We start from the raw sequence: 144,179 nt of genomic DNA, 5'->3' as shown, positions 1-144,179 counted from the left end.
GGTAAGGGGAGCATACATAGTTCCTCTGGCACTTTAACATACAGGGATATTTTGTTATCTCCCAGTATAGAATCTTGGCTGCTGGGATTCTCCAACTCTCAAATCTAATGTAAATCTTAGCAGAGATTTACTTCTGCCTGGAGGGGTGAGTCCACTCTACCCTGACTACAGCCATATACCAGCTCCACCTGATACCCAGGTAGGAGGGGTCTTCTGCTTGGAGGTTGACTCCCTTCTATCCTGGCTGAGGAGTATACCAGCTCTCCCAGGCACCCAGGTAGGAGGGGCTCCTCCTTGAATGGGGAGCCCCCCTCTATTCTGGCTGCTGTGTTATACGAGCTCCCCACCACAACCCAGATGGGAGGGTTCTCCCGCCTGAAGGGGAAAATCCCCTCTACCCTGGCTGCTACATTATATGAGCTCCCCCAACACCCTGGTGAGAGGGGTCTCTCGCCAGGAAGGCAAGAAGCCTCTAATGTGGCTGCTGTGGTATATGACCTCCCCTGACACCCAGGTGGGAGGAGATTTTGTCCTGGAGGGGCAAATCCCCTATACCCTGGCTAAGGTGTTATACAAGCTCCCCATGATACTACCCTGGCTACAGTGGTATATGAGCTCCCCCACCCACACTCAGGTGATTGGGTCTCCCGCCTGGAAGGTGAGTCCCCTCTACCCTGGCTGGGGCAGTATACTAGCTCTCTGTCGCAACCCCTTGCCCGCAAGGAAGACGCAACTCGGGAATCTTCTTTCAGCGGTTTATTCAGGCCCTTGATATTTCTTCTAATAATCCCTCAGATGCCCCTCCCAGCCTTAATATAGCATCTCAAGCCCCAATGCGAAGCTGCCACGTGGAACTTTCTCATAGGGTGCTGAAAAGCCATGCACCAACTCTCCAAAATAAGGAGTTGTTTGTCACAAACCACAGCGGAGCCAGCGCCATCTTGTAATGGCGACCATAATCTGCATGAGCGGCAGAAATGGCTCACCACAGCTCTCCCTGACACCCAGTCAGGAGGGGTCTCCCGCCAGGAGTGGCGAGTTTCCCCTACCCTTCCAGTGGTAGTATAAAGGCCCCCTGGACACCAAGTTGGAAGGAGTCTCACCCCTAGAGTAGCTCATCCCCTCTACCCTGGCCATGTTGGTATAAGAGCTCCCCCTCATACCCAGGTGGGAGAGATATTCTGCCTGAAGGGGTGAATGAATCCCCTCTACCCTAGCTGTGCAGGGATAGAAGCTTCCTCAGACACCCAGGTGAAAGGAGTCTCCCGCCTGGAGGTGCAAGTTCCCTCTACCATGGCTTTGGTGGTATAGAAGCTCACCACAGCAGCCAGGTGGGAGTGTTCTCCCACTTGGAGTGCAGATCCCCTCTACTTTAGCTGTTGCCATATAAGAGCTCCCAGGACACCCACATAGGAGGCATCTCCTGATTGGAGGGGCGAGTCCCCTCTACACTGGCTGGGAGGTATAGGAGCTCCCCGAGACACCCAAGTGGGAGGTATTTACTGACTGGAGGGGTGAGTCCTCTCTAACCTGGCTGCCTGGTATTGGAGCTCCACTAACACACAAGTAGGAGGGGTCTCTCGCCTGGAGGAGCAAATCCCTGCAAACCTGGCTGTGGTGGTATACAAGCTCCCCTAACACCCAGGTGGGAGGGGTCTCCAGCCTGGCTGGGTGAGTCCCCTCTACCCTGGCTGCAGTGGTATATGAGCTCCCCTGGACACCCAGGTGGGAGGCGTCTTCGCCTGGAGAGTCAAGTCCCCTCTAACCTGGCTGCAGTGGTATACAAGATCCTGCAGACACCCAGGTGGGAGGGGTTTTCCACCTGGTGGCACTAGTAACCTCTACCCTGGTGGAGGAGGTGTACTAGCTTATCTGACACCCAGTTGGGAGGTATCTCCTACCTCGTGGGGCAAGTCTCATCTACCCTGCCTGCGGAGTACAGGAGTTTCCCCAGACATCCAGGAGGGAGGGGTCTCCAACTGGAGGGTGGAGTCCACTTAAGCCTGCATGTGGAGGTATGTGAATTCCCTCAGACATACATGTGAAAGGGGTCTCCCACCTGGAGGGGTGAATCTCTGTTACCCTGGTGGTGGCTGTATAGGAGCCCACTCTACAAACCCAGGTAGGAGGGGTCTCTTGCCTGGAAGGACAAGTCCCCTCTACACAAGATGAGGCAGAATACAAGATAGCCTGGACACCAAGGTGAAAGAGGTCTCTCACCTGGAGGAGCCACTCTGCTTTACCCAATTTACAGAGGTATAAGAGCTCCCACAGACAACCATTTTCCTTTTCATTCACCCAGGCCCAGGTACTAGCCCTTGGCTCTCCATTACTGGGCCTGTCTCATTGCTTGAGCCACTGGCCACTCCTTTCAAAGGCCCTGTCCCTGTCCATTGGTTTCAGACTCCTTTTACCGGTCCCCTCCCGTGACTCTCCTCTGTTTCCCTTATGTATGCTGAGGTATTCTGTCACTGCCCAGACCCTCTGCTCCTCCTGCTTCTTTCTAGCCTGGGCTTCTCAAATGGGTCCTGGGTGCCCAATGACCCCACCCAAAACTCTGCACCACAGGTATGACCTTAGAGTGCCCCCTTTTGCCCCTCCTTTGGTCCAGGTCTCTCTCTGAAGATCTTCTCACCTGGGGCAGAGGAGCAAAGTTGGCTGGCCTCTGCACCCTGAATGCTCTCAGTGGGAAACATAGCCAGTCCCAGGGCCTGGCTGCTCGCCTGAGCCCCTGACCACTTTCCTCGTGTCCTTTAGCATAGCATAGTCTCTTTGTGTTAGGTCTGACCTGGAGGCCTGTTGCTTGTGCCCACCAGTGGGCTCCCCTAGGTGCCCCTTGTGCTTTTCTCTGTCATGTGGTCCTTGTGCAACCCCTTCCTCATCTTCCCCTCACAAATTCCCCTGGCACTTGTGGGTCTCCATCTCTTTGGTTCTCTAATTTATGATCAGTCAGGTGGGTTCCTTTACTGGGGTGCCGGCTTGAGACCTGGGTCTCACCCCTCTGAGCACCCACCAGGAACCCCAACATGCACTCCCGTCACACTTCTCTTGTCCCCCTTCCCTTGACAGCCTCCTTTGCCAGGTCCATGGCCCTGGATTCTAATCTGGGACAGGGCACCTAATGTGAAACAGAGCCCAGCCCCTCACCTGGGTCCCTTGCTCTTTCTTGGTTCTTGATCCCACACCTGGAAACTTGACACATGCCAGTGTCCCTGGCATGTACCTTCCTGTGCGTTTTGGATCTCCTGTCTCCCCATCCAAGTCTTGTCCACTGTCCTGAGCCCCCAGCCCCAGCCCCAGCCCTTGCCTCTCCATTCCCTGTCCTGGATCCTTTCTTGAGCCTCTGATGGCTCTTGTTGCCCAGAATGTGCCTGGGCATTGACTGTGTGCCATTTGTTTGGAATGCTTCCCTGTTCCCTTTGGTGTTCCTGCAATGCAGTCCACTAGTGCCGCCCGCCTGCCCAGCACTGCCCTTCCCTGTATTCCCCTGGCATGAGCCCTCCTCTAGGTCCCTAACCTGGGCTGCTTGTTGGGGTCCAGGCCCTACTCCACCAGCACCCATCCTCTAGCCCTTCCCGCTGTGTGCTTCTTTGGCCCTCCTTTCATTCCTGTCCCTGTCAAGCCCCCTTTCTTTTTCCCTTTCCCAGGATTCACACCCACGCCAGGAAGGTGGTCTTGGCCTATTGGTGCTTCTAGATCCCTAAGAGAAAAAAGTAGCCCTGCCTCTTGCGTGGGCCCTTTGGCCTCCTTCAACCCGGATCCTGCTGCCCAACCTGACACCTAGTCATGGACTTGGGCCTTGAGCCTTCCTACCAATGCACCACCATCTCTCCTCTCCTTTCCCTACCTCTCTAGCCCTGCCCTGTTCCAGGTGCCTCCCTGAGGATCTATTTACCTGAGGCAGAGGAGTGGAATTAGCTGTCTTATGCACCCTGAAGGCTCCTATGGGAAAGAGCCCAGCCCCTCGCCTGGGCCCCTTTGGCTGCCGGAACCCTGACACCTGGCAGTGGACGTAGGCCTTGTGCAGAACTTTCTCTGCTAGATCACCTTCTTCCCTCCTCTGTCCTCTCCCCTTTCATGCTGCCCCTACCCCAATCCAGCCCTTTAGAACACTGATCCTTTGCACTCCAGTCTTTGAGCCTGGCTCCTTGCCAGGGCCCCTGTCTGTGTTTGTTCATCCTGTGGCATACAGTCACGTGGCTTCACGTGGTGTCTCTTCATGTTGGGTTGGATGTGGGGGGCCCTTTCTTGTTCCCCCTACTTTGCTCTCCTAAGTGCCCTTTGTGATGCCTGCCCTCCTGCTGTCTCGTCATCCTCACATTGCCCCTTCCTCCCCTTCACTGCTTTCCCCCTGCTTCTTGGGTCTCTCATCATCTTGGGTCAGGTCAGTCCCTTGCCTGGACTCCTTGCTTGGTTCCTGGCTCTTGCCCCTCTCCACACCCACTGTGACCTCACGTTAAGCCCTATTGTAGTCTTCCTCTTGGGCCCCTTTTCTTCCCAGCCACCTTTGCCTAGTCCCTGGCCCTGGATTCTCATCTGTGTCAGTGTGCATTATAGGAAACTGAGCCCTGCCACTGGTCTGGGCTCATTGTTCTCCCTGGGTTCTTGGTACTGCCCACAAAACCCTGAAAGCTGGCAATGGCCCTGGGATTGGTGCCTGCCTCCCCCATGCTGGATCCCCAGGCTTCCCTACCCACCCTTGTCCACTTACCTGAGACCCCTTTCCCAGCTCTTGGCTGTTCCTCTATCCCTTCAGGCTGTGCCCTCCTTTAACCCTCCTGTAGTCCCTGTTGATGCCAGGCCCCTTTTCCTGATCCTTTTCCAGGATACTCACCCAGGCCAGGAGACTGAACCTGGCCTCTTGGCCCTGAAGGCTCCATTTTGTTAAATGTAGCCCTTTCCCTTACATATGCCATTTGGCCATCCTCAGCCCAGGCCCTGCTCCTGAACACTGAAACCCTGCAGTGGGCCTGGGCCTTGAATGTCCCTCCTTTGCACCACCAGCACCCTTCCTTCCCTCCCTCCCCTAATCAGCCCTGTCCATTTTCATGTTTCCCTGGCCCCAGCCTTTGCACTTGGCTCTCTGTTCCTAGGCCTGGCTCCTTGCTTGAGACCCTGTCTGCCCTCTTGAGGACCTTGCTCATGTACCTTGATTCCAGGCCCCTTACTCGGGGCCCTGTTATGCCTCCCTTCTATTTTCCTTGTGCTGTTGTAACCTGGCACTTCCTGGACCCTTCTCTCCACTGCTTCTGCCTAGACTGGGCTCATTGATTGGGTCCTTGCTCCTCAGCCACCCGCCCCCAATGTCCAGACGCAAAGCATTTTCTCACAGTCCCCTCCTTTGGTCCTCCCTTGTTTCTGGTCCCTCTCTGATGATCTACTCACCCAGGACAGACTACTAAACTCTATGCCCTGAAATCTCCCTATGGAAACACAGCCCTGCCTCTTGCCTGATCCCCCCCACCCCCCGCTGCCAGAAACATGACACCTGGTGGAAATATGCTTTATGTCAGACATGCCCTGCGCCATTCCCTCCCTTCCCTCACCTGCCATCTAACCTTCAATGCTGCTGCAACCCCAAGAAGGCCTCCCTGACGTGAACCTTCAACTGAGCCAATGATTGCATACCTGAGTTGCATGGCATCATGTGTGGCTTCTCCTGGTGTCATTCTGTTTTGGGTCCCCTAGCATGCTTCTCTTGGTTTGTCCTGTGCTTCCAGCTGACTCCTCCTTCTGGTGTCTCCCCTTTCTTCAATACCCTTATGTTTTACCTGGGCTCAACCAGGAGCCTCCTGCTCATTGGGTCCTGGCACTGGGCCCTCTCCACACCCACTGAGACCCCACACCATCCCCCTTGTTGCCCTCTTCCTGGGCCCCGTCCCTTGCCAGGCCCCCTTTGCCCTTTCAGTGTCCTTGGATTCTCATCTGGGAAAGGCATGTTATCAGAACAGAGGCCTGCCCCTTGACTGGGCCCCTTGCTCTCCTTTGGCCTTTGGTCCTGAATATGGAACTTGGACACCTGGCAGTGGCAGTGGGCCTCGATCCTGCTTGTCACCTCTTGGATCCTTTTCCATCCCTCCCCGGCCCTGTATACTTTCCTGAGCCCCCTACAAAAGCCTTGTCCCTCGCCTCTCAATTCCCTGGCCTGGCTCCTCCCTGGAGCCTCCAGTGCCCCTTATTGCTCCCAGCATCCCTGGGCTTTGACTTTGTGCCCCTCACTTGGGCCGATTTTCTACTTCTCTTGGCTTCCCTTCTTTTCAGAACCCTAGTGCTGCCCACCTGCCCGGTCCTGCCTTTCCCTGCTCTGTCCTGGCATGGGACCACATCTAGGTCCATAGTCTGGTCTCCTTTCTGGGGTCCTGGCCCCCAACCCAACAACACACATCCTCTGGCCTATTTTGCTGTGCCCTTCTTTAGACCTCCTGTTGTCCCTGTCCCTTCCTCATAACTTTTCTTGATACCTTTGCTAGAATGCACACCAGGGCTGGGGTCTTTACATGGCCTTTTGACCTTTCCATCTCCCTTTGGGAAAATGTAGCCCTGTTCCTTGCCTGGGCCCTTAGGCCTCCATTTGCCTCAGCCCTACTCGCCAATGCTGACACCCAACTGTGGACCTGGTCTGTGAGCCCTCCTCTCCCTGTGCTACCTGCTCCTATTTTTATTCTGCCTCCCCTCCACAACCCTGTCTGTTTTCATGAAACACCATCCTAGGTCCTGACACTTGGCTCTCCATTCCTTGGCCTCTTCCCTTGTATTAACCCCTGGGTGCCCTTCTGGAGGATCCTGTCCCTGTCCCCTGATTTAAGGCCCATTTTTCTGGCCCCCTCCTGGGCCTCCCCTCTGTTCCCCTTGTACTGCAGTATCCTGGAACTCCCAGACCCTCCCCCTCCCTGTTTTTCTCTAGCCTGGGATCCTCAAAGGGGTTCTAGCTACCCACCAACCCACCCCCAATTCCTGACAAAAGGTATTCCCTCAAAGTGCCCTCTTTGGCTCTCCTTTGATTCTGGTCTTCTGTGAGCTTCTTCTCACCTGGGTCAGAGAGTGAAATTGGCTGGCCTCTGGGCCCTGAAGTTTCCCTGTGTGATACCCAGCCCTGTCCTTCACCTGAGCCCCTGACCCCTTCCAATCTTTGACACCTTGAAGTGGACTTGGGCCTTCCGCTGTCCTTGCCCTGCATGATCAACACCCTTCTGTCCCCTACCATCTAGCCTTGCATGATGCCCTTTCCCCAACCCTGCCCTCCCTAACCCTGACATTTTGCACTCCGTTTCCAGACCTGGCTGCTTACCTGAGCCCTGGACTGTGTTCCCTATGTTGTGTGGCTTGCAAGGTGTCACTTCACATTGGGGATTACCTAGGGTCCCTTGCTTGTACCCCTTAGTACACTCCACTGTGTACTCTTTACTCTGCCCTCTGTTTCCATATCCTAGTGCCAATCCTCTCCTTCCACTTGTGAAGAGGTGCCAGTCCCTTGTACCTTGGCTGCTGTGGTATAGGAACTCCCCTGACACACAATTGGAAGGAGTCTCTGGCCAGGGAGCTAGAGTACCCTATACCCTGCTGCAGCGGTATAATAGCTCCCCAGGGCACCCAGGTGGAAGAGGTCTCCTGTCTGGAGGGTTAGACTTCCCTCTAACCCACCTGTGGTGGTATAAAAGCTCACCAGAAACTGAAGTGGGAGGGTTCTCCAAACAGGAAGTGGAAATTACCTTCTACCATGGCTGCGGTGGTATAAGAGCTCCCCCTGACACCCAAGTAAGAGGGTCTCCTGCCTGGAGGGGCGAGTCCCCTCAACCCTGGGTGTTGGGGTATAAGATCCCCTTCCTACCCTCAGTGGGAAGGGGTTCCCGCCTGATGGGGTGTGTAGCTACTACCCCAGCTTCACTTGTATATGAACACCCCTTCCACAGACACCCACGTGGGAGGCATCTCCAAACTGGAGAGGCGAGTCCTCTCTACCCTGGCTAAGGCAGTATGGGAGTCACTCCCATTCCCAGGTGGGATGTGTCTCTTGCCTGGAGGTGAGAGTTGCCTCTATCTTGGCTGCTGGGGTATATGAGCTCCACCTGACACCCAGGTGGGAGAGGGTCTTCCACCTTGAGGTTCTAGTCCCCTGACCAGAGCTAAGGGGGTATAGAAGTTACTCCCATTTTCAGGTGGAGGTATTTCTTGCCTGGAGGGGCGAGGTGCCTCTAACCTGGCTGCTGAGGTATTTGAGTTCCACCTGACACATAGGAGGGAGGGGGTTTCTGCCTGGAGGGGTGAGTCCACTCTATCCTGGATTTAGAAGTTAAGGAGCTTCCCCTAACTCCCAGGGTGGAGGGGTCTCCTGCCTAGAGGGGTGACTTCCCTCTACCCTGGCTGAGAGGGTGTACCAGGTTTCCCAGACACCCACATGGGAGGGGTCTCCTGCTTGGAGGGGCAAGCCCCTTCTATTCTAGCTGTTGTGGTATATGAGTCCTCCCCATACCCAGATGTGAGGGGTCTCCTGCATGAAGTGGAGAGTCTCATTTACCCTGGCTTCAGTGTTTTACTAGCTTTTCTTGAAACACAGGTTGGATATGTCTCTCCCCTGGAGGGTCGAGTTCCCTCCACCCTGGCTGCCAAAGTAAAGAATCACCCCCTGACACCTAGGTGGGAGGGTCTCCATCCTGGAGAGGTGAGTCCCCTCTACTCTGGCTGCAGTAGTATTAGAGGTCCCCCCCTACACCCAGGTGGGAGGGGTCTCCTGCCTCCAGTGGCGAGTCCCCTCTCCCCTGCTATGGCAGTGTATTAACTCCACTGACAACCAGGTGGAAGGGATCTGCTGCCTGGAGGGTCGAATCCCCACTCCCTTGGCTCTGGCTGTATAAGAGCTCCCCTGACACCCAAGATATGGGGTCTCCTAAATGGAGGGGAAAGTCTCCTCTACACTGGCTATGGGGGTATAGGAGATCCCCAGACACCCAGATGGGAGGGGTCTTCTGCCTGGAGGGGTGAGTCTCCTCTACTGGGGCTAAGGGGGTATAGGAGATACTCCCATTTTCAGGTGGATAGTGTTTCTCTCCTGGAGGTTGGATTTGTCTCTACCTTGGCTGCTGGGGTATATGAGCTCCACCTGACATCCAGGTGGAAAGGGTCTTTCATCTGGAGGGGCGAGTCCACTCTAACATGTCTGCAGCATTTAAGGAGCTTCCTCTTACACCCAGGTGGGAGGGGTTGATGGCCAAGAGGGGTGGGTGACTTCCCTCTACCCTGGCTGAGGGGGTGTACCAGCTCTCCCAGACACCCATGTGGGAGGGGTCTCCTGCTTGGAGAGGAAGTCTCCTCTTTTCTAGCTGCTGTGGTATGCACACTCCCCCCCATACCCAGATGGGAGGGGCCTTTACCCAGGCTGCAGTGGTTTACTAGCTTTCCCTGACACCCAGGCTGCAGTGGTTTACTAGCTTTCCCTGACACCCAGGTTGGATGGGTCTCTCACCTGGAGGAGCCAGTCCCTTCCACCCTGGCTGCTGCAGTCAAGGATTTCTGCCTGACACCGAGGTGGGAGGGTCTCCGGCCTGGAGATATGAGTCCCCTCTATGCTGGCTGCAGTGGTATTGAGGTCCCCCCTACACCCAGGCGGTAGGGTCTTCCACTTCCAGTGGCGAGTCCCCTCTACCCTACTTGTGGCATTATATGAACTCCCCTGACAACCAGGTGGAAGGGATCTTCCGCCTGGAGGGTCAAGTTTACTCTCCCCTGGCTCTGGCGGCATAGGAGCGCCCCGCCCAAAGATTATGGGTTCTCCAGACTGCACTGGCAGGTCTCCTCTACACTGGCTCAGGGGTATACGATCTTCCCCAGGCACCCAGTTTTTAGGGGTCTCCTGCCAGGAGCAATGATTCCCCTCTGCCCTGGCTGTGGCTATAAACAAACTCTCCAAGACACCCAGGTTCCAGGGGTATCCCGCATGGAAGGGAAAGTCAACTCTACTTTAGCTCTTGCCATACAAGAGCTCCAAGTACACCCAGGTGGGAGGGGTCCTAAGCCTGCAGGGGCATGTTCCCTCTACCCTGGCTGTGGAAGTATAGGAGCTTCCCCCAAGACTGAGGTGGGAGGGGTCTCTCGCTTGTTGGGGCAAGTCCCCTCTACCCTGGCTGTTGCAGTAATCAAGCTCTCCCGACACCCAGGAGGGAGTGGTCTCCCAATTGGAGGCACGAGTCCCCACTACCCTGATTGCGGATGTATAGGAGCTTACCTAGACACCCAGGTGGGAGGGGTCGCCCGACTGCAAGGGCAAGTCTGCTCTATCCTGGCTGCAGTAGTGTAAGATCTCCCCCTGACACCCAGGTGGGAGGGGTCTCCCTCCTAGAGGTGGGAGTCCGCTTACCCTGGCTGCTGCGGTAAAGGAGCTCCCCTGACACCCAAGTGGAATGAGACTCTGGCCAGGAGGCTAGAGTCCCCTCTACCCTGCTGCAGCAGTATTGAAGCTCCCCAGGTGGAAGAGGTCCCCTGTCTGGAGGATAGAGTTCCCTCTACCCTGACTGCACTGGTATAGGAGCTCTCCCCTACACCCAGGTGGGAGAGGTCTCCCGCCCTCTACCCTGCCTGAGTGGGTGTACCAGCTCTCTCAGAGACGCAGGTGGAAGGGGCCTCCTGCTTGGAGGGGCGAGTCTACTCTATTCTGGCTGCTGTGGTTTGGGAGCTCCCTACCCATACCCAGATGGGAGGAGTCTCCCGTCTGAAGAGGCGAGTCCTCTCTACCATGGCTGCAGTGGTTTACTAGCTTTCCTTGACACACAGGTTTGATGGGTCTCTTGCCTGGAGGGGTGAATCCCCTCTACTCTGGCTGCTGTGGTAAAGGATCTCCCACTAACTTCCTGGTGGATGGGTCTCTGTCCTAAAGAGGCAAGTCCCTTCGACCCTGGCTGTAGTGTTAAAGGAGCTCCCCACTACACCCAGGTGGGAGGGGTCTCCCGCCTCCAGTGGGAGTCCCCTCTACCCTGCCTGTGACAGTATATGAACTTCTCTAACAACCAGGTAGAAGGTATCTTCTCCTAGAGGGATTAGTCCCCAATCGGATGGCCCTGACAGTATAGCAGCTCCCCCCCGACACCCGGGTTATGGGGTCTTCTGATGGATGCAACCCCTCTACAATGGCTGCAGAGTTATATGAGCTCCCCCTGGCACACAGGAGAGAGGGGTCACCCCTACCCTGGTTATGGCAGTATACATGCTCTCTCAGACACCCAGATAGGAGTGGTCTCCCCCCTGGGGGGGCAAGTTTTCTCTACCCTGGCTAAGGCAGTATACAAGTGCCCCGCTACACATAGGTGGAAGTGGTCTTATGCATGGAGGGCTAGTCCCCTCTTCCCTGGCTGTGGAAGTACAGGAGCTCCCACACACACACCCAGGTGGGAGGGGCCTCCCACCTGGAGGGCAGAGTCCCCTCTACCCTGACTGTTGCAGTAATCAAGTCACCCTGGACACCCAGAGAGGAGAGGGTCCCCTCTTCCCTTGCTGTGGAGGGATAGAAGCTCACTCAGACAAGCAGGAGGAAGGGGTCTCCCGACTGGAAGGGCAAGTCCACCTACCCTGGCTGCAGTGGTGTAGGAGCTCCCCAGGAAACACAGGTGGAAGGGGTCTCCCTCCTGGCCTGGCTAAGGCAATATAGGAGTTACCCCCATTCCCAGGTGAGAGGTGTCTCTCCTCTGGAGGTGCAAGTCTCCTCTAACCTGGCTGTTAGGGTACACCAAGTCCCCCCTGATACCCAGGTTGGAGGGGTCTCACAACTAGAGAGGTGACTCCCCTCTACCCTGGTAAGGTGGTGTACCAGCTCTTTCAGATACCCAGGTGAGAGGGGTCTCCTTCTTGGAGGGGCGAGTCCCCTCTATTCTGGCTGCTGTTATATATTAGCTTCCCCCATACCAAGATGGGAGGGACTGTGGCCTGGAGATGCGGGGCCCCTCTACCCTGCCAGCAGTGGTATATGAGGTCTCCCCCTTCACCCATGTGGAAGGGAGGGGTCTCCTGCCTCCAGTGACGAGTTCCCTCTACCCTGCTTGTGGGAGTATATGAACACCCCTAACAACCAGGTGGAACAGATATTCTGCCTGAAGGGTCGAGTCCCCTCTCCCCTGACTCTGGTGATATAGGAGCTTCCCCGACACCCAGGTTATGGGGTCAAAAGACTGGAGGGGTGAGTCCCCTCTACCTGGGCTAAGGCGGTATAGGAATTACCCCCATCCCCAAGGGGTAGGTTTCTCTCACCTGTAGGTGCAAATCACCTCTACCTTGGCTGCTGGGGTATATGAGCTCACCTGACACCCAGGTGGGAGGGGTCTTCTGCCTAGAGGGTGAGTCCCCTCTACCCTGGCTAAGGCGGTATAGGAGTTACTCCCATACCCAGGTGGGAGGTACGAGTTGCCTCTACCATGGCTGCTGGGCTATATGAGCTCCACCTCTACAGACCTTAACATATCCCCCTTTTGTTTAATTTAAATAAGAAGCATAGTGGTTTTTACATAAACACCATAAATAACCTGCTATAAACAGAAAGGGAGGATACAAAATGTCACAATATTAAGCCAATTGATGGCTCCATGCAAGAAGCCCTTGGAAAAATTATACCAGCAATGACACCGTTAGCAAAGATACCGAGTTAAAATTTGTTGCAGATTACAGTTTGTTGTCTCAGTCCAGGTAAAGCAGTGTCTCAATAGATTAACTCACAGTCTAGGTAAATCACAGTCCAGGTCTGCAGGCAGCTAGCTTAAATCACAGCCCAGGTAAGTCCTGCAGGCAGCTAGCTTAAATCACAGTCCAGGTAAATTTTGCAGGCAGCTAGCTTGATCCTAAGTCAAAGTCTCGTCCGGTTCTCAGCCGAAGTTTCGTCTGGTTTTCAGCAACACTGGAAATTCTTCCACTTTTGTTTTCACCGGCACTGGGAGGAAGGCAGGAACTCTGCAACACTGGCTAAAGAAAATCCTGTAGCATTCTACTAAGAAAACAACCTTCTGAACAATTTAGTACATTATCTCAAGGTTTTTTACATTTGAAATAAGCCTTAATAGTGCTCATTACTCATTAGCTTCCAGGTGTGGGATAACCGTTGTAGCTTAGTTATTGGCATTGAAAATGACCAACTATCAGGAAAGCTGGTAGTGTCTTCTGCCAGCTGTAGCATCCTGGGCAGCCCCAGATGGCCCTGGGGAGAGTTCGGGGAGTTTCCCGGACTCAAATTGCTACTGGACACAGGGAGCAAGAGCCTGGGAGACTGTGCCTCGAGGTCAGGTCTAGATTTGGGCTCCGGGCAGTTGAAGAGCTGGCTGCCGCTGCCGCTGCCGCTTGAAAAGTACTTGCTGCACCATGACCCGCTTGCGCACATGGCAGCCGCTGCACAGATTCCGATTTACGCACCCTCCGGTAACAAAAAGTATTTAGTAATAGCCTTTTGCTGCAACTTTTTTCCTGATAATCCTTCTTCTGAACTTTTTCTTCTTTCTGACTAGAGTTCCTGGGCTTTTATCAACACATGCCCTAACTGCTCTTGGTTCCATTGGGGTGCCTTCTTCCCTTAGTAATTTACTTCTCACCCCTTCCATATTTTCATCATAAAGACAATACAATACACTGAGACAAAACAAGACACAAACATACTGTATCAATCTTCTCCATTTTCTTGAAATGGCCATTTTTCCTCTCGCCCTATCTAGGGACGAGCAGATTTGCTCCTGTCTATCTATGGACAGGCAGCTTTCTTTCGTCACTTACCCCCAAGTGTCCTGGGGCTCCCCTTAACAGGCCACCATCTGCCGTAGGATGGCTGCAGCAGAATAGCAGGGGGGGGTGACGAATAACTTGTGTACGTTGATACAGCAGGAATGGAAGCCGTTTATTGTAGGACAACAGAGCTATTTATACATTTTGCACAGCTTATCTTAATTAGCATAAACTAGATACATCAGTCAACCAATAAGGAATCTCCACACTTAATGGCTCACTTTTGTTACTTCTCAAACCACTCCCTCTGGCATTTTGCCAGGCACCATCCAGACTTGTTTACGAACTCTAACATTTCTCTGGTAAAATACCGCGTGTTATTTTGACTTGTCTACAGACCTTAACAGTTTAGGAAATCCTCAGAACACCCAGGTGGAAGGGGTCTCCCTCCTGGAGGGATGAGTCTTCTGTACGTGGCTGTGGCTGTATAAGTTCTCCCCTACATACACCTAGGTGGGATCTCCCACCTGTATGAGCAAGTCCCCTCTACACTTGCTGTTGCGGTATACAATATTCCCAAGACACACAGGTGGGAAGGGTCTCCCTACTGGAGTAGGGATTCCCCATTACCCTGGTTGTGGAGGTATAAAAGCTGCCCCAGATACCCTGGTGGGAGGGGTCTCCTGCCAGGAGGTGCAAGTACTTTCTACCATGGCTGGGGTGGTATATGAGCTCCAGATGACAGCCAGGTTGGAGGGGTCTCCCACCTGGATGAACAAGCCTCCTCTACCCTGTCTCAGGTGGTCTGCAAGTTCCCCATGACACCCTAGTGGGAGGGGTCTCCTGCCTGGAGGGGCGAGTCCCCACTACTCTGCCTGCAGCCATATAGGCACTCCCCCACCACCCAGGTGAAATGGTCTCATGCCTGAAAGAACCAGTCCCCTCAACTCTCTTTTTGGAGGTATAAAAGACCCCTCCTATCCCCAGGAGGAGGGGTCTCCCGCCTGGAAGGGTGCCACTGCTACCCAGGGTGCAGGTATATAGAATCCTCCTTCTCCAGACACCCATGTGGGAGGGGTCTTTCCCCTGGAGGGCCGAGTCCCCTCTAACCTTGCAAACGCGGTGGTATAGGAGTTAATTCTATTCCCAGGTGGGAGGTGTCTCTTGCCTGGAGGTGGGAGTCACCTCTATCCTAGATGCTGGTGTATATGAGCTCCACTGTGATACACAGGTGGGAAGGGAATTCTGCCTGGAGGGGCGAGTCCCCTCTAGCCTGGCTAAGGCTGAATAGGATTTATTCCCATTCCCAAGTGGTAGGTGTTTCTCTCCTGGAGATGTGAGTTGCCTCTACCCTGGCTGCTGGACTATATGAGCTCCACCTGGCACCTAGGTGGGCGGGGTCTTCCGTCTGGAGTGGCGATTTTCCCCTACCCTTCCTGTGGTTGTATAGGAGCTCCCCTGGACACCCAGGTGGAAGGAGCCTCCTGCCTGGAGGGGCGTACCCCTGTAATTTGGCTGTGGCTGTATAAGAGCTTCCCCTGACACCCAGGTGGGAAGGGTATCCTGCCTGGAAGGGCGAATCCCCTCTACCTGGGATGTAGCAAGATAAAAGTTCCCCCTGACATCCTGGTAGGAAGGGACTCCCACCTAGAACAGGGAATCCCCTCCACACTAGCTGTGCAGGTATATAAGCTTCCCCAGACACTCAGTTGGGTGTGGTCTCCCAACTGGCGGGGCGAATCCCCTCTACCCTAGTTTTGGTGGTATATAAGCTATACAAGACCCCAGCACCCACGTGGGATGTGTCTCCCAACTGGAGGATTGAGTCCCCTCTACCCTGGCTGGGAGGTATAGGAGCTTCCCCAGTCACCCAGGTGGGAGGGGTTTCCCGACTGGAGGTTTGAGTTCCTTCTAACCTGGCTGTAGGGTATAGGAGCTCCCCTGACACCCAGGTGGGAGGGATCTCTCGCCTAAAGGGGTGAGTCCCTGCTACCCTGACTCAGCGGTATAAGGGCCCCCCCCAGACACCCAGGTGGGAGGGGTCTCAAGCCTGGCAGGGCAAGTCCCCTGAAACCTGGCTGCAGTGGTATACAAGATCGTCACAACACTCAGGTGAGAGGGGTCTCCTGTCTGGAGGTGCAAGTCCCCTCTACCCTGATTGGGGCGGTGTACTATATCCCCAGACACCCGTTTTGGAGGCATCTCCTTCCTGGAGAGGCAAGTCCCCTCTACCCTTCCTGTGGAGGAAGGTATACGAGTTCCCCCAGACACCCAGGTGAAAAGGGTATTCCTCCTGGAGGAGTGAGTCCCTGTTACCCTGGCTGCAGCTCTATGGGAGCCCCCCCATACAAACCCAGGTGTGAGGAGTCTCTTGCCTAGAGGGATGAGTCCCTTCTCCTCTGGCTGTAACTACATACGAGCTCCCCCTGACACGCAGGTGAAAAGGGTATGCCACCTGGAGGGGCAAGTGCCTGCTACCCTGGCTCTAGCTGTATAAGAGCCCCCCTCCCCACTGGGCACCAAGCTTGAAGGGATCTCATGACTGTAGGGATGAGTCCCCTCTACATGGGCTGAAGCAGTATACAAAGTAGACTGGACACCAAGGTGGGAGTTGTCTTTTGCCCAGAGGAGCCAGTCCAATCCATCCAGGCTACAGAAGTATAAGAGCTTCCACAGATAACCATGTTCATTTTCATTCACCCAGGCCCAGATGCTAGCACTTGGCTCTCCATTACTTGGCCCAGCCCTTTCTTGAGCCCCTGGCCGCCCTTCTCCAGGACCTGTCCATTGGTTTCAGGCCCCTTTTACTGGCCCCCTCCTATAACTCCTCCCTGATTCCCTCATGATGTGGTATCCTGGCAATGCCTGGACCCTCTGACCCCCCTACTTCTCCCTAGACTATGCTGCTCAGATGGGTCCTGGCAGCCCAACCCCCCACACACACTTCCACATACCAGGTATCCCACCACTGTACCTGTTTGGCCCCAACTTTGGTTCTTTTCCCTCTCTTAGGATCTACTCACCTGGGACAGAGGAGCAGAATTGGCTTGCCTTTGCACCCTGAATGCTCCCTATGGGAAACACAGTCCTTCCACTCGCCTGAGTCCTCTTCACAGCATGAAGCTTGAGGCCTGGTATTCAACATGGACTTGCTCCAACCCAACCCTGAGCAATCCCTACCCTTCTCTCCCCTGCCCTCTGGCCTTCCATGCTGCCACTACCACAACCCAGCTCTCCAAAACCCTGACCCATTGTACTCCAATTCCTGGGCCTGGGCATTTGCTTGAGCCCCTTACCATGTTCCTCATGGACCTTGGCATAGCAAGGAGTCTCTTCGTGTTGGGGCTGACCTGGGGGTCCCTTGTTTGAGCCCTCTTTTGGACTCCTCTAGGTGCCCCTTGGCTTCACCTGGTCTTCATGCATCCCATTCCTCCCATTCCCTTTGTGCCTTTCTCTGGTGCTCACAGGTCTCCTACTCCTTGGGTCTCCCATCATCACTGATTGGGTGGATCCCTTGCCTGGGCACTTGGCTTGGTTCCTGGGTCTCACCCCTATCAGACCCACCCCGAAAATCTTGCATGTCCTCACCTCATCCTCCTTCAGGCCCCCTTCCTTTTCCTGGCCTCCTTTAGCAGGACCCTGGCCATAAGTTCTCATCTGATCCAGGGTACCTTATGGGAAACAATGCCATGGCCCTCACCTGGGCCTCTTGCTCTCCCTAGGTGCTTGGTCCTGCACCAGGAACCCTGAAACTGGAGGTGGCTCCGGGCCTGGAGCCGGATTGCCCCCTATTAGATCCCCTGTCTTCATTCCCAAATGTAATACACTGTCCTGAGCCCCATGCCCAAGCCCTAGCCCTTGACTCTCTGTTCCCTAGCCTGGCTTCTCGCTTGAGCATATGGTGACCCTTCTTACTCACTGCTTTTCTGGGCATTTTCTGAGGGCCCCTCACTGGGGCTGCTTTCCTTCTCCCCTTGGCATTCCTGGACTGAAGTACCCTAGTGCTGCCTTCCTTTCCTGGCCCGGCATTCCCTGCTATTTCCTGACCTGGGCCCTCTTCTAAGTCCCTTGCCTGGGCTCATTGATGGGGTTCTGGTCCCCACCCCACCCACACCCATCCTGCAGCCCATCAGAGTGTGCCCTGTTTCGGCCATCCTGAAAGGTCTGTCTCTGCCACGCCCACTTTCCTGATCCTCTTCCCAGGATGCTCACCCGGGCTAGGCAACTTGATTGGGCCTCTTGGGCCTGGGGGCTCCCCTTGGAAAATATAGCCCTACCCCTTGCCTGGGCCCTTTGGCCTCCTTCAGCCAGGACCCTGCTTCAGATCCCTGACACCCTGCTGTGGATCTGGGCCTTGAGCTGTTCTCCCCCTGTGCCACTGATGCCACTTTCTCCCCTCCTGCTGCTCCCCCTCCATGTTTCTTGTCATTTACCCAGGCCCAGATGAACTTGGCTTTCCATTACTGGCCAGGCTCTTTGCTTGAGACCCTGAACCGTTCTCCTCCTTGTTGAGGACCCTTTCCCTTTTTCTTGATTTCAGGCCCCATGCCTTCCCCCTCCTTTGCCTCCCTTCTGATTCCTTCATGCTGTGATATGCTGGCACTGCATGGACCATCCGCTCCCCCTCTTCTCCCTACCCTGTCCTGCTAGAATGTGTCCTGCACTCTCCCCCACATCTGCACACCAGGTATACCCTCACAGTATCCTCTTCGGCACCCCCTGCTTTGGTCCAGTTGCCTCTCTGAGGATCTACTCACCTGGGGCAGATGAGTGGAATTGGCTGGCCTCTGCACCCTGAATGCTCCCTATGGGAAACACAGCCCTGCCGCTTGCATGAGTCCCCCTCACTGCCTGAACCTTGAGGCCTGGCAGTTAACATGGACTTGCTCCAACCCAGCACTGAGAGATCACATCCCTTCCCTAGAGGCTTCCATGCTGCCTCTACTGCAACCCAACCCTCCCTAACCCTGACCATGTTTTTTTTTTTTTTTTTTTTTTTTGCTGAAGTCCCTGGGCCTGGTCATTCATCTGGGTCCCTGACCATGTTCCTCATGACCCTTGGCATAGCAAGCTGTCTCTTCATGTTGGGTCTGACCAGGGGACCCCCTGCTTGGGCCCACCAGCGGGCTCCCCTAGGATCCCCTTGGCTTCTCCTAATACTCACACAGCCCCTTCCTCCAGTCTCCTTTTTCTGGCACTCGCAGGTTTCCTGCTCCTTGGAGCCTCCAACACCATTGATCGGATGGGTCCCTTGCCTGGGTGCCTGGCTTGGGTGCTGGGTCTCACCTCTATGTGTACCCAACCCACCACATAGCATGTCCTCCCATCGCCCTCCTTCTGGCCCCCTTCTTTTTCCTGGTCTCCTTTGCCAGGACCCTGCCCATAGTTTCTCATCTGATCCAGGGCACCTTATGGGATATAATGCCCTAGCCCTCGCGTGGGCCTATGGCTCTCCCTGGGTGCTTGGTCCAGTACTAGGAACCTTGAAACCTGGAAGTGGCCTTGGGCCTGGAACCTGACTGCCCCCTGCTGGATCCCCTGCCTTCCTTCCTAAATGTAATCCACTGTCCTGAGCCCCCTGCTCAAGCCCTGGCCCTTGGCTTTCTGTTCCCTGGACTGGCTTCTCCTTTGAGCCTCTGGTGACCCTTCTTGCACACTGCTTTTCTGGATATTTTCTGAGGGCCCCTTGCTGGGGCCGCTTTCCTGCTCCCCTTGGCATTCCAGCAGTGCAGCACCCCAATGCAGCCCTGCCTTCCTGGCTCGGCATTCCCTATTCTCCCCTTGCCTGGGTCCTCATCTATGTCCCTTGCCTAGGGTCCTTGCTGGGGTCCTGTCACCCACCTCACCCATACCTGTCCTGCGGCCCTTCAGGCTGTGCCCTGCTTCTGCCCTCCTGTCTTTTCTGTCTTTGCCATGCCTGCTTTCCTGATCCCGTTCCCAGGATGCTCACCCAGGCCAGGCGACTTGATTTGGCCTCTTTGCCCTGGGGGCTCCCTTTGGAAAAAATAGCCCCTGCCCCTTGCCTGGGCCCTTTGGCCTCCCTCAGCCGGGGCCCTGCTCCCAAACCCTGACACCCTGTAGTGGATCTGGGCCTTGAGCTGTTCTCCCCCTGTGCCACGAACTCCACTATCTCCCTTCCCACTGCTCCCCCTCCATGTTTCTTTTCATTCACTCAGGCCCAGGTGCTAGCACTTGGCTCTCCATTAATGGGCCCAGCTCTTAGCTTCAGATCCTGAATTGTTCTGCCCCTTCTTGAGGACCCATTCACTGTCCTTAGTTTCAGGCCCCTGATGCCTGCCCCTGTTGTGCCTCTCTCTGATCCCCTCATGCATTGGTATGCTGGCACTGCCCAGACCCTCTGCTTTCCCAGGTTCTCCCAACCCTGTGCTGCTAGAATGGGTCCTGCAGTTCACCCTCCCCACTTCCACACACCAGGTATCCCCTCACAGTACCCTCTTTGGCTCCCCCTCCTTTGGTCCAGGTCCCTCTTTGAGGATCTACTCACCTGGGGCAGAGAAGTAGAATTGGCTGGCCTCTGCGCACTGAATGCTCCCTATGAGAAACACAGCCCTGCCACTGGCCTGAGTTCCCCTCACTGCCTGAACCTTGGGCCTGGCAGTTAAAATGGACTTTCTTCAACCCAGCCCTGAGTGATCCCCTTCCTTCTGTTCAGCCTTCTATGCTGCCCCTACCACAACCCTGCCCTCCCTAACCCTGACAGTTTATGCTCTGGTCCCTGGGCCTGGGAATTCACTTGAGCCCTTGACCACGTTCCTCATGGCCCTTGGCATAGCAAGGGAGTCTCTTCGTGTTGGGTCTGACCTGGGAGCCCTTTGATTGGGCCCACCAGTGTGCTCCCCTAGGTGCCCCTTGGCCTCTCCTGGACCTCATGCCGCCCCTTCCTCCCCTTCCCTTTGTGCCTTTTTCTGGCAATCCCAGGTCTCCTGCTCCTTGGGAACCCCATCACCATAGATCGGGTGGATGCCTTGCCTGGATGCCTGGATGCCTGGCTTTGGTCCTGGGTCTTGCTCATGTGTGCACCCACCCCAACCCCCTTGTGTGCCCTCCTGTAACCCTCCTTCTGGCCCCCTATCTTTTCCTGGCCTCCTTTGCCAGGACCTTGGCCATAGGTTCTCATCTGATCTAGGGTGCCTTATGGGAAACAATGCCCTGGCCGTCTCCTGGGGCCCTTGCTCTCCCTGTATGCTTGGTCCTCTACCAGGAACCCTGAAACTTGGAGGTGGCCCTGGGCCTGGAGCCTGATTGTCCTCTGCTGGATCCCCCTCCTTCCTTTTCACATGCAGCCCACTGTTCTGAGCCCCCTGCTAAAGCCCTGGCCCTTGGCTTTCCGTTCCCTGGACTGGATTCTTGCTTTAGCCTCTGGTGGCCCTTCTTGCCCACTGCTTTTCTGGGCATTATCTGAGGGCCCCAGGCTGGGGCTGCTTCCTGCTCTCCCTGGCATTCCTGGACTGCAGTACCCTAGTTCAGCCCTGCCTTCCATGCCTGGCATTCCCTGCTCTTCCCTGGCCTGGGCCCTCTTCTAGGTCCCTTGACTGAGCTCCTTGTTGGGGTCCTGGCCCCCACCCCACCCACACCTCTCCTGTGGCCCTTCAGGCTGTGCCCTGCTTTGGCCCTCCTATCCTTTCTGTCTCTGCCATGCCCACTTTCCTGATCCCCGTCCCAGGATACTCACCCAGGCCAGGCGACTTGATTTGGCCTTTTTGCCCTGGGGGCTCCCTTTGGAAAATGTAGCCCTTCCCATTTCCTATGCCCTCTGGCCTCCATCAGCCAGGGCCCTGCTCCCGACCCCTGACACGCTGTAGTGGATCTGGGCCTTGAGCTGTTCTCCCCTTGTGCCACTGACTCCACTTTCTCCCCTTCCGCTGCTTCCCCTCCATCTTTCTTTTCATTCATCCAGGCCCTGTTGCTAGCACTTGGCACTCCATTACTGGGCCCACCTCCTTGCTTGAGACCCTGAGCCATTCTCCCACTTCTTAAGGACCCTTTCCCTTTCCCTTGGTTTCAGGCTCCTGTTGCCTGCCACCTCCTGTGCCTCCCCTCGGATACCCTCATGCTGTGGTACACTGCCACTACTGGGACCTTCTGATTCCCCTGCTTCTCGCTACCCTCTGCTGCTGAAATGGCTCCTACAATCCCTCCCCACTTCCGCACACCAGCTATCCCCTCACAGTACCCTCTTTGCCTCTAGTCCTTTGTTCCAGGTCCCTCTCTGAGTATCTACTCACCTGGGGCAGAGGAGCGGAATTGGATCCCCTTGTGCCCTGAATGCTCCCTGTGGGAAACACACCCCTGCTACGCTCCTGAGTCCCCCTCACTGCCTGAATCTTGAGGTCTTGCAGTTAACATGGACTAGCTCCAACCCTTCCCTGAGCAATCACCTCACTTCCTTCCTGCCTTCCATGCTGCTCCTACCACATCCCGGCCTTCACTAACCTTGACCCTTTGTGCTCCAGTCCCTTGGCCTCAGCTTTTGCCTGAGCCCCTGACCGCATTACTCATGGCCCTTGGCAAAGCAAGGAGGCTCTGTGTGTGGGGTCTGACCTGGGGGCCTCTTGCTTGGGCCCACCAGCAGGCTCCCCTTGGTGCACCTTGGCTTCTCTTAGTCCTCATGCAGCTCCTTCCTCCCCTTGCCCATGCGCCTTCTTTTTGGCACTTGCAGGTCTCCTGCTCCTTGGGTCCCCCATCCCCATTGATTGACTGGGTCCCTTACCTGGGCACCTGCCTTGCATCCTAGGTCTTGCCCTGATGCACACCAACCCGACCCCCTTGCATGCCCTCCTGTCACCCTCCTAGTGGCCCACTTCCTTTTCCTGACCTCCTTTGCCAGGAACTTGTCTGTAGGTTGTCATCTGTTCCAGGGAGTCTTATGGGAAAAAATGCCTTGGCCCTCACCCTTTTCCCTTGCTCTCCCTGGGTGCTTGGTTCTGCACCAGGAACACTGAAACCTGGAGGTGGCTCTGGGCCTGGAACCTAACTGCCCCTGATAGATCCCCTGCCTTCTTTCCCAAATGTAATCCACTCTCCTGAGCCCCCTGCCCAAACCCGGGCCCTTGGCTCTCTGTTCTCAGGTCTGGATCCTTGCTTCAGCCTCTGGTGTCCCTTCTTGCTCACGGCTTTTCTTGGCATTGTTTTACATAAGGTGCCCAGGCTCATATTTGAATCCAGGGCCAGGGAACTGCAAGGGAGGCCACACAAGGGAAGGGGGCCAGGAGAAGTGGGATGAAAGGGCTCCATGGGGGGTTGTGGTAGATACACTGTAGGGTGAGAACCATGATCCATAAAAGTGTTAAGGTCTATAGACAAGGCAAAATACAAGTCAAAATAACACGTGGTATTTTGCCTTGTCTACAGACCTTAATATAAAAGGTCCCCAGGCAAGTGACCACCCAAACAACTGTGATGAGAGACCCAAAGAGCAGGAGACCTGCACACACCAGGAAAAAGCATAATGGGAAGGAAGGTAGGGTCTGCATGAGGACCAGGAGACAGAGGGAAGCGCAAGGGGCACATAGGTGAGAATGCTGGGGGACCCAAGTAAGGGGTCCCCAGGTCAGACCCAACATGAGGAGACTCCATGCTACGTCAAGGGACATGTGGAACATGGTCAGGTATCTAGGCAAGCGCACAGCCCGGAGACTGGAGCACAAAGGTTCAGGGTTAGGGAGGGCTGAGTTAGGGTATGGGCAGCATGCAAGGCCAGAGGGCAGGAGAAGGAATGGTGGAGATTGCTCAGGGCTGGGTTGAAGCAAGTCTCATGTTAACTGACATGCTTCAAGGTACAGATGTTGAAGGGGACTCAGGTGACTGGCAGGGCTGTGTTTCTCATAGGGAGAATTCCGGGTGCAGAGGCTAGCCAAATCTGCTCCTCTGCCCCAGGTGAGTAGATCCTCAGAGAGGGACCTGGACTAATGAGGGGCAAAAGAGTTTAAACCTGGCATGTGGAAGTTGGGGGTTCAGTGGGCTGTAGGACCCATTTGAGTATCCTAGGCTAGAGCAAAACAGGGATAGCAGAGGCTCCCAGCAATGTCAGGATACCACAGCATGAGGGGAACAGAGGGGAGGCACAGGAGGGGGCTGGCAAAAGGGGCCTGAAACCAAGGGAGAGGGACAGGGTCCTCTAGAAGGGCAGCCAATGACTCAAGCAAGGAGCCATGCCTAGTAATGGAGAGCCAAGTGCTAGCACATGGGACTGGGTGAATGAAAAGAAACATGGATAGGAAGGGGTGAGAGGGGAGAAAGGGGAGGAGCTGGCACAGGGGGAGAAGGGTTCAAAGCCCAGGTCCACTGCAGGGTGTCAGGGTTCTCAAGAAAGTCCCAGCTGAGGGAGACCAATGGGCCAAGGCAAGGGGCAGCACTACGTTTTCCCAAAGGGAGCCCCCAGGGCCAAGAGGCCAGGCCAAGTCACCTGGCACTGGTCAGCATCTTGGGAAGGGGATCAGGAAATGGGCATGGAAGAGACAGAAAGGACTGGAGGGCTGAAGGAGGGCATAGCCTGAAGGACCACAGGATAAGTATAGATGTGCTGGAGGTCAGGACCCCAGCAAGGAGCCCAGGAAGGGACCTAGAGTAGGGCCCAGGCCAGAGCAGAGCAGGGAATGCAGGCTGGGAAGGCAGGGCTGCACTAGGGTACTGAGGTATAGGAAAGCCAAGGGGAGCAGGGACGCAGCCCCAGCAAGGGGGCCCTCAGACAATGCCCTAAAAAGTAATGAGCAAGAAGGGCCACTAGAGGCTCAAGCGAAGAGCCAGGGCTTGGGCAGGACCTCAGGACAATGGACAAGATTTGGGAGGGAAGGAAAGGGATCCAGCAGGGATCAGTCAGGCTCCAAGTCCTGGGCTACCTCCAGGTGTCAAGATTCCTGGTGGGGGCTGGGGATGTGGCTCAAGCAGTAGCGCGCTCGCCTGGCATGCGTGCGGCCCGGGTTCGATCCTCAGCACCACATACAAACAAAGATGTTGTGTCTGCCAAAAACTGAAAAATAAATATTAAAAAATTCTCTCTCTCTCTCTCTCTCTCTCTCTCTCTCTCTCAAAAAAAAAAAAAAAAAAAGATTCCTGGTGGAGGACCAAGTTCCTGGTGGAGGACCAATGGGCCCAGACAAGGGGCCTCCAGGACAGACCCAACATGAGAAGACTCCATGCTATGTCAAAGTACTTGAGGAACATGGTCAGGGGCCTAGATGAGCGCACAGGCCCAGAGACTGGAGCACAAAGGGTAAGGGTTAGGGAGGGCTGGATTGGGATAAGGGAAGCATGCAAGTCCAGAGAGCAGGGGAGGGAAGGGAGGAGATCACTCAGGGCTGGGTTGGAGCAAGTCCTATGTTAACTGACAGGCCTCAAAGTACAGGCACTGAAGGGAACTCAGGTGATTGGTAGGGTTGTGTTTCCCATAGGGAGCATTCAGGGTGCAGAGACCAGCCAAATCCACTCTTCTGCCCCAGGTGAGTAGATCCTAGAGAGGGACCTGGACCAATGATGGTCAAAAGAGGGTACTATGAGAGGATACCTAGTGTGCATAAGTTGGGGGGGTCCGTTGGCTGCAGAACCCATTTGAGGAGCCTAGGCTAGAGTGAAGCAGTGATACCAGAGGCTCCAGGCAGTGCCAGGATACCACAGCATGAGGGGATCGAAGGGGAGGTGCAGGAGGGGGCTGGCAAAAGGGGCCTGAAACCAAGGGACAGAGTCCTCAAGAAGTGCAGCCAGGAGCTCAAGCAAGGAGCTGGGCCCAGTAATGGAGAGCCAAGTGCTGTCACCTTGTCCTGGGTGAATGAAAAAAACATGGTTGTCTGTGAGAGCTACCTCTGTAGCCTGGGTAGAGAGGACTGGCTCCTCCATAAAAGAGACCCCTCCCACCTTGGCGTCCATGCTAGCTTGTATTCTGCCTCAGCCTGCATTCAGGGGACTCACCACTACAGGCATGAGATCCCTTCCACCTGGATACCCTATGGGGAGGGGGCTCCTGTACAGCTGCAGTTAGGGTAGCAGGGATTTGCGCCCCAGGCAGGATACCGATTTCACCTGGGTGTCAGGGGAAGCTGGTATCTAGGCACAGCCAGAGTAACAGGGACTTGCCCGTCTAGGCAAGAGACCCCCTCCCACCTGGGTTTGTATGGATGGCTCCCATAGAGCTGCAGCTAGTGTAACAGGTAATTGCCCTTCCAGGTTGGAGAGTCTTTCACCTGAGTGTCTAGGTGAACTCTTATAACTCTGCCAGCATGGTAGAGGGGACTCACCACTCCAGACAGGAGACACCACCCAACTGGGTGTTGGGGGAGCTAGTACACTTTCCAAAACAGGGTAGAGGGGATTCGTGCCTCCAGGCGGGAGACCCCACCCACCTGAGTGTTGGGGGGATCTTATATACAACTGCAACCAGGTTAGAGGGTCCTCGCCTCTCCAGGTAAAGACCCCTCCAACCTGGCTTTCGAAGGGAGATCATATACCACCACAGCCAAGGTAGAGGGCACTTGCCCTGCCAGGCTGGAGACCCTTCCCATCTGGGTGTCTTGGGGGACTCTTATGGACAATAGATCTAGTCAGAGAACTTATATAATATCAATGACATTTTTTAAGTTTTTAACCTTTATTGTTTAAAATTAATATACAACTTTAATTTGAGGAACCTAGTCTTAATAAAATGTTGGGTTTTTTTAATTTTATAATTATCTATCCAACAAAATATGTAAAAATTAGTATCTCAGTGTCTTAAAATCAATCAATTTTAGTCTCTAAGGACAATTGTTAAAATTGGGATTTAAGTTAGTAGTTCAATATTCTTAATGTTTAATCAACAATATGAATTTATTTACCAAAATTAATCTTTGTCTTAAACAGTAAGAATTATTAGGCAATAAGGATCTTTCTTTAAAGAAATAAGCTTACATTTTAATAGGTGCTTATCATGTTAAAATATGTTTAATTATACTATCTGCTCACATTAGTATAATTAAATTAGGAAAATATCCTGAAATACCCTTAAATTAATTATAATCAGTTTAGTATATATAAATCTCTTTTTTAATCATTGTAACTTTTTACATCATCTGTTTAGATAATAATATAAAAATATTTTTTACTTAGGAAAATACTTTTATCATTGAAATATGAACATAAAGACCTTGTTTTCCCAAAGATGATTTCTTTCTTCTTTTTAGGATCCATGTATGCTTTTTCTTTGTTGAAGCATCTTTTTCTTTTAGAATTTTTTTTGATTATACTTTGGAACAATTTTTGAAAACCTTAGAAATTGTTATACTTTGATAGGAAATGTCAATGAAAATATAGTTAAAATCCTTAGATATTTTGTAGACATAATTATAATTATTTATCATCTTATGGGTTTGAACAGTAACTTTGAAAATTATAAACCACTTGAAGATTGTATTTTCACTTAAAAGCAAATTTATAGTAAACACATTTATCTCTAATATCTGTAACTGAAAAGGCAGAGTATCTGATAAATGTAAATATAAAATATAAATTATGGATTTTCTGTTGAAAAAAAAAACAATTAGGCAAATATATATTAACTAATAAATTAGGCATGTACTAAGTATTTTATAGATTAACAAATATAGGTTATCTAAATATCTAAATATATATATATAAAGAATAAGAACATAACTTATAATTGTATTAACTTTATGTAACCACGTTGTCTTAAAATATTTGGATTCATTTTAATTTATTTTTAACTAAGACTGCACTCTTCTATGTGACGTCACTTGATGTAACTGAAATAAGATCCTTGAGTATACATATTTATTTTTTATAGTTAGGAATGAGAATAAGGATTTTTTGGTCATCACAGGAACATTGCCGGCTTTGTTCCTGTGGCAAGCAAATGCATTTTCATAACCTCCAAAATTAAAGGTAAAATATAAAGAAGCATGTTTGATATCTCTCATCAATAGAACATTATTTAGTTAACACAACTATAGAGAAAAGCCAGGTTATTTACCTTAGAACTAACTTAAATTTAGGGCTGCAATATAGAAACCTGTGGAATTAAATTTTATCTAAAAAAGATATTTTTTGAAGTGAGGCAAAGAACCTCACCCCCCCCCACCAGCACCAAGGCCAAATTTGGGGGCCAACAGAGGTGAGGCAAAGAACTTCACCTCCCCACTGGTGCATAGGCCTATTCCACAGGTATGGCTATATACTGGACCGGTAGTCAGTGACGGGTATGATTCGATTGCAGTGGTATCAACCTAAGCCAGGACGCTGACGCATAGAGGTCAGTTTTCCGATGACGGGTAAGAACCATATGTTGAGGGGCTGGGGATGTGGCTCAAGCGGTAGCGCGCTCGCCTTGCATGCGTGCGGCCCGGGTTCGATCCTCAGCACCACATACCAACAAAGATGTTGTGTCCGCCGAGAACTAAAAAAAAATAAATATTAAAAATTCTCTCTCTCTCTCTCTCTCTCTCTCTCTCTCTCTCTCTCTCTCACTCTCTCTTTAAAAAAAAAAAAAAAAAAAGAACCATATGTTGAATTGGACATACCTAACAGGCACATTGCCTGTTGCTTAATTAAACAGAAGGGGGCAGATGCTAGGAGCCACAGCAAAAGTATTATGATACATGTCACCTTTGTTTTAGGTGACTGCCAGCTAGCCATTGAGATGATATGATTATGTTAAGATTTACATTCATATGGAAATTGGACTCCTGCTGTTCACCTCGGCCTGTTACGGGACTCATGTTACAGGACTCCTGGAGAGTTCTCATTGGTTGGGGAAGGATAGTAGGAGGGTATTTCCGGGGGAGGTGGGGGGGGCGGTTCTGGTAGACGCACACACGTGGGTAGACCGGCTTGCTAGCGGGACCCACACGGGTAACTGGCAGCCTTTTTAAAATAAAACTGTTTCTGCTCGAGCGGCTTGTGTTTCTGTGCCCAGCCCGGTTGCGGCAATTTTTCATTAGCATTTACAGGTAGGCATTCTTAAAAATACAGGCTCTGAATAGCTCCCTTTGAAATTTGAAACACAGTAGTACAGGTTAGTGGGAGGTGGGACCAGGAAGCCCGCTCTCCCAGCTAGGCACCCCTTGGTTACCATGGTGATGCAAACAACATGGAGTCCGCTGCCCATTATAGGGCAAAAGTTCCCCAAGTTTTCCTAGCCGATTGCATTTTGTTTGATTTTGTCTGCATTTTTCCCCACCTGGCCAAGATCCTACTGTGGTAGCAGCTTGTTCTGTCTCTGCGACCTACAGTTGCAGCTCCTGTACATCCTGCACTTTTTTCTGTGGCCCGTGGCTGTTCCAAATGTTTTTTAGCAGCAAACACCAGCGTTAATATCAGATCTTAAGCTAGTCTGTGTTCGACATTTAGGTCAAGTAATTCAGGGGTTAAAAGCACTGCTGGCCACAGGGGCTAGTACTCCATAGCAAGCAGCAGCTAAACTCTCTTGTCCCCAGCTGCTGAGTTACAGCCATTCTGATTCATAGGACAATCATGTAGTAAAAAGGTCCATAATACTTTCTGAGTATTGACAAAAACAATAGAAAATTGAGACTTATTTCTTTCCAGGTAAACATCACATTTTCTCTCCCTTTTTCTCACTCTCCTAGCGCAAACTTCTAGAGCATAAAGGCCAAAATATCTCTTTTTTTTTTTTTTTATGTGATGCTGAGGATTGAACTCAGGTTCTGCCCATGCTAGGCAAGCACTCTACTGCTGAGCAACAATCCCAGCCCCCAAAAAATCTTCTATAAAGATTTATAAAAAATTTTTTATAAAATCCACAAAAGCACGCTTTCCATGGAGAGGACTTAAGTCAACAACATAGCCCATCAATCATCTTAATAACTATATTTATTTAGAGTCTCTACAGTTATACCCCAATATTAAAAATTTTAACGTCACAGATTTTCCTTTTGTCTAATTCACTTACTTTCTACAATTCTGCCCACAATACTCTGCAATCCTAAGCATGCTTAACTTCTGGAGAGAACTTTCAACTTCACTAACTTTAATATTTAAATTGAAGTGCCCTTAGGAGCCAGCATTTGTCACTTTTGTCCCTGCTGCTTAAAGACCTTTCGTTCCCACCACACACACACACACACATTGAATGCCAATTGCCAGGTTTCTGTTCTCTGGACTAAAAGGCTCAGGGGTCACTCTAGTTAAACTGGGCTAACTGGGCTGCATGAAATAACCACACAAGAGACACAAATACCTTTTTCTTTGGGGTTGCTGTGACCACTCCTCTGACCTTAAGGGTCCCCAGAAAGAGAGAGAGAGAGAGAGAGGATGTGCTGACCCCTTTTATTGAGAAGAAGCTATTCAAATGAGGCAAGGGGTCAGGTTTCAGGGGGCTGAGTCTATCTTCATGATGTCCACTGTCGGCAGGTTGACTGACACCTGGGTAGGCCACAGCCAAGGGTACAGTAAGAGAAGGGGACACACACAAGGCACTTCCATGGAAGATTCTATCTTAAACAGGGCAAGGGGTTATATTACAAAGGAACAGGTGAGCAGAGCTTCACCCATGGGGCTGTAGCAAGACACACCCATTTCTGTGACTGAGCGCCTCAGCACCCAGCTGGGGAATATAACTCAGTCACCCATAAGGTTGGCCTCGCACAAAGGAGGCTTCCAATGTCTCCACATCTTTGCAGCCACTGGTGACTTTTTATTTATTTGTTTATAGTAGCCATCTTACCCAACCCTGATGCCTACCCCTGAACTATATTTCCAGACCCTCTCCTTTAAAAAAAAAATTTTTTTTGAGTCAGGGTCTAAGTTGCCCAGATCATCCTTGAACTTGTTATGCTCCTTCCTGAACTTCCCAGGGAGCCTGGATCAGAGGCCTTCAAGGGCATGCTCAGCAGTAGCCAACTTCCTGGGTAAGAAATGGTGTTCCTTCTGATACATTTGACCAAAATAAAATCTTTAGCCCACACTTCTATGGACAATGGAGAGCTAAACATGACTCAGTTATTGAACCTGTTTGGGGCACATTTAAATTGAAGCCTGGAGGGCTGGACAGGTGTATGGCTGGCCTGGTGATATGAACTGAGAGATAATATAATACAAAACTGCTTCCATGTTTATGAGGGCAACAGGTGGGACAAAGCAGGCAGGGTTTTGTTTCTCTAAAGGGGAATGCCTTGTGAACAAAACCTGGAACAAAGATTCTGCTGTGAATATATTACACTATGACTTTTAAAGAAAAATTTTTTCTTAGTTGTAGTTAGATGCAACACCTTTATTTTGTTTATTTAATTTTATGTGGTGCTGAGGGTCAAACCCAGTGCCATTCATGTGCTAGGTGAGTGCTCTACAGCTGAGCCACCACCCCAGCCCTGTATTTTTATTTTTTATTTGCCAGTGTGGGGGATCCCACTCAGGGCCTGGAGCTAGGCAGCTATTCTGCCACTGAGTTACATTCCCAGCTCCCTCCCCCATTTTTTTGTGAGAAAGTTTAACTAAGATGCTCAGGATGGCCTCAAATTTTCAATGCTTCTACCTCAGTTTCTTAGTAGCAGGAATTTCAGGTGTATGCCACAATATACAACTCTAGTTTGTTCAATTTATTCCAGCTTTGGCCATTAGAAGCTGTTGCTCTTGCCTCCTGTGTACCTTTGACATAGAGATCCTCACCTGTGTAGGTTTTTGCTTTGTTCTTAATTATTAGCACTGCCTACCTTCAGCCACCAGGGGATGCTCCAGGCTCAGCTGTATCTTTCCTTTCCTGTGTAATGATCAACCCCTTCTACCAGAGGAAGCTTTCCTTCAACTGTACAGGTAAAAATGTAGGCATCTGGGAAGAAACAGAAGACTTAACTCAGGGATTCTCACTAAGATCAAGTCACAAATATTGCTGAGGGCCATTGCCAAGTAGGAATGATGCATCGAAATTTCCTTGCCAGCGTACCCCATGTTGCTTAGAGGAAGGACTCGTGGAAATGGACTTGCCTTGGACATTCGCTGTGACATTGCATGTATGCTTTAGTAAGGTGACCTTGCTCAAGGACCAGGGCGGATCCGGGTTTAGAGCTGATCAGGTTTTAGAGAGTATCCCGTCCTTGGGTTTAGGGCTATTCCAGGTTTAAGGTGTACCCTGCCTGGAATAGGGCATATCCTGCTGCCTCAGGCATGCCCGATCCTTGAGTTCCCATTGAGTTCTCATGGGATTGAGAAAAGTATATTGGGATTGAAAGCCTGGTGGAGTAGGTGAATTTTGCGGCAGAACATGAATTTTCCTGAGAACGTGTTTGTAGAGGGCCGGAGTGAGTTCGGGAAAAAAGAATTGCTGTTTGAATTTACAAGGTGTGTGGTGGCTCGTGACTCTGTGCCCAGCCAGACTGCGGCAAAATATGTTGATTTTTTAATCTGAGTTAAATAATAAAAATTCAACATAAATAGCTCATATTTTTAGAATTTACTAATCTATGTAGGCTCCTTGGTTCCAAGAGGCAATTGAGGTGGTTTCTGATTTTACTATTATGCATAGGAGTACTTGTCATTTCCTGAATGTGGGGTGGCCATGGCCTCCCTTGGTTCCTCTGTGTCCCTCACCTGCCCACCTGCTCTTGCACATCAGAGTTGTGGGGACAACAAGAGTGTCTCAGTCCCCCAGGGGAATATGAGGTTTCTGAGGGGCCTCTTCTTCCTCCAGCAGACATGACCCGCAAGTCTTTGTTGATTTTTCTAGTTGAAGAATGTGCCAGAAGTCCTTAAAGGAAGAGTTCTAGATACTGTCCTCTGAATAAGTCATGTTCTCCAGAAGACCACGGCTCTCATAGAGTTTAATTTCACAGCCCAAAGCTCAGTGAAACTTGTTGTTTGTTTGTTTGTTTGTTTTTTGGTGCTAGGGATTAAAATCAGGGCTTTAGGCATGGTGGAAAGCACTCTACCACTGAGCAACATTCCCAGCCCCCGAAACCTGCTTTGAGGGCTCTCTCCTCACCTGGATGACAGGCATCTTAATTGGAGGGACAGCATCTTTCTTACTTACCTTTGTAATTCCTGTTTGTTTCTTTGTTTGCTTGTTTTGTACTGAGGATTAAACTGAGGGGTCCTGTACCACTTAGCTTCATAACCAGTCCTTTTAAATTTTTATTTGGAGACAGGTTCTCACTAAGTTGCCCAGGCTCAGATCAAACTTGTAATCCTCCTGCCTGGGCCTCTGGATCTCTGGGATGACAGATGTGTGCCACCACACCCTGCTCATGGAGTACTTCTCTGATCATGAGATTTCAAGTGTCTAAGTGGCGAGGTGCAGTTGGATCAAACAACTAACTTGATGATTGGAACTCACTCACATTACCTTTTGGTGCCTCAGTCTACTCTGTAAACTGCAGTGATTGGGCCATGAGAAGTGGCAATTCCTGTAATCCCAGTGACTTGGGAGTCTGAGGCAGGAAAGTCACCAAGTTGAGGCCAGAAGGGCAAATTAGTCTGATATATCAAAAGGGATGGGATTATAGCTCAGGGGGAGAGCACTTTCCTAGTATGCTTGAGAACCTCTGTTTTATCCCAGTCAGTCAAGGAAAAGCAACAAGAAAACCCAAACATTTCTATAGAGCTTAGTGATGGGGACTGGGCCCAGGGTCTTAAGCATGCACCCCAACATGGAGCTACATCTGGAGCTGGTGGCATAATCCTATTTCCACTGATCAGGAAAGCTGGTCACCTTCATAGTAAAGGTTTTGATTTCTTATTCATAGAGAGGGGAGATGAATTCATATTTGTATTTTTTATTTTTCTTCTCTTAGCAGTCTGCCATTTATACCAGGTGAGGGCAGAAAGGGAACACTTATTTGTCTATACCCAGTGGGATAAGGGCTGAAGCAAAACCATGCAGGATCCTGAGTCCCCTAGAAGACAGTGTCTTTAGGTTAAATGATGACAGACCTAAGCGTGTCTCCTGAGAACTTTCAGCAACCCCAATGGACTAGTTCAGGGTCAGATATCCTCAGGATGATTAACTAAGCCATATGCAGTTGAACCTAGTAGAGAAACCAGGAGGTCCAAGTATCAGGTAGTAGTTAGTAATGAGCAGTAAAATTTAAGTCAATAACACAGCAGGGTACTGGGATTTTTTTGATTATTATTATTTTTTCACAACAATCAGGTAATTTGCAGAACAACAGATGCACTAACCCTGAGAATAAGCAGATGGAAAAGAATTCAGTCTATTAAGAAATATTGTCAATAAAGAGATCAACCAGGCTAATTCCTGGCAGCATCTACTGAGATCATTGTAAAGTTAGTATTTGTGGCCATAGGATTCTTAATGTATTTCAGAAGGGAAATTTCATTAATAGCCCAGATGCTCTAAGATGAAGACTGCTCTTACTGACCCCAGCACCTGCATGAAGATAGGATTGACTTATGGATGCAGCCCCCCTAAATAGGATGGACACCATGACACTTCCAGAGAGTACCCACTAGGGTCAAAAACTCCTCCAGCAGGTGGGAAGGGGCAGACCAGCATATGACTGATAAAGACTGCAGGAGGGGGAACCCACTTCTCCTGTAAACAGAAAAGAGAATTCAAGTTGGGAGCACCACTGGTTCCTTTGTCCTTCTCTGCTGGAGTCCACCCTCTCTCTCTCTCTCTCTCTCTCTCTCTCTCTCTCTCTCTCTCTCTCTCTCTCTCTCTCAGCTCTCTGCAGAGCCCTACTGTGCTCTCACTCCTACAAGAAAAATTCTCTTGCCTGTCTTTTCCTGTCTGTCTTTAGAATGTTCTCCATGGAAACACCAGACCTGAGGTTTGGAGCTTGAGCTCCCCAGTCTCCTGTGACACTAGTTTCTTCTGTGAGCGGGACTCTGGATTCTGGGACAACAGGTGAAGAATGTCATGGGAAAGGCAAAAAAAGAACCCAAAGGTGAAGGCTAAAGGGCAGACCATGATCTAGTGACTGATGTTCCCTCTGGGAAAATAGGAAGTAACTGTTGGTCTGATGGCCTGTCTCCTGCACTATGGCACTCCAAATTATACAAAAACTCTATTTGAGTCGATACTGGACACTATAATGTTAAATGACTCAGAAATTCAAAAGTGGAATGTTTTTGAAATACCTAAAAGGTATTCTCAAATGAAAGAGAGTGGGGAGAGATAAAAGGGATGGGGAAGAAGGGGAAAATTCCATCAAAATAAAAGAAAGACCAGGGGAGCAGAAGAAGGGGATTGAGTGGATGGGATAAGAGAAAAACAGTGAAATGAATCTAACTTAACTTTCCAAAGCACATACATAAATATATTTCAGTGAATCCCACCTTTCTGTATAACCACAAGACTTAAATTTTACCAAAAAAAAAAAAGGAAATAAATAGAAAAATTAGTAGAGGAGTGGAAAGAAAATGGGGGAGGGGGGAGAGGAAGGGTAAAGGTAAGTACTGAGGACTTAATTAATGCAGATTATTTTATGCATTTATAGTTATGTCAAGATGAATCTGAATGTATGTATAACTATTATGAGCAAAAAAAAAAAAAGATACCATTTAAGAACTGATAACATGATTTTAAGAAGCAACATTCTGGAAGTAACTCCTTGCTACAGAAATAATGAAAAAATGAGGGGAAAAAAGAAAGTAGATTAAATGTTGATTATCTATAGACCTTACAAGAAGTGTTACAAAGAGATCTTACAAAAGTAACTTTTAGTTCTATAAGAATTTTTTTGGGGGGTGCGGGTGTTGGGGATTGAACTCAGGGACACTCAACCACTGAGCCACATCCTCAGCCCTATTTTGTATTTTATTTAGAGACAGGGTTTTACTGAGTTGTTTATGGCCTCATTTTTGTTGAGGCTGGACTTGAACTCCTGTCTCAGCCCCCAGTTACTGGGGTACAGGTGTGAGCCACTGAGCCCAGCTTAGTTCTGTAAGAAATTTTAAATTATCCTAGACTTCATTAGGTTTTTCATAGTCAATTTTTTTATACAATAAGGGGAGTAAACAAGGACATGGTAGGGACGAAGAGCTTGAGAAGAAGATTTACATTAAACAGGGATGAGAGGTGGGAGGGAAAGGGAGTGAGAAGGGAAATCGCATGGAAATGGAAGGCGATCCTCAGGGTTATACAAAATGATATATAAGAGGAAAGGAGGGGTAAGACAAGATAATACAAATGGAAGAAATGATTTACAGTAGAAGGGGTAGAGAGAGAAAAGGGGAGGGGAGGGGAGGGGAGGGGGGATAGTAGAGAATAGGACTGACAGCAGAATACATCAGACACTAGAAAGGCAATATGTCAATCAATGGAAGGGTAACTGATGTGATACAGCAATCTGTATACGGGGTGAAGTTGGGAGTTCATAACCCGCTTGAATCAAACTGTGAAATATGATGTATTAAGAACTGTGTAATGTTTTGAAAGACCAACAATAAAAAAAATAAAAAAATAAAAAATAAAAAAGTAAAAAAAAAAACATAGAGCAGTCAAAATGTAATATTTTGTGCTGGACTCACTAAAACTCTTTGAAAAGCACAAACAACCTTTACGGATAAGCATTTGAATTATACTGGCTTAGTAGGAAAGAATAGTCACTGGGTGGGTATTAATAGATTGAGGCTATGAACTTAAGCATGTGGGTCAGGTCCAGGCTCAGCCTTTGGTCACACAGTGTCCCAGCCAACTTCCTGAGCCCAGGATCCTGGGTGTGGCAGGCAATGTCCTTGGGGTTAGTAACAGGCAACATGAGAAAAAGGCATGCCTTTTCTAGTTCTATGAAAAATGTAATTGGAATTTTAATAGGAATTGCATTAAATCTGTATAAGAGTTTTGGTAGTATGACCATTTTGACAATATTCATTCTGCCTATCAAAGAGCATAGGAGATCTTTTTATTTTCTATGGTCTCCTTCAATTACCTTCTTTAGTGTTCTGTAGTTTTTATTGTAGAGGTCTTTCATCTCTTTTGTTAAGTTGATTCCCAAGTATTTTATATTTTTGAGGCTATTTTGGATGGGGTAGTTTTCTTAATTTCTATTTCAGTGGATTAATCATTTCAGTATAGAAATGCAGTTGATTTATTGGTATTGATTTTATATCCTGCTACATTGATAAATTCATTTATTAGTTCTAGAAGTTTTCTGGTGGAATTTTCTGAATCTTCTAAATATAGAATCATGTCATCAACATACAGTGATAGTTTGAGTTCTTCTTTTCCTAAGCATATCCCTTTAATTTCTTTTTTTTATTGTTCATTTCTTTAGTTTTAGGTGGACACAATATCTTTATTTCACATTTATGTGGTGCAGAGAATCAAACCCAGTGCCTGACGCACGTTAAGTGAATGCGCTACCACTTGAGCCACATCCCCAGCCTTCCCTTTAATTTATTTTGTTTGATTGCTCTGGCTTGAATTTCAAGAACTATGTTGAATAGAAGTGGTTAAAGGGGCACCCCTATCTTGTTCCAGTTTTTAGAGGGAATGTTTCTAATTTTTCTCCATTTAGAATGATGTTGGCCTTAAGCTTAGCATAGATAGCTTTTACAGTGTTGAGGTATGATCCTGCTATTCCCAGTTTTTCTAATGTTTTGAGCATGAAGAATTCCTGTATTTTATCTAATGCTTTTTCAGCACCTATTGAGATAATCATATGATTTTTTACTTTAAATCTAGTGATGTAATACATTACATTTATTACTTTCCATATGTTGAACCAAACTTGCATCCCTGGGATGAACCCCACTTGATCATGGTGCACTATCTTTTTGATAGATTTTTGTATGTGATTGGCTAAGATTTTATTGAGAATATTGTGTCTATGTTCATCAGGGATATTGGTCTGAAGTTTTCTTTCCTTAATGTGTCTTTTTCTGGTTTTGGTATCAGGGTGATGCTAGCCTCACAGAATTGAGTTTGGAAGGGTTCCCTCCTTTTCTATTTCATGGATTAAATTGAGGAGTATAGCTATTAGGTCTTCTTGGAAGGTGTTGTAGAACTCAGCTGAGAATACATCTGGTCCTGGGCTTTTCTTGGTTGGTAAGCTTTTGATGGTGTCTTCTATTTCTTTGCTTGAAATTGATCTGTTTAAATTGTGTATGTCCTCCTGATTCAGTTTGGGTAGATCATATGTTTCTAGAAATTTGTTGGTATCATCAACATTTTCAGTTTTATAGGAGTATAAATTTTCAAAATGGTTTCTAATTATATTCTGTATTTCAATAGTGTCCATCCTGATATTTCCTTTTTCAACGTGAATTTTAGTAATTGGAGTTTTTTCTTTCTCTTCATTAGCGAGTCTAAGGGTTTATAAATTTTATTTATTTATTTATTTATTTATTTATTTATTTATTTATTTATTTATTTTTTAATTAATTTATTTTTTTATTGTTCGTCTTTCAAAACATTACATCTTTTTTAATATATCATGTTTCACAATTTGATTCAGAATGGTTATGAACTTCCATTATTATTTATTTATTTTTTTAAAGAGCCAAGTTTTCATTCTGTCAATTTTTTGAATTGTTTATTTTATTTAAATTTCATTGATTTCAGCTCTGATTTTAATTATTTCCTGTTTCTACTACTTTTAGTGTTGGTTTATTCTTCTTTTTTTGAGGGCTTTGGAATGTAATGTTAGGTCATTTATTTGTTAATTTTTTATTCTTTTAATGAATGAGCTTAATGCAAGGAACTTTCCTCTTAGCACTGCCTTCATAGTGTCCCAGATATTTTGATATGTTGCATCAGTGTTCTCATTTACCTCTAAGAATTTTTCTTATCTTCTCTCTGATGTCTTCTGCTATCCATTGTTCACTCAATATCATATTTTTTAGTCTCCAGGTGTTGGAGTAGCTTCTACTTTGTATTTTATCATTGATTTCTAGTTTATTCCATTATGATATGATAGAATACAGGGACTGGGGATGTTGCTCTATTTTTTTATGTTGCTCAGAGTTGCTTTGGGGCATAATACATGATCTATTTTAGAGAAGGATCTCTGTGCTGCTGAGAAGAAAGTGTGTTTGCTCAATTGTGGATGAAATATTCTATATATGTCTGTTAAATCTAAATCATTGATTGTATTATTGAGTTCTATAGTTTCTGTGTTTATTTTTTGTTTGGAAGATATATCCAGTGGTGAGAGTGTGAATTAAAGTCACCCAGTATTATTATTTTGTGATCTATTTGCTTCTTTAAATTGAGAAGGGTTTGTTTGATATACATAGGTGCTCCATTGTTTGGGACATAGATATTTATGATTGTTATGTCTTGTTGATGTATGGTTCCCTAAAGCAGTATGAAATGTCCATCTTTATCTCTTCTGACTAACTTTGGTTTGAAGTCTCCTTTATCTGATGTTAAGATGGAAACCCCTTCTTGTTTACCTGGCCCATATGAGTGATATGTTTTTTTCCCCATCCTTTCACCTTCAGTCTGTGGATATCTTTTTCTATGGGATGAATCTCTTAAAGGCAGCATATTGTTGGATCTCTTTTAAAATCCAATCTGACAGTCTATGTCTTTTTTTTTTTTTTTTTTTTTTAGAGAGAGAGAGATAGATAGAGGGAGATAGATTTTTTTAATATTTATTTTTTTAGTTTTTGGTGGACACATCTTTATTTTATTTTAAAAATAAAGCATGGTAGCGTGTTTGCCTGGAAGGCACAGGGTGCTGGGCTCGATCCTAGCACCACATAAAAATATCAGTTGTTCACTCTGCAGAGACAATCCCCTGCCATTTCTCTAATGCCAATTGCCACTACATTGACATGAATGGCACCAGTCAAGAAAATATTGAAGAAGAAATTATTCTATAATTTCTATAAGAGCTGATTAAATTCTCCAGTGATGAAAGTAGCATAGACTTGAAGGTACACTTGCATGAGATAACCAAGCAAAGATTTCTGAAATTTCTTGTCTTCACATGCTTAATTAATTCCTGATTTAATTTGAAATGAAGGACATGGATCCTTTTGAAGGCATAGGAGCAAATATGAAGGTGTGAGACTTCAATAGGCCTCTTTTCTTGATAAAGAATATTTCCATTAGGCAATTCAGTCAGACTCTAGAGAGCAATTCTGGAGCCAGAGTTGATTTTGGTAAATTTGCATCTGGAGTCTTATGGGAAGCATAGTGTGCAAGGGGCACAGATGAAAGGCCAGTAAGGCTTATTGTTTTTATTTTTTATTTTTAGTTGTAGATGGACACAATACCTTTATTTTATTTGTTTATTTTTATGTGGTGCTGAGGATCAAACCCAGGGCCTCACACATGCTAGACCAATGCTCTACTGTTGAGCCACAACTCCAGCCCAGTAATGCTTTTTGATGAGGGGCTTTAGCCAATGTTTCATGTGCTTTCCTAATTGATACACATCTGTTATAAAGTATGTATATATTTATTTATTCTGGGTACTAAGGACTGAACTCGGGGCACTTGGCCACTGAGCCACACTCTCAACCCTATTTTGTATTTTATTTGGAGACAGGGTCACACTGAGTTGCTCAGCACCTCACTTTTTCTGAGGCTGGCTTTGAACCCCCGATCCTCCTGCCTCAGCCTCTGGAGAAGCAGAGAAGCCGCTGGGGTTACAGGCTTGCACCATTGTGCCCAGCTAAGTATTTGTTTTTAAGTAGTGGACTCCGGGCCCGGGAGGCTGATGAGCAATAGACAAATTATCAATCAAGGCAATTCTTCATCTTGTAGAATACACACATTTTATCCTCTGATCCAAGAAGCTATTCTTATTTTATTTGCTTGAGACAATGATAGCACAGGAATGCCCCTTCCCCCTAGAGACTGAGTTTGATAACTTTGGACCATCCAGGATGCTGTAGGTCACCACACAGAATTTGCATGCCACTGTCTCTTTGGGAACCATCTGAACACCCTCTGGATAAACAGGAAGTATCTGATGGGCTGATGGTCATAGTGCACAAAGGCACTGTACCAAATTATATAAATATTCCATTAAAGAAATGATAACAAGTTTACAAAGAACAACATTCTGGGGCTGGGGATGAGCTCAGTTGGTAGAGAGCTTGCCTCCATGCACAAGGCCCTGGGTTCAATCCCCAAATCCCCAGCACCACAAAAACAAACAAACAAACAAAAACAGGAACAACATTCTTTAAGTAACTCCATGGTAAAGAAACAATGAAAAAATATGGAGAAAAAAGAGGGCAGATGCAATGTCAATCATCTGTAGATCTTACAACAAGACATGACCAAGAGATCTTACAGAGAGATTCTACTTTAAAAGATCTTATTTTTAATCCTGTAAGAAAATTTAAATTCTGCTAGACAGTATCAGACTTTTCTGGGAGTCGTTTATTTCATACACGTAAAAGTAAAAAGGACCAGCCCAACTATTATTTTGGGCTGGACTTGCACTAAATTAAGTCTCTTTTGAATAGCACTAACGATTTTTTAGGGATAAACATTTGAATTTTACTGGTTTAGCAGTGGCAAGAACAATCACGAGGATGTCTGTAGATAGACTGAAGCCCTGAAGTTAAGACTGTTGCTCAGGTGAAGCAGGGAGGGTACCCTCGGATCAGAAATAAGCCCCATGAGAAGGTGTCCTGGTGGCAGGGTTCCCCCACCCCCAATCCGCCTGGCGCTGAACAGGTGGCCTAGGGCGTCTGGGTCATCCTCAGCTGTCTGGGCCCCGGAGGCGGAGCTCTGGGGGGGCGCGGGGTTGGGGGAGGGACACCTTGTTCCTTTATCTCTGGGAGGAGGGACTGCCTGGGAATTAAGTGTGACAGTGGCCCTACTCGCTGCCGCCATGGAGCAGATGCGCACTGCTGCTCGCCTGCAGAGGATTTTGGGGCACCTTGGCGGTTCCTCGGTTTGGGCCGCGGTATCCTTTGGGGTGAGGTGGACTTGCGCCACCCAGTTGAGGCACAGCAGCCTCGGGCTTGGAGGTTGACGCGGGCTGCTGTGGTGGCCTCCCGGTCTCAGGACTGCCCTTTCTCTTGCCCTTGGCGCCCCTCCGCGCTACTATCCCCCCCAAAATTACATCTCAAAAGGAGGCCTGGGAGGGAGCGGGGTTGGATCTCTAGGCGCTGGTGGCCCCCCAAGACCCCAAAGGCATCTTTTCCGGGTGTTGGGTACTGGGTACATGACTGTCCTGGTCTCAGTGTCTCAGTGGCCGATATCGCGCGTGGCTCCACCTTTCTGGTACTTCTTAGGGCCTACTGTTTGTTGCTTCGTGAAGAGGAGAGGTTGGGGAGGCCTTGCCATAATCATCTGCCTTATTTATTTATTTTTGTTCGGGGTGTAGAAGACCTTTAGAAATGCTTGGAGACCAAGAATTGCCCAAGGGCAGTCACATTAAACAGGAGCACAGAGCTGCTTGGGAGGGGCCTAGGGGCCAGACATCTGTCCTCTTATCAAGAGGGGATGGCAGTCCTCTGAAGGGGTGGGAGGTGGACACACTGGCACTGCTCCAGGACAACCCACGGAGGTGGAACCTTGTCCCAGCCTCTGCTTGGGAGCTTCCCAGGGGAGCTCTGTGCTCTGTGTCAGACTCCGGAGGCTTGGGGACCCTGGCAGAGTCCTATGCTGATATCTAGGAAAAGGCTTTAGAGTCATGTGCCTGCGCACTATTGGCTTCAGAAGTGAATCCTAGAAGAAATGTGTGTGCCAGGCTTGTAGGGGAGGAGCAGAGCCAGAAATAGGGCACTATGAATAGACTTGCCAATCAAATCGGCTTCTTGAACTGCTTTTGCCTGCCCATTCAGGGCGCACTTTTAGAAGCTCTGTAGGTACTGCATGGAGTTTTTCTTTAGGCCAGTAGCCTCTCTTCTGCTTTATGTTACCATCCTGACGTCTCTCCTAAAGTTGATTATCACAGCTGCTTCTTGGACTTTTAGTGTTGCTCTTCCCACTGGGTTTCCAAACAGCCATGTGGGAGAAGACTGAAAGTTTAAACTTTGTCCATAGAATGATAAAGAGACCCAAGGTGAGGATGTCAGCTCATTTTACCAGTAAGTAACAGAGTCTAGGAGAGATTAAAAATCTAGACCAAGATCATTGAACTAAACCAGTGTTTGTCATAGTGTGGTCCATGGAGCAGTGTCAACTGCATCCCCTGGGAAGTTGTCAGAAGAAGTGGTTAGAAAAGGACTTCTGCTGTGCAGGTGTAGGTCAGTTTGTTTAGCTCAGTGGCAGAGGGCTTGCCAAGTACTGCAGGGCCCTGGGCTTCGTCCCAGGACAGTGGGAAATGCAAATTCTATGGCTCAACTCAACTCCAAAGTTGCTGAATCAGAATCTAGGATGACGCTCTTAGGTGTTGTTTATCTTGACATTTGTGATGCAGCCTAGATTTTGAGAGTCACCAATGCACTGGGATATTTAGAAGTTTAATTAGGGTTTCATTGTTCAGTTTCTCAATTCTTTGTTTTCCCTCCCTGAATTTAGAGATTCTTTTTTCATGGCTGTTTTCTACAGGAGCATTGTTTAATATGGCTTTCTGCAATGATGGAATATTCTATGACTGGACATGTAGCTATTGAGCCATTGAAATGGGACCAGCGCAATTCAGGGACAGCATTTGACATTGAATTAATTATAACTTAAGTAGTCAGAGGAGCCTGATGGCTATAATCTTGGATAGCACTGGCTAAGATTTGCAGTGAATTTCTTTGTCTTAATGTAAGAGACCTGCGAACGACGGAGGAAGAGACCACCAAGAGACCAACTCATGCAACAGCAAAAGGGGGTTTATTGAAGATCCAGCGCGCTGGGACTCTGTGCTCACTCAAGAAGGGAGAGCGGCCCAGAGCCCGGAGCAGGGGTTGAGCAGTGCTTAAGTACACTTTTTGGGGGAGGGCGGGGGCTTTGCATATATCAGAGCAAATCATCATGAGGTGCGGGAAAATCGAACAACAACTCTCAAACATAATTTGTACATTCATTGGTGGGAACAGGTGATAGGTCAGTCCTAAAGCGGGGTGGACATTCAAACTGATTGGTTTAGACCCTGAGGTGCCTATGTGCTGAGCTGCACTGGGTCCAAGCTGTTAAGCAACTAAGTTGTCAGGGGGGATTTCAACACATATCTAATGGGCAGTCCCGGGAATTGTCCTAACAGCTACAGGAATTTCAGGCTTTGAGTGTAGCTTAGAAACTCAACAATACTTGGTCCTTTACATTTTAACTCAGGCTTTGCAGCTTAGAAACTTTACAATACCCGGTCCTTTACATTTTAACTTTAATTTTTTTTACTCTTTCATTATTAGACTTCTGGTGCCGCAGTCTGGCTGCAGCAAAATAACGGGGGGGGGGGGGGGGGGGGTTGACGAGCAACTTGTGTACATTGATACAGCAGGAGGGGGAGCCGTATTTATACATTCCACACAGTTTATCTAATTAACATAAACTCGATACAGCATTCAACCAATAAGGAATCTCCACACTTAATGGCTTGCTGGCATTACTTCACAAACCACTCCCTCTGGCATTTTGCCAGGTGCCATCTTGACTTGTTTACAGACCCTAACATTTCTCTGGCAAAATGCCAAGTGCCATCCTGACTTGATTACAGACTCTAACGTTCTGGAAGTTTTGTGACAGTTTTTCTCCAGCCTTCATTGTTTCTTAGGAAGGTGAATTTTGGAATAAGGATTCATCATTTTTGATGTATAAAATGTCATATTTATTTTTTAAAGAAGATATATAGAAAGGTGGAAAATAGAGACATATAACTGATTATTCTACCAGTCACAATTCATTGGTAAACTTTTTAGTGTTTTCCATCATTTGCATATGTATTACAAAACCAGGAATATACTGTATGAGGTTTTTGCATCCATTGTTTTCACCTAACTTTAGATTATAAACATTTCCACTTTATTAAAATTTCCCCAAAATGTGGCATGTATACACCATGGAATATTACGCAGCACTTAAAAATGACAAAATCATGGAATTTGCAGGGAAATGGATGGCCCTAGAGCAGATTATGCTTAGTGAAGCTAGCCAATCCCTAAAAAACAAATACCAAATGTCTTCTTTGATATAATGAGAGCAACTATGAACAGAGCAGGGAGGAAGAGCAGGAAGAAAAGATTAACATTAAACAGAGACATGAGATGGGAGAGAAAGGGAGAGAAAAGGAAAATTGCATGGAAATGAAGAAAGACCCTCATTGCTATACAAAATTACATATAAGAGTTTGTGAGGGGAATGGGAAAATAAACAAGGAAAGAAATGAATTACAGTAGATGGGGTAGAGAAAAAAGATGTGAGGGAAGTGGAGGGGGGATAGTAGGGGATAGGAAAGGTAGCAGAATACAACAATTACTAATAGGGCATTATGTAAAATTGTGGATGTGTAACCGACGTGATTCTGCAATCTGCATTTGGGGTAAAAATTGGGAGTTCATAACCCACTTCAATCTAATGTATGAAATATGATATGTCAAGAGCTTTGTTATGTTGTGAACAACCAATAAAAAATAAATAAAATAAATAAAAAATTTAAAAAAAATAAAATTCTATGTATAAAAAAAAGAGTGGTAGAGGAGCAATAAATGAAAGTAAATAAATGTTTCTATTTCTTTTTTAGATAATCTAATAAATCACTTTTCAAAGTAATATTGCAACAATGTACTTAGTAATTGTAGCATCTGAGTAAGTAACAACAATGGCAGCAATGTTTCAAGGAGTGAGAGAGAGGAACTGAGAATATTCTCTCTCCTTTCATTTTTGCAGTGCAGGGATCAAACCCAAGGCCTTGCACATACTAGGTAAGTGCTCTACCACTAAGCTATATGTTTAGCCCTAATTATCCTCTTAAATGTGAATGGCTTAAAAACAGATTAAAAGATTAGAGTAGATATAAAAAATAGGGCCCAACTTTATGTTATCAGTAGAAAACACACCTTAAATATAATGATACAAATACTAATTAAGGAAAAACGTTACTACTAACACCACAGAAGTCCAAAGAATCATTAGAACAATGATGCACCACAAATTTGATAATTTAGAAGAAATGGGTAAATATACAGACACAATCCTTACTGATTAAATTATGAAGAAATAGAGTTCTTCAACAGATCAATAATGAATAACAAGATTGAATTAATAATAAGAACTCTGTTATCCAAGAAAATCCTAGGACCAGATGGCTTCACTGCTGAAAAAAAAAATTATTATTATTATACACATTCTCTATTTCCAGGATTTGTTCTAATTAGTAGAATTGTGGATACTTTTGAAGATATTGACTTTAATTTTCAATATTTATTCTTAAATTTAGAAAGAAGGAAAAATACCAGAAAATGTATAATCTGAGTTTTGAAAATGCAACCACAAGTTATCTCAACTGAATTAGTTTGTAGTTTGATTAAACTGAAATATTAGCTAATTTTTGGTTTACATATACACATTATGTTTTCTCTTTTTTTCTTCTGCTTTTTCCTCTTCTTCTTCTTTTTTTAAATTTTTTTTTTGAGTTGTGGATTTTGATATGTTGCCTAGGTTGTTTTGCACTCCAGAGTTCAGGCAATTTTCCTGCCTCAGATTCTTGACTAGCTGGAATTATAAGTATGTACTGCCACACATTGCAGGTTTATTATTATTATTATTATTATTATTATTATTATTATTATTATTATAACACTGTAGATTAAACCCATGATGGTTTAGTACTGAGCTATATCCCCAGTCCTTTATATTTTTTATTTTGGCACAGGGTCTGTGTAAGGTGCTTAGAGCCTCGCCAGTGCTAAGTTGCTGCAGCTGGTTTAGAAATTGTCATCCTCCTCCCTCAGTCTCCTGAATCACTGAGATAACAGGCCTGAACCACTGTATCTATCCAGGTTCATTATCTTAAATCACATTTAAGGGGAAGACCTTGACTTTTATAAATATTGTTATAGCCAAATTTTATCTTAAGAGATGAGTGATTTGCATTTGCTTGTTTGTTGTACCCTCATTTGGTTTTTGTTACTTTAGTTACTTCTGAGAATATATTTAATAAATTGAAAACATAAAATTTATTGACTTAGTTCCCCAACTGAAAAATCATATACATTCTAGGAAAAATTCAAAATTAGAGAAATAGAGGGAATTTTTAAACAATCATTTATATTTCCATTATTGAAATGCAATCACTGTTTGGCAAAATCTTTTTTTGATGTATTTCTCAATAGTCTCCTTTTCACAAATAGTATTGTGTTTATATCATTGTAATCATAGTTTATTATAATGTGCATGCATTGTCAATACTCCTTTGTCCTTTACTTTTAATGCATCAAGTGGATATAATATCATTAGTTAATTTTTCTTTAATTAATGTACATTTTGTGAGCATTTTTAATGTTTTGGACCTGAAGTTTTTTAAATATTTTAAGATTATTTTGTTAAAGTTCTACAATTAGAAATATTGGATCAAAGAATATGAACATTTTTGGGCAGTTCTTGGTACATAATGTTGGGTTGTAATTTAAAATTTGGACTGATTTGGTGCCTTTTTCTCCTGTAGGTATACTTCAGATAATAATGTGCTGAGCTTGGAACAGAGAAAATTTTATGAAGAAAATGGATTTCTTGTTTTTAAAAATCTAGTATCTGATGCTGACATTCAATGCTTTAGGTGCAGCAATACTCTTGCTTATTTTCCAAAAAATGCGTTATGGTGATTTTGTCATTTTCAGGAAAATGCATAGAATTGGAGAACATCATGTTAAGCACAGTAAGGCCGACTCAGGGTCAAGGGTCATTGTTTTCTCTCCTGTGTGGAAACTAGAGAGACACAAGTAAAAGGAGGTCTCAAGAAAACAGAAGGGAGATCAGTAGAGAAAGATGTCCATGGGATGGAGGAAGGGAGGGAAAGGAGAGGTGCTAGGGAATGAAACTGACCAACTGATGCTCTGTGCAGGTGTGAATATATCACATGAAATCCCAACATTATGTATCATTGTAATTCATACATAAAAATTTATAAATTATGTATTACATGTATGCAATGGGATTACAAATTAGATTAGCCTCTACGTGTTCAGATACTTTTGAGTGATGTGGTTTGTTGGGATATGTTTAGGAGCATGGGATCTGGAGGTAGACTTTCTGGCCTTAATTTCAGCTTAACATGGCATGTCCCATATTGTCACCATAGTTTTCTATACATGTGTGTTCTCCTCTGTAAAATGGTCGTAGTAATAACACTAATCTCCTAGCATTGTTGATAGGAGAGAAAAGGTAAAATATGTGGCATCAGGTAGGTGCTACAGGAGTATTTGCTATTACAGGCCAAGCATCACTTATCAGAAAACCAGTATCTAAACCATTGAACACCAAGATGATATCACAAGGGGAAAATTCCACACCTGGCTCATATGATGGTCATGGTCACAACACAGACACAGTAAAAATATTGTATAAAATTATCTTCAAGCTGTGTGTATGAGGTATAGAGGAGACACAGAGTCATTTTGTGATGACACTTAGGTGTCATCTTTTAGATATCTCATTATTATATTTTGTTATTAAGATTATTATTATTTTTAGTGCTTGAACTTGAATCCAGGAAGTTCCATCCCCATCCCTTTGTTTATTTTATTTTGAGACAGAGTCTTGCTAAATTGAATAGGCTGTCTTTAAATTTCTATCCTGCAGCCTCACCTCCTGAGTCTCTGGGATTACAGCATGCTCCACCACAACCAGCTCATTTTGTATATGTCAACATTATAAGATCCAAAAATACCTGATGTTAGTTCTAAGTATTTTAGATAAGGGATATTCAGCCTGTATTATTACAATGGTACCAGAAAACTATGTCACCACTGGTATATTAAGCAAAGCAATATTTTCGTTTTTTTGTTTTTTGTTTTTTGGGTTTTTTTTTTGGTGGTGCTGAGGATTGAACCTAGGGCCTTGTGCATGTGAGGAAGCACTAGACCAACTGAGCTATATCCCCACCCCTCTTGCTTTTTTCATTATTGCAGGAGGCCAGGAGGCAGGACTTCTGAGTTGGCCATTTTCTCCTCCCTCTCCTAGTAGCAGAGAGAAACTGTTCCTGAATCTGTAAATCTTTTCACAGGTCAGGGCCAACCAGAGGTATGAAGCAGATGTCATGACGTTATTTATAAATTTAATTTTCTAGGGTTGCATTTGAAAAGATATGCAGCGAGGAGTCCAAACCTGTAGGACTCATTATAATAAGAGATGTGTCCTCTGTGGAATCAGAGGATATACCAAGTGAGAAAACAATTGCAAGGATTCAAGATTACCAGGAAGATAAGGAGCTCTTTAGATACTGCACTCTCCCAGAGGTTAGAGACTTGCTCTTGATTTGGTTTCTCCTTCATAGACAGCTTGCAGGTCTGCCCCAAGATCCCCTGGTTGTGCTGAATCTAACCCCTTCCTACACATGGAACACTAGAGTGGTGGGTCTCAGCTGGAGGTGTTTTTGCCTTCCAGTGGATATTGACAATGTCTCAAGACTTTCCTGGTAATGGTAACGGCATAGTGGGTGCACCAGTGGCTTCTAGTGGGTAGGGACCAAGGATCCTGATAATGGGGCCTGAGATCCCATGATGCACAGAGAAGCTCTCTTCCCAAGACTTGACCCAACCAAGATACCAATAGCACCAAGACTAAGAAATGCTTCTGTGAAGTGTGCCAATTATCTTTTTTTTGGGGGGAGGGGGCGGGCAGAAATTCTGCGTTAAATAGAAAGAGCACTTCTAAGACTCAATATCAACAGGGGTGAAATTGTGAGGCTGTAATTTGTAAATGAATTGACTTTTTAATGTATTTCATAAATTGGGTCAATTGAATAAATTTGCTTTTAAACTTAAATTAGTTTTCATTTAATTTGATTTATTTGTGGAATAAGAATTGAATTCTGGGCCACTATTTCTTTCAACTATACTCCCAACTCTTTTTACTCTTTGTTTTGAGAAAGGGTCATCCTGTGGTTGAGGCTGGCCTTGAACCTATGATTTTTCTGCTTCAGCCTCCCAATCTACTGGGATAACAGCCATGAGTCACCATGCCTTAAGTTAGTTATTTTTTCTAAAAATTTATTCTTCTTTCATAGTAATTGATATATCTAAAAGTACCCAAGCAAATCAGAAGGGCACAACATAATAAACAGTGTCTCTCTACTCAGCCCCTCTTGCTCTTGGTGCATTCTTCTGGAATTAGATCCTGCATCCTCAAGTGTGTTTGTGCACTCCCACCTTTTAGCACTGTGGTTTCCTAACCACTTGTTTAAAATGGTTTTGAAAGAGACTTCCCATACAGCAGATGTTGTCAGAGTGTTTGACTCCTGAAGACAGACTGCACAGGTAAATCACCTGTGGTATCCTGCCTAGCACTCAAGAGAGAGAGGCCCAGGGGAAATGACCTATGATGATCTGTGTTTCCCACCTCTGGTGCTGTGATGGCAATGGAAGTCTGCAGGTGGTCACAGATGAAGCCAGAGGCAACTTGTTTTGGATGAAGCACTACCATCCATGATGTTCAGATTTTCTATTTTCCTTTCTTCTCATGAGACTAGGGCTCTATGGGTATAGGGGGCTGCTTTTTTTGCAAATCTTGGTCCCTGTACTGGCCATTATTCTGCCTTGTTCATTAACCTCAGGGAAGAGAATCGGGGAATGGCCAGACTTATTGGATAATACTCCATGCTTTCTCAGAAAAGTTCCTGTTAGAGTCTGTAAACAAGTCTGGATGGTGCCTGGCAAATGTTGGAGTCTGTAAACAAGTCTGGATGGCGCCTGGCATATTGCCAGAGGGAGTGGTTTGTGAAGTAACGCCAGCAAGCCATTAAGTATGGAGATTCCTTATTGGTTGACTGATGTATCTAGTTTATGCTAATTAAGATAAGCTGTGTGGAATGTATAAATACCACTCCACTCCTGCTGTATCAATCTACACAAGTTGTTTGTCATGCCCTGGCTATTTTGCTGCAGCCGGCCTGCGGCAAGTTCCATTTTATTTGTAGTGTTGGAAATTCAACACTATATTTCATGATTGTGAAATACCAATTGGTATTTAAATTGTTGTCATTTTGATTCTTGTGTGGACACTTTATACCTCTTGCCTATACTTCTGATTTCCAATGAGATTGTTCTTCTTTCTTCTTCCTTTACTCAGGTTCTGAAGTATGTGGAGTGCTTCACTGGACCCAATATCATGGCCATGCACACAATGCTGATAAACAAACCTCCAGATACAGGTAAAGGGCTCTTATTGTTAAAGAGAAGCAAGGAAAAAAAAGATTCTTTAATTAAAACATGTAGAGTTGTTGTTCTGTTAGACCAGGACGCAAGAAAAGACCACTGACTCCAATTAAAATCAAATTAAAGCAAGCTTATTATTTCAACCGGCCGGGCTGCCTTTCCCTCCCAAAACAGTGGGGAACAAGACAGCAGCCCCACCTTTCCTACAGCCCAGCTTTATAGCCCAGAAAGTTACACAAAGGGGGGTTACAGATAACAGAACTCTGACAAGCATCACACTAATGGTAGTTTACATTTTTTGCTGGCCCCAACATCAGAATTTATGAAGACCATTAGAGCTGCAGAGAGGGTTGTTGTCTGGCCAGGGAAGGCCAATATTTATGAGGTGTCACTAAAGTTTCAGAGAGGGCTGCTATCTGGTCAGAGAGCCAGACATGGGTGAGTTCAAGGCACGGGCAGGCATTCCAAGCAGGTTCAGAGTTTGCAGTAATTTATAGTAAAGCCGAAATTAGCTTTTCATGGCTTTGTGGCAAGATGGCTCCCAATTTAATAAAAGATCAGGTTGGGTTTATCATTCCACCCTTTTCTTATGTGTCCCTTTCAAATCTTTGATAGTGTAGGGGAAGAGCACTGAGGGGATTTTAATCCCTCAGGTAACAGTCTCTAAATTTTTAGAACTCACCCCAAACCGGTCTCCCTGATTTTACCTGACTTAATTAATTACTTATATTGATAATTTATTTCTTTTTGGCTCCATTGTTGTAAGAAGAGAGGCATCACTCATTTTGGCTTCTTTTGAGCTGAGAGAGGGTGACGTGAGGGGGCACAGCGTGAGGGACATGAGTTGCCTTTTAGAAGTCAGTTCGGTTTGAAGTCTGGTTGGGGAAGAACAGGTTGTAAAGTCATCTGGGAATGGTGCTTCTATGAGAGAAACAAAAACCATGAGTACTGAGTAAATGTTGCAGCAGCTGGAACGTGTCACTGTATAGAAGTTTCCTCACCAGGCTTTAACAGTTATCAGGACTGTAAGCATAACATTTAACTTTTAGTGTTACAGATGTCCTTCCCCATAAGATACAGTTTAATAATTTAATGTCATCTGATCTTGCAAAATTCTTTTACTAGTATAAGCTCTGTGTCTAATAGAGAAACCTTTAATTCTGTTACTCAGGGCTGGATAATCATACTAGCAAACACGAAGCCTACCTGTGTAGGTTAGGAATAACTGTAGGCCTTAAACTAAAAACTTCTGTCTCTGGCAGCTCCTCTTGATAGTCTCTTTTTATAGTTATCAGGCATTTCTGTCTGAGAATCCTTCTTTGTAGCCTCCAGTCTTACTTATTTTGGGAGGCTAACATAAAGTGTATACCTTAAATAATAATAATAATTATTATCATCATTATTATTATTTAAAATGCCCAGGAATGGCTGTATTTTGGTTTTAACTGTCTTTGCTAAGTGTTTAAGATGAAGCAGTCAAACTGACTTTTGTTTCTATCTATTGTTAACAGTCAGCTGAACTTTTATGGGAGTCATTCCTGGGGAAACTTCTTAGTTCTGCTAGTGCCATTTGCGCTAGGATGGGTCTAGGTCTTGCTTGACCATGTGGCTTCCCTCGGAAGCACCAGGGATGTCTCCCTTCTCTGATGACTCTCCTCTTCATAGCAAATGCACTGATTGGCTTTCTGTTCTCCAGTGGTCTCATTAGTCTCCCTGATCGGGAGGTTATGTGGCCCAGAGTTGCAAAGCTCTTTAGAGAAGTCCCCTGTTCCCTGGATTCAGACTGACTCAGAGGGCAAGAGCCAAATATTGGTTTTTTTGGCCCTTTTAATTTAACTTTAATTTTAAAACTTAATCTTAAACATCCAGCAAATAAATTTTAACAGCCTTATATTAAGAGTACTGGGCTTTAATGTCTATAATTTTATAATTATTCATCTTTTTATTAATTGGGATCTGTATTATCCTATCTGTCTTGTAGGTGATGGCTTATTATCTCAAACTAACCCATGTTGTTCTTAAAGCAACACTTCTGTAAAACACTAACAGGGAATCTTTAGATCACTTATAAGGAAATTACAAAATAAAATTAACAAGAGTAAAAACACTTAGTTCGTGTAAAAGCTACCCTGGATTTTTGGCTGAGTTATACATTATATCCCCTGTTTGAGATCCTAGTAATCTTGACAGAAAAAAACAACAAAAAAAACAAATTTTTGAACATAACTTTAAATGAACTAAAATCTGGCCTACTGTTTTCATAGTCATTCTCACATGTAGTAAGATGGGACACAGAGCCTCATCTCAGGTAAGGCAGGGCTCTTTATAAATCTTAAGTGTTTTAGTTCTAAAGCTGATCTTTGTATTTTTAATTATCATTTTATAAAGTTTACATAAATTGTTTGAGGTCACATGAACATTAGCTAACACCATATAATATTACATTTAAAACATGAATTAAAGAAAGGCTGAAAGTTTTTAACCTTTACATAGATTAGGCTCTCATTAACTTAAAAATACATTTAAATTGTTCCCCAATGTAAGAAGTAACAAAACTTTACATATCTTATTGATAACAGGTAAATAAATCCCCAATATATTTTTTACCATACAACTTCCGAACACCAGCTTGATACAATGCTCTTTCAAAGTTTCTACCTTACAGACTTGTATACCTGGAAGATATGAGCACATTAATAGCATCACAATTACATTGATGTTTCTACATTAACCAAGTTTAGCTTTTAAAGAAATGGCAATACAGTGCTCTAAAATAACAGTTCTTATTTAACCAGTTGTTTAATTTTTATGGTTGCTTGCTCTAGAAAAAAGTAAAACTTAATAAACGCAATGTTATGGGTACACTTATGTTTTAAGAAATTTTTGTCTCTTTAACACATGACTGATTTTTCCAATCTTATACAGACTTTAGTACAAAGTTATACAGACCTTAGTAAATCAATCAGATATCCAACAAAAGTATTCATGAGTAATCCCATATCAAATTTACTTATTTATCAAAATATTAGACAAATGTATTGAACAGTGTAAACTATTTTTTGTTGAAGGAAAAGTCCTAGAACCAAGGCATATTAGACATTTTATAGACATTAATATTTTATGAGTTTTTTGAACACCTAGAAAAACTTGTAAGCTTAAATTTTAAAGACATTTATTTTTATCTGTTTATCCAATTTAAATTGAACCATTTAAATCACATGAATTAAAGATCTTTGGATCCATTTTTTTAAATTTGTTTTTATGAGCGCTCCTTATATATGTTAATTTGTATATCATATATATGATATACGGACATATGTATATATAGACATACATCACATAACAAAAGTGTGCACACATAACAATAGTAAAGGTCTTAGAAGCTTTTCGCAGGTGAAATCTCCATTGCAATGTTTCAAAAACTCCACAGTTGGTCAAAGATAGGACTGATCAGAAAAACATTAACCTAGGTCTGTAGGGTCAAAATCATGAGCTCAAAAAAATACAGAATCTAAGGAAAAAAAAACAAGAGTCCTAGTAAAAATGACTGGCCAGTAATTAGTAAATACCATACAATTTACTTTTTTTTTTCCTTAGGTCTCAGATCAGTCTCCTACTGAGCTTTCAGGCTTCTTTCATTTGCATTTCAACATAAGTCCTGGCTGAGGTCTGGAAGGAGCAGGGAAAAACTGCTATTCTGAGCAGACACCTCAGGCCTAAGGCATTTAAACTGTAAGTCATAATTTTCAGGTTCGAATGTTGAAAATTATGATACAAGTTTAAGATACAATTCACAAAATTTTATATCTTTACATCTTGTTTTGTCAACAGATACCATACTATGATTTACTATCCTTGTCCAAATTAATGCACTGGTACACACAGTAACATTTTCCCAGGCTACCCAATTCAAAATTGGTGAAAAAAAAGACTGAATGATTGGGAAGTTACTTGCCAACTTGGAAGTAGAGTTCTTTAGTTTTCCATCCTAAGTATTTAAGTTCTCTGGCATGAATTATCTGAAATCATAAACTAAACAATTACCTAAATCCAACTTTTAACTACAGCATTGTGCAATGCATCAAAAACCCATTCAGATACCAGATTGTTACAATAAAACATCATCTTTTAGACACACATTTAGCCAAGATCATTCCCAAGAAACAATTTATAATATCAACACACTATTGCACGTCTTAAAGGGTCAGAAACAAAGACACAGGACAGACAGAGAGGAGCTCCAGACTATGGCTGACAGACAGAAACCTTTTAAAACAGAGCAGATAAGAGAAAAATCTCCCACGCCAGTGGCATCATAGATGTCCCCACAAGGGGACCAGATGTTTTCACAGAGGGGCAATCTGAAATATAAAATCAAGGGTCTCCATGGCGACTTTACTGCATTAAGTGTCTCCTTTTTCTTTTTCTCTTTTTTTAAGAAGACAGAGGTGGCATAATCCTTACAGTGCAAGGAAGGAAGGCAGGAATTCCCAAAGCAACAGGGCTTCCGCAGCTGCTGGGAGTCCCTCAGTCCCTCCTTTTACTTACAGGATTCCACCCCAAGCACATTCCATCTCCTAACATTTCAGTAGTCAGTTCTCAAAAAGTTCTGGGAGTGGAGGGGTATCAAAATTTGTAACTGAAAGTTCGGTTCCTGACCTCAGAGCCAATTAATGCCAATTTAATAATGAGGACAGGGTTTTGAGAAAAAGAAAAAGAGAGTTTTATTGCTTTGCTAACAAAGGAAAACACCGGGGACTCTGCCCAAAGGTTGTGACTCTCTTGATCTGGAGGGAAAAGGGGTTTTAAAGGAGTCTCACTTGTTAACCTGGGAGATACTCAGTTAGATCCCCAGCAGGCATTGCCCTCCTGCAGTGGGTGTGATCCAGCAGCCAGCCAGGGGCTTCTCTCCTCCTGCTTAACAAAGGGGGGTAAAGTTCATCACAGTTTCTTAAAACACAGTCCAAAGGGGTGTCAGGCTGACTTGCTTTATTACCCATTTTCACGTCCAATATCCTTAAGTTTTTACCACTGAAATCACACAACAAAACGCACAAAAACAAACAAACAAAAAACATATAGAACATAGAAAAAAAACCAGAAAACAGAAACCCAGCGCCGAAACAGAAAAACAGAGAAGCAATGCAACATCTTGCCAAAGCTCCGGGGTAGGAGTGCGTGCGTGCCCGTCGGCACCTCTCTACCCTTCCAGAGGAATTCCCTACAGAACAGAACAGAAGACAGAACGATTTCTCGTACTGTCCGTGTTACCACTGTTGACCGGTGACGAGTTCTTGCTCCCCGATGTTGAAGAATAACACCAAAGAAGCACGCCGAGGCAAGGTCAGAGTAGAAATTAGAAATTTATTAAAGGACAGAAGAAAAGACTTCTCCTGGAGGAAGAAGGGGACCCAGAAGGTGGAATCCGTGGAAGTGCAGTTGTTTCCCCTTTTTATAGTTTTGGTGATGGAATGTAGGTTGGAAGGCCCAAGGGGTGGGACACAGGTGGGCCTAATTATCACCTTTTGGGATGGGATTATCACTTCTCTGGGATGGGCTATTTCCAAATCTGTTGGGGCTGTTGGTTAACACTTCTTTGAGGTGGACTTTGGCCTAGGGCCTTTTCAGGACTTCATAAACATTCCATGAGTTGTCCTGTTTTCCCTGAGTCATTCTCAGCATGGCCTCCATTTTAGATTTCACTCAATATTAGACCTGATTTACCTAACTACACTGACTACCTAACTTTAAATCTGGCTTCATCCGGACATGAGTATATGTGAGCCTCGCCAGGCCACCTCTCTGTCATCAGAAGAGATCTCCCTTAACCGGATATCAGATGTTATAGAAGCGCCACTTACCTATGGAGGCCTCCTCCACCAGGTGCTTGCTAATAGTTTTAGTGTGGCAGTTCACTGCAGGGTTCCGGAGACCGAAGGCTCACTCCGAGGCCTTGGAACCAGGCCTTGGAACGTCTCAAGTTGCACGCCCTCTAGAGTGGCTCTCCAGCCCAGAGCCCTGGAGCGAAGGCCGGCTTCAGAATTTCCAGCAGTCTGGTCTTGTGGTCTGGTCGGGCAGGGTCATCTCGCTGGGGAACTCCAAAATGTTAGACCAGGACGCAAGAAAAGACCACTGACTCCAATTAAAATCAAATTAAAGCAAGCTTATTATTTTGACCGGCCGGGCTGCCTTTCCCTCCCCAAACAGCAGGGAACAAGACAGAAGCTCCACCTTTCCTACAGCCCAGCTTTATAGCCCAGAAAGTTACACAAAGGGGGGTTACAGATAACAGAACTCTGACAAGCATCACACTAATGGTAGTTTACATTTTTTGCTGGCCCCAACATCAGAATTTATGAAGACCATTAGAGCCACAGAGAGGGTCGTTGTCTGTCCAGGGAAGGCCAGTATTTATGAGGTGTCACTAAAGTTTCAGAGAGGGCTGCTATCTGGTCAGAGAGCCAGGCATGGGTGAGTTCAAGGCACGGGCAGGCATTCCAAGCAGGTTCAGAGTTTGCAGTAATTTATAGTAAAGCCGAAATTAGCTTTTCATGGCTTTGTGGCAAGATGGCTCCCAATTTAATAAAAGATCAGGTTGGGTTCATCAGTTCTAGATCTGGTCATGGTGTAACTGTTAAACTCTGGGTTAGTGAATGTGGGTGCTTTTGTTTAAGACTTAAAATAGCTCATGTTATATCAGCTTTGAAGTGTAATAGTGATTTCAGATGTTGATTATAAGGTTATTGCTAAATTTTCAGATGACTGGCTCCCTGGAAAAGTAGGTTGAGAAACATGACTATTATTATGTCATAGACTCCCTCTATTCAACATCTGTGATCTTCACCAACCATTCTTAGCCAGGATCACATGGATTCTGCATTCCTGATCTGAAGACATCATTTTTAGTAACAGGATGAAAGCTGTTACTACAAGTCACACTCAAGTGCTCGTGGTGCCTTGTGCTTGCCAAAACCTAGATTCTAAGTCCTCATAGAGACACTGATTCTGAAGTAGATCCCAGATGTCTGCATTTAATACTCATGCTCAGAGATTCCACTGCAGGTGACTCTTGGACCACACTCAGAGATTTTTCTGTACCAAGCAGCAGAAATCAGTCAAGAGGGCTGTATCCTTTTCTACTTTTTTTTCCTTTTGACAGCTGGGAGAGGTTTATTTGATAGGACTGAAGTACAGTGTTTTCCTCCATGGATGTCCTGCTTGGTGGGATGAGATTTTGGGGGAACCAAATTCTAAATTCAAACACGGGGAAAATGTTTGTATGGTCAGTGGTTCTGACTAGTCAATAACTATACAGAGGATGCCTAATGTCTGTGAATTAAGACCTCTAAAAAAACTATTTGTGGCATTAGCCACTTAGAAGGGAACCTCAAATTTGAATCAGTAATACTAATTAGTAATACTAATTCATTTGGTTTTTAAATTTTTAAAAAATCCTTTTGTATGCTAGCTCTGTGCCAAATCCAGAGTGACAAAGAAATAAAGCACAGCAGAGATGATGGAGTATATGCAACTTCCTAGAAAAGAATGTAAGCACCCAGCCACCAGTAACTCAGAAGAAAATGCTCCATGTTGACTCAATATTTCACTTTAGTGCTGGTCTATTGGGAATGATTTTCCACAGTATTTTTTTTTTTTTTTTTTTTTGGCAGGGGAAGGTAATGTGTTGTTTATTCCAGCATAGGATAAGAATTGTGAGGTTTAAGCCCCTTTTGACAGCAGTCCCATTTCAGGCAGGAAGACTTCCTGGCACCCCTTGTACCAGGATCTACACTTTTTCCCCTTCAGGCCCAGCAATTGCATTGTTTGTGCTTGGACCGCCATGGAGCACATTGACCGGAACAATGGCTGTCTGGCTGTCCTCCCAGGCACCCACAAACTTCCCCTTAAGCCACATGACTACTCCCAGTGGGAGGTAGGTCTGTCTGACTACTGAGTCTGGATCAGAATCTCTTTCACTGTTGTTATTTCACATAAGGTGCAAAAAGCTTAGAAATGAGACTGCTTTCCTTTCTCAGCAAAGCATTGTCCTGAAATTTGCAATTAGGATCAGGGGGAGTTCAAGGACATCACATAAGGTATTGATTTAATTTTTTTTTTCAACATGGGCTTGAAAGCCAGCCAGTGTGGAGACTTAGGTAGGAGCTGTCTAGGATCTGAGATGGTGAGGCCTAATGGCAGAGGTCAGGCATAAACCCTTCAACTCTGGTGTGTGTGAAGTGCCCACTGACTGAAGGCTCTCAGAGTAGAAAAAGGGAGGGAGGGATTATCTCTGTGGACCTGTGAAGACTAGAAAAATGCTCAGGGGTGGGAGGTGGTGATTGAACTGAGCCTTAAAGGACAAGGTAGAATTTCCTATCACAAAAAATCTCCTTGGAGGCATCAGGGTCAAGGGCAAGTGGAACCTGACTAATGAACATGAAATATGGAAGGCATTCTCAGATCAGATGGGCTGGGGGCTGAGGCACATTTTGGATAGTAGAAGGAGAAGAGAACCTGAGAAGGTCTTTCAGGACCTGATTCAAAATGACTTTAACACCTGTAGGTTACATGAGGGAATGGGGTCCTTTCCTTTTTAGGAAACTGGAAGAGCTTTCATTTCTAACAAAAGTGTTTTTGATGTATAAGTATCATTTAATAGTACATATTTTCAATGTATAATTTGATCATTTTCACACACACACACACACACACACACACACACACACACACATATACACACCTGGCACCACAATGAACTATTTTCCACCTCCTCCCCAGGCAACCACTCAGCTGATTTCTGTTCCTATAGATTAGTTTGCATTTTATAAAATGTCATATAGATATAATCATGTGGCGTACACTTTTGTGGGGGGGGAATGGTTGCTGTTGCTCAGCATATTTACTTTGAGGTTCAACAAAGCTGACAGTCTCAATAGCTTGTTCCTTTCAGTTCAGTGGCATGGCTGAACAATGGTTGGTTTATCCATTCAAATGTTGGTGCTGGGGAGCTACTATGTGCTTCTGCACCCATGAATGGCAAGATCCTATCCATTCTTAAAGAATATAATCTCAGGTCTGGGGCACAATTGATTCCCAGGAGGTGTAGGAGCTCAGAGGCAGCAAAACTAGGGAGCAGATCTCAGCCTTTTTGATACCAGACCAGAAGACCCTGAAATCCCTGATGATGGTCAGAATGGAAAGGGCAGCTGTGGTGAGCAAGGAGACTGAGTCGTGCTTCTGTAGGAAATGAAGTCTGTGGCTTCAAGGGCTTTTCTCTCTGAATTCTTGCACTACTTATTGTGTTCTGTGGAAATATTTGAGTCTGAATCCATATATATAAGTGGAAATGGTGAAATTCATCAGTTAAGTTCAGGGACAGGCAAGGGTTGGTGCAATCCTAAGGAGGCTTATTGAGCAGAAGTGAATGGTGTCGAGGGCTATAGGAGTAGACTGGTCTCTGAGATTCTGCTGAGATTCACAGCAGTGGCAGTGGAAGTTTTCTGCTTAGCTTAGCAGGGGCCAATATGCACCTTGGCTAGGAAAGAAGGACACAGAGTCAAAGTCACAATATTGTGCAGTAGGACAATAATTATTCCCCATTGGAATGGGACACTTCTGCCCAGATGCATAAAGGCTCATCAACTGTAGTCACTTCTCACTTTAATTTGTATAATAAGGACATACATACACATTTCCTGGAATTAAGACTACTTTTGGAAATAGTTATCAAAAAAATACAGTGTTTAAACTTACTCTTCTCTTTTTATTCTGAATATGATATAAGTCCTTTGAACTTAGAAAAAAATGAGAATGTTCTGTACTTGGTTTGGGGAGAATAATTAGCCTATTCAAGATACCCTGAGAAATACAAAAATGATGTGAACATAGTGCTAGGTGAGGAGAATGTCAGGCTGCGGCAAGGATGTGAAGATTGAGGCTGTAAATGCCTAAGAGAAAGGTGTTCACCTGCATTCACCACAAGAGGCAGAACTGATCTAGATTGTTTATAATTCAATTAGGAAGGGTAGGTAAATTTCTAATTTGGTTCATTTGTTAAAAAAAATGATTTTAATATAAAAAAACAATGAATTTAATATATGGACTTTAATTTGTTGCATTGCTGGGGTTCAAACTCAGGGCCTTGCACATACTAGGCAAGCCCTCCACCACTGAGCTACATCTATAGTCCTTTGTAAAAATCTTAATTTAAGACAAAGTCTGGCTAAGTTTGCTACTCTGCCCTGAACTTATGATGCCTGGCCTCAGCCTCCCAAGTAGCTGGGATCACAGGTGTGTACCACTGTACCTGCAGCAGATGATGTTTAAAAACCCAGAAATATGACAGACTTTTGCATTTTTTATATTTAATAATTTAATTTAGATAAGTCTTTCTCTTAAAGGAAGTCAGAGAACCTTTGCTGTCCCTGCCAAGTCATACACAAAGTGTTCTTTTTGTTGCTTCCTCCAGACTTTGCCTATCTTATGTGTTTCAGGGTGGAGTTAACATTTTCTACTATGGGATCCAGGACTATGATCAGGACCATGCCCGAGTGCACCTTGTGATGGAGAAGGGAGACACTGTTTTCTTCCACCCATTGCTCATCCATGGATCTGGTCGGAATCAAACTCAAGGATTCCAGAAAGTATGCATCAATGTTGCTTCAGTTTTGAAAGATAAATGGGTTCAAAATAGAAAATCATAGGTATATTAGCACATAAAAGATTTATGACTTTTCACTAAACTGGACTGTTTTTTCCAGTTTGTTAACCAGGAAGAATATTTGCCTTCCTTGTACTTTTTTTCCTCTACTCAGTCAGAAACCAGGTGCTCTCAGGATCCTAAACCTGTTACTTGTGAATCTTGGTCATTTGTGGAATTGCTTCAGAGCAGTAGCTCACCTTGCAGTACCCAATTTCTGCTTTCTTAAATAAAACGATCATTAAAATACTCAAATAATCACATTTGGGATTTGTATTGCTCAGGGTAACTAGAACAAGAAGCAAATTTAGAATATCCTTATTATTATAGAATATCCTTACTAACTGGGAAAAACAATATTGATCCTAAGCAAAGGTTCTGAATTGTCTGCACATATTTATCCCCCTCCAATCTCAGTGTTTTATATTAAATAATTCTGTCACTGACATTTAAAAATTGACAGAATTCCTTACAATTTCCCTGATTTCTCACTTGTCTCAAATTCAGCAGATCTTAGAGTATTGTGGGTTCACTTTTCTCATGGTAACAAGGTTGTCCATAATATTAAGGCTCCTTTAAGATTCAGTGGGGTTTCCAGTTTGTCCCCTGGTTCCCACTGATCCCTGTTCTAACCCCAAGTATAGGGTTGCAGACTTTATTCATTTATATTTGCACCAGGCTCACTAGGGCCTGGTACAAGTTGATACCAGTTGGGGCAGTGCCTGAGGATAAAATTGAAGGGGCTACAAAAACCTCAGCCATCAAGTTAAATGCTGTTTTACTAAATCAAAATTAATGCAAAAAAATCCATGCTGTGTACAATTTCAAAAATTTAAATAAAAGACAGGAAGTACCCGCACTAGCATAACCCTCAGGCCTTGTTAAGTATGGAAGTGCAAGCACAAAGATGCAAATAGTGCTGTAATTTGTAAAATATTCACTTTGCAATATTTCCATATTTTCACTGATTTTAAGGTTCTGGAAGAACATTTACAATTATTTCCTAACAACATGGGTGTAGAAGTACACAATTTTCCTTATGCCTTGTGCCTTGATGTGGCTTTGTCTGGCACAGGGTCTGCACAGAAAATAGAGTTTAAAGAAAACTTTAAATGCTTAGAAATGTGAAGATCTGATACTTAGATGATTATGCCGCCTGTCCTATATATATCTTTAAAAAATAAATAATTAGGTAAAAGACTGTTTAGTCATTTCTTAATTAGCCTTTAGGTGGGAGAGCAGGAGGGAGAGGCTCACCTAGAAAGTGACAGATTTAGGATGCCACGGAGGGCCTGGTAGTTGACTAGTCAAATCCTGGGCAGAAAAATGGACTCCCTGAAAGGAGAACTCCTCCTAGCTTGGTTGTTGGCATTCATAGCATACTTTTCTCCATTATCAATTGTTCATTCTGCACAGGCAATTTCCTGCCATTTTGCCAGTTCTGATTGCCACTACATTGATGTGAAGGGCACCAGTCAAGAACATGTTGAGAAAGAAGCTGTGGGAATAGCAGATAAATTATACGGAAGGTACACTTGCATGAAATAACCAAGTAAAATGTCTGAAGTTTCTTGTCTTCACACGCTTATTTAATACCTAATTTAATTTGAAATGAAGGATATGGGAATTCTGAATGCATAGGAACAAACATAAAGGTTTGGGACTTCAATCAGGCCTCCCTTCTTGGTAAAGAATCATTTCATTAGGCAATCCTATAAGACTTCAGGGAGCAATTCTGGAGCCAGTGTTGCTTTTGGTAAATTTGCATCTAGAGCAAAGATGAAGTAATGCTTATAGATGAAGGGTATTAGATAGTGTTTCATGTGCTTTCCTAATTAATACACATCACTTGGAAAGTATTTGTTTCTAAGTAGTGAACATTCAATGCTACTAAAGAGCAATAGATAAATTAGCAATCAAAGCCATTAAAAAAAACTTCACTTTATATAAAACACACAGTTTATGTTCTGAACTAAGAAGGAATTCCTATTTTACTTTATTTGTATGAGATAATGATAATATGGGCAAGTACTATCAAGAAACTAAGTGTGATGATAACTCTAGTCCATCCAGGAATCTGTAGGTCAGTGCACACCAGTGGGATGCCACAGTACCATTGGGAACCTTCAGAACAGCCTTCCAGGGTGGAGAATCTTGCTTCTCTGTTTAGAATCTACAAATGTGTCCCTTGTCTGAAAATACTCCAGGATTGGTGATTCAACCAACTGAAATTTGGAAAAATACTCAGAATATTAAACAATGTTTGAAAAAAATTGCATCTGTACTAAACATATATAGACATTTTTAAAATCATTATTTCCTATATAATATAGCCTACCAATTACCTCATGTTTCTATTGCACCAGGTGCTCTAAGTAATCTAGGGTGATTTAAAATATATGGGAGGATGAACAGAGGTTATTTTATTGTAGGGACATGGGCACCCATGGATTTTGGTAGCTGAGGGGTCCTGTAGTGTACATTACATTTGAAGTTTGTAAAGGTTATCCTGAATGAACACCACCCATATTTTAGTTATCTCACAAGTTAGAGCTTATTGGATATATTTAGAATAGAAATAGAATAATAGAATAACAATACCAACTCATATAATTCTAACTTATAAAAACACTTCCATGGGCCTGGAGTTGTGGCTCAGTGGTGGAGTGCTCACCTAGCACATGCGAAGCACCGGTTCAATCCTCAGCACCACATACAAATAAATAAATAAATAAAGGTATTGTGTCCAACTAAAACTAAAAATATATATATATTTTAAAAAAATAAAACTAAAACACTTCCATGTCCCATTTCTGATTTTCTTCACCAGAATGCAGTGAACACTCTGTAATACACCTGCTGTAAAGGACAAATTGGAGCCCCAGAGACTGGCCTAAGGAACAGAGCTAGATTTCAAAGTCAGGCCTAATTCTGAAATTATTCTTTCCACCATACCTTGCTGTATGCTCAACAAGAAACAAGAAATTAGAAAGTCTCAATTGCTTTATTAATAAATGCAGCAGGGTGCATTGTGGCACATGCCTGTAATCTCAGCTACTTCACAGTTTGGCTGAGGCAGGAGGATTCTAAGTGAGGCCAGCCTCAGCAACTTAGTGAGCCCCTTTCTCATAACGGAAAATGAAAAGCCTGGGGATATAGATCAGTGGAGAGTGGCCCTGGGTTCCATTTCCAGTACCTGCTCCCCACACCCAAGTAAACCAGTATCCATGGTACCATGTTCACTACTACAATCTCATCAGAGTTGCCACCTCAAAGTGGTTCAGGCAAGTAACAAAAAGACAAGCCAAGAGAAGGGTTGTAAACTGCTGTGACTGAGCATCACAGCCACCCTCCTGGTGTATTACCTATGATCAGCGAGGCCGACAGCTTGGGGATCCACCGACTTCATGCAGTTGGCATTGTTTTAATTGTTGGCAAGAGAATTAATTGCAGTTTCAAAGCTTGTTTATTTATTAATCAGTATAATAATCATAGCATTATTTTCCTATTTAACCATTTGTAGAGCCTAGAAATCTTTTGTGGGGAATAGGCCAATGGATGAGTTCCAAACACTCATTCTGTTTGGTATTATTTCCTGGATATTTGGATGTTTCGAGCTCGACTTGTGAAAGGAGAAAGAATCACTCTTTGAAACAGTCCTTGATTATAACTCTTTCGAAAGGAGATGAAAGAAACAAGGAGTCTAAGACAAATGTTTTCATATGGGATAATGTAATGTTTTCTATCACTTGGTATCAAAATCAAGAAACACGCCTTGGGAACTTCATTTTGCAGAGTTAATTTTGCAGTGCAGTGATGTTACATTAGTGGAAGTAAGAACAGTAAAATGAAATATAACTATTTTCAGAAAAACTGGTTTGGGATTACAATCAATAAATGTCGCCTCTGATTTAAGTATGTTCAATAATTCTGAAAGAATTATTTCAGAATTATTCCAACAGAAATGAATGCCCTGAAACTCAGTGTGAAGTGAGATGAGCATCCCTCTTATAGTAAATCCAACACTTCCTCATTTAATGTCATGAGAGATTTCCAAACTAGAACCATGTGTAGTGCATTCACATTTGGTGAAGGGCATACCAGGGCCATTGTGGGATCAAAATAAGGTGGGTCCTCATTCTCTTACCGAGGCTTCCTTCCAAGACTTCTTCAATCCAGCTACTCTCTTTCAAAACCAGAATATTTTTTCAAAAAATATCCTTTGTTTCTAAGGAATGTAGACAAGGGCATCTTCCCATATATTTCCAGTTAAGCAGGGCAACTTAAAGCCTTTAGAATTCATAAATGAAACCTAAGTTTTTTTGAGGACCAGAAACATTTTAAGATACTCTAGGATGAACTGGGAGTGAGCCTGGACTGGGAATTTATTTCAATAAATCACTGTATTTCTATACCAGTTGAGTCAGTGCAACCACTCTGGAAAGAAGTATGGAGAGTCCTCAAGAAAACTAGAAACCATTGGACCCAGTTATCCCACTCCTTGGTATATATCCAAAGGTTTTTAAATCAGCATACTGTAGTAATATAGCCACATCAATGTTTATAGCAGCACAATTCATAATATCTAGGCTATGGAACGAAACTAGGTGCCGTTCAATAAATGAATGGATAAAGAAATTGTTGTATATATGCACAATGGAATATTACTTAGCTATAAAGAAGAAGACTTCATGACCTTCACTTGTAAATCGTGGATCTGGAGACTATCATGCTAAGTGAATTAAGTCAAATCTCCCCAAAGCCAAATATTGATATTCTCTGATATATGGATGCTAACCTACAACAAGTTGTGAGGGAATAGAAATTCAGTGGTTTTAGACACAGGGGAATGAAGGGTGGGAGATAGGAATAGGAGAGACAGTGGAATTCTTCTGACATAACTTTTTTATGTACATGCGTGAACAGACCACAGTGAATCTCAACATTGTGTATATCCACAAGACGGGGATCCTGACTAGAATAAGGTATATTCCATGTTTGTATAAATATATCAAAATAGATTCTACTGTCATTTATTACTAAAGAGAACATTAAAAAATTCTATTAAAGACAACATGGGTCTTATTTTTAAGAATTATATTTATGGCTTGATTAAGAATAAAACAGCCAGTTCCTTCCTTGTGATTCTGCTCAGCAGAGGTTTTCCTAAGGCTTGTGTTACCATGTTAGTTAGTTTCTTAGCCCCAGCTGGAAAGGAGAGAAGGCAAGAGAATCATGAAAGGACCTAAGGAAAGGATTCCTAGAAGGATGGGAACTAAAAGGTAAATAAGGAATGCCAGTGCAAACAGCATGCAGGAAGCAGGGCTTATATCTAGAATGAACCTCCAACTAGTTTCAACATGAATTTCTTTCCCTGCCTGGGCCTCCCAAGAAGCTGTGATTACAGGTGTGCTCCCCTGAGCCCTGCTCTACCCCAGTTAGAAAAACAAGATTTCAGGGAAAACAGCACAATTTGTTAGTCCCCAATGCATCTGTGAGAGAAAGACAACTCTTCAATCAGGAAACATGCACTTCTCATCTCATCTGTGTCCCTTCTGTCCCTTAGTTCACATTTCAATCTGCAGGTGCCCACTCTGCAGTGGGAGGGGAATGACAGCAGGATGAGTAGGGCTGCTTTTCACTCACGTGCACCCTCCTAGTGAAGGAGGGGAGCAAACCTCTGCTGGAAAATGAAGACATGGGACAGGACACCTTGGCAGAATGAGGAGAAGCCTGGCTGCTCAGTGAGAGGGGATGTGTTCAGGGCTGTTCATTCACTAGACAGGAATCCAAAAGTTTATACTCAATGAGCAAAATAAAACTAGAACCTTCTTCTAAGGAATTTGGGAAAAGCCAGAAGCCTTTGCTCACTTGTTTGTATTTGGACTCCCCCTTTTTTTTCCTGTGTCTTTTTAAATATATAGTTGGGATAAAAAACAATTGGGATAAAAATAATTGGGATGAAATATATATAACAGCCAAGTGTGATGACACATGCCTGTAATCCCAGCAGCTCAGGAAGCTGGGGCAGGAGGACTGCGAGTTCAAAGCCAGCCTCAGCAAAAGCAAGGTGCTAAGCAACTCAGAGAGACTCTGTCCTTAAATAAACTACAAAACAGGGCTGGGAATGTGGCTCAGTGGTGGAGTACCCCTGACCCCCGAGTTTCAGCCCTGGTACCTCTGCAGTGTATGTATGTGTGTGTGTGTATATATATATAATACAATTAGTCATGTTAGCCTTTATTTGTTGTTTTGTTTTTTCTTACTGGGGATTGAACTCAGGGGTATTCTGCTGCTACTAAGCTACATCCCCATTCCTTTTTTTTTTTTTTTTTTTTTTTTTTTTTTAGTTTGAGACAGGGTTTAATCAGCTTTTTCACTGCTGTGACCAAAAGACATGATAAGAACAATTAGAGCTGGAGAGATTCATTTGTGGCTCAAGGTTTCAGAGATCTCAGTCCCTATTGTTCTGGGCCCAAGGTGAGTCAGAACCTCATGGTAGAAGGCTGTGATAGATTAAAGCAGCTCAGGACATGATATCAGGAAGCAGAGAGAGACTTTTGCTGAACATGGACAAAATGTATACCCCAAAAGCACATCCCCTAGTGACCCTCCTCTTTCAGCCACATCCTACCTACCTATAGGTTCCACACAATTTATTCTATCAGGGCATTAAGGCACAGATTAGGTTAAAATTCTTAATCCCTAATAATGTCACCTCTGAACTTTCTGGCTTTGTCTCCAATTGAGCTTTTGGGTGACACCCCAATATCTGAACCATAAGTTCTTGTTAAATTTTCCAGGATGGCCTGGAACTTGCATTTCTGCCTCTGCCTTTCCAGTCACTGGGGTTACAAGCATGTGCTCCCATGCCTGGCCATCTTAGCCATTTTTCAGAGTGTAGATCAGTGGCATTGAGTACATTCACATTGCTTTGCAGCCATCATCACCATCCATCCACAGAACACATTCCATCGTACCAAACTGACACATCATCCTCAGTAAACACTAACCCATCTTTCCCCTTCCTTAAAACCTGGCCCACCACACTCTGCATTCTGTCTCTGTGAATTTGGTTACTTTAGGGACACTCAGGTGAGTGGAATCACAAAGTATTTTTATTTTCCTTACAGGCTTATTTTGTTTAGCACCATGTCCTCAAGGTTCTTCCATGTTGTGGCATGTGTCAGAATGTCCTTCCTTTTTAAGATGAAATGATACTCCATTGAGGGGCTGGGGCAGGAGCTCAGCAGCAGAGGGATTGCCTAGCATGCTTGAGGCACTGGGTTCAATCCTCAGCACCACATAAAAATAAACAAAATAAAGGCATTAGGTTCATCTACAACTAAAAAAAAATTTTAAATAATGCTCCATCGTATATCTATACTGTTTTCTGCTCATTCCCCTGTCTATTGCAGGTTGCTCTCCAATTTCAGTGATTCTGAACATGCGACTGTGAACATGAATGTACATATGTCTCTTTGAGAACCTACTTTCCATTCTATTGGTATCTTTTGACTTTCGATTCCAGAAGTGGAATTGCTAGATCCTCTGGGAGTTCTATTGTTAATTTGTGAGGAGTCACCATAATTTTTTGTCCAGTGTCTGCAACATTTTACGTTCCCATCAGTAGTGAAGGAGGCTTCCAATGTCTCCACATCTTTGCAGCCACTGGTGAGTTTTTATTTATTTATTTATAGTAGCCATCTTACCCAACCCTGATGTCTACTGCTGAACTATATTTCCAGACCCTCTCCTTTAAAAAAAATTTTTTTTGAGTCAGGGTCTAAGTTGCCCAGATCATCCTTGAACTTGTTATGCTCCTACCTGAACCTCCCAGGGAGCCTGCATCAGAGGCCTTCAAGGGCATGCCCAGCAATAGCCATCTTCCTGGGTGAGAGATGGTGTTCCTTCTGATACATTTGACCAAAATAAAATCTTTAGCCTACACTTCTATGGACAATGGAGAGTTAAACATGACTCAGTTATGGAACCTGTTTGGGGCACATTTAAATTGAAGCCTGGAGGGCTGGACAGGTGTACGGCTGACCTGGTGATATGAACTGAGAGATAATATAATATAAAACTGCTTCCATGTTTATGATGGCAACAGGTGGGACAAAGCAGGTAGGGTTTTGTTTCTCTAAAGGGGAATGCCTTGTGAACAAAACCTGGAACAAAGATTCTGCTGTGAATATATTACACTATGACTTTTAAAGAAAATTTTTTCTTAGTTATAGTTGGACAGAATAACTTTATTATGTTTATTTAATTTTATGTGGTGCTGAGGATCAAACCCAGTGCCATTCATGTGCTAGGTGAGTGCTCTACAGCTAAGCCACCACTCCAGCCCTGAATTTTAATTTTTTATTTGCCAGTGTGGGGGATCCCACTCAGGGCCTGGAGCTAGGCAGCTGTTCTGCCACTGAGTTACATTCCCAGCTCCCTCCCCCATTTTTTGTGAGAAAGTCTCACTAAGTTGCTTAGGATGGCTTCAAATTTTCAATGCTCCTACCTCAGCTTTTTGAGTAGCAGGGATTTCAGTTGTATGCCACACCTAACATAATCTACAACTCTAGTTTGTTCAACTTGTTCTAGCTTTGGCCATTAGAACTGTTGCTCTTGCCTCCTGTGTCCCTTTGACATAGAGACCCTCACCTGAGTAGGTTTTTGCTTTGTTCTTAATTATTAGCACTGCCTACTTTCAGGCACAAGGGAATGCTCCAGGCTCAGCTGCATCTTTCCTGTCCTGTGTAATGATCAACCCCTTCTACCAGAGGAAGCTTTCCGTCAACTGTACAGGTAAAAATGTAGGCATCTGGGAAGAAACAGAAGACTTACCTCAGGGATTCTCACTAAGATCAAGTCACAAATATGTTGCTTTTTTAACCTGAGTTAAATAATAGAAATTCAACATAAATAACTCATATTTATAGAATTTACTTATCAATGTAGGCTCCTTGGCTCCAAGAGGGATTTGAGGTGTTTTCTGATATTACCATTGTGCATAGGAGTACTTGTCATTTCCTGAATGTGGGGTGGCCATGGCCTCCCTTGGTTCCTCTGTGTCCCTCACCTGCCCACCTGCTCTTGCACATCAGAGTTGTAGGGACAACATGCATGCCTCAGTACTCCAGGAGAATGTGAGGTTTCTGAGGGGCCTGTACTTCCTCCAGCAGACATGACCCGCAAGTCTTTGTTGATTTTTCTAGATGAAGAATGTGTCAGAAGTTCTTGAAAGTAGAGTTCTTGATACACTCCTCCCAATAAGTCATGTTCTCCAAAGGACCACGGCTCTCATAGAGTTTAATTTCACAGCCAAAAGCTCAGTGAAACTTGTTGGGTTTTTGTTTTGTTTTGTTTTGTTTTGTTTTAGGCACTCTGGAAAGCACTCTACCACTGAGCAACATTCCCAGCCCCCGAAACCTGCTTTGAGGGCTCTCTCCTCACCTGGATAACAGGCATCTTAATTGGAGGGACAGCATCTTTCTTACTTACCTTTGTAATTCCTGTTTGTTTCTTTGTTTGCTTGTTTTGTACTGAGGATTAAACTGAGGGGTTCCCTACCACTGAGCTTCATAACCAGTCCTTTTAAATTTATTTTGGAGACAGTTTCTCACTAAGTTGCCCAGGCTCAGATCAAACTTGTAATCCTCCTGCCTGGGCCTCTGGATCTCTGGGATGACAGATGTGTGCCACCACACCCTGCTCATGGAGTACTTCTCTGATCATGAGATTTCAAGTATCTAAGTGGCGAGGTGCAGTTGGATCAAACAACTAACTTGATGATTGGAACTCACATTACCTTTTGGTGCCTCAGTCTACTCTGTAAGCTGCAGTAATTGGGCCATGAGAAGTGGCAATGCCTGTAATCCCAGTGACTTGGGAGTCTGAGGCAGGAAAGTCACCAAGTTGAGGCCAGAAGGGCAAATTAGTCTGATATATCAAAAGAGATGGGGTTATAGCTCAGGGGGAGAGCACTTTCCTAGTATGCTTGAGAACCTCTGTTTTATCCCAGTCAGTCAAGGAAAAGCAACAAGAAAATCCAAACATTTCTATAGAGCTTAGTGATGGGGACTGGGCCCAGGGACTTATGCATGCACCCCAACATGGAGCTACATCTGGAGCTGGTGGCATAATCCTATTTCCACTGATCAGGAAAGCTGGTCACCTTCATAGTAAAGGTTTTGATTTCATATTTGTAGAGAGGGGAAATGAATTCATATTTGTATTTTTAATTTTCTTCTCTTAGCAGTCTGCCATTTATACCAGGTGAGGGCAGTAAGATATACTTATTTGTCTGTACCCAGGGGGATAAGGGCTAAAGCAAAACCATGCAGGATCCTGAGTCCACTAGAAGACAGTGTCTTTAGCGTAAATGATGACAGACATAAGCATGTCTCCTGAGAACTTTCAGCAAGCCCAGTGCACTAGTTCAGGGTCAGATACCCTCAGGATGATTAACTAAGCCATATGAAGTTGAACCTAGTAGAGAAACCAGGAGGTCCAAGTATCAGGTAGTGGTTAGTAATGAGCAGTAAAATTTAAGCCAATAACACAGCAGGGTACTGGGATTTTTTTGATTATTATTATTTTTTCACAACAATCAGGTAATTTGCAGAACAACAGATGCACTAACCCTGAGAATAAGCAGATGGAAAAGAATTCAGTCTATTAAGAAATACTGTCAATAAAAAGATCAACCAGGCTAATTCCTGGCAGCATCTACTGAGATCATTGTAAAGTTAGTATTTGTGGCCATAGGATTCTCAATGTATTTCTAAGGGAAATTTCATTAATAGCCCAGATGCTCTAAGATGAAATCTGCCCTCACTGACCCCAGCACCTGCATGAAGATAGGATTGACTTGTGGATGCAGTCCCCCTGAATAGGATGGTCACCATGGCAGTTCCAGAGAGGACCCACTAGGGTCAAAAACTCCTCTAGCAGGTGGGAAGGGGCAGACCATTATCTGATTGATAAAGACTGCAGGAGGGGGCACCCACTTCTCCTGTAAAAAGCAAAGAGCATTCAAGTTGGGAGCAGCACTGGTTCCTTTGTCCTTCTCTGCTGGAGTCCACCCTCTATCTCTCTCAGCTCTCTGCAGAGCCCTACTGTGCTCTCACTCCTACAAGAAAATTCTCTTGTTTGGCTTTTCCTGTCTGAGTTTATATTATCCTCCATGAGAACACCAGACCTGAGGTTTGGAGCTTGAGCTCCCCAATCTCCTGTGACACTAGTTTCTTCTGTGAGCAGGACTCTGGGTTCTAGGATAACAGGTAAAGAATGTCATGTGAAAGGCATAAAGTACCCAAAGGTGAAGGCCAAAAGGCAGACCATGATCTAGTGACTGATGATCCCTCTGGGAAAACAGGAAGTAGCTGTTGGTCTGATGGCCTGTCTCCTGCACTATGGCACTCTCTCCAAATTTTACAAAGACTCTATTTGAGTTGGTACTGGACACTATATAATGTTAAATGACTCAGAAAGTCAAAAGTGGAATGTTTTCTCACATACCTAAAAGGTAGTCTAAAATGAAAGAGAGGGGGGAGAGAGACACAGAGACAGGGGGGGAGAGAGAGAGAGAGAGTGAGAGAGAGAGAGAGAGAGAGAGAGAAAGAGAGAGGGGGAGAGATGGAGACACAGGAAAAAAAAAGGGTGGGGGATTTCCATCAAAATTAAAGCAAGATCAGGGAGCAGAAGAAGGGGATTGAGAGAATGGGATAGGGGAAAATAGTGAAATGAATCTGACTTAAGTTTCCAAAGTACATACATGAACATACTACAATGAATTTCACTTTTCTCTATAACTACAAAACCTCAACTTTTACCAAAAAAAAAAAAAAAAGGAAAAAAAAAGTAAATAATCAGGAGGATCAGTAGAGGAGTGGAAAGGGAACAGTGGGAGGGAAGGGGGGAAGGGTACAGGTGAATACTGAGGACTTGATTGGAGTAAATTATTCCATACATTTATAATTATGTCAAAAGGAAGTTGAATGTATTTAAGAACTGGTGCAACATTCTGGAAGTAACTCCTTGCTAAAGAAACAATGAAAAATGAGGGGGAAAAGAAAGCAGATGAAATGCCAATCACCTGCAGAGTTTACAAAAGTTGTTACAAAACCATCTTACAAAAAGAACTTGTAGTTTTGTAAGAAATTTTAAATTATCCTAGACTTCATTAGGCTTTTCAGGGAGTGATTTATTTCACACACTAAAAAAAAAAAAAAAAAAAAAAGCAGTTTAGGAATAAATATTTGAATTTTACTGGTTTAGCAGTGGAAAGAACAGTCACTGGGTGACTATTAATAGATTGAAGCTATGAAGTTAAAGAGTGGGGTCAGGTCCAGGCTCAGTCTTTGATCATGGAATATCCCTGCCAAGTCCCTGGGTGAGGCAAGGAGGGTCATTGGGGTTAGAAACAGATAGCAGGAGAACAAGGCGCACCAGTGACAGTGCCCGCCTCCCCTCCCCCGCCCTGACCCAATGACTCAGGGCTTCTCCCGCATACCCACAATCCCATCCAGAGGCCAAGCCCAGGAGGCGGAACTGCGGGTGTCGTGCAGGCATCTACTTAGGCCCAGGTCGAGTCGCCCCTCCCCCGCCGGGAGGCGCAGGGCCCAGGAATAAAGTGGGGCCGGCGCTGCGGGTTGGCGTCCTCGAGGGGCAATGGTGCGGCAGCGCACTGGTGCTCTCGTGCAGATGGTGCTGGGGAACCACAGCCCGGGCTGTGGTATCCTTTGCGCTGAGCTGGGCTCCTGTCAGACCGAGCACCAAGCCTCCACTTTGGAGATGGCCTCAGGTCTAAGTGGTGGCCTCTAGTGTGAAGGACAGCCACTGCGCTTGCTCTTCTGGGTCCTCCGCGCCATTGTCTTCCGATAGTCATATCTCGGGGGTGGGGAGACTGAATCTCCAGCTCTAGTGGCCCGCAGGTCCGGCAATCGGGTGCATAGTGGCTGGTCTGGTGGCTGCTCTCGCATAGCACTTGAGGTCTTGCCTTAGACAGGCTGCCTTGTCATGTTCTGCAGGCAGTGTGCACGACCTCTGCGAATGCCTGGAGACCAAGAAGTGCCAGAGGACAGTCGCAGTGTAAACAGGAGCACAGAGCTGCCAGGAAGGGATCTAGGGGACAGGCCACTGGAATACTCTCAATTGGGGACGCCATTTTTCTGAGAGGGTGGGAGATGGACATATCCGCCCTGCCCAAGTCCACTGGCTGCAGGGGGAACTCAGGGGCACTCTGTGCTCTGTGGAACCCTCTGGTGGCCTGGGGACCCTGACAGAATCCTGCACTGGTGTCTGGAAAAGAACATAGAATCTTGAGCCTGTGTCTTCCTTGAGTCTTCAGAAGTGAATCCTAGAAGGAATGTGTGTGCCAGGCTTATAAGGGAGGAGCAGACCCAGAAGTATGTTACTGTGAATAGGACCCTCCGGAATCTAATCCGTTTCTTGAACTGCTTTTGCCTGCTCAGTTTAAACCTTGATAAGGGAGTACTTTTGGAAACTGTAGAAAACTGCCTGGAGGTTTTCCTTAGGCCAATAGTCTCTCTTCTGCTTTTTGTTAACATCCTGACATCTCTCTTAATGTTGGTTCTAATATCTGTTTCTTGGACTTTCAGTGTTGCTCTTCCCACTGGGTTTCCAAACAGCAACGTGAGAGAAGATTGAAAGTTTAAACTTTGTCCATAAAATGATAAAGAGACCCCAGGTGAGGATGTCAGCTCATTTTACAAGTGCGTAACAGAGACTAGGAGAGATTAAAAATCTGGACCAAGATCGTTTAACAAGCCAGTGTTATCATAGTGTGGTCCATGGAGCAGTGTCTTCTGCATCCCCTGGGAACTTGTCAGAAGAAGTTGTTAAAAAAGGACTTCTGCTGTGCAGGTGTAGCTCAGTTTGTTTAACTCAGTGGTAGAGGGCTTGCCTAGTACTGCAGGACCCTGTGTTTCATCCTGGGAGGGGTGGGGAATTCAAATTCTAAGGCTCAACTCAAGTCAGACTGCAGAATTAAGAATCTAGGGTGGGGCCCTGAAGTCTCTTTTATCTTGGTGCTTCTATTGCAGGCTAAATATTGAGAGTCATTGATGCACTGGGACTGGATATATTTAGAAGTGGAATTGAAGTTTCTTGGTCCAGTCTCTCATTGCTTTGTTTTCCCTCTCTGCTATTTTGGGGATGGAACCCAAAGTATGGTGCAAGCTTGGCAAATGCTCTACCACTAAGCTACATAGTCAACCCTCTCAATATTTTTTAAGATTAGATTTTCTGACCCTGCTTGTTTTTATTATAATAGTGTTCTGCTTAACATTGTTTTTTTTTCATGGATATTTTCATATTGATTTTTTCATATATATGTTGAATATGACTTTCTGTGATAATGGAATGTTCTAAGCCTGGACTATTCAATATAGTAGTACCAATCATGTGTGGCTATTGAGCCTTTGAAATAGGCCCAGTGCACTTGGGCCTATTTTGACATTGAATTAATTTCGGCTTAAATCGCAGAGGAGCCTGGTGGCTATGATCTTGGATGGCACCGGCCAAGATTTGCAGTGAATGTCCCTTAATTAGACTTCTTGAAGTTTTGTGACAGTTTTTCTCCAGTCTTCATTGTTTCCTAGAAAGGTGGATTTGTAATAAGGACTCATCATTTTTGAAGTGTAAAATATTATCTTTTTTTTTTACATGAAGATTAGCAAAAAGGGGAACATAAATATCTAACTCATTCCACCAGTCACAAATCATTTGTAAACTTTTTGGTGTTTTCCTTTCCTATGCATATGAATTACAAAATTAGGACTATATCATATGAGTTTTTGCATCCACTGTTTTCACCTAACTTTAGATCATAAACCTTTTCATGCCATTAAAATTTACCAAAGAAAACAAGAAGAAAGAAACCATAGTAGAGAGTCACCAAGCACATTAGCTAGAGTCTGAGATCTGAGTGTCTTTGCAATGACAATATGCTGAGAGTCGTTGACCCAGGGTGTTAACCCCTCTGCCTCTGAGAGAGCATACAGGACCTCATAATTCTGACTTGGCTTGCATCCCTCCTGGACTATACCAATGTCACCATATTCCTTAGAGACATTATTTAAGAAATGAACATGTTCAACCCAGGAGGCTGAGGCAGGAGGATTCCAAATTCAAGAATAGCCTCAACAACTTAGTGAGGCCCTAAACAATTTAGTGAGAGCCTGTTTCAAAATACAAAAAAATAAAAAATAATCCTGGGATGTGGCCCAATGGTTAATTGCTCTGGGTTCAATGCCCAGTACCAATAATAGTAATAATAATAATAATTAATAATAATAATGACAACAACAATATATTTATGAGAAGTGACTTTCTGAGGAACTCTTTTAGTTAAACAATGAGAAAATAAAATAGAAACAATGAGATACTGTGTCAACAATAAATAATTTGGAGTTACAAGATAGGAAAGACACTTTACAAAAAGAATTTTTTAGTCTTTACAGTTAGTTAATATGAGACTAGACTCTGGGGCTCACAGTATGGGAGTCATCACTAGTTAGCTGCATCCAAGGACCAGCTAAAGTGTTTCTAGTATTTTGGACTGACATCCCACTCAATTGAATACTTTTTGTGAATAGACCATGTTCTCTCCTAATTTCTAGAGCTGTTTTATATATATATATATATATATATATATATATATATATATATATATATATATTAGTAATTTATTTAGAAGGATTAAGACAGATTGAAACTGTGAAAAAGGGTTTGAATTCTGTCCTGGCTATTCAGTTATGGTATAGTAGGGACAAATGAGGCAAGGCAACAACGATAGCAGGAAACAGTTTTATTTGGCTGCAGCCAAGTTCAGAGGGTACAGCCTTTGCTGTAATCAATTAATCCCCTGAACCTCGAGTTCAGGGAGTTTCAGAGTTTTATACCCAGCATGTAAGGGGAGGGGCTCAGAAGTTTATAGTCTGCAGAAGTTCACACAAAAGCAGCTTTTTCTTTCAGTGTTTTAAGCAAGTTAATACTTCAAGGACAACACCTGAGAAGGGGAGAGCTTCTTCTCCCCTTTCTTTCTTCCCCTGCCAGCTGTTACCATGGAGCCCAATTGGTATCTTCTTCTTATCTTAAAAAATGCATACATCTCTGTGAAGCTCAGCTCAAGGCCAGAAGCCTCATTAGCACATTTCTACAAACTACTATCCTGGATACATTTGTGAAAAATTATTAAAGGGGTGCCCAGCATCTGGAGTGCTGGTCTTTTCCTGGCCAGTGGCCAAGCTAAACAGGGAAACAGGAAAATAGGAAATTTATCCATATTGAACTTTTTCTCAGAGACTCTTTGGCTGACAGTCCCAAAATCAGCCATGGTGAGAATTCCTGGAAAAGCCCAGTTAAGACTTTTTCTGTGGAGAGAGGGGGTGCCACTTCAGCTACACTTCAATCATGCTCAAAAACATCCCATTGAGTTCAGAGTGTTGGAGATTTAGAATGATTTCCAAACACAAGGTTTCCATGCGTTGTTGGCAGTGTTGTGAAATACCAATCAGTGTCCACACCATTACGATTTTGATTCCTATGTGGATGGTGGCACTTTCACCACTTGCCTTTACTTCTGATTTCTAATAAAATCCCCAACTTTCTTCTCAATTTTCTTAGATTCTGAAGTACGTGAAGTGCTTCACTGGACCCAATATTACCGCCATGCACACAATGCTGATAAACAAACCTCCAGATACTGGTAAAAGGCTTTTATTTGTTAAAGAGAAGCAAGAAAAAAAAAAGATTGTTTAATTAACATAGATAAAGTTGATATTCTACCCTGGTCATGTGTGTAACTTTCAAATTGTGGGGACTCAATGTGCATGCTTTTGTATAAGTCTTAATAGCTGATGTTATATCAAATCTAAATGAAATAATGACTTTAGATGTTGATTTTAGGGTTATTGCTAAATTTTCAGATCACCTGCTCCCCAAAAAAGCAGTTTAAGAAATTTGACTGTTCTAGGCGGGTGGACCCATGGTACATAATAGAGGACACAGAGACTAATCCACAAAGTTACAACTATCTTATATTTGATAAAGGGGCTAAAAGCATGCAATGGAGGAAGGATAGCATCTTCAACAAATGGTGTTGGGAAAACTGGAAATCCACATGCAACAAAATGAAACTAAATCCTCTCCTCTCACCATGCACAAGAGTTAACTCAAAATGGATCAAGGACCTTGATATCAAATCAGAGACTCTGCGTCTGATAGAAGAAAAAGTTGGCCCCGATCTACATATTGTAGGGTCGGGCTCCAAATTCCTTAATAGGACACCCATAGCACAAGAGTTAATAACAAGAATAAACAAATGGGACTTACTTAAACTAAAGTTTTTTCACAGCAAGAGAAACAATAAGAGATGTAAATAGGGAGCCTACATCATGCGAACAAATTTTTACTCTTCACACTTCAGATAGAGCCCTAATATCCAGAGTATACAAAGAACTCAAAAAATTAGACAACAAGATAACAAATAACCCAATCAACAAATGGACCAAAGACCTAAACAGACACTTCTCAGAGGAGGACATATAATCAATCAATAAGTACATGAAAAAATGCTCACCATCTCTAGCAGTCAGAGAAATGCAAATCAAAACCACCCTAAGATACTATCTCACTCCAGTAAGATTGGCAGCCATTATGAAGTCAAACAACAACAAATGCTGGAGAGGTTGTGGGGAAAAGGGTATTCTTGTACATTGCTGGTGGGACTGTAAATTGGTTCGGCCACTTTGGAAAGCAGTATGGAGATTCCTGGGAAAACTGGGAATGGAACCACCATTTGACCCAGCTATTGCCCTTCTCGGACTATTCCCTGAAGACCTTAAAAGAGCGTACTACAGGGATACTGCCACATCAATGTTCATAGCAGCACAATTCACAATTGCTAGACTGTGGAACCAACCCAGATGCCCTTCAATGGATGAATGGATTAAAAAAAATGTGGCATCTATACACCATGGAGTATTACGCAGCACTAAAAATGACAAAATCATGGAATTTGCAGGGAAATGTATGGCACTGGAGTAGATTATGCTTAGTGAAGCTAGCCAATCCCTAAAAAACAAATACCAAATGTCTTCTTTGATATAATGAGAGCAACTAAGAATAGAGCAGGGGGGAAGAGCAGGAAGAAAAGATTAACATTAAACAGAGACATGAAGGGGGAGGGAAAGGGAGAAAAAAGGGGAATTGCATGGAAATGGAGGGAGACCCTCATTGTTATACAAAACTACATATAAGAGGTTGTGAGGGGAATGGGAAAATAAACAAGGAGAGAAATGAATTACAGTAGATGGGGTAGAGAGAGAAGATGGGAGGGGAGGGGGGATAGTAGAGGATAGGAAAGGTAGCAGAATACAACAGTTACTAGTATGGCATTATGCAAAAATGTGGATGTGTAACTGATATGATTCTGAAATCTGTGTTTGGGGTAAAAATGGGAGTTCATAACTCACTTGAAGCCTATGTATGAAATATGATATGTCAAGAGCTTTGTAATGTTTTGAACAACCAATAAAAAAAAAAGAAATTTGACTGTTCTTATTTCTTAGACTCCTTCTATTCAACATCTCTGATCTTCATCAGCCATTCTTAGGATATCAAAAATTCTGTGTTCCTGATCTGAAGACATCATTATTACTAACAGAATGAAAGCAGTTACTACAAGTCACATTCAAGTCCTCATATTGCTTTGTGCTTGCCAAAAACTAGATTCTAAATCCTCACAGACCCACTGAGTCTGAAGTAGATCCCAGGTGCATGCATTTTGGTACTCATCCCCAGAGATTTTACTACAGGTGACTCTCTGACCTCACTAAGAGATTTTTTTTTTATACCAGCAGCAGAAATCAGCCATGAAATGTCTTTATTCTTTTCTACTCTTTATTCCTTCTGACAGCTGGGAAAGGTTTATGGAATAGGAGTGAAGCCCAGTGTCACTAAATGTCTTCCTCCATGGGTGACATGAGGTTGTCTGGGAATCAAGTTCCAAGAGCAAAGCTGGGGCAAATGACTGTATGGCCAGTGGTTCTGACTGGTCACTGATGATACACAGAACACCTACTGCTCTGTAAAGTAAGACCTATAAGGAAGCTGTTTTTGGCATCAGCCACTTTGAAGGGGATCTCAATTTTGACTCTATAACATTCTCTTCAACTTAATCCATCCTGCATTTTTTGTTTGTTTGTTTTTAATCCTTACTGCATACTAGCTAGCTCTGTTTCAAATCCAGGGTGACAAAGGAAAAAGGCACAACAGGGATGATGGGGTATATGCAATTTACTAGGAAAGAGTGTAAGCTCCCAGCACTAGTTACTCAGAAGAAAGTATAAGCCCCTGTTGACTGCTATTTTTGTTTGGTGCTGTTCTCTTGGGAATGATTTTCCATGGTGTTTTATGTGGTTGTATTTTACAGGTGCAGATCAGTGCTTTTTTATTCAGGAATAGGATGAAAATTGTGAGGTTTAAGCCCCTTTTGACAGCAGTCTCATTTCAGGCAGAAAGACTTCCTGGCACCCCTTGCACCAGGATCTGCATTTTTCCCCTTCAGGCCCAGCAATCTCATTGTTTGTGCTTGGACCACCATGGAACACATTGACCGGAACAACAGCTGTCTGGCTGTCCTCCCAGGCACCCACAAACTTCCCGTGAAGCCACATGACTATACCAAGTGAGAGGTAGGTCTGTCTTACCACTCACTGAGTCTGGGTCAGAATCTCTTTCGCTGTTGTTATTTCATGTCAGGTTCAATAAGCTTAGATGAGACTGGTTTCCTTTATCAGTGAAGTTACATTTAGGATTTATTAGGATCAGGGGAGTTCAAGGACATCACATAAAGTATTCATTTGATTTGTTCTTTCAACATGGGCTTGAAAGCCAGCCAGTGTGGAGACTTGGGTAGGAGCTGCCTAGGATCTGAGATGGCGAGGCCTGATGGCAGAGATCAGGCATAAACCCTTCAACCCCAGCAGAAGTGCTACTGACTGAAGGCTCTGAATAGAGGAGAGGGAGGGAGGGATTATCTCCTTGTACCTGTGAAAACCTACAGAGGCTCAGGGGTGGGAGGTGGATGGACAAATTAGAATTTTCTGTCACAAAAAGATCTCCCTTGCTCTGTGTGATGTTGCAAAGCCTGTAATCCCAGAGGTATAAGAGGCTGAGGCAGGATTATTGTGAGTTCAATGCTAGCTAGCCTCAGCAAATTAGCAAGGCTGTAAGAAATTTAGACCCTATCTGTATAAAAAGGACTAGGGATGTGTCTCAGTGGTAAGCGCCCCTGGGTTTAATCCCTGGTATAAAAAAAAAACCACACACACAAAGACCATCTCCATGTAGGGATGGGGATCTAGGCTAAGGAGTAGGAAAGGCAGAAGGAGCTCACAATCCAGATAGGCTGGGGACTGGCAGCACATTTTGAGGAGTAGAGGAATAGGAGAGCCTGAAAAATGTATGTTAGGACCAGATTAAAGAGACTGTAATAGGATTCTAAGTTTCCAGGTTATATGGGGATATTGGGGTCCTTCTGTTTTTTTAGGAAGCTAAAGAAATTTACTTTTCTAAAAAAAAAAAAGTTTTTTGAGCTGTGTCATATAATAGGTGATAAAATTTTGAAATGTATATAATTTGATTATTTTTCTCACACACACACACACATAAACACACACATATCTGGTAACAATCAAGAGAATCCATTCCACCTCCTGCCCCAGGCAACCACTCATCTGCTTTCGGTTCCAGTAGATTAGTTTATATTTTACAAAATGTCATATAAGTATTATCATGTGGCATACAATTTGTGTGTGTGTGTGTGTGTGTGTGTGTGTGTTTGGCTTTGTTGGTTAGCATATTATTTTGAGTTTCACCAAAGCTGACACATCTCAATAGCTTTTTCCTTTCCATTCCTAAGTAGTATTCCGTGGCATGGCTGAACAATAGTTTGTTTATCCATTCAAATGTTGATGTTGAGAAGCTACTATGTGCTTCTGCACCCATGAATGGTGAGGTCCTATCCATTCTTGAACAATATGATCTCAGGTCTGGGGCACAATTGATTCCCAGGAGGTGTAGGAGCTCATGTTATGCTCGAATTCGGGACCCCCAAAAGACCACCAGAGACCAAGATTGATGTAAGCAGCAAAGAGGTGTTTATTGCAAGCTAGCTTGGTCCTCTGTGCGTACACATAGCAACTGGTGACACTGAGAGGCCCAAAGCCCAGGGTTTGCAGCAGTTTTATACATTCTTTGGAGAAGGCAGGGACCCCCACATACATCATAGCATCTCTTAGCAAATCATCACACACCGCAGGAAAATCAAATAACAACTCTAAAACGTGATGAGTTGGGGCTGGGGATGTGGCTCAAGCGATAGCGCGCTCGCCTGGTATGCGTGCGACCTGGGTTCGATCCTCAGCACCACATACCAACAAAGATGTTGTGTCCGCCGAGAACTGAAAAATAAATATTAAAAAATTAAAAAAAAAATAAAATAAAACATGATTAGCACATTCACTGGTAGGAACAAGTTGGGTAGGGGTGATTGGTTACTATAAGAGGGGGATTCATTTAAATTGATTGGTTTAAGCCAAGAGGGGTGTTTGTGCTGAACTACATGGTTTCCCAACACCATAAACTACTGGGAGGGTCATCTGGCATCCCAGGTATTTCCCTGTCTCATGCTGATTGTGGCTGCTAGGGGGTTGCTATGGGTCCCCACCTAGCCTGACTGAGTCAGGGACACCTGGCGCAGCAGATCTCTCCTGTTATTTGTAGATAAACAACTTAGCAGGGTGGGAATGTGCCTAGAGAGCTCTGTGGGTCTTTCCAAGGACAAAGGCCGTGTCCCTTCCTTGGACAGGTTTTGCTCGGAGGTAGAGGCTGGTTTTTCACTCACAGGCAGCAAAACCAGAGAGTAGATCTCAGCCTTTTTGATGCCCGACCAGAAAATTCTGAAATCCCCGATGATGGTCAGAATGGAAAGGGTAGCTGTGGTGAGCAAGGAGACTGAGTCTTACTTCTGTCGGATGTGAAGGCTGTGGCTTTAAGGGCTTTTCTCTCTGAATTCTTGCACTAATGATTGTGTTCTGTGGAAATATTTGAGTCTGAATCCTGATATAAAAGTGGAAATTGTGAAATTCATCAGTTAAGTTCAGGGACAGGCTGTCGGGAGTTTTTATCCCTCCCCCCTTCCCTCCTGACCTGCAGGAAAGATTGGGGGAGCATGCCCCAACCAGGACAAGCCAAGAAAGGCAAAGTTTGACTAAAGGTCAACTGGCCACCCACACCCAGCCCTCCCTTGCCAGAAGACAATCAGTCACACCAGGGAAAACAGTCAAAGCAGGATCTCGTTTATTGAGAAAACACACACAGCTAATACAGGAGCCAATCAAGGTAAAGGTCAGCAGGGTGGGGAGTGTTCTCCTGTACACCCATCCTACAGGGAGTAATGGGAGACATGAGCTGTCTGAGCTGTCCGTGAGGGCAGAAGGGTTCTGAGCCTATCCTAGAGGTAGTCAGATTCTTCATCACAACCCACGGCAATGCCTTCTGGCTAATTGCTAGGTGCTCTCTTAGCCACATGTGGCCCCAGGACTGGGATGCGGGTAGCAGCCAGCAAGTTAGGTTTCCTCTTTTCTGATGCAACGTGTCCCACGTTACATCATGCCCTACAACAGGTAAGGGTTGGTGCAATCCTAAGGAGGCTTATTGAGCAGAAGGGAATGGTGTCCAGGGCTTTGGGAGCAGACAGGTCTCTGAGATGCTGCTGAGATTCGCAGCTAAGGTCTGATTAGCTTAGCTGAAGACTATAGCCACGTTGGCCAGGAAAGAAGGGCACTGGGTCAAAGTCACAATGTTGTGCTGTAGGACAATGATTATTCCCCAAAAGGATACTCTTAGCATGAGGAATGGGACACTTCTGCCCAGATGTATAAAGGCTAATCAACTGTAGTCACTTCTCACTTCAGTTTCTATAATAAGGCCATACACATTTCCTGGAGTTAAGACTACTTTTGGAAATCATTATCAACAAACACAGTATTTAAGCTTGCTGTTCACTTTTTATTCTGAATATGACAGAAGTCCTTTGAACTTAGAAAAATTGATCATGTTCTGCACTTAGTTTGGGGAGAATTAGCCTATTCAAGACACCCTGAGTAATACAAGAATGATGTGAACAAAATTTTAGCTGAGGAGAATGGGGCAAGGATGTTAAGATTGAGGCTGGAAATAAGAGAAAGCTGTTCACCTGCATTCACCACAAGAGTCAGAACTGATCTGATTATTTATAATTCAAGGTAAAGTTCAACATTTTTCAATTGGTTAAAAAAATCGATGATTTTAATATGAAGAGGTATTTCCTTTTTGTGTGCTGGGATTCAAACCCAAGGGCCTGAACATCTGAATGTGTTCCTAATCCCTTTGTGGGTTGGCTACCTTGTTGCGGGGGGTAGAGATGCAGAATCAACACACAGACTATGGGAGCTGGTGAGAGAACTGGCTGGAGGCCCCACCTCAGGTAGTTGTCCAGTAGCTCAGTTTATTTTTGGAATGCACACAACTGTTATAGGGTTCTTGTGGGGAGTGCCTGTCAATCATATATAAGCAAGACAATATCCATAAGCCAATCATCTTCTGCCTAATGTAACTGCATTATTAGGAAACTCTAAATATTGCTGTCGTGGTAGAAAGCAATCTGGAAGTGTCTTTGGCCCTTACTGAGTCTGGGGTTTCATGCCCTGAAGCCCCTGACTCTTGGTTTCCTGGCCTGGTAGTTTGGCAAGGCTAACCACAAGTGCTGAGGATGTGGTTTCACCCCATCCTGCAGGCACTCCTGTCAGGCCTGAAGGAAGGTAGATATTTTAGGCACTTCTGAGTTGCTCATAGCTGCTAGCTGAAACTGAAAGTTATTCCAACACACATCCTAGGCAAATCCTCCACCACTGGGCTACATCTCCATTCTTTTGTAAAAATCTTTATTTCAGATGGGGTGTTGGTAAGTTTCCTTAGGCTGCCCTGAAATTGTGATGCCGGGTCTCAGCCTCCCAAGTAGCTGGGATCACAGGTGTGTACCACTGTACTCACAGCATGTGATGTTCAAAACCCAGACATATGTCAGATTTTTTCATTAGTTTTAACTTAAGAAACTAATTTGATATGTCTTTATCTTGGTAGAAGTCGGAGAACCCTTGCTGTCCCTGCCAAGTCATACACAAAGCATTGGTTTCTTCCTCCACTGTAAACTGTGCCTGTCTTATGTGTTCCAGGGTGGAGTTAACCCTGTGTCCCATGGGATCCAGGACTATGACCAAGACCATGCCCGAGTGCACCTTGTGATGCAGAAGGGAGACACCATTTTCTTTCACCCATTGCTCATCCATGGATCTGATCGGAACAAAACTCAAGGATTCCAGAAAGTATGCATCCATGTTGTTCCAGTTTTGAAAGATGAATGGGTTAGAAAGAGGAAATCATAGGTACATGTAAAAGGTAACATGTAAAAGATTTATGACTTTTCACTAAACTAGACTGTTTTTTCCAATTTACTTACCAGGAAGTATAGTTGCCTTCCTTGTGCTTTTTTTTTTTTTTCCTCTACTCAGTCAGAAGTCAGGTGCCCCTAGGATTCTAAACCTGTTACTTTTAAATCTTGGTCATTTGTGAAATTGCTTCAGAGTGTCTCACCTTGTAGCGCACAGCCTTGTGGCTGAAATACTAAAATAGCATGTTAACTTAGCAATTTTTCTATATTTTCAATGACTATATGTTCTGGAAAAATACTTACCACTTTTACATGGATGTAAAAGTGCACACTTTTCCTTTTGCTTTGCCTGCTATGGTTGTGCATGACATTGGAGCCTGCACAAGAAATGGAATCTGTACTCCAGAAATTTGAATTTTGCTATGAAGTAGAAGGTCCTTTTGACAGGTGTGATTGCCTTAAGATAACTAACTCATGACAAAGAAGGTGAGTTCTAGCTATTGCTTTTCCACTTAGAACTGTTTATACTTTTTTTTTTTTTCTGGAAAAAGGAGAGCTAAGTAACCTCAGCCTTATGTTCAGCAGGAAACAAGCTGGGTAATAATATCAACGTGTTGACCCCTAAATGTCACTTCTGATTGAGAAGTGTGCTATGTTCTTTCTCAAGATAATTTCAGCTTTCATATAACTTGCCACTGCAGTGACAACTTATTCCAAATTTGACTGGGTAACTAACTTTTATGACTAAGATGATGAACCACAGGGTGGTACATTTCTTTTTAGGATTTGGAGATATACACTCATTGAGAAAACTTAAGCTTAAAAATGTCAATATCTGTTACTTAGGTACTTATGCCCCCTGTCCTATATATACCTTTAAAAAGTATATACCACAGCTAGTGAAATTTCCTTTTTTGTAATTTATTAATTAGGATTTAGCTGGGGGGCTGGAAGGAGAGGATAACTTACAAAGAGATAGATTTAGGATGCCATGGAGGGGTCTGGTAGTTTGTAAGTCAAATCCTGGTTGGGTGCAGTATTGCATGCCTATGATTAATATTTCCATTAGGCAATCCAGTCAGACCTCAAAGAGCAATTCTGGGGTCAGTGTTGCTTTTAGTAAATGTGCATATGGAGTTTTATGAGACGCATAATGTGCGTGGAGCAGAGATGAAGGATCAGGAATGCTTAGGGATGAGGGGCAGGAGACAGTGTTTCGTGTGTTTTCTTAATTGGTACACATCACTTGGAAAGTATCTGTTTTTAAGTAGCAGATATTCAATGATGCTGATGAACAATAGATAAATTATCAATCAGTACAATTAAACAAACAACTTTATATAAAACACACATTTTAGGATCTGAACCAAGAAGCTATTCCTATTTATTTTAATTGTATGAGATAATGAGAGTATAGGTATGTCCCTTCCTCTAAGGGACTGAGAATGATGAAAACTCTGGGCCACCCAGGATGCTTTAGGTCACTGCCCACCAGTGGATGGGCCATTGGGAACCATCAGAACAGCTTTCCAGCGTGGAGAATCTTGCTTCTCCCTTTAGAACTTACAGATGTGCCCCTTGTCTGAAAATACTCCACAATTGGAGATTCAACCAACCAAATTGTTAGAAAATACTTAAACTATTTAAAAATAATTGCATCTGTATTGAACATGTACAGACATTTTAAAAATCCCTACTATTACAGTGTATTTGAATAGTGTTTCTATTGTACCAAATGCTAAAAGAAATCTAGAGTAATTTGAAATATAAGGGATGATGTACAGAGGTTATTTTATTGTAGGGACTTGAGCATCCATGTACTTTGGTATCTAAGTGGTCCTGGAACAATTCATTACATTTGAAGTTTATGAAGGTTGTGCTAAAGGAACACCTCCCATATTTACATAATTTACTTTATAAATTAGAATTAATCACGTGTTCTTAGAATAATAATAGAATTACCATATCAACTTTTTGATATGGTTTATAATTCTAATGTATATAAACACTTCCATGTCCCTTTTCTCATTTTCTTCACCAGAACCCAATGAACAGTCTGTATAGTACCTACTATAAAGGAATAATTAGCATCTCAGACACTGGCCTAACTAACAGAGCTAGATTTCACAGTCAGGCCTAATTTTGAAATAACTCTTTCCACCATACCCTGCTGTTGCTCAAAAATAAACAAGAGGGGCTGGGGTTGTATCTCAGTTGCAGAGAGCTTACCTAATATGTATAAAGCACTGGGTTTGATCCTTAGCACCACAAAAAAATAAACACATAAAATAAAGGCATTCTGTCCATCTACAACTACAAAAATAAAAAAGAAACAAGAAATAAGAATTTTTCAATTGCATTATTAATAAATGCAGTAGGGTACATTGTGGCACATGCCTGTAATCCCAGCTACTTCACAGCTTGGCTGAGGCAGGAGGATTGCAAGTGAGGCCAGCCTCAGCAACTTAGTGAGCCCCTGTCTCAAAATGGAAAATAAAAAGCCTGGGGATATATATCATTGGAGAGTGGCCCTGGGTTCCATCTCCAGTACCCCCTCCCCACACCAAGTAAGCCAGTATCCATGGTACCATGTTCACTACTATGATCTCATCAGAGTTGCAACCTCAAAGTGGTTCAGGCAAGTAACAAAAACACAAGCCGAGAGGATTGTGAACTGTGGTGACTGAGCATCACAGCAACCTTCCCTGGTACATTATCTGTGATCAGCAAGGCCGACAGCTTGGGGATCCACTGACTCTGTGTGCCTAGCACTGACATTGGCAATGAATTAATGTTGGCAAGAGAATTAATTGGAGTTTCAAAACTTCTTTTATTTACTGACCAATATTATTATAATAGTTTTTAAGTAACTTTTTAAAAATAGTTTTGCTATTTTATAATTTGTAGAGGCTAGAAATCTTGTCTTGTGGGGAACAGGTTAAAGGAAGTGTTCTATAAACTCATTGTTTGGTTTATTTCTAGGATATTTTTATGTTTCAAGAATGACTTGTGAAAGGAGAAAGAACCAACATTTGAAACAGTCCTTAATTTTAACTCTTTTAAAGGAAATCAGAAGAAACAAGGAGTCTAAGGAAAATGTTTTCGTATTGGGATGATGTAATCTTTTCTATCACTTGTTAACAAAATCAAGAAGCATGTTTTGGGCACTTTATTGTGTAGAGTTAATTTTGCAGTGCAATGAACTTAATGAAATATTGCTTTTTTCAGAAAAAATGCTTTGGGATTACAACTAATAAAGATGGTATATGATTTAAGCATATTCAATAAGCTCCTTTTATTGAATCAGCTCTTTTTCCATGCAAAAAAAAATGTATTTTTTTGAAACCCAGTATGCACTGAGATAAACACCCCTCTCCCAGTAAACCCACCACCCTTTCCCAGTAAATCTACCATCTCCTACTTTCATGCCATGAGAGATTTCCAATGTGTAGTACATTGTGTAGTACATTCACATTTGGTGAAAGGTGTAAAAAGGACATCATGGGACCAAAATTAGGATGGGTCCTCATTCTCTGACACAGAATTCCTTCCAACACTTCTTCAACCTAGCAACTCTCCTTCAAAAACACAATATCTTTTCCTTTGTTTCTAAGGAATGTAAACAAGAGTAACTTCCCCTTTATTTCCTATTAAGCAGGGTAATTGAAAGCCTTTAGCATTTATGAATGAAACTTAAGCTGTTTCGAGGAACAGGGACATTTTAAGATTCTTTAGCCTGAATTGGGAGTGAGCCTGGACTGGGGATTAATTCCAATATAGCATTGCATTTTTATACCACTTGAGGACAGCAAGGAGATATAGTCCTTATTTTAAAACTTCTAGTGAAGACTTCATTAAGAAAGAAACAGCCTAGTGCCTTTCCTGTCATTCTGCTCAGCACAGGTTTTCCTATGTCTTGTGTTTCCACATTTGTTATTTTCTTAGCCACATATGGAAAGGAGTGAAGGCAAGAGAATTATTAAGATTCTAAGAAAACTGGTTTTAGAATGGTAGGAACTAAAATGTAAATAAGAAATGCCAGTGCAAACAGCATGCAGAGGGCACTGATCTAGAATAAACTTTCAACTAGTTTCAGCATAATTTGTTCCTCCTGCCTGGGCCTCCTCAGTTGTTATGATTACAACCACATGTGCAAACATCCTACTCAACTGCTATTGACAAACCAAACTTCACCAAGGGAAAAGAGCACACTTTATCAGTCCCCGTGTGCATCTGTGAGTGAAAGCCAACTCTTCTGTCAGGAACATGCATTTCTCATTTCATTTGGTTCTCTTCTATCCATTAGTTCACATAGCAATTTGTAGGCACCCACTCTGTAGTGGGAAGGGGAATGACAGCAGGATGACTAGGGCTGTTTTTCACCCATGTGCACCCTCCTTGTGAAGTGTGGGAGCAAACCTCTGCTGGAACATGAAGAGATGGGACAGGATGCCTTGGCAGAATGAGGAGAAGCCTGGCTGCTCAGTGGGAGGGGATGTGTCCTGGCCTGTTCATTTCACCAGACAGTAATCCAAAAGCTTATGCTCAAAGCACAAAATAAAACCATAACTTTCCTCTAAGAAACTTGGGACTCAGACTTGAGGAAAGCCAGAGGCCTTTGCTCACATAAATGTGCTTGGAGCTTCTTCCCTTTATTCCTGTGTTCTTTTTAATACATAAAATTGAGATAAAATATCTATAACCTAAAATTAGCCATCTTATCCTAGGCCATTTGCATTTTTTATTTTGAGATATGGTCTCACTAAATTGCCCAGGCTGACCTGGAACTTGCAATCCTCCTGCTTCTGCCTCTCCAGTCACTGAGTTTAAAAGCATGTGCTCCCACACCTGGCCATCTTAGCCATTTTTAAGTGAGTAGATCAGTGACATTAAGTACATTCACACTGCTATGCAGCCATCGTCACCATCTATTGACAGAACTCTTTTCAACTTACTGAACTGACACATCATCCCCAGTCAATACTAATTCTCCTTTCCCATTTCCTCTAACCAGGGCCATCACATTCTACCTCCTGGCTCTATGAATTTGGTTATTTTAGGGACACTCAGATACAAAGTATCTTTTCCTGACAGGTTATTTCATTTAGCACAATGTCCTAGGTTCTTCCATGCTGTGGCATGTGTCAGAACGTCCATCCTTTTAAAAACTGAATAATATTCCATGGTATGTCTATATGGCACTCTGCTCATTGACTTCTCCATTGTGGGTTGCTTTCCTCCTTTCAGTGATTGTGAACAGTGCGGCTGTGAACATGAATGAGAACCTGCTTTCCATTCTTGTAGTATCTTTTGGCTTTCAATTCCAGAAATGAAATTGCTAGATAATAAGGAAGTTCTTTTTTTTTCCCCCGGGGGGAGGGGGTGGTGGTGTGTTGAATTCAGGGGCACTTAATCACTGCGCCACATCCCCAGTCCTTTCTCTGTATTTCATTGGAATTTCAAAATTTATTTTATTTCCTTCTGTGAGCAGGACTCTAGACTCTGGGACATAGGTGAAGAATGTCATGGGAAAGGCATAAAGAACCCAAAGGTGAAGGCCAAAGGGTAGGCCGTTTTCCAGTGGCTGTTGTTCTCTCTGAACAAACACATAATATCTTATGGGCTGATGGTCACTGATGTACTATGGCACTGTCACCAAATTATATAAAGACTCCATTAAAGGCATGGTAGTAAGTTTACAAGGAACAACATTCTGGAAGTAACACCATGCTAAAGAACCAATGAGAAAATGAGAGGAAGGAGAGAGCAGATGCAATTCCAATCATCTGCAGGTCTTACAACAAGATGATACAAAGAGATCTTACAAAAGAACTTTTAGTTCTGTAAAAAAAATTCAAATTTTGCTAGACTTTATCACAATTTTCTGGAAGTCATTTATTTAATACATTTAAGGGGGAGGGGCAGCCAAACTAATATTTTGGGCTGGATTCGCACTAAATTAAATCTCTTTGGAACAGCAGGACAGATTTTTAGGGATAAACCTTTGGGTTTTACTGGTTTAACAGTGGAGAGAAGAATCGCGAGAATGGTTGATTGTTGATGGACTGAGCTATGAAGTTAAGAGCGTTTCTCTGGTCCGCCAGCGAGGGTCCTGTGGATTAGAAACAGCGCATAGGAGAAGAAGGAGCCTAGGTGCCAGGGGACCCAGCTGACCCGGCGGCCCTGGGAGTCTCTCCCCCCAGTCCGGGAGGCGGAGCCCCGGGAGTCGCGCGGGCCGCTGCGCCTTCCCTCTCTCGTCAGGAGGCGGGCGGCCGGGAAATGAAGTAGAGCCCGGGCCCCGCGGGTGGGTGTCCTCGCCGCCGCCTTGGCGCAGCAGTGCGCCGCCACTCGCCTGCGGATTGTTCTGGGGCACCTGGGCCGTCCTTTGGCCGGTGCCGTCGTATCCTTTGGGCTGGGCTGGGCTCCGTCCAGATGGAGCACAGCAGCCTAGTTCTTGGGGGTGGCCCGGGCCTAGGTGGTGGCCTCCAGGGCGCAGGAGGGACACTTCGCATGCCCTTTTTGACCCTCCGCGCTGCTATCCCCGCAAAGGTGACATCTCAAACAGGCGCCCGGGAGCGGGGTGGAGGCTGGCCCCCACCCCCTCAAGGGCGTCTTTCCTGGCGATTGGTACAGGACCCTCCTGGTTTCAGTGGCAGCTATCGCGTTGCTCCACCTTTCTGGTCATTCTTAGAGCCAGCCCAAAGGAGGCCTTGCCATAATCAGCTGCCTTGTCATTTTCTACACTGAGTGTGAACGACCTCTTCGAGTGAATATCTGGAGACCAAGAAATGCCCCAGGACAATCATACAGAAGCATAGAGCTGACTGGAAGGGACTTAGAGGACAGGCCACTAGAATGGTGGAACCCTCTCTCAGCCTGAGTTTCTGGTTGCTCCCCTTGCTAGAGGAGCTCTGTGCTCTGTGGCAGCCTCTGGTGACCTGGGGACCCTGGCAGTGTCTGCTTTGGTTTGGAAAAGGACTTAGAATCCAGCGCCTGGGTTGTCCTTGAGTCTTCAGAAGTGAATGTCAGCAGGGTGTGTGTGCCAGGCTTGTAGGGGAGGAGCAGATCCAGAAATGTGTGAGTGTGAATAGGAACCACTAATCAAATCGGTTTCTTGAACTGCTTGAACTGCTTTTGCCTGCTCAGTTTAAGCCTTCTTATTCAGAGAGTGCTTTGGGAAACTCTGTAGAAACTGCCTGGAGTTTTTCCTTAGGCCAGTAGCCTATCTTCTGCTTTTTGTTAACATCCTGACATCACTCCTAAGGTTGAGTCTAATAGCTGTGTCTTGGACTTTCAGTGTTGTTCTTCCCAGTGGGTTTCCAAGCAGCAATATGGAAGAACATTGCCAGTTTAAACTTTGTCCATAGGATGGTAAAGTGGTAAAGAGACTCCAGGAGAGGATTTCAGTTCATTTTACAGTGGTAGAACAGTGAGAAACAGAGAATAGAAGAGATTAAAAATTTGAACTATTTGACTATACCAGTGTTTGTCATAGTGTGGTCCATAGACAAGTGGCATCTGCGTCCCCTGGGAATTTGTCAGAAGAACTTGTTAGAAAAGGACTTTGCTGTGCAGGTGTAGCTCAGTAGGTTTAATTCAGTGGTCGAGGGCTTGCCTGGTACTGCAGGGCCCTGGGTTTCATCCCAGGAGTGGTGGGGAATGCAAATTCTAAGGCTCAATTCAACTCAGACTGCAGAATCAGAATCTAGAGGTGTTGCCCAGAGGTCTCCTATATATTCTGTTTCTGATGCAGGCTAAATACTGAGAGTTGTGATACACTGGGACTGGATATATTTAGGAGTATAATTAGGATTTCTTGGTTCAGCCTCTCATTGCTTTGTTTTTTATCTCTGTCATTCTGGGAATGGAACCCAAGGTGTGGTGCAAGTGTTCTACCACTAAGCTAAATCCCGACCCTCTTGATATATATATATATATATATATATATATATATATATATATATTTTTTTTTTTAATGGATTTTCTGACCCTGCTATTGCTGAGCTTAGAGAATAGTTTTTTGATGTGTTTTTTTTTTTTTCCCATATCAGCACTGTTGAGTTTGGCTTTCTGTGATGATGAAATATTTCATGCCTGGATTGTGCAATATAGTAGGCCCAGCCACATGTGGTTATTGAGCCATTGAAATAGGTCAAATTAGGTGAGTGACTGCATTTTAACATTCAATTAATTTCAGCTTAAATAGCCAGAGGTGCCTGGTGGCTATGATCTTGGACAACACTGACCAAGATTTATAGTGAATGTTTCCTTTAGTCTTAGACTTCTTAAAGACTTGTGACAATTTTTTTCCAGCATTCATTGTTTCTTAGAATGGTATATTTTGGAAGAAGGACTAATCATTCTTGAAGTATAACATGTCGTGTGTGTGTGTGTGTGTGTGTGTGTGTGTGTGTGTGTGTTTAAAGAAGATAAGTTGAAATGGGAAATTAAAAACATGTAACTCATTATTCTATTAGTTAAATCATTTGTAAACTTTTTAGTGTTTTCAATTCATTTGCATATCACTAAAAAGCCCCTGATATTCTCACCACCTCCTCAGATTATTGTGACAATGAGACAAAGTGATATAAATGAAAGAACTTAAAGCAGCAGTGTGCACCTGTCAGGGTGATGTGGGAAACCTGAGTAACTGGTTCCTGTGAGAACCACCCCAGAGAAGGTGGTTGTTTCTAGACAAGTTTGACTTCCAAATTTTACTTTGTTCGCCTTAATTCACTGGTTAGGTAGCTTCCCCCACTTCAGGGCCTATTGCCCCTGCCAGTTTCCATCCTCAGCAATTCCAGTAAGTAGATGTAATTTTAATTGGTTTCCTTACTATGTATATAAATGCTTTTCCAGTATTAGCTTGGATATGATATACAATATAACCATGTTGCCTGATTAAAATTTATTATACACATTCTGTCTTTCCAGGATTGTTCTAATTAGTGGAATTGTGATTGTTTTTGAAGACTTTGACTTTAATTTTGTATATTTATTCTTAAATTTAGAAAGAAGGAAAAATACCATAAAATGTATAATCTGAGTTTTGAAAATGGAACCACAAGTTATCACAGTTAAGTTAGTTTGTAATTAGCTAATTTTTTGGTTTACAATATGCATTTTTTTCTACTTTTTCTTCGTATCCTTCTTTTTCTTTTTTTCTCCTCCTCCTCCTTCCCCTCCCCCTCCCCTTCCCCTCCCCTCCCCCTCCCCCTCCTCCTCTTTTTAATATTTTTGAGTTGTGGGTCTTGTATGTTTCCCAGGTTACTTTGCACTCCAGGGCTCAGGCAATCTTCCTGCCTCAGCTTCCTGAGTAGCTGGAATTATAGAAGTGTGTATACCACACCTGGCAGGTTTACTATCTTTTTCTGAGTGTGTATGTTGATTAAACCCATAGTGGTTTAGTACTGAACTGTATCCCCAGTCCTTTTGATTTTTTGAGACAGTGACTGTCTAAGATGCTTAGGGCCTCCCTTAATTGCTGCGGCTGGCTTAGAACTTGTCATCCTCCTCCTTAAGTCTCCTGAATCTCTGGGATTACAAGCCCACATCACTGTGTTCATCCAGGTTTATTATCTTCAATCACCTTTAAAGGGAAGGCCTTGACCCTCATTAATATTGTTATAATCAAAGTTCTATCTTAAGAGACAGATGATTTGTATTCGCTTGTTTGTTGAACTCTCATTTAGCTTTTGTTTACTTTGATTACTTCTGAGAATATATTAAGTTGAAAATATAAAATTTATTGGATTAGTTCCCCAACTGAAAACCATATATGTGCACTCTACAAAAAGTTAAAAATCAGAGAAATAGAGGGAATTGTTTTAAAAATCACCCAAAATTCTATTATTCAGACAATCAGTATTTGGCAAAATGTTTTTCACTTTTTTTTTTGGTGTGTGTCTCAGCAGTCATCTTTTCACAAATAGTGTCATGTCTACATCATTGTAATCATTTTATTATCATTTGAATTTTCCACACTCTTGTGTCCTTCAGTTTTAATTCTCCATCAAGTAGGTATGTCAGTCATTAATTTTTCTTTTATTACTGTACATTTTGTGACCATTGTTAATATTTTGGACCTGAAGTTTTTCAAACATTTTAAGATCATTTTCTTAAAGACCTACACTAGAGGTATTGGATCAAAGATTTCTTGGGTTCTTGGTACATAATGTTAGGTTGTAATATAAAATTTGTACTAATTTGGTGCCTTTTTCTCCTGTAGGTAGACTTTGGATAATGATGTGCTGAGCCTGGAACAGAGAAAATTTTATGAAGAAAATGGATTTCTTGTTATTAAAAATCTAGTATCCGATGCTGATATTCAATGGTTTAGGTGCAGAAATACTCTTGCTTATTTTACACACAAAAAATGTTTTATGGCAGTTATGTCATTTGCAGGGAAATGGGTGAAATTGGAGGATATCATGTTAAGTGCAGTAAGTAAGATTCAGAAAGTCAAGGGTCATTGTTTCCTTTCATATGTGGAAACCAGAGGGAAACAAGGGGGTAAAAAGAGGTCTTATGAAAACAGAAGGAAGATCAGTATAGGAAAGGGGTCCATGGGATGGAAGAGGGGAGGAAAAGGAGAGGTGCTGGGGAATGAAACTGACCAATTGATACTCTGTGTGAGTATTTCACAATGGATTCTACTATTAGGTATAATTGTAATAAAAGAATAAAAATTCATAAAATATGTCTGTCATGTATGTGATGGGAGTACATGTTATATTAGCCTCTGCATGTTCAGGTATGTTGAGTGATGTGTTTTGTTGGGATGTGTTTAGAAGCATGGGCTCTGGAGCCAGAATTTCTGGCTTTAATCTCAGCTTTACCACTTAACATGGTGTGTCCCACAGACATTTTAAGGTCATTTTCTTAAAGACCTACAACTAGAAGTATTGGACCAAAGAGTATGAACTAAGTTTTCCATACCTGTGTGTATTCCTCTGTAAAGTGGGCTTAGTAATAGCACTGATCTGGCATTACTATTGGGACAAAATAAAGTAAAATATATGGAGAGCACTGTGAACAATGCCTGGTATAAGGTAGGTGCTGTAGGAGTATTTGCTATTACAAGCCAAGCATCACTTATCAGAAAATGTGATATACAAATCATTGAGAACCAAGATGATATCATAAGGGAAAAATTCCATGCCTGACCCATGTGATGGTCTTGGCCACAATACAGATACACTAAAAACATTGTATAAAATTACCTTTAAGGTATGTGTATAAGGTATATAGAAAGCATAAAGTAATTTGGGGATGAGACTTAGGTGTCATCTCCAGGACATCTCATTATTATTTTTGTTATTAAGATTATTATTATTTTCAGCCAGGCAAGGTGGCACACACCTGTAATCCTAGCAGCTCAGGAGGCTGAAGCAGGAGGATCCTGAGTTCAAAGGCAGCCTCAGCAATGGCGATGCCCTAAACAACTCAGTGAGACCTGTCTCTAAATAAAATGCAAAATAGAGCTGGGGATGTGGCTCAGTGGGCGAGTGCCCCTGAGTTCAATCTCTATCACCAAAAAAAAAAAAAAAAAGGTTGTTATTATTTTTAGTGCTTGGGATTGAACCCAAGAAAACTTTACCATGAAGTTCCATTCCCAGTCCTTTGTATATTTAATTTTGAGACAGTCTTGAAATTGAATCGAGTGGTCTCAAATTTACTATCCTGCAGCCTCATCTCTGGGATAACAGCATGCTCTATCACAATCAGCTCATTATGTACATGTCAATATTCCCCAAACCAAAAAATACCTGAAATCTGAAATATTCTAGTTCTAAGTATTTCAGATATGGGATATTCACCTCGTATTATTACAATGTAATCATGAAAATGTTTCCTTACTGGTGTGTTAAACAAAGCAATATTATCATTCTGGCAGTGGATTTCAGCTAGGAGACCACGATTTCTGGGTTGACCATTTCCTCCTCCCTGCCTTACTAGGCCTGAGGGCTGACTTGGTAGAAACTGCTCCTGAATCTGCAGCTATTTGCACAGGTCAGGGTCAACCAGAGCCTTAGAGCAGAAGTCATGACATTGTTTGTATATTTAATTTTCTAGGGTTGAATTTGAAAAGATCTGCAGAGAGGAGTCAAAACCAGTAGGACTGATGGTAATGAGAGATGTGTCCATTGCAAAATCAGAATATAGTCCAAGTGAGAAAACAATCTCGAAGATCCAAGATTTTCAGGAAGATAAGGAGCTCTTTAGATTCTGCACTCTCCCAGAGGTTAGAGACTACTCTTGTTTTGGTTTCTCCTTCATAGCCAACCTGGAGGTCTGCCCCAAGATCCACTGGTTTTCCTGAATTTAATCCCCTTCTACCCATGTGCTAGGATGGTGGCTCTCAGGTGGAGGTGATTTTGCCTCCCAGTGGATACTGGCAATGTGTGAAGACTTCCTGGTGATGATAACCTCATAGTGGGTACACCAGTGGCTTCTACTGGGTAGGGACCAAGGATGTTGGTAATGGGGTCTGACATCCTATGACGCCCTCTCCCCCAAGAATTATCCCAACCAAGATACCAGTAGCATCAAGACAGTGAAACGCTGCTGTGGAGTGTGCTAATTATCTTTTGTTAAGAAAGATAGGAATTTTGTGTTAAAGAGGAACAGCTGTTCCAAGACTCAATATCAACAGGGGTGAAATTGTGAGGCTGTATTTGTAAATGTATTGACTTTTCTGTTTGTTTCATAAATCGGGTTGATGGAATGAATTTGCTTTTAAATTCAAATTAGTTTTTTTTTTAATTTGTAGTTGTAAATGGATACAATACCTTTATTTATCTATCTTTATGTTGTACTGAGGATAGAACCCAGGGCCTCACATGTGCTGGGCAAGCACTCTACCACTAAGCTACAACCCCAACTTAAATTAGTTTTTATTTAATTTTATTTATTTATGGTACTATGGATTGAACTCTGGGGCACTTTATCGCTGAACTATACTTCTAACCTTTTTTATTCTTTGTTTTGAGAAGGAGTTATGCTGTGGTTGAGGCTGGTCTTGATTTTCCTGCCTTAGCCTCCCAAGGAGCTGGGATAATAGGCATATGTCACAAGGCTTGGCCTAAATTAGGGTTTGTTTTTGTTTTTGAAATTATTCTTCTTTAAGGGTATTTCTTACGTATATATATTTCTCATATATATATATAAAATCTCCTAAGCAGTGCAGAAGGCACAACATGAGATGCAGATTCTTTCTACTGAAGCTCTGTTTGCATTCTTCTGAAATTAGTTTCTGCATCCTCAAGTGTGTTTGTACACTCCCACCTTTTAGCACCATGTTTTCCTAACCACTTGTTTCAAATAGGTTTGAAAGAGACTTTCCATATAGCACTTATGGAAAATCATAACCAGATGTTATTAGACAGTTTTACTCCTGAGGACAGATAGCACAGGTAAATAACCTGTGATGTCCCACCCAGCACCCTGGAAAGAAGGCCAGGGAAAATGGCCCCCAACCATCCCATGCTGTGATGGGAATAGAAGTCTGCAGGTAGATCATAGATAGCACTTGAAGCCAAAACTATCTCATGGTGGATGAAGCACTATCATCCATTATGTTCAGATTCCCTACTTTCCTTTCTTCTCAAGGGACTAAAACTCCATGGGGAAAGGGACCTTATTTTCTTGTTCACTCTTTGTTTTCCTCTGGCCATTACTCTGCTTGGTTCATGAACCTGAGGGAAGAGTTGTTCAGAGAATGACCACACTCATTGGATTATTCTCCAGGCATGCTCAAAAAGTCATATTTAATTTGTAGTGTTGGAAATTTAGAATGGTTTCCAACTCTGAGGTATACATGCTTGGCAAGATTGCAAAATACCAGTTGATGTTTATACTGTTGTCATTTTGATTCTTGTGTGGACCCTTTATGCCCTTGCCTATATTTCTGATTTCCCATGAGGTTGTTTTTCTTCTTCCTTTTCTCAGGTTCTGAAGTATGTGGAGTGCTTCACTGGACCCATATCATGGGGATGCACACAATGCTGATAAACAAACCTCCAGATACTGGTAAAGGGCTCTTATTTGTTAAAGAAAGGCAAGAAAAAAAAGATTGTGTAATTAAAATATGTAAAGTTGTTGTTCCAGTAAGGTGTGTAACCAAATTCCTTTGGTTGAGTGAATTTGAGTGCTTTTGTTTAAGTCTTAAAAGAGTTCATGTTATATGAACTTTGGAGTATATGATAATATTTTAGATATGTTATTGCTAAATTTTCAAATGATTGGCTGTCTGAAGTGGCAGTTTAAGAAATGTGACTGTTCTTATATCATAGACTCTTTCTGTTCAACATCTCTGATCTTTACCCACCATTCTTAGCCAGGATCACACGGATTCTGCATTTCTAATCTGAAGATATCATTATTAGCAACATGATGAAAGCTATTACTACAAGTCACATTCACCTTGTGGTGCCTTGTGCTTGTCAAACCTATATCTAAGTCCTCAATGAGACACCAATTCTGAAGTAGATCCCTAGTGTCTCTAATACCCATCCCCAGAGATTCTACTGCAGGTGGCTCTCAGACCACATGGAGAGATTTTTCTGTAACAGTACCAGAAATCAACCACGAATGGCTTTATTCTTTTCTACCTTTAGTTCCTTCTGAGAGCTGGGCGATTTTTATATGATAAGACTGAAGCTCAAAGTTACTAAATGTCTTCCTCCATGGATGTCCTGCCTGGGGAGATGAAGTGGTTTGGGAACCAAGTTCTAAGCTCAAACTGGGGAAAATGTACCTATGGTCAATGAATCTGAATGGATACTGACTGTACACAGGATGCCTGCGAATTAAGACCTCTAAGAGAACTGTTTTTGGCATCAGCCACTTTGAAGCGGACCTCAAATTTGACTCTGTAACATTATCTTCAATTTAGTTCATCCAGCTTTTTTTTTTGGTTTTTAATTCCTACTGCCTACTAGCTTGTGCCAAATTCAGAGTGACAGTGGAATAAAGCACAACAGAAATGATGAAGTATATGCAGCTCCCTAGTAAAGAGAATAAGCACCCAGCAACCAGAAACTCAGAAGAAAGTGTAGATTCCAAGCCCCATGTTGACTGCTATATTTGTTTGGTTCTGTTCTCTTGGGACTGATTTTCCATAATGGAAACCACACAGTGTTTGATGTGGTTGTTTTTTGCAAGGGAAGGTCAATGTGTTATTTATTCAGGCAAAGAATAAGAATTGTGGGGCTGGGGATATAACCCAGTTGGTAGAATTCTCACCTTGCATGCACAAGGCCCTGGTTCAATCCCCAGCACAACACACACACATAGACACACACAGACACATACACACAATAAAAATAAGAATTGTGAGGCTCAAGCTCCTTTTGACAGCAAGCTCATTTCAGGCAAGAAGACTTCCCGGCACCCCTTGCACTAGGATCTGCACTATTTCCCCTTCAGGCCCAGCAATTGCATTGTTTAGCACATTGACCGGAACAATGGCTGTCTGGTTTTTCTCCCAGGCACCCACAAAGGTTACCTGAAGCCACATGACTACCCCCAGTGGGAGGTAGGTCTGTCTTACCACTGAGTCTGGATCAGAATCTCTTTCACTGTTGTAATTTTACATCAGGTGCAAAAAGCTTAGAAATGAGACTGCTTTCCTTTCTCAGCAAAGCATTGTCCTGAAATTTGCAATTAGGATCAGGAAGAGTTCCAGGACATCAGATAAAATATTCATTATATATTTTTTTTCATCATGGGTGTGAAAGCCAGCTAGATTGGGGACCTGTGTTGGAGGGGCCTAGGATCTGAGATGGTGAGGCCTGATGGCAGAGGTCAGACATCAATCCTTCAACTCTGGTGTTTGTGACATGCTCACTGACTGAAGACTCTTAGAGTAGAGGAAGGGAGGGAGGGATTGTCTCCTTGTCCTTGTGAGGACCAGCAGAGGCTCAGGGGTGGGAGGTGGTGATTGAGCTGAGCCTTGAAGGACAAGGTAGATTTTCTATCGGAAAAAAAAAAAAAAAAAAAAGGCTCCTTGGAGGCATCAGAGTTATTGACAAGTGCAGATCTCACTGTGGAGTAGGAAAGATTGAATGTTATCCCAGTTCTGATGGGCTGGGGGTGGAGGCACATGTTAGGAAGCAGAAGAGGGAGGAGAGCCTGGAAAGCTATGTTAGGTCAGGATTAAAAAGTACTTTAACACTTGGAGGTTACATGAAGAAAATGGGGTTGTTCCCTTTTTAGGAAGCAGCAAGAGCTTTTAATTTCTAATAATATGGGGTTTTGTCATATAATAGATGGCACATATTTTCAGTGTATAATTTAATCATTTTCACACACACACACACACACACACACACACACACACACACACACACCTGGCATCACAATCAAGAGGATATTATCTATCTCCTACCTCAGGCAAGAACTCACCTGCTTTCTGTTCCTATTGGTTAATTTGCATTTTATAAAATGTCTTGTAAGTCTAATCATGTGGCATATATTTTTTTTTTGAGTAATTGCTGTTGCACAGCATAGGTATTTAGAGGCTCAGGAAACCTGACTCATGTCTCAGTAGCTTGTTCCTTTCCATTCCTGGGTAGTATTCTGAGGCATGGCTGAACAATGGTTGGTTTATCCATTCAAATGTTGATGCTGGGAAGCTATTATGTGCTTCTGTACCCATAAATGATGAGTCTGGGGCATGATTCATGATTCCCAAGAGGTGTAGAAGCTCAGAGGCAGCAAATCCAGAGAGAAGATTCTCAGCCTTTTTGATGCTAGACCAGAAGATCCTGAAATCCCCAAAGATGGCCAGATTGGAAAGGACAGCTGTGGTGAGCAAGGAGACTGAGTCTTGCTTCTGTAGGATGTGAAGGCTAATGGCTTCAAGGACTTTTCTCTCCAAATTCTTGCACTACTGATTGTGTTCTATGGAAATATTTGAGTCTGAATCCTGATATAAAAGTGGAAATGGTGAAATTCATCAGTTAAATTCGGGGACAGGCAAGGGTTGGTGCAATCCTAAGGAGGCTGTGGCTGATTGAGCAGAAGGGAATGGCGTCCAAGGCTATGGAAGCAGACTGGTGTCTGAGATGCTGCTTAGATTCACAGCAGTGGCAGTGGAAGGTTTGCTTAGCTTAGCAGGGGTCAATATGCACCTTGGCCAGGAAAGAAGGGCACGGGGTCAAAGTCACAATGTGAAGCACAATGACAATGGTAATTGCCAAAAAGGATACTCTTAGCTGAGGAATGGGACACTTCTGCCCAGATGCATAAAGGCTCATCAATGTAGTCACTTCTCATTTTAGTTTCTATAATAAGGACATACAAATTTCTAGAGTTCTGACTACTTTTGGAAATAGTTATCAACAAACACAGTATTTAAACTTACTTTTTTTTCTCTTTTTATTCTGAATATGACATAAGTCCTTTGAGCTTCGAAAAATTGAGCATATTCTCCACTTGGTTTGGGGAGAATAATTAGCCTCTCTAAAATACCCTGATTAATACAAGAATGATGTGAACAAAATTCTAGGTGAGGAGAATGTCAGGCCTTGGCAAGGATGTTAAGATTGAGGCTGTAAATGCCTAAGAGAAAGATGTTCACCTGCATTCACCACAAGAGGCAGAACTGACCTAGATTATTTTTAATTCAATTAGGAAGGGTAGGTAAAGTTCAACATTTTTTCCTTTGATCAAAAACCCCTTGAACTTATTAATAACCTGTGATTTTAATTTGTAGCATTGCTGGGGTTCAAAATCAGAGCCTTGCACATGCTAGGCAAGCCCTCCATCACTGAGCTATATCCTCCGCTCTTTGTACAAATCTTAATTTAAGTTTGCTAGTCTGCCCTGAACTTGTGATGCCTGGCCTCAGCCTCCCAAGTAGCTGGGATCATAGGTGTGTACCATTGTACTCATAGCAGATGATGTTTAAAAACCCAGATATATCACAGATTTTTGCATTTTTTTAAATTTAAGATTTTAATTTAGGTAAGTCTTTCTCTTGGAAGAAGTCAGAGAACCCTTGCTGTCCCTGCCAAGTCATAAACAAAGCATTGGATTCTTCCTCCACTGTAAACTGTGCCTGTCTTATGTGTTCCAGGGTGGAGTTAACCCTGTGTCCCATGGGATCCAGGACTATGACGAAGACCATACCCGAGTGCACCTTGTGATGGAGAAGGGAGACACGTTTTTTTTTTCACCCTTTGCTCATCCATGGATCTGGTCGGAACCAAACTCAAGGATTCCAGAAAGTATGCATCCAGTTTTTAAAAGATGAAGTCAAAACAGAAAGTCATAGGTATAGTAACATGTAAAGATTTATGACTTTTCACTAAACTGGATTGTTTTTTTCCAGTTTACTTGCCAGAAAGTATATTTGCCTTTTTAGTGCTTTTGTTTGTTTGTTTGTTTGTTTTGTTTTGTTTTTGCTCTACTCTGTGAGAAGCCAGATGCCCTAACCTAAAAGCCAGGTGTCCTAAACCTGTTGCTCTTGAATCTTGGTCATTTGTGAAATTGCTTCAGAGCAGTAGCTCACCTTGCAGTGCACAGCTTCTGCTTTCTGAGGCAAAAACAATGGCTGAAATACTCAAATAATCACATTTGGAATTTATATTGCTCAGGGTAACTAGAACAAGAAGAAAATTTATCATATTATTATTGGGAAAATAGTATTGATCTGAAGCAAAAGTTCTGAATTGGCTGCTCAAAATGAGATTTAGCACACAGCCATATTTATCCCCTTCCAATCTCATGTTTTAAATTAAATAATTTGGTCACATTTAAAAATGGACAGAATTCCTCACAATTTCTCTGATTTCTCACTTCTCTCAAATTCAGCAGATCTCATAGTATTGTCGGTTCACTTTTCCCCAAGGTAACATGGTTGTCCATACTATTGAGGCTTCTTTAAGATTCAGTGGGGTTTCCAAATTTGTTCCCTGGTTCCCACTGATCCCTGTTCTAACCCTGAGTAGAGGGTTGCAGACTTTGTTTATTTATATTTGCACCAGGTTCACCAGGGCCTGGCACAGGTTAATACAAGTTGGAACATTGCCTGAGGATGAAATTGAAGGGGCTACCAAAATCTCAGCCATCAAAATAAGTGGTGTTTTACTAAATCAATATTAATGCAAAACATCCATGCTGTCCTCAATGCCAAAAATTTAAGTAAAAGGCAGGAAGTACCTGTACTAGAATAACTCTCAAGTCGTGTAACTATGGGGGTGCAGGCACAAAGATGCAAATAGTGATGTCAGTTGTAGAATATTAATATTGCAATATTTCCATATTTTTCAGTTATTTTAATGTTCTGGAAGAATATTTACAATTATTTCCTAACAACTTGGATGTAGGACTATACAATAATTCTTTTTGCCTTGGGTCTTGATGTGGTTCTGCTTGGCACTGGACTTGCATAGAAATTTGAGGTTGGATCTGCACTTTAGAAGTTCAAAATTTTGGGCACAGCAGAAAGTTTTTATAAAAATTGCCATTTTGATAATAACCTGTCCCAAATTTTACTGGGTATCTAATGTTTATGACTAAGAAGATGATGAACCACAGAGGTGTACATTCTTTTTTTAGGACGTGGAGGTATATACTCATTAGGAAAACTTAAATGCTTAAAAATGTGAAGATCAGTTACTTAGGTAGTTATGCCCCCTGTCCTACATATACCTTTAAAAAATAAATAGTATAGCTAGGTAAAAAAAAAATCTTTTGTAATTTCTTAATTAGCCTTCAGTTGGGGATAGGATGGAGAGGCTGACCTACAAAGAGGCAGATTTGGGATGCCATGGAGTGTTCTGCCAGTTTAGATGTCAAATTCTGGGTGGAAGAATTGGCTTTCTGCAAGGAGAACTCCTAGCTTGGATGTTCCATTCATGGGGTTCTTTTCTCCATTATCGATTGTTCATTCTGCACAGGCAATTTCCTGCCATTTTGCCAGCGCTGATTGCCACTACATGACATGAAGGGCACTATTCAAGAAAACATTGAGAAAGAAGTTGTGGGAATAGCAGACAGATTGTTTGGAACTGAAAGTGGCTTAAACTTGAAGGTACACTTGCATGAAAAAACCAAGATGTTTGAGGTTTCTTGTTTTCATGTGCTTAATTCATTCCTAATTTAATTTGAAATGAAGGATAAGGGGAATTCTGTATGCATAGGAGCAAACTTAAAGGTTTGGGACTTCAATCAAGCCTCCTTTCTTGGCAAAGTATATTTTTATTAGGAAATCCAGTCAGACTCCACAGAGCAGTTCTGGGGTCAGTGTTCCTTTTGGTAAATGTGCATCTGGAGTTTTATGAGAGGCATAATGTACATGGAGCAGAGATGAACACATCTAAGGGGTCATTAGACAGTGTTTCATGTGCTTTCCTAATTGATACACATCACTTGGAAAGTGTCTGTTTTTAAGTGGTGGATATTCCATGATGCTGATGAGCAGAAGGCAAATTATCAATCCAAGGAATTAAATAAACATCTTCATTTTATATAAAACACACATTTTAGGCCCTGAATCAAGAAGCGCTTCCTATTTATTTTTTTGGTATGAGATAATGATAATGCAGGCATGCCCCTATATTTTTCCAAGATTTCCACTTGGTTGAATTGGCCCCAGATTCACGGGTAGGCATTTTAGACAAGGGCATATTGGGTTAGGTGCCATTGGGAACCTTTGGCACAGCTTTCCAGGGTAGGGAATCTTGCTTCTCCTTTTAGAACCTACCAATATGCCCTTGTCTAAAAATGCTCCGTGATTGGGGATTCAACCAAGTGAAATATTGGAAAAAATATTCAGAATATTAAACAATATTTGAAAAAAATTGCATCTGTACTGAACATGTACAGACATTTTTTCCTAATCATTATTTCCTACCTAAAAACTACCTCATGTTTCTATTGCACCAGGTGCTGTAAGTAATATAGGGGTGATTTAAAATATATGGGAGGATGTGCAGAGGTTATTTTATTGCAGGGATATGAGCACCCATAAATTTTGGGTAGCTAAGGGGTCCTGGAATGTACATTACATTTGAAGTTTGTGAAGGTTGTCCTGAATGAACTCCACTATTTAGTATCTCATAAGTTAGAGCTTATCAGATATATTTAGAGTAACAATAGAATAATAGAATAACAATAGAAACTCATAATTCTAACTTATAAAAACACTTCCATGGGGCTGGGGTTGAGACTCAGCCGTAGAGTGCTCACCCAGCATATGCAAGCACTGCGTTCAATCCTCAGCATCACATAAAAATAAATAAATAAAATAAAGGTATTGTGTCCAATTACAAATCAAAGAATTTGAAAAAAACAAAAATACATCCATGTCCCATTTCTGATTTTCTTTACCAGAATGCAGTGAACACTTACTGTAAAGGAGAAATCGGAGTCCCAGAGACTGGCCTAAGGAACAGAGCTAGATTTCAAAGTCAGGCCTAATTCTGAAATCATTCTTTCCACCATACCTTGCTGTATGCTCAACAAGAAACAAGAAATTAGAAAGTCTCAATTGCTTTATTAATAATTGCAGCAGGGTGCGTTGTGGCACATGCCTGTAATCCCAGCTACTTCACAGTTTGGCTGAGGCAAGAGGATTCTAAGTGAGGCCAGCCTCAGCAACTTAGTGAGCCCCTTTCTCATAACGGAAAATGAAAAGCCTGGGGATATAGATCAGTGGAGAGTGGCCCTGGGTTCCATTTCCAGTACCTGCTCCCCACACCCAAGTAAACCAGTATCCATGGTACCATGTTCACTACTACAATCTCATCAGAGTTGCCACCTCAAAGTGGTTCAGGCAAGTAACAAAAAGACAAGCCAAGAGAAGGGTTGTAAACTGCTGTGACTGAGCATCACAGCCACCCTCCTGGTGTATTACCTATGATCAGCGAGGCCGACAGCTTGGGGATCCACTGACTTCATGCAGTTGGCATTGTTTTAATTGTTGGCAAGAGAATTAATTGCAGTTTCAAAGCTTGTTTATTTATTAATCAGCATAATAATCATAGCATTGTTTTCCTATTTAACCATTTGTAGAGCCTAGAAATCTTTTGTGGGGAATAGGCCAATGGATGTGTTCCACATACTCATTCTGTTTGGTATTATATCCAGGATATTTGGATGTTTCGAGCTCGACTTGTGAAAGGAGAAAGAATCACTCTTTGAAACAGTCCTTGATTATAACTCTTTCAAAAGGAGATGAAAGAAACAAGGAGTCTAAGGAAAATGTTTTCATATGGGATGATGTAATGTTTTCTATCACTTGGTATCAAAATCAAGAAACACGCCTTGGGAACTTCATTTCGCAGAGTTAATTTTGCAGTGCAGTGATGTTACATTAGTGGAAGTAAGAACAGTAAAATGAAATATAACTATTTTCAGAAAAACTGGTTTAGGATTACAATCAATAAATGTGGCATATGATTTAAGTATGTTCAATCAGTTCCTCTCATTGATTAGCTGTTTCTCCTGGCAGAAATGAATTCTCTGAAACTCAGTGTGCACTGAGATGAGTGTGCCTCTCCTAGTAAAGCCAACACTTCCCCATTTAATGTCATGAGAGATTTCAAACTAGAACCATGTGTAGTACATTTACATTTGGTGAAGGGCATACCAGGGCCATTATGGGATCAAAATAAGGTGGGTCCTCATTCTCTGACCCAGGCTTCCTTCCAAGACTTCTTCAATCCAACTACTCTCCTTCAAAACCAGAATATTTTTTCAAAAAAATCCTTTGTTTCTAAGGAATGTAGACAAGGGCACCTTCTCAGATATTTCTTATTAAGCAGGGCAACTGAAAGCCTTTAGAATTTATGAATGAAACCTAAGCTTTTTTGAGGACCAGAAACATTTTAAGATACTCTAGGATGAACTGGGAGTGAGCTTGGACTGGGGATTGGATCATGGGGCTGGGGTTGTGGCTCAGCGGTAGAGTGTTCATCCAGCACCATATTTCTTTCTTTTTTTTTTTTATTGTTGGTTGTTCAAAACATTACATAGTTCTTGATATATCATATTTCACACTTTGATTCAAGTGGATTATGAACTCCCATTTTTACCCCGTATACAGATTACAGAATCACATCAGTTACACTTCCATTGATTTACATATTGCCATACTAGTGTCTGTTGTATTCTGCTCCAGCACCATATTTCTATACCAGTTGAGTCAGTGAAACCACTCTGGAAAGAAGTATGGAGAGTCTTTAAAAATCTAGGAACCATTTAACCCAGTTATCCCACTCCTTGGTATATATCCAAAAGTTTTTAAATCAGCATACTATAGTAATGTAGCCACATCAATATTTATAGCAGCACAATTCATCATATCTAGGCTATGGAACAAACCTATGTGCCCTTCAACAGATGAATGGATAGAGAAATTGTAGTAGATATGTACAATGGAATATTACTTAGCCACAAAGAAGACATTCACTTGTAAATGGGTGGATCTGGAGACTATCATGCTAAGTGAATTAAGTCAAATCCCTCAAAAGCCAAAGATTGATATTCTCTGATACATGGATGCTAACCTACAACAATTTTATATATTAAAAAGAACACAAGTTGTGAGGGAACAGAAATTCAGTAATTTAAACACAGGTGAATGAAGGGTGGGAGATAGGAACAGGAAAGATAGTGGATTTCTTCTGACATAACTTTTTTATGTATATGCATGAACACACCAGAGTGAATCTCAACATTGTGTACATCCACAAGACTGGGATCCTGATTGGAATAAGACGCATTCCATGTTTGTATAAATATATCAAAATAGATTCTACTGTCATTTAATACTAAAGAGATTATTAAAAAATTCTCTTAGGGGCTGGGATTGTGGCTCAGTGGTAGAGTGCTTGCCTAGCATGCATGAGGCACTGGGTTCGATCTTCAGCACCACCTAAATGTAAAATAAAGATATTGGGTCCACCTAAAACTAAAAAACAAATATTAAAAAATTCTCTTAGAGACAAAAACATGGTTCTTATTTTTTAAATTATATTTATGACTTGATTAAGAATAAAACAGCCAGTTCCTTCCTTGTGATTCTGCTCAGCAGAGGTTTTCCTAAGGCTTGTGTTACCACGTTTGTTAGTTTCTTAGCCCCAGCTGGAAAGGAGAGAAGGCAAGAGAATCATGAAAGGGCCTAAGGAAAGGATTCCTAGAAGGATGGGAACTAAAAGGTAAATAAGGAATGCCAGTGCAAACAGCATGCAGGAAGCAGGGCTTATATCTAGAATGAACCTCCAACTAGTTTCAACATGAATTTCTTTCCCTGCCTGGGCCTCCCAAGAAGCTGTGATTACAGGTGTGTTCCCCTGAGCCCTGCTCTACCCCAGTTAGAAAAACAAGATTTCAGGGAAAACAGCACAATTTGTTAGTCCCCAATGCATCTGTGAGAGAAAGACAACTCTTCAATCAGGAAACATGCACTTCTCATCTCATCTGTGTCCCTTCTGTCCCTTAGTTCACATATCAATCTGCAGGCATCCACTCTGTAGTGGGAGGGGAATGACAGCAGGATGAGTAGGGCTGCTTTTCACTCACGTGCACCCTCCTTGTGAAGGACGGGAGCAAACCTCTGCTGGAAAATGAAGACATGGGACAGGACACCTTGGCTGCTCAGTGAGAGGGGATGTGTCCCGGACTGTTATTTTCACCAGACAGTAATCCAAAGTTGATACTCAATGTGCAAAATAAAAACAGAACCTCCTTCTAAGGAATTTGGGACCTAAGAGTTGTGAAAAGCCAGAGGCCTTTGCTCTCTTGTATGTACTTGGACTCCCCTTTGTTTACTGTGTTCTTTTTAATATATAAAATTGGAATAAAATATATATTACAGCTGGGTACAATGGCACATGCTTGTAATCTCAGCGGCTCAGGAGGCTGAGGCAGGAGAACGGTAAGTTCAAAGCCAGCCTCAGCAAAAGCGAGGTGCGAAGCAAGTCAGTGAAACCCTGTCTCTAAATAAAATACAAAAAAGGGCTGGGAGTGGTGGAGTGCCCCTGACCCCTGTGTTTAATCCCCGGTACCTCTGCCATATATATATATATCATATAATTATTCTTGTTAGCCTGCATTTGTTGTTTTCTTTTTTCTTACTGGGGATTGAACCCAGGGATTTTTTGCTACTGAGCTACATCCCCAGCCTTTTTATTTTTTAGTTTGAGACATAGTGTTTTAGTCAGTTTTTTCACTACTGTAACCAAAAGATATGATAAGAACAATTAGAGGTGGAGAACTTTATTTGGGGCTCAAGGTTTCAGAGATCTCAGTCCCTAGATGGCAGACTCCATTGTTCTGGGTCCAAGGTGAGTCAGAACCTCATGGTGGAAGGCTGTGCTAGATTAAAGCAGCTCAGGATATGATATCAGGAAGCAGAGAGAGACTTTTGCTGAACATGGACAACATGTATACCCCAAAGGCACACCTCCCTAATGACCCTCCTTTTTCAGCCACATCCTACCTACCTATAGGTTCCACCCGGTTTATTCTATCAGGGCATTAAGGCATGCCCTAATCATTTCACCTCTAATCCCTAATCAATTCACCTCTAATCCCTAATCATTTCACCTCTAAACTTTCTGACATTGTCTCCAATTGAGTTTTTGGAGACATCCCAAAATCTGAAACATTAGTTCTTTCTAAATTTCCCAGGATGGCCTGGAACTTGCATTTCTGCCTCTGCCTCCTCAGTCACTGGGATTACAAGCATATGCTCCCATGCCTGGCCATCTTAGCCATTTTTAAGAGTGTAGATCAGGGCTCGGGATGTGGCTCAAGCAGTAGCGCGCTCGCCTGGCATGCGTGCGGCCCAGGTTCGGTCCTCAGCACCACATACCAACAAAGATGTTGTGTCCGCCGAGAACTAAAAATAAATATTAAAAAATTCTCTCTCTCTCTCCTCTCTCACTCTCTCTTTAAAAAAAAAAGAGTGTAGATCAGTGGCATTGAGTACATTCACATTGCTTTGCAGCCATCATCACCATCCATCCACAGAACACTTTCCATCACCAAACTGACACATCATCCTCAGTAAATGCTTCAAACCTGGTGCACCACACTCTGCATTCTGTCTCTGTGAATTTGGTTACTTTAGGGACACTCAGGGGAATGGAATCACCTGAGTTATTTTCTTTTCCTTACAGGATTATTTTATTTTGCACAATGTGCTCAAGGTTCTTCCATGCTGTGGCATATATCAGAATGTCCTTCTTTTTAAGATGCCATAATAATCCAATGAGAAGCTGGGGCAGTAGCTCAGCAGCAGAGGGCTTGCCTACCATGTATGAGGCACTGGGTTTGATCCTCAGACCACATAAAAATAAACAAATAAAATATGGGCATTCTGGGGCTTGGGTTATAGCTCAGTGGTAGAGTGCTTGCCTAGCACGTGCAGGACCCTGGGTTCAATCCTCAGCACCACATAAAAATAAATTAAAAAATAAAGGCATTGTGTCTAACTACACCTAAAAAATAATTTTTTTTTAAAAAAGGCATTCTGTCCATCTATTACTACAAAAAAAATTAAAAAAAAATGCTCCATTGTATGTCTATACTATGTTCTGCTCATTCTCGTTTCTATTGTAGATTGCTTTCCATTTTCAGTGATTAACTGAACAGTGTGACTGTGAATATGAATGTACACATGTCTCTTTGAGAACCGGCTTTCCATTCTTTTGGTATCTTTTGACTTTCGATTCCAGAAGTGGAATTGCTGGATACTCTGGGAGTTCTATTGTTAATTTGTGAGGAGTCACCATACTGTTTTGTCCAGTGTCTGCAACATTTTACATCCCCATCAGTAGTGAAGGAGCCTTCCAATGTCTCCATATCTTTGCAGCCACAAGTGACTTTTTATTTGTTTATAGTAGCCTTCTTACCCAACCCTGATATCTAGCCCTGAACTACATTTCCAGATCCTCCCCACTCTAATTTTTTTTTTTTTTGAGTCAGGGCCTAAGTTGCTCAGATTATCCTTGAACTTGTCATGCTCCTTTCTCAACCTTCCAGGGGGCCTGGATCAGAGGCCTTCAAGGGCATGCCCAGCAGTAGCCATCTTCCTGAGTATGAGATGGTGTTGCATCTGAAACATTTGACCCAAATAACATCTTTAGCCCACGCTTCTACAGACAATGGAAAGCTAAACATGACTCAATTATGGAACCTGTTTGGGGCACATTTAGATTGAAGACTGGAAGGCTGGACAGGCCTACGGCTGACCTGATGATATGAACTGGGACAATATATTACAAAGCTGCCTTCCATGTTTATGAAGGCAGCACTTTGTTTCTCTAAGGAGATATGCCTTGTGAAGAAAACCTGGGACAATGATTCTACTTTGATTATATCACACTGTAAAATATATATATATATAAATTATATATATATATATAATTTTTTATTTTTTAGTTATAGTTGGACACAACACCTTTGTTTTATTTATTTATTTTTATGTGGTGCTGAGGATTGAACCCCGGGCCTTCCATGCACTAGGTGAATGCTTTAATGCTGAGCCACCACCCCAGCCCTGTATTTTAATTTTTTATTTGCCAGTGTGGGGGATCCCACTCAGGGCCTGGAGCTAGGCAGCTGTTCTGCCACTGAGTTACATTCCCAGCTCCCTCCCCCATTTTTTGTGAGAAGGTCTCACTAAGTTGCTCAGGATGGCCTCAAATTTTCATTCCTCCTACCTCAGCTTCCTGAGTAGCAGGGATTTCAGTTGTATGCCACACCTAACACAATCTACTTATCGTTTGTTCAACTTGTTCCAGCTTTGACCATTAGAAGCTGTTGCTCTTGCCTCCTGTGTCCCTTTGACACAGAGACTCTCACCTGTGTAGGTTTTTGCTTTGTTCTTAATTATTAGCACTGCCTGCTTTCAGCCACCAGGGGATGCTCCAGGCTCAGCTGCATCTTTCCTGTCCTGTGTAAGATCAACCCCTTCTACCAGAGGAAGCTTTCCTTCAACTGTACAGGTAAACATGTAGGCATCTGGGAAGAAACAGAGGACTTACCTCAGGGATTCTCACTAAGATCAAGTCACAAATATGTTGCTTTTTTAACCTGAGTTAAATAATAGAAATTCAACATAAATAATTTATATTTATAGAATTTACTTTTCAATGTAGGCTCCTTGGTTCCAAGAGGGATTTGAGGTGTTTTCTGATATTACCATTGTGCATAGGAGTACTTGTCATTTCCTGAATGTGGGGTGGCCATGGCCTCCCTTGGTTCTTCTGTGTCCCTCACCTGCCCACCTGCTCTTGCACATCAGAGTTGTGGGGACAACATGCGTGCCTCAGTCCCCCAGGGGAATGTGAGGTTTCTGAGGGGCCTGTTCTGCCTCCAGCAGACATGACCCTCAAGTCTTTGTTGATTTTTCTAGTTGAAGAATGTGTCAGAAGTCCTTGAAAGTAGAGTTGTAGATACTGTCCTCCCATTAAGTCATGTTCTCCAGAGGACCACGGCTCTCATAGAGTGAAATTTCACAGCCAAAAAACTCAGTGAAACCTGTTGTTGTTTTTTTTCTTGGTGCTGGGAATTAAAGTCAGGGCTTTATGCACACTGGAAAGCACTCTGCACCGAGCAACACTCCCAGCCCCTGAAAATTGCTTTGAGGGCTCTCTCCTCACCTGGATGACAGGCATCTTAAGTGGAGGGACAGCATCTTTCTTACTTACCTTTGTAATTCCAGCATTCAGTCTACATCCTGGTGTAACAGGTGCTCAAAAATGTTGACTAGACTTGAAGGTATTAATCAATATGACATCAACTTTAAATTGGGTAAGTCCTTCGTGAAGTTTGTTTATTTATCTATTTATTTTTTCTTTCTTTTCCTGTTTTTTTTTTCTTTTTTTGAACTGAGAATTAAACTGAGGGGACCTACCACTGAGCTGCATCACCAGTCCTTTTTAGTTTTTATTTGGAGACAGGGTCTCACTAAATTGCCCAGGCTCAGGTCAAACTTGCAATCCTCCCACCTGGGCCTCTGGATCTCTGGGATGACAGATGTGTGCCACCACACCCTGCTCATGGAATTCATCTCTGATCATGGGATTTCATGTGTCTAAGTGGCCAGGTGCAGTTAGATCAAACCACTAACTTGATGACTGGAACTAACTCACATTTCCTTTTGGTGCCTCAGTCAACTCTGTATGCTGCAGTGATCAGGCCATGAGAAGTGGCAATGCCTGTAATCCTAGTGACTTGGAAGTCTGAGGCAGGAAAGTGGCCAAATTGAGGCCAGCAGGGCAAATGGGTTTGATATTTCAAAAGGGATGGAGTTATAGCTCCTAGTATGCTTGAGAACCTCTGTTTCATCCCCAGTCAGTCAAGAAAAAACAACAAAAAACCCCCAAGATATCTAGAGCTTAGTGATGGAAAATGTGCACAGGGTCTTATGCATGAGCCCTAACAGAGAGCCACATATGAACCAGTGACATAATCCCATTCATATTTCTTCACTGATCTGGAAAGGAATCTCTTTCAGAGTAAAGGTTTTGTTCTTTAATTCAGAGAAAGAGGAACTGAGTTCACATTTTTAATTTTTATTTTCTTCTCTCAGCAGTTCTCACTTTCTACCACGCTAGGGCAGTAAGGGAACTCTTGTTTATCTGGACCCAGTGGGGTAAGTGCTGAAGCAAAAAGATGCAGGATGCTGAGTCCCCCAGAGGACAGTGTCTTTAGTTTAAATGCTGAGGCATATAAGCTGTCTTCTGAGAACTCTCAGAAACCTCAGCGGACTAGTTCAGGGTCAGGTTTCCACCCTGGGCATGATCAGATCAGCAGTATGAAACTGAACATTGTAGAGGAACCAGTAGGTGTCAGATAGTAGTTAGTTATGAGCAGTGAAATTTGAGCCAATAACACAGCAGGATCATGGGGTTTCTTTCATTTTTTTAATAACAATCTGGTAACTTGTAGAAGAACAGGTGCACTAACTCTGGAATAAACAGATGAAAACAAAGTTTATTGAAAATACTATCAAGAAAGAAAGATCGACTGGGCTAACTCCTGGAAGGGTATACTAAGGTCATTGTAAAGTTAGTGTTTATGGCCATAGGTTTCTCAATGTATTGCTAAGGGAAATTTTATTAATAGCACAGATGCACTAAGATGAAGTCTGCCCTCACTGACCCCAGCATCTGCATGAAGATAGGATTGACTTGTGGATGCAGCCCCCCTGAATAGGATGGTCACCATGACAGTTCCAGAGAGGACCTACTAGGGTCAAAAACTCCTCCAGCAGGTGGGAAGGGGCAGTCAAGCATCTGATTGGTAAAGACTGCAGGAGGGGAAACCCTCTTCTCCTGGTAAACAGCAAAGAGCATTCAAGTTGGGAGCAGCACTGGTTCCTTTGCCCTACTCTGCTGGAGTCCACCCACTCTCTCTCTCAGCTCTCTGCAGAGCCCTACTGTGCTCTCACTCCTACAAGAAAAATTATCTTGCTTGGCTTTTCCTGTCTGACTTTAGAATGTCCTCCAAGGAAATGCCAGACCTGAGGTTTAGAGCTTCGGCTCCCCAGTCTTCTGTGACACTGGGTCCTTCTGTAAGCAAGACTTTGAACCTTGGGGAACAACAAATGAAGAATGCCATAGGAAAGGCATAAAGAACCCAAAGTTGAAGGCCAATAGGAAGAGCATGATCTAATGGCTGATTGATGTTCTCTCTGTGAAAATGGGAAATGGCTTTTGAACTGCTGGCCTTTTGGCACTGTCACAAAATTGTATAAAGACACCATTTAATAAACAATAACAAGTTGACAACGAGCAACATTCTTCAAGTAACTCCATGATAAAAAAAACAATGAAAAATTGGGGGGAAAAAAGAGAGCAGGTGCAATGTCAATCGTCTATAGATCTTACAACAGGATGTTACAAGGAGATCTTACAAAAAGAATTTTAAGTTCTGTAAGAACATTTAAAATATGCTATACAGTATCAGACTTTTCTGGGAGTCATTTATTTCATACACTTAAAAAAAAAAAAAACAGCCAAACTCTCAAATTTGGGTTGAACTTGCACTAAATTGAATCTCTTTTAAACCTCACAAACGATTTTTATTTATTTATTTATTTATTTAGGTGGAAACACATGAATTTTATTGGTTTAGTAGTGGAAAGAACAGTCTCCAGAATGGCTGCTAATGGATTGAAGCTCTGAAGTTTAAGTGTGTTGCTGGGGTCATGCAGGGAAGGTCCTTGTAGATTAGAAACAGGCCTCATGAGAAGAAGGCTCAGGTGACAGTGGCCCCTGCACTGACCAGGTGGCCCAGGGAGTGTCCTGCATCCTCCATAGGCTGATCCTCACAGGGGGAGATCCTGGATCCGCGGGGGAGGGGGGCCGCCACTTGTTTCCTAGGACCAGGTAGCCCATCCCTCGCCAGGAGGCGGGGCGGCACCAGAATAAAGAGGGGCGGAGGCCAGCCCTGGGGGTTGGTGTCCTCACCTCCACCACGGAGCAGCAGCGCGCAGCCGCTCGCCTGAGGATGGTTCTGGAGCACTTCGGCTGCTCCTTGCCCAGGGGCGTGGTATCCTTTGTGCTGAGCTGGGCTGGAACAGATGGGGCATCACAGCCTTGTTCTTGGAGGTGGTCCCAGGCCCGAGTGATTGCTTCCAGGGCGCTCCCTGCCACTCCCGCCACCAAGGCCCATCACTCCCAGGCGCTCAGGGGCGGGTGCAGGCTGCCTTCCCAGGCGCTGGCGGCCCTCACGACCTCAGAGGACTCTTTTTCGGCCATCAGTTGTGACTGTCCTGGTTTCTGTGGCTCCACCTTTCTGGTCCTTCTTAGAGCCAGCGATTTCTTGCTTCATGAAGAGTGAAGGGAGGATTGGGGTCCCAAGGGAGGCCTTGCCATAGTTAGCTGCCTTGTCATTTTCTGCACGAGGTGTGTACGACCTATGAGAATATCTGAAGACCAAGAAATGCCCCAGGACAGTCCCACTGTAAACATGAGCCAGAGCTTCCTGGAAGGAACCTAGGGGGCAGGTCACTAGAACCTTCCCAGGAGGGGATGCCAATCCTCTGAAGGGATGTGAGCGGGACACACTGGCTCTGCCCAGGGCAGTCCCCTGGAGATAGAACGCTCTCTCAACCTGCGCTTCCGGCTGCTCCCATTCCCAGGAGGGCTCTGTGCTCTGTGTCAGCAACCTCTGATGGGCTGGGGACCCTGGCAGAGTCTGCACTGGTGTCTGGAAAAGGATTTAGAATCCAGCGCCGGGGTTGTCCTTGAGTCTTCAGAAGTGAATGCCAGCAGGATGTGTGTGCCAGGCTTGTAGGGGAGAAGCAAATCCAGAAATGTGTGAGTGTGAATAGGACCACAATACAAATTGGTTTCTTGAACTGCTTTTGCCTGCTCAGTTTAAGCCTTCTCATTCAGAGAGTGTTTGGGAAGCTCTGTAGGAACTGCCTGGAGTTTTTCCTTAGACCAATAGCCTCTCTTCTGCTTTATGTAAACCTCCCAGCATCTCTCCTAACTAATTGGTTCTAATAGCTGTTTCATGGACTTTCAATGTTGCTCTTCCCAATGGGTTTCCAAGCAGCAATGTGGGAGAACACTGAAAATTTAAGCTTTGCTCATAAGATAACAAAGAGACCCCAGGTGAGGATGTCAGCTCATTTTACAGGTGAGAAACAGAGACTAGGAGAAATTAAAAACCTGGACCACGGTCATTTAACTAAACCAGTGTTTGTCACAGTATGTTCTATGGACCAGTGTCATCTGCATCTCCTGGGAACTTGTCAGAAGAAGTTGTTAAAAAGGACTTCAGCTGTGCAGGTGTAGCTCAGTGGGTTTAGCTCAGTGGTAGAGGGCTTGCAGGCCCTGGATTTGATCACAAGAGTGGTGGGGAATGAGAATTCTATGATTCAACTCAACTCAGACTGAAGAATCAGAATTTAAGTGTGGAAATCTCAGGTCTCTTTTAGCTTGGTGCTTTTGACCAGGCTAAATTTTGAGAGCTGCACTGGGAGTGTAATAGAGGTTTCTTGGTCCAGTCTCTCAATGCTTTGCTTTTCTCCCCTGCCATTCTGGGGAGGAACCAAAGGTGTGGTGCATGCTAGGCAAGTCTCTCACACTGAGCTAAATCCCTGGCTCTCTCAATATTTTTTAACTTGGATTTTCTTACCCTGCTTATTTTTTTAAAGTAGTGCTGAGTTTAGAGATTAGTCTTTTCATGGATATGTTCTATAGCACCACTGTTGAACATGGCTTTCTGCAATGATGGGATATTCCATACCTGGACTGTCCAATGCAGTAGCCCTAGCCACATATGGTTGTTGAGCTGTTGAAATAGGACCAGGTGCAGTTGAAGGACTGAATGTTGACACTGAATGAGTTTCAGCTAAAATAGCCAGAGGCTGCTGGCTATGACATTGGACTTTATTATCCACAATTTGTAGTGAATGTTTCCCTAGTGTGAGATTTTGGAAGTTTTGTGATAGTTTTTCAACAGTTTTAATTATTTCTTAGAAGGGATATTTTGAAAAAGGGGTAATCATTTTTGAAGTATAAAATGTCAAGTTTTTTTTTTAACGTGAAGATAAGTAGAGAGGGGAAATTAAATACATGTAAGTCATTATTCCACCATTGATAAATCGGAAACTTTTTTGTGTTTTCCTTTCCTATGTATAGTATTAAAATCCAGGAATATACTGTATGAGTTTTATGCACGCATGTTTTCACCTAACCTTAGATCATAAACATTTCCATGTCATTAAAATTTCCCCCAAAAAAATAATGACAAAGAAAGCTTGCTACAGGAATAGAGGAGAGGAAACAAGAATTTTGGTCTAGAGTCTGAGATCTGAGTGTCTTGGCAATGACAATTTGCTGAGAGTCATTGACCCAGGCAGGGTGTTAACCCCTCTGCCTCTGAGAGAGCAGACAGGAGCTCATAATTCTGACTCTTGGTTTGCATTCTTCCTGATTATGACACTGTCATCACATTTGATAGAGATGTCACTTAAGAAATGATAACCTGTTCATAAGAAGTGACATTCTGAGAGGAACTCTTTTAACTAAAGAAACAATGAGAAAATAATAGAAACAATGAGATGCTGTGTCAATAATCTCTAGTTACAATTTGGAAAAAATATTTTAGGAAAAGAATTTTTAGTTCTTACACATATTTAAAATTAGACTAGACTGTGGGACTCATACTATTCTTGTAATCATGACTTTATTTTATGGACTCTACCCTTCCTCCGTCCCATGACCAACCAAACTTTCCAGTATTTTGGAATGAAATCTAACTTAATTAATTATATATTTTCGGTGAATAGCCCCTGATCTTTCCTTACTTCTAGAGTTGAATTTTGGATTTGTTCTCATTCTGTGGTTTCCTAGGAGGAAGTCTCATGGATTAAGACAGACTGAAGCCTTGAAGCTGAGTGTGAGTTCTGTCCTGACTCAGCCATTCCCCTCTGGGTGACCTTGGATAGTTACTGAGCTCTCCAAGCCCAGGTTTCCTAGTGCAACAGCAGGAATAAAGCCCTTTATCTTCCTGCTACCTCCCCAGATTATTGTGAACATGAAACAAAGTGATATAAATGAAAGGACTTAAAGCACCAGTGTGTACTTGTCGGGGTGACGTGGGAAGCCTGAGCATCTGGTGTCTGTTTAGGGAATTCCTTTCCTGAGAGAACCACCCCAGAGCAGGCAGTTGTTTCTAGACAAGTTTACTTTGTTTGCCTTAATTCACATGCTAGGTAGCTACTCATACTTCAGGGCCTATTGCCCCAGCCAGTTTCCATCCTCAGCAATTCCAGTAAGTAAATGTCACTTTAAGTGGTAACTCTACTATGCTTTTCTAGTGTAATTTGGATATGATATAAAATATATGTTACCTGTTTAGAAATCATTATACAAATGCTTTGTTTGTAGGATTTGTTCTAATTAATTAGTAGAATTGTGATTGCTTTTGAAGATCTTGACTTTAATTTTTCTATTTTTTCTAAACTTCAGAAAGAAAGAAAAATACTAGAAAATATATAATCTGAGTTTTGAAAATATAAGCATAGAGCTGGGGATTTAGCTCAGTTGGTAGAGTGCTTGCCTCACATGCACAAGGCACCGGGATCAATTCCCAGCCCCACCCCCCCCCAAAAAAAAAAGAAATAAAAAAGAAAATATCCCCAGCACCACCACAAAAAAAGAAAAAAATATATTACTACTAAATTAGCTTGTAGTTTGGTTAAATTGATATATTAGCTAAAATTTTTGTTTTCATTATATTTTTTTCTCTTTGCCTTTGTTTTGGTGTGGGGGGGTGTTTCACTAAGTTGCCCAAATTGGTATTGAACTCCTGGGTTTAAGCAATGTTTCTGTTTCAGCTTCTCGAATTGCTGAAATTATAAACGTAAGTTTATTACTTTTTTTTTTTTTTTTTTTTTTTTTTACTGATGGGGATTGAACCCAAAGGATAGTTCAACATTGCATTCCCAGTACTTTTTAATTTTTATCTTGAGACAGGATCTGGCTAAGTTCCTTAGGGCCTCACTAAGTTGCTGAGGCTAACCTGAAACATGCAACTCTGCCTCAGCCTCCTGCGTTATAAGCATTTACAAGTTTTATTCTTATATCACCTTAGGGGAAAACCTTGACCTACAAAAATATTGTTACAGCCACAATTTCAGTCTTATGAGAGGTGTTGGGTGATTTTATTTGCTGATATCTTTTTTAATATTGTGATTTCTCTTTGTTGTTGTTCTAATTAGTTATGCATGACAGTAAAATGCATTTTGACACATCACACATAAATGGAGTATAACTTCTCATTCATATGGTTGTACATGTTGTGGAGTTACACAGGTCATGTAATCATATTACACATAGGATAATAATGCCTGATTCATTCTTCCATCATTCCTACCCTCATGCCTCTGCCCCTCCCTGCACCCCACTCTGTCTAGTCTAAAATACCTCTATTCTTCCTCCTCTCCCTTATTGTGAATTAGCATCCACATATCAGAGAAAACATTTATTCTTTGGTTCTTTGGGATTGGCTTATTTTGCTTAGCATAATCCCCAGTTCCATCCTTTTACTGGAAAAATGCCATAATTTCATTCTTATTTTAGGTTGAGTAATATTTTGTTGTGTATATATACCACAGTTTCTTTATCTAGTCATCTGTTGAAGGGAAGATTAGTTTCATAGTTTAGCTATTCAGTTGCTTTAAACATTGATGTGGCTGCATTACTGTAGTATGCTGATTTTAAGTCTTTTGGGTATAAACCTAGGAATGGGTTGACTAGGTAAAATGGTAGTTCCAATCCAAGTTTTCTGAGGAATCTCTGTACTGATTTCCATAGTGGTTGTACCTATTTGCAGTTTTGCCTCATTCGCTGATATGCTGTATATTTATTTGGATTTTGATATTTTGATTATTTCTGCATTGAAAACAAAAAATTTATTGAATTAATTTCCCAACTGAAAACCATGAACATGCACCCAGAAAAAATTTAAAAATCAGAGAAAAGGAGGGAATTCAAAAAATCACCCATAATTGCATTATTGAAAGGCAATCACTGTTAAAAATATTTTTGGTGCATTTCTCAGCAGTCTCCTTTGCACAAATAGTGTCATATTTATATCACTGTAATCATATTTTATTATGATAGGCATTCTCCACACACTCATTTCCTTCAGTTTTAATGCCCTAATCATGTTCCACTGAATGGACATAATGTGATGAGTTAATTTTTCTTCTATTACTGTATATTTTTAAAATGATGGAACTGGGGAATATTATGCTAACCAAAATAAGCCAATCCCAAAGAACCAAAGGATAGAGAAACTACTCCTGTACCTGCCAATGTTTTGGACCTGAAGTTTTTCAAACATTTTAAGATCATTTTCTTAAAGACCTACAATTAAAAGTATTGGATTAAAGAATATGAACATTTCTTGGATTCTTGGTACATATGGTAGGTTGTAATTAAGTTTGGACTTATTTGGTGCCTAGGTATACTTTGGATAATAATGTGCTAAGCCTGGAACAGAGAAAATTTTATGAAGAAAATGGATTTCTTGTTATTAAAAATCTAGTATCTGACGCTGATATTCAACGCTTTAGGTAAAGTAAAACTCTTGGTTATTTTACAAAATGTGTATTATGGCATTTATGTCATTTGCAGGAAAATGGATGAAACTGGACAACATCAACAGGCTGACTCAGAGTCAAGGGTCATTGTGTTCTCTCACTTGGAAACTAGAGAGAAGAAAGGGGTAAAAAGAGGTCTCATGAAAATAGAAGGGAGATCAATAAAGTACAGCAACAGGTTCTGTGGGAGGGAGAAGAGGCGAGAGAAAGGGGAGATGGCCCAAGAATTCTATGTGCAGATATGAATATACTACAATGATATAATTATTAGGTGTAATTATAAGGCATGAATAAAAATTGATATACTATGTATTACATGTATGTAATGGGAATAAAAGTTAGATTAGCCTTTACAAGTTCATGTAATTTTGAGTGATGTGGTTTGTTGGGATGTGTTATGAGCATAGGCTCTGGAGCCAGACTTTCTGTCCTTAATCTCAGTTCTACCTCTTAACATGGTGTGCCCCACACAGGTGGCGTTTCCCACATAGTCACCTTAGTTTTCCATACCTGTGTGTACTCTGTAAAATGTCCATAATAATAGTACTGATCTCCTAGCATTGTTGATAGGACAAAAAAGGTAAAATATGTGGAGAGTACCATGAAGAGGGCCTGGCATCAGGTAGTTGTTATAGGAGTATTTGCTACTACAAGCCAAGCATCCTTAATCTGAAAATTTAATATCCAAATCATTGAGCACCAAGATGATGTCACAAGAGGAAAATTCTGCACTTGACCCCATGTGATGGTCATGGTCACAACACACATACACTAAAACTATTGTATAAAATTACCTTCAAACTATGTATATATGGCATATAGAAAACATAAATTCTGTGATGAGCTGGGGGTCCATCTTTAGGGTATCTCATTATTATTTTGTCATCATCATCATCATCACCATCATCTTCATTTTCATTATTTTCGGTACTGGGGATTGAACCCAGGGGAGCTTTACCACAGAACTCCATCCCCAGACCTTTCTATATATATCTTTTTGAAACAGAGACTTGCTAAATTGATTAGGTTAGTTCCACACTTATATCCTGCAGCCTGCTGTCCTGAGTCTCTATGATTAGAGGCCTGAGCCACCACAATCAGCTCATTATGTATAAGCCAATATAACAAAATAAAAAAAACCCCTAAAATCTGAAATACTTCGAAGTATTTCAGATAAGGAATACTCAGCTTGTATTATTACAATGTAATTATGAAATTATTCCTCCACTGGTGTGTTAAGCCAAGCAATATTTTCATCCAGGTTGTAGACTGCAGCTAGGAGGCCACGATTACCGAGTTGGCCATTTTCTCTTCCCTCTCATCAAAATTATTCTACTAGGCCTGAGGGCTGAGGAAGTAGAAAGAAAATACTCCTGTACCTGCCAGTCTTTGCTTAAGTCCAGGCCAACCAGGGGCTTGGAACAGAGGTCATGATATTGTTTTTAATTTAATTATCTAGGGTTGAATTTGGAAAAATCTGCAAAAAGGAGTCGAAAGCAGCAGGACTATTGGTCATGAGATGTGTCCCTTGCAAAATCAGAATACATTCAAAGTGAGAAAACAATCTTGAAGGTCCAGAATTTCCATGAAGATAAGGAGCTCTTCAGATACTGCACTCTCCCAGAGGTTAGAGACTGCTCTTGTTTTGGTTTCTCCTTCATAGCCAGCCTGCAGGTCTTCCCCAAGACCTGGTGATTGTCAAGAATTTAACCCCTTTCTACACATGGTGCTAGAGTGGTGTGTCTCAGATGGAGATGATTGTTCCCCTCAGTGGATACTGGCAATGTCTCAAGATTTTCTTGGTGGTGGCAACAGCAAGGTTGGTGTGCGAGAGGCTTCTAGTAAGTAGAGGCCAAGGATGTGGTAATGGGGTCCGAATTCTATAATGCCCTCTCTCCAAAGAATGATCTCACCCAAGATACCAATAGCACCAAGACTAAGAAACACTGCTGTGGAGTGTGCTAATTAACTTTTAAGGAAGACAGGAATTCTGTGTTAAAGAGAAAGAGCCCTTCTAAGACTGAATATCATCAGAGGAGAAATTGTGAGGCGTTATTTGTAAATTCATTGACTTTTTTTCCTTTGTTTCTCATCAGTGGAGGTAGGAATTTTCTTTTACATTTAAATTAATTTTGATTCAATCTATTTGTCATACTAAGGGTTGAACTTTGGAGCCCTTTATCACTGAACTACACTCCCAACATTTTTTGTCCTTTGTTTTGAGAAAATTGAGGCTGGCCTTGAACTTATGATTTTCCTGCCTCAGCCTTTATTTTATCAGACAAAGATTTTCTTACCCAGAAACACTTTCTTTTTCTTTGACTAAATATAGTTTTTATACCTATAACCTTCTAATTTCTCTTTCCCATCTGTTAAACTCTTTTTATGTTCACATTCTGAAACAATCCTTGTAAATTTCTGAGTTTAGACAAATTACTCCATTTTAATGAGAAGAAATACTTTATGTTATTTATAGTACTCTAAGCAAAAATTAAACTATTGTATAAAATTACCTTCAACTATATGTATAAGTCATAGTCACAACACAGTCACTAATCAAAACACAGTTGAAACTTTTGGGTCCCTTTTTATACAGAATCACATCTGTTCATCATATTATGAAAACATAAACAATGTTTAAGTATATAGAATTATACCTGTTGTGACTTTGAAATCTTAGTAACCTATTTTCGCTGATGACAAAGGAATTTTAAAATCTTTTTTTGTTTTAAATTTACCGATTTATGAAAACACCAATAATGTTACCCAGTGGAATTCAAGGAGTTGAGAGTACTTGATATTGTATTTAACAGTTAGAATTTTAACTTGGTAAGTTAACCATATGTCTAACAGGCCCATTTATGAGTAATCCCATGTCAAATCTAATTTATTTATTTTTACTGTGAAAACCAAGTATCAGACAGTGTATTGAACAATATTAGCCAACTCTCCCTTGTTGAAAAAAAGTCTAGAAATTATGAATATTAGACTTTTTGTAGACATCAATATTTTATTAGTGTTTTTTGACCACCTAGAGAGACTTGTGAGTTAAGTAATTTTAAAGACATCCTTACTTTAAATTGAGCCTTCTTAAATCATGTGAATTAAAGGTATTTGGATCTATTTTTTTTTAATTTATGAGCACTCGTTATACGCCAATTTTGCTATCATGTACATGATATATGGATGCTTGCACACATAGACAACACAATACACAGCGTGCACACACAAAAGTAAAGGCTTTGTAGCTTTTCACAGATGAATCTGCATTGCAATGTTTCAGATATTTAAAAACTCGATAGTTGAATAAAAAACAGGATTGAGCAGAAAAACACTAACTTAGGTGTATAAGATCAAAATCATGAACTGAAAAAATACAGAATTAAGGGGAAAAAAAACCAAACAAGAATCCTAGAAAAAAATGACTGGCCAGTAACTAGTAAAGTACCATACAATTTATTTTTTGGTTCAGGCTAGTATGAGTTCTGGTAAAAGACACTTTTTCCTAGGATCTTAGTCTGGTCTCCTACTGAGTCTTCCCTGGCTGAGATCTGGAAGGAACTGGGGAAAACTGCCCTTCTGAGCAGAAATCTCATGCCAAAAAAAAACATTTTTTTCCTAGTTGGTAATTGGACAGGTTTGGATGTCAAAAATTATGAAACCTTATTTTCTATTACTTTTTTGAGAACAAAGCTACTATGTTAAGCTCCTCACTGAGATAAGCTGCTGACTGTTGAGCAAGTCTGTTCTTTTGTATGACCTAGGAATAACCTAGGCTATTCCTCCTCTCTCTGTGACAAACAGGTTAAATCTTTCGCCATAGGTAAGCTGAGGAGAGGGGCTAAAACTAAGGCCATATTTTAATGTCTTAAAGGATTTGAAAGCCTGCTAATAACTCAGAGGGGAGTAAACTTTTTGATAACATGCTGATCAGATATCCCAAAGAGGTCTAGGGTAAGAGGTGAGAACACAAAAGCTGGCACTAGTATCCAAGAGGAAATTAACTTCTTGGCTCCCCACATAGAAGCAGGAAAAGCATACCTGGGACTCACAGGTGGTGATTGGAGTTACAGAAGTCATCAGAATTGGCTTGGGGCTCTGTCAGGACTGTGTGGAGGAATTTGGCCTTTTATTTTCCCATCTGGGAAGTTTGCTCCTCACAGTGAGGGGCAGGATGCATGGGATAGTGAAGTTCCAGGGCTTGGGAGTAGATTATTCTCTGAGATGCTGCTGAGATTCACAGCAGTGGCAGTGGAAGATCTGCTTAGCTTACCTGGGGTCACATAGGCACCTGGTCCAGGAAGGAAAGGCACTGGGTCAAAGTCAGAATGTTGTGCAGTAGGACAATGATCATTCCCCCAAAAGATACTCTTAGGATGAGGAATGGGACACTTCTGCCCAGATACATAAAGGCTCATTGACTGTAGTCACTTCTCACTTGAGTTTCTTTAATAAGGACATAACCCATTTTTTAGAGTTATGACTACCTTTGGAAATAGTTATCAACAAAAAATGTTGAACTTACTATTCTCTTTTATTCTGAATATGACATAATCCTTTGAACTCAGAAAAAATGAGCATGTTCTCCACTCTATTTTGGGAGAGTAATAAACCTAAGACACCCTGAGTAATATAAGAATGATATGAACAAAATTCTAGGTGAGGAGAATGTCAGGCTGGGTCAAGGATGTTACAGATTCAGGCTGGAAATGACAAAGAGAAAGGTGTTTGCATACAATTAGCACAAGAGGCAAAGCTGATCTAGATTGTTTATATTTCAATGATGAAGGGTAGGCAAAATTTGAAATTTTTCATTGGGTCAAAAATATCAATGATTTTAATATATACATAAGATTTTATTTTTTTGTGATGCTGGGTTCAAACCCAGGACCCTATACTTGTGAGGCAGGCCCTCCACCACTAAGCTATATCCTTAGCACTTTGTAAAAATCTTCATTTGAGACAGAGTCTGGCTGTGTTTGCTTAGGTTTTCCAGAACTTGTGAAGATCCAGACTCAGCCTCCCAAGCAGCTGGAATCACAGGTGTGCACTACTGTAGCCATTGCACAGGATATTTAAAAAAACAGATATATGACAGACTTATGTATTTTTTTTTTAATTTAAGTGAGTCTCTTTCTTAGAATAAGTCAGAGAAACCTTGCTTTCTCTGCTGAGTCTTAAAGTGTTCATTTTGGTACTTCCTCCAGTGTAGATTGTGCCTGTCTTCTGTGTTCCAGGGTGGAGTTAATGCCATGTACCATGGGAACTAGGACTATGACCAAGACCATGCCTGAGTGCACCTTGTGATGGAGAAGGGAGACACTGTTTTCTTTCACCTTTTACTCATCCATGGATCTGGTCGGAACCTAACTCAAGGATTCCAGAAAGTATGCAACTAGTTTTTAAAGATGAGTTGGTTTAAAACAGAAAATCATAGCTATAGTAACATGTAAAGATTTTTGACTTTTCACTAAACTGAACTCTTTTTTTCCAGTTTACTTGCCAGAAAGTATATTAGCCTTCCTTGTTCTTTTTTTTGCTCTACTCAGTGAGAAGCCAGGTGCCCTCAGGATCCTAAACCTGTTAATCATGAATCTTGGTCATTTGTGGAATTCCTTCAGAGAAGTAGGTCACCTTACAGTGCACAGCTTCTGCTTTCTGAGGCAAAAACAGTTGCTGAATTATTAAAATAGCATGTTAAACTTTGCTATTTTTCCACATTTTCAATGACTATAATATTATGGACGATTATTTATAATTATTCATAACAACGTGGATCATAAGTGCACATTTTTTAAATTTGAACCTTGATATGCCTCTGCCTGGCACTGGGGTCTGGGCAAAAAATGGAGTTTAAATTGGGGGCAAATAGAAAGTCCTTCTTACAGGTGTGATCACCTTAAGATAACTAACTTGTGACAAAGAAGGTGGGTTTTAGCTATTGTTTTTCAAATTACATTTGTTTAGACCTTTTTCTGGAACAGGGAGAACTAAGTCACCTCTGCCTTATCCTCACCACGAAACAAGCTGGGTAAAAATGTCAATGTATTGACCTCTAAATGTCCCTCTTTATTGACAGGTGTGCTATTTTTCTTTTGAAGGTAATTTCTGCTTTCATATATATTGCCATTGTAATAATATCTATTGCCATTGCAATAATAACCTTTCCCAAATTTATCAGGGTAACCAACCTTTATGACAAACCACAGGATTGTACATTTCTTTTAGATTTGAAAATATACACTCATTGGAAAAACTTAAATGCTTAAAACTGTGAAGGTCTGTTACTTAAGTGATTATGCTCCCTGTCCAATACATACCTTAGAAAAGTAAATATCACAGCTAGTTTTTTTTTTTTTTTTGTAATTTCTTAATTAACATTTAGCTAGGCGGCTAGAGGGAGAGGATGACCTACCAAGGGACAGATCTGAGATGCCACGGAGGGGCCTGGCAGTTTATAAATCAAATCCTGGTTGAGCACAGTATCGCATGCCTGTAATCCCAGTGGCTCAGGAGGCTAAGGCAGGAGGATCACAAGTTCAAAGCCAGCCTCAGCAATGGTGAGGCACTAAGCAACTCAGTGAGATCATGTCTCTAAATAAAATACAAAATAGAGCTGGGGATGTGGCTCTGTGGTCAAGTGTCCCTGAATTCAATCCCTGGTATTCCCCCTCAAAAGAAGTTAAATCTTGGTTGTAAGACTTGAAGCTCTGAAAAGGGAATATCTTTCTTGGTTGTTGGCATTAATGAGATGCTTTTCTCCATTATCAATTGTTAACTCTGCACAAGAAAGTTTGTGCCATTTTGCCACTACATAGATGTGAAGGGCTCTAGTCAAGAAAACATTGATAAAGAAATTATAGAACAAATCAATAAATTCTACAGTGTGGAAAGTAGCATAGACTTGAAGGTACACTTGCATGAAATAACCAAGTAAAGGTGTCTGAGGTTTCTTGTCTTCATATGTTTAATTTATCCCTAATTTAATTTGAAATAAAAGATAGTGGGAATTCTGAATACATAGGAGCAAACATAAAGATTTGGGACTTCGATGAAGGATCACTAATGCTTATGGATGAGGAGCATTACACAGTGTTTCATATGCTTTCCTAATTGATACACATCACTTGCACAGTATTTGTTTTTAAGTAATGGATATTAAATGATGCTGATGAGCAATAGACCGATTATCAATCAGTGCAATTTAATAAACATCTTCACTTTTTATAAAACACACATTTTAGGCCCTAGACCAAGGAGCTATTTGTATTTATTTGATTTCTATGAGATAATGATAATGCAGGCATGCCTCTTCCCCCAAGAGACTGAGGGTGATGATGACTCTGGGTCATCTAGAATGTAGTAAGGCTCCACACACACAGGGATGCCACAGTGCCATTGGCATCTTGGCATCCCAAGATTCTCCACCCATTTCCAGGGTGGAGAATCTTGTCTCTCCCTTTAGAACCTACAAATGCGTCCCCTGTCTGAAAATGTTCCACATTCGTGGATTCAACCAACTGAAATATTTAAATATTAAACATTTAAATATTAAACAATGTTTCAAAAAATCATATCTGTACAGAACATGTACAGGCATTTTTTTCTTATCATTATTTCCTAAATAATACAGCTTAACAATTACATAGCATTTATATTGTACCAGGTACTATAAGTAATTGAGTGGTGATTTAAAGTATATGGGAGGAGGAACAGAGGTTATTTTATTAAAGGGACTTGAGCATTCATGGACTTTGGTATCTAATGGGGGAAATCTTCAACTGTACATTAGTTTGTGAGGTTGTGCTGAATAAATACATCCCATATTTATTTTAATTAATCTATAAGTTAGTGTTTATGGGCACATTTAGAATAACAATAAAATAATCAATAAACAATAGAATAACAATAGAATAATCGAATGACAATGCCAAATTATATAATTCTAAGGTATAAAACAATTCCATTTCCCCTTTCTCATTTTTTTTCACCAGAACACAGTAGAATAGTCTGTTTAGCACCTGCTGTAAAGAAGGAATTAGAGTCCCAGAGATTGGTCTAAGTTACAGAGCTAGATTTCAGAGTCAAGCCTATTCAGAAATCATTCTTTCCACCATACCCTGCTGTTTTCTCAAAAAGAAACAACACATAAGGTTATCTACATTGTTTTATTAATAATGGTGCAGGGTGTGTAGTGGCACGTCTGCAATCATAGTTTGGCTTTCCAAGTGATGCGTATCAATTAGGAAAGCACATGAAACACTGTGTAATGCCCCTCATTCATAAGCATTAGTGATCCTTCATTGAAGTCCCAAATCTTTCATTTCAAATTAAATTAAGGATGAATTAAACATGTGAAGACAAAAAAACCTCAGACACATTTACTTGGTTATTTCATGCAAGAGGATTGCAAGTGAGGCCAGCCTCAGCAACTTAGCAAGAAATCGTAAATACAAAATAAAAAGGGCTAGGATGTAGACTAGTGGAGAGTGCTCCTGGGTTCCAAATCTAGTAAAATTACAGGGGGGGGGGGCGCGGGGGGGCGGCGGAGATAAAACCCAAGTAAACCAGTACCAAATGGCACCACTTTCATTACTATGATATTATCAGTGTTGCACCTTCAAAGTGGTTCAAGCAAGTAAAGGTAAACAGAGAGAAGGTCAGTGAACTGTTGTGACTTAGCAGCACCCATGCCTTCAGGTGTGATCAGAAAGGCTGATAGTTGGAAATCCATTGGCTCCCTGCAGTTAGCTCTGTTTTTCAAACGTTGGCAGGAGAATTATTTGGATTCCAAAACTTGTTTTATTTACTAATCAATATAATTATCATAGCATTTCCCCCCCTATTTAACCATTTGTAGAGGCTAGAATTCTCTTGTCTTTTTGGAAAAAGGCCAATATGTGTTCCATACACTCATTCTGTTTGGTATTGTTTCCAGGATATTTGTATTTTTCAAGCTCAATTTGTGAATAGAGAAAGAATTAATCTTTGAAACAGCCCTTAATTATAATTATTTTAAAGATAATCAGAAGAAAAAAAGAATCTTAGAAAAAAATTTTCTGACTGGAATGACATAATTTTTCCTATTGTTTTCAAAATCAAGAAACATTGGGCACTTCATTGTATAAAGTTAATTTTGCAGTATTTTAAAGAATGTAAAAAGAGTAAAAATGAAATATTACTCTTTTTGGAAAATTGATTTGGGTTTACAACTAATAAACATGGCATATGATATAAGTATGTTCAGTCAGTTCCTTTCATTGAATTGGCTCTTTATCCTGGCAGAAACAAATTCTTTGAAATTCATTTTGCACCAGATAAGTATATGTACTAGTTTATTCTCTACTTCCTGATATCTTGTCATGAGAGATTTCCAATCTAGTACCATGCATGCATAGTACATTCACATTTGGTGAAGGGCTTACAATGGACATCATGTGATCAAAATAAGAATGGGTCCTCATTCTCTGACACAAGCTTCCTTTCAAGATTTCTTCAATCCAGCTACCCTCCTTCTAAAACAAAATATCATTTCCAGAATTTTTCTTTGTTTCTAAGGAATGTAGACAGGAGTACCTTCCCTTGTATTTTCTGTTAAGCAGGGAAACTGAAAGCCTTTAACATTTATGAATGAAACCTAAGCTGTTTTAATGAGTAGGGACATTTTTAGATACTTTAGTCTGGATTTGATTTGAGTCTGGACTGGGATTTATTTCAATATAGCACCATATTTCTATACCAGTTGAACACAGCAAGGAGACACATTTTTTATTTTTAAAAATTCTAATTAGAGTTTCATTAAGAAAGAAACAGCTGGGCGCAGCAGCACATGCCTGTAATTCTAGAGGCTTGGGAGTCTGAGGCAGGAGGATCATGAGTTCAAAGCCAGCCTCTGCAATGATGAGACACTAAGCAACTCACTGAGACCCTGTCTGGGGATGCAGCTCAGTGGTAGAGTTCCCTAGGTTCAATCCCTACTACCAACAAAACAAAACAAGACTCAGCCAGTTCCTTTCTTTTCAATCTGCTCAGCACAAGTTTTTCTTTATCTTGTGTTTCCATGTTTGTTAGTTTCTTGAGGCAGGCATTTGTTTAAGTATAGCCCCAGCTGAAAAGGAACAAAGGCAAGAGAATTATAGAAGACCTAAGAAAAGGGTTCCTAGAATGATGGGATCTAAAAATGTAAATAAGGAATGCCATTGGGAACAGCACTTCATTGTTAGTCTCTGTGTGCATCTGTGAGTGAAAGCCAACTCTTCTATCAGGAACATGCACTTCTCATCTCATCTGTCCCTTCTATCCATTAGTTCACATAGCAATTTGCAGGCACCCACTCTATAGTGGGAAGGGGAATGACTAGGGCAGGATGACTAGGGCTGCTCTTCACCCATGTGTTTCCTCCTTTTGAAGGATGGGAACAAACCTCTGCTGGAAAATGAAGAGATGGGACAGGAATGCCTTGGCAGAATGAGAGAACCCTGGCTGCTCAGTGGGAGGGGATGTGTTCTGGGCTGTTCATTTCACTAGAGAGCAATACAAAGGTTTCTGCTATAATTGAAAAATAAAACTCTTAAGGTCTCCTAAGGATTTGGGGCCTTAGAGTTGAGGAAAGCTAGAGGCCTTTGCTCACTTGTATTTACTTGGAGCTCCTCTCCTTTTTCCTGTGTTCTTTTTTAATACATAAAATTGAGATAAAATACTTATAACTATCTTAGGTTTTTTTTTTGTTGTTGTTGCTGGGGATTGAACCCAGGGGTGCTCCACTACTGAGCTACATCCCCAGGCAGGAAGAAATTAAGAGTGAAGCTGGAATGTGAACACTCAGAAATACAAACAAAACCTTTAGCCCATCTGGCTATTTGGGGGAGCTGGCAGCCTTTTAGTAAGAGCCAAATAGTGATTATCTTCAGCTTTGCATCCTGGACTGTCTCTGTACAGTGACTCAGCTCTGCCTTTAAAGAAAGAAGGCCACCAGAGACAATATGAACCTATGTGGGCTAACAACATTGTATTTACAAAAGGGGATGACTGTGAGAGATGACCCCAACTCTACATGAACACCCAACTCTACATGAACATGCAAACCCAGAAAGCAAACAAGTGTCCTATGCTTTGTACCTGCAGTGTTGCAGGGTGATTTAGGGTCCTTTCCCGTGTGCTCTTTGGAGATGCACAGGAAGCTTCTGCCAGCTTCATCTTCTTGGCACAGAGAGCAGCTTGCTCACCTGTGTGTGACACATTGCAGCTATTTTTTTTTTTTCTTGATGAGTCCAGTTTTTAATCTAGATTAAGTTCAGGACAACTGTTAGGATTTATTCTGATACCTCTAAAGTGTACCTTGTAGCTCACAAATTATTGAGCTGAAGTGTGCTGGAAAACATTGATATATCATGAATTCAAACTAAATGTGCATGTCAGTAGCAATAAGAAATTTTGGTTGCAACAACGGAAACTGACCTTGACTATAAGAATCAGAAAACTGTGTCAGCAGGCTGTTAGGGACTCAGAGCGTAATGCTGGGGGCCAGGCATGCAGAGGAGCAGGGACAATGGAAGACTAAAGACTGGTCCATAGGGGTGGGGATGCATCTGACCCCACACCCCATCCTGCCCTTGGGAGCCGCCATTGGGGTAAAAATGAAACCAAACCCTTATTCTGGAGCTGTTGAGCAGTGGCCCAGGCAAGCTAGAGCACAGATTGCCAGCAGAATCTGCCCGTTGGTGTGGGCCTGAAGTATAACAAACCCGGACAAAGGCAAGCCAAGGTGCACCAACCAGTTGCTCATAGGCAGTCCAGCATCCAGCCTGCTGCAGAAGCCCACTACATATATCACCCCACTTGGGACTCACAGAACATCCACCATGCGTGACCTCAAACTCCTGCTCAGGAAAATGAAAGTGGGACAGACTTGAATGAAAGTTCAGACTCAAGGACTAACCAATAATCAAGAGCATGGGTAGTTTTTCCAAAGCCTGATTAACATAAGTTTGGATAAACATGCTAGTGCTTTTCTAAACTCTGATTAGCATTAATCTGGATCAAAAGTGTTGGTACTTTTCCAAATCCTGATTAGCATACATTTGGACCAATAGCATCAATCCAAGTGCTATAAAAACCCCTTGACAAGCACAATCAGATGTCAATCCCTATGGGGGTCCTCTCTGCAAGAGTTCTGTTACTATTCTTCACACTTGAATAAATCCTACTTCTTTCATTCTTAACTTCTATTGTCCAGTGAATTTCATTTTTCAAATTTGCAAGAACTTGAAGATAGTTGGCAATGAGCTGAGCTGCCGGAGTCTATTGCAACACTGGAGGGCATATCCTCCATTGACAGCTGCAACTCACCATTCAATGGTACTGAAGAAAAATGGGGCTTTGCTTGCTGCACACTCAGACCCCACAGGAAGGCATTCCCTGCTGTGATAGCTGCTAACACTAAAATGGATTTTCAGGCTTTCTCAGCTGCAGAGGACCACAGCTTACACAAACTTCTGTCCACCAATTGTGAAATCAAATTGTGAATCAAATTTCATCTCAAATTCCAGTTTCAAAAGTGTTGGGAGTGGACTCTGATGGACACAGTGTAAGTTACAGGCTTCCTACAGGTTGCTGCCGAGGTGAAGAGAGAGCTATTATGAGATTTTCTATTCCTGTAGTCTGCTCCACTTGGTGGAGTAGAGATGGCCCCAAAGCGAGAATAATGTCACAGTCCACTGCAACACCCATGGAATTTGGAACCAACATCTGAATACTACAGTTCACCTGCATGGAACCCCATTCTGAGCATGAAAAGGGGAAAGACTATAATATAGGTCACTTCTTAATGTCCCTGAGCAAATGTCAACTGACTCAGTTCCTTCTCAGACACTCTGTCTTAGCTCCCCAGTGACAGAGATTCATCACCTGACATTAGGTTAACCTGTCGGACCAAACCAATGGTGACACATTCTGGGGTCACTGATATTAATTTAGTGGATCACAACCTGAGTTTTCTTAATATTTAGTTTTTAGTTATAGGTGGACAATATATTTATTTTATTTTTATGTGGTGCTGAGGATCTAACCCAATGCCTCACGTATCATAGGCAAGCACTCTACCTCTGAGCCACAACCCCAGTCCCACAACCTGAGCTTTTGAAAACAAAGTTGTTAAAACGAAAGACCAGAGAACCTGGTACATAGTAAGCCCTGCACATTTTAAACAAAAATGTACATACATGTTTTGGAAAGTGATGCAAAATGAATTTCTTATTGTTGGGTATAGCCAAAAGTGTGACCCCCAGTAGGCTAATTCTGATGCTCATGAAAATAACAGATACTATTCTAAAAATGAGATGTTAAGTAAAAAATTCATGTTAAATTGATGACAACACATCCCTTTATTAGCACACCTCCATGGACCTGTGTGGTGACTAGGACCTTTGCTTGCGGGAGCCAGCTTGAGCAAAATGAGATCTTTACAATAAGGATCTGGGTACTTCATGACATCCAAGAGTCACAACTTCTCAACAGAGTTATGAGTATAGCAGGGAATGTGGGAGTCCCTCTTACTATCCCCTACTTCAGCCTCTCCCTGTGTGATTGCTTCCTTCTCTTGCCCATGACCTAATTCTCCTGCAAAGGGCTTTTATCATAAGGTTCTGGGGTTTGCATCTTTCCTTCCAAAAGAACAGTCAGACTGTGGAACTTTATTAGTTGAAATTCTAGATTGCTATGAAGTGACTTATTGATTCACGTCAAGTGCCCTGCCCTGATCTAATTTTTAAAAATATTATCAGCTTCTTTCTTAAGTAATGCTAGTGTGTGTGTGTGTGAGTGTGTGTGTGTGTGTGTGAATATGTGTGTGTGTGAGTATGTGTGTGTGTGAGTGTTTGTGTGTGTGTGTGTGTGTGTGTGTGTGTGTGTTGGGAGGGAGGTTGTTAGGAGAGGACAAAAGGGTGTGTGTATCAAGTGGGAGCAATTTCAGGGAAGAGAACTGATAAGATGGTAATTGTGCCAGAACAGTCTGAATAGACATAAAACTCTTTAAAAATACATTGATCTACTGGGCATAATGATGCATGCCTATCATCCCTGCTAGTCAGGAAGCTGAGGCAGGAGGATGGCAAGTTCAAGGCCAGCCTCAGAACTTAGCAAAACCCTGTTTCAAAATTAAAAATTAAAAAATGAACTGAGAGAGCAGCTCAGTGGTAGAGCACTCCTGCATTCAATCCCTAGTACCATAAAAAAGAAAAAGAAAAAGAACTGATCTAAGCCAGCAACTTCGCTTCTGGGCAAATGCACAAAAGCATCCCAAAGAGGCATTTGCTCATCCAGTTATAGCAGCAGCATTTGCTCTTGAGGAAAGCAGCTCAAGTACCCATCAGTGGGAGAACAGATAAACAAAATGTGATCTATGCATACAGTAGGTATTATTCAGTTTTAAAAAGAAAGGGGATCCTGGCACATGTTATAGCATGGATAACCTTGAGGACATTAGGCTCAATGAAAAAGCCAGTCCCAAAGAACAAATATGGATAATTACACTTACAGGAGGTCCTTAGAATAGTATAATGCATAGAGGCAGAAAATAGAATATAATGGCCAAGGACCTGGGGAGGAGGAAATGGGGTAGTAATGAGGACATTGTGTCAGTTATGCAAGATGAAAAGAACTTGTGGAAGGACGGTAGTGATGGTTGCACCATGTTGATGAACTCAGTGCCACTAAACTCTGTTTTTCAAGGTCGTTAAAATGGTAAATTTTATCACAGTTTTAAAAAGAAAAACAAACATAGGGCAAAGAGAGGAGGGGTTTCCAAGCACATGCAATGAACCAAGGCCTGCACTTTCCCAAGCAGATAGTCCCCAAGTTCATAGAAGCAGGTCCTTTCTCTTTACTTCATTTGGAGCTTTGTGTGAGTGTCTCATAAACTCTTCAGATTCTCTCTGGTGAAGTGACCACAGCCCAGGATGAGTCTCCTGCTCCACTGAGAAGCCAGGCTTCCCATGTCATCCAGGTCCCTTGGTAGTTCTTTCCCTCTTCATTTCTTGTTTTTTTTTTTTGTTTGTTTTTGTTTTCCTGAACTTAGTCCAGTACTGATCCTAGGGGCCAGTGACCTGGTCCTGGTATGTGGTCACTGGAGCCACGGCTAGCCTCTGAAGAAGTAGCTATCTCCCCACCCTGTAAGAGGCCTAAAGGATCCTCTCCTGGTCTGAAACCTGAATTTCCTGGTCTGCAGTCATTTCCCAGAGCAGTCATAGGGCCAGACACAGAACACAACCAAACAAAAAACAAAGAGCAGGGACCCTTTAAAGAATCCCCCTCAGATATGCCTGAAGTTAAGCCTCAGCCCCATTATTATACCTTTTGCAATCACCACACATCTCTAGATCTTAGTTTCTTCAGTTATAAAGTGGAGCTTCATGGCTGATTTTTCGAAGATTAAATGGGAGTGTTGATATTTCTCTTTCCCAGTCATGTCATTTGTTGAGCAGCCCACTCACAGGCCATTTGGTAAAGATCTTAAAATGGGAGTCCATATTACCAATGAAAACAAAGAACAGTAACCCTGAACCAGTAACAACTCTACCTAGGACGCTGCTAGAACCTGGCAGGAAAGAGGAATGCTCCAGGGTCCTGGGCCTAGGATCTGCATTGTTCCCCTGTAACCCCTTCCTCCAAAACACAAACCCCCAAACATCAAGGAATCTTCCAGCATCCAGAGGTCTGCAAGCCCACAGGTTGTTCCAAGAGTGAGTGTACAAAACAGAGTTTAAAAATCTCTGGGTAACATATATCATAGGTGATGACCTGCTTATTATCAGGACAGTTTGCATCATTAAATTCAGGTTAGCTGAAAAGGGATGTGGAAATGTTGAGCAAGGTGATTAGAAATGAAAATAATTTTTAAAGAGTTGGAAACTGGGTTTTAGTGGACGGCAAAGACAGCTTTGGGAGATGATCTTAGACTGACCAAAGTTGTGAGTGACCAGAAACTTCTCTGTGCATTCCTGGATTGCTTCTTCTTCCATCCTCCTGATCTCACTGCCAGCAGCCTCACAGACACTCTCAGCCACATGAACAGACTCCAGTTCATTCAGCCTCTCTCGGGAGACTTTCCAGGAGAGCCCAGGCTTACCCACTTGTTACCACATGGACTCCTGGACAGTCATCCTTTCATGCATTCCCTCGACTGAGCGGTCTAAATGCCCGCCAGTGTGTGTGTGTGTGTGTGTGTGTGTGTGTTTGTGTGTGTGTGTGTTGCACACCACACTGCACACCAGCTCTCCAGCCCTGTTCTCTCCGATTTCCCTACCTGCTGCTCCCAGTTTCCATCCAACTTCTCCATATCAGTCTCCTTTAGCATTTATTTATTGAGTGACTTGATGTGCCAGGCACTGTGGGGACCCCTTGGAAGAAGCAGAACTGAACAAGCATGCACTGTGTGCACAAGGATCCAGGTCTGCTGGAGAAGGGGCTGGGGACTAGAGCAATCTAGTAAGATCCTAAGCACGTGGAGAGACTGACCATAAAAAGGAGGCAAAGCACAAGCAAAAGTGGGGGCCAAGGGAGAAGGAAAAAGGGGGACACTAGGAAAAGAAGATTGCTAACCCCTGGAGAGGTGAGTAAAACAGGCATTGAAGAGAAGGGATTTCAGAATAATCCTGGAACATTAGAAAGGTTTTGCCAGATGGGCCATGAAGGAGAAGCTGGTTCATTAGGTAGAATGTGAAGAAAGAGGAATCCTCGTGGCATGGCAAGAGTGTGACATGTCAGAATGCAGAGGATTAAGCAGTGGAACTGTGGCTAGAGAGGTAAAAGGACAGGTAATAAAAATCTTTTCATGTCATGCCAAATAATTTGGAATTTATTCAATGTTAAATGGTGCTTTTCATGGCGAGGAGCAGAAAAAGTCAATTCTGCAGACTTAACCAATAAAGAAAATGTATTTTCTCACATAACTGGAGGCCCAGAGGACATAATATGCTCAGTGGTCATCAAAGATCCCATTTATTTTTTTTTCTGTTTCCTCTTCCATCTTCATAGTGATCTTTCTTCTCATGAATACAAAATGACTGCAGTGGTCCCAAGCACTGCATCTCACCAAACACCCGCCAGAAGAGGAAAAGAATTATTTAACCTCTTTGTAAGAATCCTTTCTTTAAAATCTAAGAATCCTTTCCTAGAATATTCCACACTCCAGGTAACAGTGGTGGGAAGGTGCAAGGGTGATGACTAGAGTCTCATTGGTGGGTGCCTGCAGAGGAAGGGGTAAGCCACCTGGAAACTTAAAGTCTAAAATAATTAGTGAAGCACAAAACACAAATAGTCAAAATTGTATTTTAAAAAGGCAGAGCCCCAGATATATCTAGTCCACCTGGATGCTGCCACTAGACAAAGGAAAGATGGCTCTGGTGGTTTATTTTAGTGGGTACATCAAAGGCAGAGACAAGGTTTCAAGGTTGGAGTCTTGCTTCCTGATGTCTTACAGTCAGCAAGTTGATTGACATCTTGGCAGGTCACACCCATCTCAGGTGCAGTGTGAGCCATGGCAGAGTGAGATAGAAATTAAAAAAAGAAAACAAGAGAGAGAAATGCATTATAGTAGAGGGGGTAGAGAGAGAAGATGGGAGGAGAGGGGAGGGGAAGGGAGGGGGGATAGTAGATGATAGGAAGGGCAGCAGAATACAACAGACACTAGTATGGCACTATGTAAAACAGTAGATGTTAACCGATGTGATTCTGCAATATGCATACAGGGTAAAATGGGAGTTCATAATCTGCTTGAATCAAATGTATGAAATATGATATGTCAAGAGCTTTGTAATGTTTTGAACTACTAATAATAAAAAAAGAATTTTACAGTGTCTTGGGCAATTGCCCAGAAAAAATGTCCACTGGTTATTCCCAGACCCCAGATGTTTCTATCCACTAGGCTTTGATGCCTGGTGACCCACACACAACCCATGGACAGCTCGTGACATCCAGGAGCCTCCCTCCCCTCCTCAAATTCATATGACTCTACCTGTCAATGATCAGCAAGGGGACTGGCTGGTTTAACTAATCTAGACCCATTCCAGGGACTGGAGCTGGGGCCAGAGGTCATGACTGAAAGAGCACTTGATAAAACCTCAGCTATTTTGGTAAAGAAGTGGGTGATAGCCAATATTACTGTGAATCACTGGAGAGTTTTAGGAGGTGGTGTAATATCATCAAATCTGAAATCTAGGAAGATCAATCTTACAACAGTTTGTAGGATGAAAAGTGAGAAGAATGAGACTTGAGGCAGAAGAACCAGTGGGAGGTTTTGCAATGACACTGCAAAGAGAGCAAATGCAGTCAGGGCCAGGGACATGGGTGGGCTGTAGTTAAGATGGAGAAGTGATAGAAGTTTGATATGATGCCAGGAGGAAGGGGGGAGGCCAAGATGACCCTGGTCGCCTAGGGGTCTCCAACTTCCCTCTGCCAAATTCACCAGCAAAGGCACTCTGGGTGTTTCCCAGAAGCAGAGTTTTCCATATCCTTTGCCGTCCCTCTGAGAATGACTGCCCTTGTCCCCAAATATGCGCTCTCAACTCTTCTAGATAAGCAGCCACTCTTGACCCAATCCCTGACTCCTTCTTTCCTCCTCTCACCTTCCTCACAGGCTCTTTGACATTGCTGTATCCCCAACAGTCTCCAAACCCCTTGGCATCTTTTCTTTTCTTTTCTTTTTTCTTTTTTTTTGCAGTGTTGGCCTGGAGTCTTGCCTTGCACATGCTGAACAAGCACTCTACCACTAGGCAACACCCCCCAGCCCCCAGTTCCTTTTCATCTTCCTGATCTCCATGTCTGCATGCTGGGGCTTCTTGAACCTTTTCTGCCTTCTATCTACTCATTTTCTAGGTCAGAACCCTTCATTCAGGCATCACCTAGTCTCTCTTAGTGTGTAGGCCACAGAGAGTTCATAGAGGAACAAGTTCTAGCTCTTTGACTTCCATATCCTCTTTCCTGAAGCCATTTGTTTGAGATTGCATCCAATTGGAGATGTGGGTTCTCCAAGCCTTTCCATCTTTTAACAAAAGACAATCAGTAAAATGTCAAACTCACAGATACCACCTCACACTCATTAGGATGAGTTCCATAAAAGAACAAACAGAATGTTGGCAAGAACAAAGGGAAATTGGAACCCCGTGCAACACTTGTGGGAATGTAAAATGGTGCAGCTGCTGTAGAAACCTGTATGGGTGTTTCTCAAAAAGCTAAAATTAAAATTACTTGTAATCCAGGAATTCCACTTTGGGGCATAAAATCTAAAGAACAGAGAGCAGGGGTCCTGGGTTATAACTCAGCAGTGGATTGCTGCCTAGCATGTGCCAGGCACTGGATTCAATCCTCATCTGTGCACACACACACACACACACACACACACACACACACACACAAACACACACACACTCACACACACACATATGGAAAGCAGGGTCTCAATGATGTTATTTTATAGCCATGTTCCTGGCAACATTATTTACTATAGCTAAAATACGGAGATGAGCAAATGTCCATGGTGAATGAATGGATAAGCAAAGTGTGGTCCCCAAAAACAGTGGAATATTCTTCAGCCTTAAAAATGAAGGAGATTATGACCTAGCCTATAATATGGATGAAATTTGAAGACATTATGCTAAGTAAAACAAGCCATTGTGGAAAAAAAAAAGACTCATAGAAGCAGAGGATTTCACTTACACGAAGTCCCTAGAGTCATCAAATTTATAGAAAGGAAAGTGGAAATTGGCTTCTAGGGGCCTGAAGAGGAAGGAATGGGATGTTAATGTTCAGTGGATACAGTGTATCAGTTTTGCAAGATGAAAAAAGTTCTGTGGGTGGATGGTGGCAATGGTGCACAACACTGTGAATCTTCCTAATGCCACTGAACCACACACTTTAAAATGGCAAATCTTATGTGTATTGTATCATTATTTTTAAAATGGGGGCAAAGCAAGCACCACCTCTAAATTTTGGAACCGTTTTAAGGTTCATTCCTCAGGGAAGAGAGACCTCCAAGGCTGTCTGCCTCTAAGGAGGGTCTGATGAAGCTAAGAGAAGAAGGTTGAGGATCATAAGCAGGGGGTCTGATGCCACCTCAGAGACAAACTCCTGGAGAGGCATGTCTCAGTCATTTCTCTACAACACAGAGGTCAGAGTTGAGCGGTGGTAGTGGGATGTTGCAGGAAGTGTGTTAGCAGACTGATTTATCCAAAAATAAATTCAATCTCTGGATGACAGAAAGCATGGGCTCCTTCACTTCATGATGCAGAGGTGAAGTGGGCTCTACCATGTGGCCGGGCAGAAGACTTCCTCCAAAGTGCTCAGCAAAGTGCAGTTTCAGCTTTAATCAAACTAGACTTATGGTCTGGTTGTGATAGAATATTTGCTAGTGTTTAATAACAAATAACTTTAGAAGTCTTGTTAACTTTCTTCTTATTCATTTGTTCAGAAGCTGGGAAAGCAAAACAGCTTCAATGACAGGTGATACATTCTTTGCCTACTGTGTGGGTTTCAATCCTTTGCTTTCCTCAAAATTGAAAGATCTAATAGGCCTGTCAGCTGATAGTTCCCTACAAGAATATTTGGTGATAGATCACTATTGGCATATAACCCAGAAAACTATCAAAGAAGTAGGTTACACTGCTATAATAAATCTTTCTGCCTGATTATTTCCTTACTTATGAGAAAATATTCCTCATCTCATCTACACATAAAAACAAAGAAATGAACTAAAATTAAAATTAGGTTCAATATTGTTGTTGAATTTTGTTCCAATATAATAATAAGAAACAGGAAACAGTCATACCAAAATACATATATATATATATATATATATATATTGCAAATAGATATGCACATTTCATGAAGAAGTATACAGTGATTATTTAACATTTATAAACAATTATTTGCCATTTAATATATAACTACCATATTGTTTGATTAGTTATACACCAATATGGATTATAATGACAACTCAACCTAGAAAAAAATAAACACAGGAATTAGATCTCAGAAAAAAATATATACTAGTAAAGAGGTATGAC

The 144,179-nt window shown here is 42.8% G+C and overlaps 1 protein-coding gene, 2 long non-coding RNA genes and 1 pseudogene across 5 annotated transcripts; all 4 read left to right on the top strand.

Annotated features, from left to right (window-relative positions):
- Nucleotides 1–41,402: 41,402 nt before the first annotated feature.
- Nucleotides 41,403–65,431, top strand: LOC101954510 (phytanoyl-CoA dioxygenase, peroxisomal). Its single transcript, XM_078024703.1, has 10 exons — nucleotides 41,403–41,494; nucleotides 47,112–47,222; nucleotides 48,732–48,900; nucleotides 50,732–50,813; nucleotides 51,471–51,476; nucleotides 58,569–58,750; nucleotides 61,311–61,460; nucleotides 62,933–63,045; nucleotides 64,354–64,367; nucleotides 65,107–65,431. Exons 1-10 carry the CDS (start codon nucleotides 41,403–41,405, stop codon nucleotides 65,166–65,168), a joined length of 981 nt encoding a protein of 326 aa, XP_077880829.1. The 3' UTR covers nucleotides 65,169–65,431.
- An 18,590-nt stretch (nucleotides 65,432–84,021) lies between these two features.
- LOC101954794 (uncharacterized) lies at nucleotides 84,022–89,290 on the top strand. The gene is made up of 3 exons (XR_013426257.1): nucleotides 84,022–84,228; nucleotides 85,819–85,968; nucleotides 89,016–89,290. It is a non-coding gene; the product is annotated as an uncharacterized LOC101954794 (long non-coding RNA).
- A 1,925-nt stretch (nucleotides 89,291–91,215) lies between these two features.
- LOC144367621 (phytanoyl-CoA dioxygenase, peroxisomal-like) lies at nucleotides 91,216–108,448 on the top strand (annotated as a pseudogene). The gene is made up of 10 exons (XR_013427171.1): nucleotides 91,216–91,292; nucleotides 92,319–92,433; nucleotides 94,778–94,836; nucleotides 96,262–96,372; nucleotides 98,109–98,277; nucleotides 99,984–100,064; nucleotides 101,408–101,571; nucleotides 104,116–104,266; nucleotides 105,941–106,074; nucleotides 108,132–108,448. The product of XR_013427171.1 is annotated as a phytanoyl-CoA dioxygenase, peroxisomal-like (transcript).
- Nucleotides 108,449–117,142: 8,694 nt separating this feature from the next.
- On the top strand, nucleotides 117,143–132,512 carry LOC120887407 (uncharacterized). Of its 2 annotated transcripts, XR_013426757.1 has the most exons (4): nucleotides 117,143–117,551; nucleotides 120,730–120,788; nucleotides 123,158–124,749; nucleotides 128,361–132,512. It is a non-coding gene; the product is annotated as an uncharacterized LOC120887407 (long non-coding RNA). The 2 variants fall into 2 exon arrangements; XR_013426758.1 differs by lacking the exons at nucleotides 123,158–124,749; nucleotides 128,361–132,512 and adding an exon at nucleotides 122,986–123,097 and having other exon boundaries at nucleotides 117,159–117,551.
- The last annotated feature ends 11,667 nt before the right edge of the window (nucleotides 132,513–144,179 follow it).

This window comes from Ictidomys tridecemlineatus, chromosome 10, assembly GCF_052094955.1.
Source record: "Ictidomys tridecemlineatus isolate mIctTri1 chromosome 10, mIctTri1.hap1, whole genome shotgun sequence".
Lineage (NCBI taxonomy): Eukaryota > Metazoa > Chordata > Mammalia > Rodentia > Sciuridae > Ictidomys > Ictidomys tridecemlineatus.
Note: the sequence above shows the minus strand (reverse complement) of the source record. Positions and strands in the feature narration are given on the sequence as shown.

Bases quoted from the DNA above. Each gene is read 5' to 3' on its own strand.
- LOC101954510 (XM_078024703.1), top strand. From the start codon at position 41,403: ATGGAGCAGATGCGCACTGCTGCTCGCCTGCAGAGGATTTTGGGGCAC. The intron at 41,495-47,111 runs GTGGACTTGCGC...TTTCTCCTGTAG, and splicing joins GCGGTATCCTTTGGGGTGAG to GTATACTTCAGATAATAATG. The intron at 61,461-62,932 runs GTATGCATCAAT...CATTCTGCACAG, and splicing joins AAACTCAAGGATTCCAGAAA to GCAATTTCCTGCCATTTTGC.